At 42.2% G+C, this 144,179-nt stretch overlaps 2 protein-coding genes across 8 annotated transcripts in view; both read right to left on the bottom strand.

Moving 5' to 3' along the window:
- The window catches only part of PAPSS2 (3'-phosphoadenosine 5'-phosphosulfate synthase 2), a 60,172-nt gene extending 10,848 nt beyond the window's left edge, over window positions 1-49,324 (bottom strand). Inside the window, exons 1-9 of one of the 5 annotated variants that reach the window (XM_032770321.2) lie at window positions 48,916-49,324; window positions 16,451-16,565; window positions 14,577-14,812; window positions 13,039-13,177; window positions 9,192-9,310; window positions 8,954-9,067; window positions 7,648-7,759; window positions 7,128-7,157; window positions 5,877-6,082 (exon numbers count right to left, since the gene is read on the bottom strand). In XM_032770321.2, coding sequence (XP_032626212.1) covers window positions 5,877-6,082; window positions 7,128-7,157; window positions 7,648-7,759; window positions 8,954-9,067; window positions 9,192-9,310; window positions 13,039-13,177; window positions 14,577-14,812; window positions 16,451-16,565; window positions 48,916-48,942 — 1,098 coding nt within the window. In that variant the 5' untranslated portion in view covers window positions 48,943-49,324. Of the gene's footprint in view, window positions 1-5,876; window positions 6,083-7,127; window positions 7,158-7,647; window positions 7,760-8,953; window positions 9,068-9,191; window positions 9,311-13,038; window positions 13,178-14,576; window positions 14,813-16,450; window positions 16,566-32,804; window positions 32,881-39,167; window positions 39,272-48,915 lie in introns of those variants that run through there. The other 4 variants (XM_032770322.2, XM_032770318.2, XM_075072682.1 and 1 more) reach the window with 4 other exon arrangements.
- A 29,019-nt stretch (window positions 49,325-78,343) lies between these two features.
- On the bottom strand, window positions 78,344-119,069 carry MINPP1 (multiple inositol-polyphosphate phosphatase 1). 3 transcript variants are annotated; one of them, XM_032770294.2, is made up of 6 exons: window positions 118,351-119,050; window positions 117,144-117,341; window positions 114,536-114,633; window positions 108,427-108,560; window positions 99,595-99,659; window positions 80,626-84,154 (listed from the first exon to the last, which is right to left on the bottom strand). In XM_032770294.2, the coding sequence occupies exons 1-5, from the start codon at window positions 118,934-118,936 to the stop codon at window positions 99,620-99,622; spliced, it is 1,056 nt and encodes a 351-aa protein (XP_032626185.1). In that variant the 5' UTR covers window positions 118,937-119,050; the 3' UTR covers window positions 80,626-84,154; window positions 99,595-99,619. The 3 variants fall into 3 exon arrangements, with proteins under 3 accessions (XP_032626182.1, XP_032626185.1, XP_074928781.1); XM_075072680.1 differs by lacking the exon at window positions 99,595-99,659 and having other exon boundaries at window positions 80,626-83,215; window positions 83,715-84,154; XM_032770291.2 differs by lacking the exon at window positions 99,595-99,659 and having other exon boundaries at window positions 78,344-84,154; window positions 118,351-119,069.
- Between the last annotated feature and the right edge of the window lie 25,110 nt (window positions 119,070-144,179).

Here is a 144,179-nt window from a genome sequence, read left to right as displayed (position 1 = left end):
TTGGCTACACTCACACTTTACAGCACTGCAACTTTCGTGCTCAGGGGTGTGAAAAAACACCCCCCTGCGCGCTGCAAGATGCAGCGCTGTAAAGCATCAGTGTAATCAGGGCGGCAGCACTGGGAGCGCGGCTCCCAGGGCTGCACACTACACCCGTAGAGGATGTGGTTTACATGCAGCGCTGGGAGAGCTCTCTCCCAGCGCTGCCGCTCTGACCACATTCACACTTCAAAGCGCTGCCGCGGCAGCGCTCCCACAGGACTGCTGCGGCAGCGCTTTGAAATTCTAAGTGTAGCCATACTGTCTGTGTTTCTCTCCTTGAAATGCAGGGCTAGTGGGGACTTTGCCAGGTCATTTAGGCTGAGGTAAGACTAAGTATATTGACAAGTGATTGTCTAACCAGTTCTTAAAAACCTCCATCACCTCCCCTGAAGTTTAGTTCAGTGCTTAACTATCCATATAGTTAGAAAGTTTTTCCTAATATCTAACCTAAATTTCCCTTGCTGCAGAGTAAGTCCATTATATCTTGTCCTACCTTCAGTGGAGATGGAAAACAATTGACTATGTCCCCTTTATAACAAATCTAAACATATTTAAAGGTGTTATCAGGTCCCCCCTCTTCTCTGCCCCTAAACCAAGTATTCTTTTCTCAAGACTAAACATGCCCAGTTTTTTAAACCTTTCCTCAGAGGTCAGGTTTTCTAAACCTTTTATCATTTTTGTTGCTCTCTTCTGGACTCTCTCCAATTTGTCCACATCTTTCTTAAAGTGTGGTGCCCAGGCTGGACACAGTATGCAGCTGAGGCCTCATCAGGGCTGAGTAAAGCAGGACAATTACTTCCTTTGCCTTACATACAATACGCTTGTTAACAGATGTTAGAATATTAGCCTTTTTTACAATTGCATCACATTGTTGGCTCATATTCAATTTGTAATTCTCTTCAACCCCCAGATCTTTTTCAGTAGTACTACTGCCTAGCTGTTGCTTACTATTTTGTAGTTGTGCATTTGATTTTTCTTTCCTAAATGAAGTACTTTGCACTTGTCTTTCCGAAGGCCCAGCCTACACCAGGAAATTAGGTTGGTATAACAACGTTGCTCAGGGGTGTGAAAAATCCAGTTAAAGCAGCCTAACCCCCAGTTTAGACAGTGCTAGGTTGACGGGAGAATTCTCCCATCATACTAGCTACTACCTCTTGGGGAAGTAGATTCCCTGTACCGACAGGAGAACCCCTCTGGTCAGAGTAGGCAGCATCTTCACTGAAGCTCTACAGTGGTGCAGGTGTGTTGCTGCAGTGTTTTAAGTATAGATAAGCACTAAATTTCATCTTGTTGATTTAGAACAATTTTCCAATTTGTCAAAGTTGTTTTGAATTCTAATCCTTTCCTCCAAAGTGCTTGCAACCCCTCCCAGTTTGGTGTAATCTGTGGATTTCATAACATACTCTTCACTTCATTATCTAAGCCATTAATGAAAATATAGAATAGTACCAGACCCAAGACAGGCCCCTTAGGAACCCCACTGGATAGGTCCCCCCAGTTTACAGCAAATCATTGATAACTACTTTTTACTTATGGTCTTTCAACCAGTTATGTGCTCACCTTATAATAATTTCAACTAGATCACATTTCCCTAGTTTGCTTATGAAAATGTTATGTGGAAGTGTGTCAAAAGCCTTACTAAAATCAAAATATATCATGTCTACAGCTTCCCCCATCCATGGACCAGTAACCCTTGTCAAAGATGGAAATTAGGTTGGTTTGGCATGATTTGTTCTTGACAAATCCATGCTGGCTCTTCCTTACAACCGTATTATCCTCCAGGTGCTTACAAATTGACTAATAATTTGTTTCAGTGTCTTTCCGGATACTGAAGTTAGGCTGCCTGGTTTATAATTCTCGGGATCTCTTTGTTCCCCTTTTTAACTATAGGTACAATGTTTGTTCTTCTCCAGTTGTCTGGGTCCTGCACCATCCTCCGTGAGCGTGCAAAGATAATATTTAACAGTTCCAGTATTGATTCAGCTAGTTCTTTAAGTACCCTAGGAGAATTTCATAATGCCCTGCTGATTTGAATACATTTAACTTATCTAAATGTCCTTGAACCTGTTATTTCCGTATTCTGGATAATGTTCTTTCCCCCTTGTTAATATTAACTGTGTTGAGTATCTGGTCACAATTAATTTTTGTAATGACAAAACAGGCATTAAACAATTCAGCCTTCTTGATGTCATTTGTTATCAGCTCTCCTTCCCTGCTAAGTAGTGGACCTACACTTCCCCTCACTTTTGTCTTGCTCATATTGTGCAAGGGGACTCTTGCCCCTTACTAACATTCAGTGGGAGTGTTTTGGTTGGCTAGCTCCCAGCACTAAAAGATTGGGGAGAGGCCAATGCTCCAGGTCAGCCTCTGAGCCTGATTGACAAGGCAGGCAGGCTAATCAGGGAGTCAGGAGCCCCTGTCCTCCGTGTGAGCTGGAATTGCCTGAATCAGACAGAGTGGGGCCAAGCTAAGGAGAGAGCAAGGCTCCAAGCTGAGCTGGGGAACAGAGCCGTGCCAGATCCAGAGGGGCCAGAAAAGCAGCTTGGAAGCAGGTCAGAGTTGGGAGCAGAGCCAGAGACAGCCCAGGGAGAGAGCAGATCCTGTGCTGGGGGCAGAGCTGCAGCCACAGAGACAGAGAGAGCCCAAGGAGAGCAGATCCTGTGCTGGGAGCAGAGCTGCAGCCACAGAGCCAGGTGTGGTGAGCAACTGGGGCCAGCCAAGGGGGGACCCTGGGCAAAGGGCCCGGTGCAGAAAGACACCCCCAGCCAAGGGTCCTTGAAGGCTGGACTGCACCGACGGGGGGCTGACGCTGAAGAAGGGTCCCACCACCCAAAACCCAGAGGTGTGCGGCCACCTCCATTGCAAGTGTCCAACCCCCAGCATCCATGCAGCACAGCCAGGGCTTGAAAAGGAGACCTGGTACCTACAAGAAACAGATTGTGAAGTGCCCTGATGTCCAGAAACACTGTTTGTAATGTTCCCTGCCACTGAGCAGGGTGATGTGTTTTCTTTTAACCATTCCCATTTTTCCTTATTCTTCTTTTAAATTAATTGTTAATTAAACAACTTGTATTTGCTTTAAATTATATGAAATGATCAGCGGGTCAGGGAAGTGTCCAGTGCGGAGAGAGCACCTTGGAGTAGGGACACCCTAGCCTCTGTCCTAGGGGACCACAGCAGGGCTGGGGGTCGAGCCCCCTAGGAATCCTGGGCCCAGCCTTGTTGGGGTTACGAGGACTCTGCCAAACAGGAGAGTGGAAGAGGAGTCCTCAAGGGCAGGGAGGCCTCTGGGTAAAGGAAGTGGGAGCAAGGACTCAGATCCTTTCCCTAGCCCATTTCACTGGGGTAGTGCAGAAGCCAGGAAAGTTCCCCACAGTACCGGGACCATTCTCTGCTTACACTGTATTTATAAAAAGCAACAAAGAGTCCTGTGGCACATTATAGACTAACAGAAGTATCAGAGCATGAGCTTTCATGGGTGAATACCCACTTAGTCTTGTGAATACTCACTTTCATATTCACCCAGGAAAGCTCATGCTCCAATACTTCTGTTAGTCTATAAGGTGCCACAGGACTCTTTGTCACCTATTACAGATCCACACTAACACAGCTACCCCTCTGATAATTGCATTTATAGATCCTCTTCTTATCGCCTTTTATGTCCTTTGCTTGGTGTAACTCATTTTGTGTCTTAGACTTTCTGATTTTGTCCCGACATGCTTATAGACTTGTGCTTGTGCTATTCTTTTGTACTCCTCCTTAGCAATCTGTCCATCTCCACTTTCTGTAGGATTGCTTTTTGATTTTCTGATCATTAAACAGCTCCTGATGGAGCCGTATTGGCCACTTACTATTCTTCCTGTCTCTCCTTTGCATTGGGATAGTTAGCTGCTGTGCCTTTAATATTGCCTCTTTGAGACACTGTCAACAATTCTGAATTCCTTTTTCCCTTAGATTTACTTCACATGGAAACATACCAACCAGTTCAGTTCAAGTCTGCATTTTGAATTCCATTGACTTTATTCTGCTGTTCTTACTCCTTCCTTTCCTTAAAATCATCAGATCTATCATTTCCTCATCACTTTCACCCAAATTCTGGATGAAAACTTTCAAAAACATTTTATTTAGGCATGATTCTGCTTATATATTTAATCTGCTTATATATTAATCTTTAATCGTCATGCATCCGACGAAGTGGGTATTCACCCATGGAAAGCTCATGCTCCAATACGTCTGTTAGTCTATAAGGTGCCACAGGATTCTTTGCTGCTTTTACAGATCCAGACTAACATGGCTACCCCTCTGATACTTAATCTTCCTTCTTTTTGTTTTTTAATTACAGGATACATTTTCTTTTGGAAGAGTCAGGGTGGCAAACACTACATAAATGCAACAGATAAGGTTAAATGCACCTCACGCTTCATGCAACCTGATGGTAGAAAGTCTGCCAGGAGAGGAAAGAAACAGCAATAAAAAGCAGAAAGAGTCTTCCTTCTTCTGGGTGGGGAATTATAGTGCTCCAGCAAAGTTCAAGTTGCACACAGCACTAGCTGAGGAGGGGCTGTTGCAAGGATGACCCAAAATGCTTCCATTCAATGGGTCCTTTCACATAACTCCTGCCCATGGGACTATTATGGAGTTCCTGCTAGACTTTAGAGCTCAAAATGCGACCTATAGTATTCTGGAACTCCGAAGTTAACCCAAAAGGTAAATAACAGTATCAGTCAACTCCTGTACGTGCCACTGAACCAGCCCTAAAACGCCTAGGAATCGTGCTGTATTGCAGTCTTTCATCTAGCATGTATTTATCTGGTATCTTGTTGTTTTAACAAATGCCACTCAACTGGTATAAGCAGACATAGCTCCACCAGAGTCAATACACCTATATTGATTTACATCAGCTGAGGTTCTGGATGTTGGCCTTCACACTGCATGTTTTGTTTCTCTTTTCTGCATTAAATGTCCAGTATTCCAGGGGTTCTTTTCTTCTCGGCAATTTCACAGTGGTCCCCACAGTCACTGGCATTATTACACAAATGCCCACAAATACAAAACATAGCAGTTGCAGATCAGCAAACACCTTATTGTTTTCATTATGCATAAGCAGAATTAACATGGCTGCTGTTTTTGAAAGTAGACAAAGTTGACTACTCATTTTAAGCAAAGACACACTGAAAACTAATATGGTACCACATACTAATGAAAATTATTTGCACTTTTGTTTAGAGTAAGTGGGTAAAGATAAGATGCAGAAAATTTAAAAAATCCCAATATTCTTCTATGATTAATAGAAAGAAGTAAAAAGCACCATTCAAAATTCATTTTAATTATGTGTTGTTTTATGCCTCAATTCCAGTTCTCAGCCAATGATTTGCAGTGTTAGAATGTTGAATAGCATCACAGAGAAAACCAAACCACTGATTCATGGAAATTTAAGGAGTAAAAGTATTAAATAAATGTGAACATGTTTATGTATGTAATGAGCTTTTGTAGAAAACTCTCCAGCTCTTTTGTGGTGTTCTATATCCACTCCCACCCCATGCATTTGATTTTGAGTTTCATGAGTTTGATGGAATAAACTGCTCTCTCGTTAACCAATAAACATGATGTTCAGGGATTTTTTACATGTCAAAAAATCAATTCTTCTTTGTAATCCTTATGCGATTTTTTCCAATGAATGGTTCTTTGTATTTTACTTTGAGAGAGCACAGAAAACACCATGTATATTCCCAATAGGAAATTTACTACTGCATGCTCTCTACTTTACAGGTTGCCTTAGTTTTTAATTCCTGAAGACTTATTATTGCAAACAGGGAAATTACTAACACACTTACTTTGACATATGGGTGCTTCACACAGGTTGTCCCCCACACACGCGCACAGCGCTCCTCCTTCCTATGTTCATAGAACTCTGGGTTTCTGAGGATTGCTACCCTTTGGCCATTATACTCAAGTGCAAATGCAGTGCAGTCGTCCAGACGTTTCTTATCTTCCGTAGCAACAGGGAGCACAATGGGAATGCTCAGGTTAATAACGCCATCTGTGATGAGAACACCACCATATTTTAATATACTTTAAAAGGCTAAAGCATCTCTCTCCCACACACAAATGGCTCTGATGAAAATGTTCCAAAAGAGGAAGTCCTAACCCAGGACTGACTGAATGATCATAGACGCTGGATCAATTAGTCTAATGACCTCATTCAATTAACCACATGACCATACTGATTTTACTCTGGGGTTAGGTTTTTCTCCATGTTTTTGATTGGAAATATACCTATTGTTTCCTTATAAGAATTAAAATTCATAAGAAAGAATCATTAAACAATTTAGCAATTGTAACTGTGACAGTGATTACTTGGCCATCTAAGACAAATTATTTTGTTCTGATTTGACATGTAGGTAATACTCATGCCACATAGAATATTGAAAAGATCTCAGAGATTCTGCCGATTTAGCATCCTGGAGTATGATTTTAATACTATGTAGATTTTGTCATTCTTTATTTCATTTTTTATAAAATGTTTATCATTCACCTATGTGTAGCAGTTTTAAATTAGCTTCATGCACAATCAGGTACTTAAAATGTAGTCATGTGTGATCCAACCAGGTAAATTTCCCTTTGTTTCAATCTTCCTGACTGAAACATGCTTTCACAAATTATTCAGAAGTATGTTTAAAAAGTCAAAAGTGCAACCTCATATCAGGTCTATTTATTTAAATAATACCAACCAATACTCAAAGTTATCAATTAGTAAAGCCGAAGTGGCAACAAAACACGGAATAATTTCTTAAATAAATCATTTTGGGTTATGTATTCCAGCTTTCATTACAATACACAGAACAACAGTCATTTATGATATATGCAAATACAACTTGCAAAGTTATATGATTAGCATTTTCATGAACAAAGTTAATGCCTATGGGAGTTCTGGTTGTATGCATAACTGGTTGGATCATAAACAACTTGGTGCCCGTTCCAGATCTAATTTAAATTTTATTTTTCTATGCCATTTTATAGAATTTATGTTAAAATCTCTAATTGTAACTATTTCCATAGTATCTGGAAAACAATTAAATACATACCAACTAGAGCTATACCAACTCTACCCTTTCCTAGGAGAATAAAAACATAATTAACACCTAAGTTTTTAACTTCCTCAAAAATAACTTTTACAATAACAGATTTAGAAACCAAATCAATCAGAAACTTCAAACAGCTATTGTGTAATTTTTAGTTTGGATATTTCCTTGCGCTATCAAGACTATATTTTTTCCTCTTTTGCTGTCAACATAAATGTTACTCTGTATGGTTCAGTGCTATTCATTTAATTTGCTACCTGTTTTCATAACACGTATTTCACCCCCAAAATGTTGAATTCTTCCACTTAGTTAAATGAATCCACTTGCCATTCTCAAGGTTTTTTATAAAGCTATTTGCTCAGGTGCCACATTCATCAAGAGAGAGGAATTAAACAAACATTAAGTGTAGATTAATCTTTGGTATATAATTGACAACTATCATATTTCATTTAAACTTTTCAAACAATTTTTAAGGCTATTTGGAAGTTTTAAAACAAAAAATGTTGAAAGCAGGAAATCATACCATTCCTGAGAGTGCCAAAATGGATAACTTGCAAATATTCTGTCTCACGCATAAATCCTTTCAGTGGCGTGGCCCAGCCTTCACTCAGGACTTGGACCCACTGTAGATCCAACTGAAAAAAACAATCAGATATTACTTGTATTACCAGATAATGCTTCAAAGATAGAACTGAAAGCTAAAGAAATCTAAGAACAATCTTGTGCATAAGTGCTACCAGTTTCTTTAATATAGTACATTTATAAACACATCTTTCTTTCAGAAGGATTCCCAAAGTGTTTTTTTTCTTTTTAAGATTGTTAAGCAGAAATCTTCACCTCCCTTACATCCTTGCACCTTAATTTGCTTCAATGATGTTGCTAACATTTGCACCCATACTCCACTTGAAGTCACAAAAGGAATGGGTGCCATTTTGCAGAGACAAAATGCAGCCAATATAAGACACTAGGCTGAGCCCAGATGAAAATTTTGGCCACAGTGTTTACTCAAGTTTTATGTTGCACATAGGCCATAGCACAAACACAGCAAATTGTACGGTCTGATAAAGACTATTCACAAATATTTGTCCACTGGTAAATTCTTTAAGATAATCTCTCAGTTATATTTCAATATAAAAATAAGTCTTAGTAGAGACGATTATTACAGACAACCAATTTTTCAATTTTATTTGAAAGACTAGAAGAGTATTAGCTATAAATAATACTAATTGTGATTTTTAAACTTTTAGAGGATGAAATATATGCTGGTCTTTGAAAGTCTTATTTTGTAAGTCTAATTAACTGTGTTTTACTGCAATTATGTGACAATATAAAATTATATTTCTACATATAATACATGCCTCCCAGGACATTTTACAATCTTTAGAAGATAAAATTAAGACTGGAGTACAGTTACCATAAGAATCATTTCTATAACGCTAATCAGAATAAACAGCCTAAATTTGGATTTCAAAGTCCTCAATTTCATCTGACAAGGAGTCCTACAGTCAGGAGCAAGGCATCTCAACACTCATAATGCAACTTTAGTGGTACACGATTTATTAATGTCAAAAAGAAAACATAACAAATGGAAAAATGCTGTGTAGATAGCACTGTATAATTTACATGTTGCTGTTGTGTTGCTTTTTCATTTGTTTTTAACTCGTAGTAACTCTTGAACCATTCACATTTGTGTAGTATTAGGGCTTGCAGTAATCAGAAAGCAGCAAGGTTCCACACACTTTGGAGATGTCTGTATTGTAACTTGTGTAGTATTTTGATAAAAGGGCTTATCAAGGTACTACACAATGCTATTTTCTTTATTCTCCCACCTTGGTAATCTCTAGAGTAGGCAGCATGTTAGCATCAGCTCGGGTCTGGTCAATCTTATTTTCAGGTACAAACAGTTCTAGAACATCCTTAATCACAGTTTTGGGAACAATATTCTAAAAAGAAAAGAAATAAAGATCCTAATTACCACACTAGTTTTTAAACAAAATATACCAAAAGGCCAACATTAGAGAATATACTTTACAAACTGCAGGCGTTTTTTGGTACAAAACTACCTACTTGTGCTTGTAGCAGCTCCACAACCTGCTGGATACATTCATTCACTGTAGCAATGTTCGTCTTCAACACTAGTTCAGGAGATTCTGGTTTCTCATACTCTGAATCAATCCCAGTGAATCCTACACACAATGAAACCCAAGCCAAAGTTAGTGAATGTAATAGTGAGCAGCCTAGGGATCAATAAAATAGCTACCGCACAAATGGCAAGAAAACATTCTTTCATTTAGAGAACCCATGCTCAGAAATGGCATTGAGAGTTCCTGTTTGGTCTATCAATAATGGGCTTGACAATCAGGTAACAGCAATATGATGCTCTATGCTACAGGAACAATCTTTATTTGCCCACCTAGGGAGATGTGTTGCTGGCAATACTGCAAATACCAGTTATACAGCCCTTAATGCCAGAAAGAGAAAAAAGGGACGTGTTTGTTATCAGAAAGCGAGGGGTAAAGAAGCCTAACAAGGAAGAAAGTAGTCTCCAAATAACAAGGATCCATGAACAATTGGTTAGTGGAGGAAAGGAACCTATTTGCCATTTCAAAAAAGGGAAGATTATTATGCCAACTTTTATACAGAAGCTTGTCAACATTAACTTTACTTTTCAGGCCTTAAAGCAGTGTTGTTGCAGAGAAGATTCAGCTGTTTTGTGATACATAGTTGTAACTGGGTGGAAGACTAGCAAGCTGCATAGAGATGAACAACTCCTGTGTTGAATAATCTTCATGTCATATACCTGAATGATAGGGCAGTGTAAGTGTAACTGAGTCATACTAGCAGGTGGATCTTATTAGTTCAAATCAAGAAAGAAGAGATATTGGAGTATCTTTCTTTGGAAAGAAATTTCCTGGAGGGAAAACTGTAGTAACAGAAAAACTTAGGGACAAAGCTAAGGCTGAGGCTTACATTCAGTTGTTATTTGAGATACCATTAAAATCAAACGCCAGAAGGAGGTTAAGTTTGGACTATATACATATTCTCTTCAGCACAAGGTAGAAAATCCACCTGTTTTCAGTACTGGTCTCTTTCCGAATGCAAATGTTCTATGTTTCACCCTCTGTTCATAAGAGTGGCCACACTGGGTCAGACCAAAGGTCCATCAAGTCCAGTATCCTGTCTTCTGACAGTGGCCAATGCCAGGTGGCCCAAAGGGAATGAACAGACAGGTTATCATCAAGTGATCCATGTCCTGTCACCCAATCCCAGCTCCTGGCAAACAGAGGCTAGGGACACCATTCCTGCCCATCCTGTTCATCTTTCTCACTCCTACGTTTCTGTTCCTCAGTGTGTCATTGGAAAATTCAACAATAGTCTCTGCCACAAAAAAACATAATCTCATTCTAAGCACAGATGTTACTTAGGGTGTGATATTATATATTATGTGATTTCTTGTCCTGCTATGGAAAACTCACACTTCAAGAGAATCTTTCCTTTTGGGGAGAGGTTTATTGTCTTTCCCCCCTTTTTACTCCATTCTGGAGCAGGATGCTGGAACATTTTGTACAGTAGGGGTGTTGAGAGCCATAGAACTAAACTGTAAACCCTGTGTATGATGGAAACCACTTCAAGCCAGGAGGTGCGGCAGCACTCCCAGCACCTCTAGTTCCAGGTCTATGCTCTGGAGCTTCTCCCTTACCCTGCACAGAGGGATTAAGTTAAAAAATAAAGTTAGAACTTTGAGACTTTAAAACTGTTCCAGATTAGTTTATCAGAATATTGCAGATTCCCAATCACACTAGCTATAATGTATCTTGTGTGACTTCACCCAGCTTTAAAATAACATAGGAATAAGTACATTGGTAAGTAAAGAATTTAAGGAACTCATGGGAACACATATTTCAGTGAAATATTTATCACTTTCTTCATTAAAAATAAAAAAGCACCTCTTCTAGCTCAATAGATTTCAATAGTTAGAGGATGTGTTCATATTTTTCTTCCAAAGTGTCATTATCAAATCTAGCAGGCAGGCTTGAATGGATTTAAATTTTCCAATTTTAAAATTTACAAAAGCACCTAAGTGACTCAGGAACCTAGGTCCCACTTTCAAAAGTGACTTGGGCACTTAGAAGACTAAGTCCCATTCAGTTTAAAAAGACATACATGTGTAAGTGCCTGGGTAACTTCTGCAAATGGGACTTAGGTTACTAAAGGCTAGATCTACAAAGAGATTTATGTGCTTAACTGCCACTTTAAGTGCCCAAGTCCAAATTTAGATCCCCCTAACCCCCTGCTCTGCTGCTGCCAACCCTGTGAGCACCTACATTTCCGCTAGTGAAGTCCCCATGGAGCCTAAGCATCTGTCACTGGGCATGCACACAGCCACCTACATCCAGACACTCAGGTGGCTAGCTCATACTAAACCTCAAAGAGATCCTCAGATTAGGTATTTCCCTATCTCTGTCATCTGATCCGTTCTCACACAATGTGGTGGTGGTACTATTGTCCTGTTATATTCAATAGTACAGTTGTTACAGCACTCATTCAGGACATGGAAGACCCAGATCCATTTCCTCCCTGTGCTTGATGTGGAGCAGCGATATGAACTCAAATCTCCCACCTCCCAGGTGAGTACTCTAACCACTGGGCTATAAGATATTCCGATTTGGGTTTCCCTCAGTCTTTCCTATTGAAGCTGTTCCACTATGTATAAATAATTAGTCATTGGGTCAGAGAATGAATGAATAGCCCAGTCGTTAATGCACTCTGCTGGGATGTGGGAGACCCATCTCCAAGTCCCTGATCCAATAATTGTTTAAACAAAGCAGAATAGCTTCAATAGGTGAGACAGAGAGGCTTGGTTCAAATTCTTACTCCACATCAAGTAGAGGGGGGATCTGAACCCAGTTTTCCCACATCCTAGACGAGTGCCTTAACCATTGGGCTATTTGGTATAATAGAGCAGAACAGGTAGCACCAACACCATTTCCACAGCTGTGAATCCAAAACTGCTGGGAGGTGTTCCCTACAGCCTGGACTTAGGTGTCTGTGGCCATGTCTACACTGCTAGTGCTACAATGGCATAGTTATGGTGCTGTAGCACCATAGTGTAGATGCTTTCTACAGCAACAGAGGATATTTTTCCATTGCTGTAGACAACCCACCACTTAGAGTGGTGGTAGCTAGGTTAATGGAAGCATTCTTCAGTTGACCTGGCTGCATCTACATTGGGGATCAGGTCAGCATAGCTGTGGTGCTCAGGGGTGTGAATTTTTCTCACTGTGGAGTGACACAACTATGTTGATCTAAATTTTAAGTGTAGACCAGGCCTAAGTCCCTTTGAAGTGTAGAGCTTAGGCCTCACTCCTCTCCTTGGCATTTCCTCCAAGCTAACTTAGGCAGTTCATTGTGCCAGCTTTTGTGGATCCCATTCTTAGGCGGCTAACTCTTCCCATGCATTGTATAGGGAGCCTGGGTGATTAACTCAGGACTCTGGGTGCTCCTAGGCAGCAGGATGGCTAAACCTTAGGCACTGCAATGCTGAGTTTAAGTTCCTTTTGTGGATCTAGCCCCTAAGTCACTTTGACAGTTCTGAAATTGTTACTTATAAGAATAAGTTTCTGTGTAAGTGAATACTGCTAGCATTAATAATGTAAATGTACACAAGGGGGTTGCACCACTTAAGAGTGCAGAAATTAGTCTGTTTCTATGCCCCTTGTTTCCACCACCTTCCAATAGATGGCTGGGTTTTTTTCCTTTTATTTAAAGAGGTAGCAACACTGGCTCTCAGCACTGTTCACTGTTGTTAATTAATTATTATTATTATTATTATTTACAGTTGATGAGAAGAGAAAAGGGAGGCAGATAAAAAGAAGATACTGAGATATCATTAAACATAAACTGTTTACCACACCTTTGATTTCTCCAGCCCTTGCTTTTTTGTAAAGGCCTTTCACATCTCTGCTTTCACAAATATTTAGGGGAGCATCTACAAAGATTTCAAAGAAAGGAAGACCAGCCATTTCATGAATTTCCCTTGCGTTTTGACGATCCTGTAAGAAGCAAGGGGAGAAATCACAAGCAATTCCACAACTGAATTCTCAGTGGGGTGTTACTAAATATTTTATCTCGTCACCAACACCTACCTAGAGTTGGATTTTTCTAAGAGAAGATTCATCCATTGTAAAATGTTATGTATTTTAAACATATTCTTACTAAGAGTAAGAAGTTCCTTTTCACATAATGTTTAATAAAAATTATTAGTTTGATCTAGATTCAGCTTTTTTAACAGCAGTTTACAACATCTATCTTCACTTAGTAGGATGGCAGAATCTCATATTTTGAATGACTATTTCTTAACTAATTCTTGCTATGAATTTTTTTTTATTGATAACCAACTGTATGGACCTGATATTAGCAGATTACTATGATTATGAAGCAAACTAAATCACAAGTATAACAGCATATCAAAACTTCTTAGAACAACGTATATCAGCGTAATTATATCACTATAAAGCCCTGTACGCTTCCTCCAGTTTTCTGTTTTTCAGGGAACTAGTGATTATGAATCTTTTGAGTGAAATTTTTACTTTTAACTTTTTACACCTATTAACTGAAACCTAGTTTTCTACATATTTTTGAACATCAATGTGTCATGCCAGTTTGCATCCAAGCAATAGAGACCAAGGGAACTTATTTTATATACTTGTGATTAAAAGAAAAAGAATAGGGGAAAAAATAAAATGAATGTGTGATGGGGTGAAACCCATCAAAGGCTGGAAAGGGGTTAATAATTAAGTATGGGACAGATACAATATATGTACCTAGTTAGCTGCTTCTCAGCCACAGGGGGCAGGATTGGGAGGCATCAGGTGATACTTAATGGACATTCAGGCTGCATAAAAGGGAGAAAACTTTAATCTGAAGGAGGAAACTAGAGGGAGCAGATAGGAAGGCAAGTTCCTGTGAAGAGCTGAAGTGCCAGAGACTACTGTGGACTGGAGGCCTCAGTAAGACTTCGATGGGATCAAGAGTGTTTGATACAAGAGCTGAGGCGAGGCAGTGGAACCCCAGGGAAAGAGGGTGAGCACGAGACCCAGAAACAGGTTGATTCTTGGGGACTTTAGATTACACTGTCACATCTGTTCCCCCAGAAAGTGTTCTACTAGCTGCTTCTCAGCCAAAGGGCTATGTGGTGTGCAAAGACAGATGGCCTGCAGGGAACACCAGAGTGAAACATCCTGGTGGCATCAGACCCTGAAATACGGGTTGTGGTGAGTACACTACATAATCGTCGTGTCTGAAATACAAGATATAAATTACACTCTTTAAAAGCGCCTCTTTTTTCCTGAAAATTCTAGTAATGAATTCTAGTAGTGAGAGAGCCAATGGACTCTCTGCAGAGACCCCATTTTGTTGAGTAAATATCAGAATATACTTAAATAGGTTTACCTTTGCAAAAGGAGAAATGAAACTAGTTATGCAAACAAGACCAGCATCGGCAAACAGTTTGGCAACCTCAGCAACACGGCGGATGTTTTCTTCTCGATCATCAGTTGAGAAACCTAGGTTTTTGTTCAGACCATGCCGAATGTTATCCCCATCCAGAGAGTAGCAAGGCATGCCACGAGACAGCAGATATTCTTCCAGAGCAAAGCCAATAGTTGTTTTACCAGCACCAGAAAGACCTGTTAGCGAGGACAAGTAAGGCATACCAAGGTTCATCCGGAGTATTAAAAAAAACAGAAAACTAAACAGTAATCTAATTAATTACTGGCTACAAATAATTAAACATTAGCTCCTAGATGAAAATCTAGACTAGAAAAAACAGATTACATACCTGAGGTAGATTAGAGGCATGAGACAGACAACAATAGCCATAGCAGAGCAGTTGCATACCTACTCCCTGATAATCTTCTGTATTGAAGTCGAAGAATGGGATTTTTTGCAAGCAGACTAATTCCATGAGGAAATGCTCATGGAGATTCTCTCACATCTCTCTCAGGGGAGAACACAGGGTTTGGGCCCCTCTTTTCTCCTGTGAAACAGATGCACTCAAACCTGGCAAATCCCAGGGGATATTTAGGAGGCCAGGCCATCACATGGAGACCCCTGTACCCTCGCTGGGCTGTGACAGTTGGTGGGATACAGGGCCTGAGAGTCTGTTGTCTTCTGAAAAAGCAAAGTTCCGAGATCATACCCCCATTACTGGCCATACCTCATGTCCCAATCCTCCTGCATGGACCTTAGACTGCCCAAAGAGCAGTCTATGAGGTCTAGGTTGGAGGAAAGACAGTTCTGTGGAGGCATCCAACCCCCTTTTCTTTGCAGGAGGGTTCAGATCCATGCACTGGAGACTGCTCTGAGAACGGAGTCAGGACAGGGGGGCTAGCTAGGGATAGTAGCACTTTAATTTACGTAAGACAACAGAGTCAGTCACTAACTGATAATCTAGGAAAGCTATCTAGAAACCCTCAAATGTACTTCCATTATTGCCCAACCCTTTAAAAATTAAAATAATAGAAAGTTTTGGTAAGATCCCTGTATATTTCAAAGAAGAAAAATCACCAAATGAAATTAAAACGCTTCACATACAGTACATATAAATTATATATGAAAGGGAATAAACAGCACTGGATGACTTTCAGCTTCAGGAATAACCTTAAATTGATTTAGCCTTTCACGTAAATGATTGGTATTCAGTAACTTTTTTTGAAACTAAACTCTTTTTAATAGAATGGTCAGTACACAAGCTGATATGAACATACGATAAAGTGGTTCTCCAAACTTTATGGAATATGTGTTTTCCCACATTCCAGCTGCCAAACAAAATATACCAAGAGTTACCAAGCAAATAAACATGATAAACGATTAAAAGTAGTAAGAGAATTGTGTAAACATAAAACTGGAACAGCATACAGAGTACAGTTGTGACTTACCCTAACCTGGAGAGGAAAAAACTGGAAGAAAGGGGGAAAAGTAATCTCTTCTCCAAAGTTTCATGAAACAAATACAATGTGACTCACGTTGTAAGCATTATTTATTCTCTTTACATACAAAGCCCATTCTGTTATATCATATAGCAGGATATTTTAAATCCCAGGAAACTGTTTTTATTTCATCTGTGTATCCAGGTCAGAAGAGTTTCCTAGGTCCCATTAATATCAGTTCATGCAGGTCAAGTTAAAATAGACCTCTTTACACCTTGCACTAAACTCTACTTGGATTATTGACATACATGAATGAATTTTAAATTATACTCATTCAGCACCAGTGAGCAACACATTTCACACATCCATTTGCAGTCTCAATAAGGCTTAAAATACCTGTTAGCCACACTGTGCAGCCTCGAAATCCACCTCTTGTACCCACAACTTGGCCTCTTTTGCTCCTGCTGACATGATGAGCTTGGTATACAACATTAGTGGCTCTTTGGATATTCTACACCCAAACAAAAACAAAAACAAAAGTTTATTGTCTCATATTAAAGGATAGAAAAATCCAAAGGGAACTGGCAAGAGGAGAAAATTCAAATTCAGAATATTCAAAATGAAAAAGGAGGTTATTCACAGTAAAGCACAAAGGAAGTACGTTTGCAGCCTGTTTCTGAATCAATAGTGGACAGCTTTACATGGAACTCAGGCAACTGTTCAAAAAGGGGGACAAATAACCGAATAAGATGTGTCTTCGGTTTCAGATGGACTTAATTCAATTCAATTGTTTTTCTAAGATCCCTAATTCAATTTTTTTAAGTTGCTTTTTATCTTTGATCCCATCATTTTGAGCCTGTCATACTAGTGCATTGTTATATGCTGCCATTGACTATGAGTGCAGCAGGAATTTCCTGTTAAAGCTGATATGAAATTTAATCTGCATACGGATTGCCGTAGCTAGGGTGCTCTGAGGTGGCTGACTTGCCCGCAGGCACATGCACTGCATAAAAAAGGAAATGTGGATGCAAACTACACACTCACCATGTTTTCTGTCTCATTTCTCAAATTCTGTGCATGTGTAAAGCGCAATTGTAACTGTTTACATAGTGTAAACCAGCAATTCTCAAACTGTGGGTCGTGACCCCATTTTAATGGGGTCGCCAAGGACTGCTATTAGCCTTGCTGGGGCCCAAAGCTGAAGCCCAAGCCCCACTGCCTGGGGCCAAAGCCCAAGGGCTTCAGCGCCGAGGGTGTGTGGGCTCAGATTACAGGACCCCCACCTGGGGCTGAAGCCCTTGGGATTTGGCTTTGGCTCCCCTGCCAGGAGCAGAGGGTCTCTGGCTTTGACCCTGACCTCTCCCCTGCCCGCCCCCCGCCCTCCCTGGAGTGGCAGGGCAATTTTTTGTTGTCAGAAGGGGGTAGGTGCAATGAAGTTTGAGAACCCATCATGTGAACATTTAAAGCTGTCAATTTACTGGATATGAGTGTTAAACTTAAACTGACAGCTTAAATTTCTAACACTCATATCCAGTAAATTGACTGCTTCAATGGTTTACATTATGTAAACAATACTTTATTGTGCTAAGGTCAAAGGATAGAATCCTCCTTGTTCTGTCCCTACAGCACTAGGGGAGCACCAGGGGAGTGATTTGGCCAGTGTCTCTGCATAATTCTGAAACCACTGGCCATGCTTTAACCCCCTTTTCCCACTGTCAAGAGTCAGAGTTCTCCTGCTCAGCCTCTCCATACTGCACCCTCTTTACCATGGAATATCAGTGGCTGTGTTGCATTTAGGATCTTCTGTGCTCAGAAGGTAGGATGGGGTGGGTTTTACTTTGAACAGCAATGTTCATTTTTGCGTAAATCACATTTATACTTAAATTGTGGTTTGGAAATATTCATACATTCAAATTGCGGTTAAATTGCAGAAGCATTTCACTTCACATCACCCATTCTCTCTCTCTCTCTCACACACACAAAACTGTCTTTTGCTGGCAGTGATTATAAGCTGGTACCACTGCCTATTATTAAAGTTGCTTGACATTTCCTATTATAAGAACCTGTTTTTGGTTACTTATAACTTTGCCAAACTACCATTTAGGCTCACATTTTCCATGCATAGGAACCAGTGGAGTGGAGGGGAAGAAGGTTAGAGGGAGGGTAGCCAGCTCTGATGAGGAACAGGTATGGGGGAAGAACCTGGAGCAGCCAGACAAGGAGACTAGGATGAAGCTGGGGAGGAGGGGTGAAGATTGGACAAAGAGTTTAGGGATGGAAACTGGGATTGCAAGCAAGTGGAGATGACGTGTGTGTGTGAAAGAGAGAGAGAGTGTGAGAGTGAGAGAGACTGGAGCTCAGGAGGGGGTCAGGGTCAGAGGAGATGAGACGAGCCAGGAGGAAGGGAGAGGGATACTGGAACTAGAAGTAGAAGGTAACAAGACAGGGACAAAGTGGCAGGGGGAGGGGGAAGGAAGAGTGGTAATGAAATGGGAACTGGGACAAAGGGAGGGAGACAGAGATTTGGATGGGGAATCCAGAGTGGAGAGACTAGGACTTGTTGGGCAAGCACTGGGACTACGATAAGAGGCCTGAGGAGAAAAAATAGTATCTGATCATGTATTCAGACTGTAACACAATGCATAGGTACCAGTGGGGGAGAGGGGAAATTAAAGTCGTATCGGCATCCTTCATTCTGGCATTTTCTAACTTTTGAGTGCTTGACTTTGCAACCTTAATAATAGTCTTTTGACATAGTTTTTCTGTGTGTAATATATGTCTCTCCCACTAAATAGGGCTCTGGATTCCAGAACCTCTCTCCTAATTTAACAGTGCAGTACTTCCTGTCCATATACTATCTTTCAAGCAAAAATCAGAGGCTATGTTGCAGCCATTATAGAAACTAAGCCTTTGTTTATCCCCCAGATAAACTTGCTTTTTTGATGTTCTATTAATTGGCTCACAGTAAACCAACAGATTTGAGACAACTGTCTGAATACCACTGAGCTTTGCCTTCTGACAAAGGTTGGTTTCCCACTGATCCGGCTGAAGAAATGGCTTCAAGAGCCTGATAGGGAAAAAAGTACAAATATTTTCTGCCCAAACAAATTCTGCATGATAGCTGGGTTTATGAGATATACACATATGATACATGAACTATCATGGGTTCTTAAACTTTGCCATGACATTCCACCCCATGCTATAAAAATATTTACTCTTCTCCTGATGTTAGAGAAGGAAGTAATAATATTTCACTTGCCCAAGAAAAGTTGTAAGAGAAGACAAAAGAACAAGGAATGGGAGAGAGCATAAAATGGGAAGAGTATTTTAAACATATTGGCAAGGAAGCCTGTATATTGTTCCTGCTTGTTGGGTCATTAACGTTCTTAGCACTCAGCAAACAAATAAGCATCTATTGAAAAAAATCAATATTTACTAAACTACGGAGGTTTTGGCTTTTGTAGAATTTTAATTGAAAAATTATGCACGCTACCCTGTTCTTCCTATTGCCTTCCACTGAAGATGTCAGTCTTTCCAGGGAGATCACCCTCACAGAGAAACACTTATTTACGGTATTCCAAGTTTCATGCTAATTTTAAAAGTATTGATCTAAATTTTCAAAAACTGGGCTCCATTTCTGTGTCTAAAAACCATGGCTGCAAGTTTGCACTCTCAGTTACTTATGGAAACCTAGATCTCCAGGTACCTAAGTATGCAAGTGACAATAATGCACTTTTGAGTGTATATGCAATTGTGAATCTAAAAATGCCTCAAGTTTATTTGCAGCCTCACATAGGGTGGCCCAAGGTAAGCAGAACTGAAAATCAGGCCCAATTATATAAAAAAAAAATTGTCCAGATTTACAAGAAGTAATAAATTCCCATTCTTGCATCCATGTAATCATTTCACGTCTTGATGGGAAATCCCAAAGCTAAAAAGTTTTGACGGCTAATGTCTCAACCACAGCAGGTGATACATTCTATCCCTTCTGGGAATCCACAGTCTCTACTGCCTCAACTCCCACTTCCCATTTTAACTGCTGCTGCTGCTGGCAGAGTGGTTCTCAGGGACTGACTCAGCAATCATTTCATTGGTTAGGATAGGTTCTTTTTCAGTTTTTTCTCTTTGTTGCTACTAGCCAGGCTAAATACATTTGCCATTTTTTAAAGCAGTTCTTTGCTGCTACTATGTCCCCATGGTAGGGACAAACGAGTAAGCACCACCATCTGACAAGAACCAATTTCTGGCCAATTAAATGCGCTGGTTCCCACTACACTGACACACATTAGTTGCTCCAAAATAAGGCCCTCACCTAGCATCATCTTCTGGAACACAGGTAACAGTTCAGCATAGCTATGGTACGGAGGTGCCAGTGAAGAAAATCATTCAGTTATGGATGAGTCTATTCTGAGCTTTTTAGCTGGACAGGTGAGGCAGCATTTGAAACAGACAGTGTTGCCAACTCTTGCAATTTTATCATGACTCTCATAATATGATGTGTTTTTCTTAAAGCCCAAACTCCTATTATCATGCAATTATCTGAGAACCTCAACTTTCATTTAAAAAGAAAGTTAATTTCTAGCCCTCAGAGTTGAGGAGGAAAGCATGAGATGTGACTGATCTGAGTGTACCCAAAAAGCCCAGAAACCAGAAGTAAAAAAAAATTATAATCTTTATTTTTAAAGATCTTGTGATTTCTAAGCCAACCTTGTGACTTTTGTCATCCTGACTCATGATTTTTAAACACCTGGGATTGGCAAAGATTGGCAATTGTCTCATGATTTTAGCACAAGTCTCATAAAAGTTAGTTTTTTCTTCAGAGATCCAGCTGCTGGAGTCATGTGAATGCATAAGAATCTCAGGTTTTCATTTTTCTAAACGCATTCTTAGCCCTCATGTTTGAGGAGAAAAGCTTGAAAACGTGACCTGAGTGTAACAAAGGCTCAACAACCAGAAGGAAAATATAAGAAGTCACAATGTATTTTTTAAAATCCTGGTTTTAAATCCAATCTCAAGATTTTTTCGGGGCCTTACTTGTGAATATATATATAAACAAATATTTGGCAGTACTGAGAATGTTTCATAGCAGTACAACTTTGGTCATCCCTTAGTTTCAGGCTGCAGCATTTGAGCAAGTGCTAAAGGGACATGGCACCAAGGCATCCAAGAGAGAAGTCCGTCAGAATTAACAACTATTACCAAAGATGAAAAGCAGTATTTATGATACACTATGATTTAGCATAATTTAAAAATACAGAATCAAACTGCTAATGACTGTCCCTACAGAGCAAAGAGATCCTTAGTCAGTGTCTAAAGTCATCACCTTTCCAAAGGTAATACGAAAAACAAACAAACAATAAAACTCCAGAACATAAACCTCTGCTGATGCTTCCTCCTCAAGCCAGGCTGTTAGTATGGTTTCCTTTCAGGACCTCCTCCATTCTAGAACCCTGGTTTTCTCTTACTCAAAAAGAAATTTTCCCACAATCTACACATTCTCACTGCAGCTAAGTATACTTTGCAACAGAGCCTAGGGTGATTCAATGGAAAAACCATGCACTCCTATACAGTCTCTTATAGGCTACATCTACACTTGGAGCTGGCTGAGATTCCCAGCTTGCATAGACAGACTTATGCTAGCATCCTAAAAATAGTAGTGTAGCCATGTCAGCCCAAGCAGTGGCACAGGTTAGCCACGTCAAGCACAACCCTCCCAAAAACTCTGTGGCAGCTAGCCTCTGGTGCCACTGCTCATGCTAGCGCTACTACCCTACTTTTAACATTCTCAGATGAGAGCTATCACATGCATGTGCATGAGCAGGGAATCACACACAGACGTAGCGCTACTCTGCCAACTTGTTACACACCTAGACTTCAAACAGTCCTACACCAAAAGCAGAGTGCCAATATTGTGAGGGATTGTTTGCACACTGAAGGACACATGACAGATGGTTTTCATGGGAAAGTTAAGTGAGGGAAAAATATGTTGAATATCTTTGTAAAATAGAATATGTTCTTCAGAATTTTGTACCACTCTCTTTAGTAGCAGCTTGTCTGTTACACACAATTTTATAAAATAGTTTTTCAGCATGTTAATCTGGTGGAACTATCCTGCTCGAGACAAACCTTGTTGGTGACTATGCTTCACAGAGGCTCAAGAATTAAAGTAGGTTCCTGGACATCTTATAGAAGTAACAACAAAAAATAGGGAAAATTGCTTGTTGGTCAGCTATTAATCTCTACTGCATACTCATCAAACAGCATTTTTTCACTCCACAAGATTCTCTGAGAACTGTGTACCCAAAGCACCACAAAATGTACTTGGAAAATCCTGCAGCCCATTTACAGTTCTATAGCCTGCAGGAAATTCCAGCTTGAGGCCAAAATCCTGTTTGACTTTGTCTTGCATATTTTTTGTTCATCTTTAGCTGATTCATTCTTAAAGAGAAAAAAAAACTTTTAGAAACTGTATTATGAGTTGAGAGAATTCAAAACCTCCCCCTGATGTCCCCCATGGTAATCCCTCCCTCTGGAGTTTCAACACACACAGGTTAAAATTCTTGCTGTCAAACATAATGGAAGATAAATACAGCAGAAGTACATTAAAGCAATACAAAACTTTTTCTAGTTGGGTAGATTGAGAGGACATGACAAGACAGACTGTTCACCATGAAATACTGATTTAATCCAGAATGATTCATCATCTTAAAACTGGTTTGGGAAGTCAGATCTGAAACATTAACAACCAGAGTGAAACCAAGAAGGTCATCGCCAGAAGTCAAAAATTGACATCTTGAGAACAAATCTTTGAAAAGATTCTAAACCCAAATTTTTAGCCACAAAAAGTGAACATTATGACAAAAGAATGTTTCTTGATACTTATGTTTCAGTCAGTGGTGCAGCTTGGGGTTGAGGGATGGGATTGGGAGAGATAGTTTAATGAGAATATAAGCTATTTTAAAAACACTTTCATTTCTAGCTCTTAAAATGGCCAAGTAAACCTTTTAAATGTGACTCGGAGGTAACCTATGCAGTGCAGGCTGAGTCTGAGATAGAGAGTCCAGAACAATAACTATAGGAAAGGCATGAACTTCCAACCATCATCTCAAAGCAGTGTTAACTCTGAACTCTAACGACTGCAGGAGGACAATTTAATGTCAGTGTTGTAAAATATTTATTTCACCATCTAGATAGTGGAGGCAGGATTTAGGACCTGAGCCTCTCACTTCAAATCCCAGGAGGCCTGAGCTCAAGGAGCCAATTTTGGGACCTGAAGACACACACAGCCTATTTAAGCCTTTGCTTGAATTAAACAATTTTACCACGTTTGCATAATGTTGCGAACAATTGAGTTAGCTAACACAATACTGCCTATGACTGAGTACTCGGTGTAGATCAGGACAAACTGTGTTCAACACTGGGTCAGTTATCTCTAATTCATCCTGTTCCAGTAACATCCAAACATGTCAAAACTTTCTTGTGCAGACATGGACTAACTTGAATACATTTGAGGAAGGCAATAAAAAAGCTGGCAAGTGCCACCTCCAACTTCACATCTCTGGATAACACCCTTGCAGGCAGAACATGGAATGGAAACAACAATGCTCACTCTGACAAATTAGATCCTCCTGATCATGGATATCTATTCTCATACAACTAGATCTGTCCATGATGCTATCGATCATAATCTAACCTCAAAGATGCAACAGGGATTAACGGAAAAGAACAGATGGTTCCAATCTTTTTAAGAGAGACAAGATGAGTGAGACAATGCCTTTTACTGGATCAACTCCTGTTGGTGAAAGAGACAAGCTTTTGAGTTTGCACAGACCTCTTCCTCAGCAGTGGAGAGATGTCTGCCGCTTTGGATCTGTTATTCTGGCAGGATCTAGTGTCACTTTGAGTTGGTGTGTCCTGGTCTGTGGGGACCTTGCTTCTGATGATGAGTTTGGAAAGGCTGGGGAGTGTTGAAGGCCAGAACAGAGGGCTGAGGAAATATTTCTTCTAGGATGGTGTCATAAACAGATAATTAAGGGTTAATGTCTCTTTTACCTCTAAAGGGTTAAGAAGCTCAGTAAACCTGGCTGACACCTGACCAAAGGACCAATGGGGGGACAAGATACTTTCAAATCTTGATGGAGGGAAGTCTTTTGTTTGTGCTCTTTGTTTTGGGGGTTGTTCGCTCTTGGGATTAAGAGGGACCAGACGTCAATCCAGGCTCTCCAAATCTTTCTGAATCAGTCTCTCATGTTTCAAACTTGTAAGTAACAGCCAGGCAAGGCGTGTTAGTCTTATTTTTGTTTTCTCAACTTGTAAATGTTCCTTTTTGCTGAGAGGATTTTACCTCTGTTTGCTGTAACTTTGAACCTAAGGCTAGAGGGGGTTCCTCTGGGCTATATGAATCTGATTACCCTGTAAAGTATTTTCCATCCTGATTTTACAGAGATGATTTTTACCTTTCTTTCTTTAATTAAAAGCTTTCTTTTTAAGAACCTGATTGATTTTTCCTTGTTTTAAGATCCAAGGGGATTGGATCTGGACTCACCAGGAATTGGTGGGCGGAAAGGAGGGGGGATGGTTAATTTCTCCTTGTTTTAAGATCCAAGTGGTTTGGATCTGTATTCACCAGGGAATTGGTGAAGTCCCTCAAGGCAACCCAGGAAGAGGAAAGTTTTGGGGGGGACAGAGAGTGCTCCAGACACTGGAATTCTGGATGGTGGCAGTGTACAGATCTAAGCTAGTAATTAAGCTTAGAAGTGTCCATGCAGGTCCTCACATCTGTACCCTAAAGTTCAGAGTGGGGAAGGAACCTTGACAGATGGGGTCCCCATCAAGTATGGGCTGTAGTTGTTTGATGATACCCTGTATAGGTTCCAATGTGGGGTGGTAGGTGACAACTAAGGGTGTAAGGTCGGAAAAGATTTTATTTCTGTTTTTGAAGCGGGTTCTCTCACAGGGTAGTCCATTCCACGATGCGATCTACTTCTCTGGTGGAGTGTCCTTGTTTGACGAAGGTGGTTTTGAGTGTGTTATGGTCTATATCCTGGACTTTCTCCTCAGAGCATATTCTATGGTACCTGACTGCCTGGTTGTAAATAACAGATTTCTTGGCATATTTGGGTTGGTTACTGGATCTATGAAAGTAAGTGTGATGATCTGTGGATTTCTTGAATATAATTTTGTGCAGGGTCCCATTGCTGAACCTGATCATGGTGTCCAGGAAGTTGATGCTGGTGTGGGAATGTTCCAGACAGAGTTTAATGAATGGTTGGTGGTTGTTGAAGTTGTGGTGGAAATCTATGAGAAAGTATAAGTCGTTTGTCCAGAGGATGAAAATATCATTGGATGTATCTCAGGTATATTATTGGTTTCATGGTGTATTTGTTTGCAGAGTGCCAATAGGCAAATTCTCTTTTGCTACCAAACTGCTTACTTGGGGAGACCCATAAGACTCTGTTTTCTTCCCCCATTCTATTTAACATTTACATGAAGCCACTGGAAGAAACTGTATATCGAAGTTTCAAATGTCTGTGGGCTTAGATTTTAAAAGTAAACTTGTTAGTTTGCCGGTTGAGAATTGGCTGGTTTCAGACTGATTATTTTGAGTCTTTTTTCTTAACTCATGTCCCCAAAACAAACTGTCATCTCTTCTTAAGTAAATAGTTAAAAGAGGCAAAAAACCCACCGCCATGAATGTTCCAATATTCACATACTGCTAAGGATAACTTCTACTTGGCATATGAGATGGGCAAATGGAATAATTTTCTACTCTTAACTGGCAAATTAATACACCTACAATATCTGAGAACCTTTGAATAAGTCTTCTAATATTTATTGAGAGTTGACCTAACGCATGAACAACTAAGAAAATGCACTAGCTGCTTTGCAAGGCAGCCTGAACCTGGAACCTTATCACTGGTCTGAAGCATTAGATGCACAATTCGTCTTTCATAAACTAATCTGCACAGGGCCCACTTCTGCCTTCCTTAATCACATTGAATAGTACCTTACTTCATGAGAAGTCCCATCTCAAAGAAAGATACTGCTTGATGTGAGTCGGAGTGTCAGAAATAACTGGGCTCACAGTGAGCCCACCTCTCTCTGTCCGCCATCCTCACCGCAAAATCCTAGATCCAATACTGATTTAGTTACCTAAAAAACACAAGTGTTTCCGTGGAAAAAATCCTTTTCATTTTGTGAGGAAAATATTTGGAATTAGAATACAGTTTTTTTTTCATTAGTTTAGAGAGATAGTACATTTAAAAAAAAAAAAAACCTAACAGTTCTATAATTTCCCTCATTCCTGCCCCCCTCCCCCGCATATCTCAGCATATTATATCTGGCTCATGCGCAGCACCTGGAAAGGAGCCAGACAGTAAGTACCACAATAGTGGCAGTCTAAAAAAAAATCTATTCCAAATAGGCTCTCCCGCATGAAAATATATTACACAGCTGTCCCAGAACTAGGCCAGCAGAGAAATATTCTTTGCAGCATAATATTAACACCACATTAGTTGTGCATCTCTCTTAGGGAAGAAAAGAATCAACCTTGTAAGAATACATTTAACACATGAGTGGTAATTGGTAATGCATACAATTGTGAGCAAACTGAAAGGCAAATTTTTCAGTGCAAACACTGACTGCGTGGCTTTTTTATTAGACAAGCAAAACTACGTTTTAAGTCCCAATCCTGCAAAGACCTATATTCATGCTTAACTTTATGCACAATATGTAGCCCCACTGACTTCAGTGGGTCTACTCACAGTGCACACAGTCAAGTATGTGTGAGAGCTACTGAGAATGCATAAAGATATGCATATATATTAGTCTTTGCAGGATCTGGACCTAATTTTGCAATGTTATTCAAAAGCAAACTGATAAAGCACAATGGACGGGATATTGCAGAGAGAGCCTGATCCAGCTCCGATTGGAGATAAAGACAATATTTCCACTGACTTCAGTGGGAGCTGGATTAAGCCCATAATTACTCATTTCCTTTAATTTGTGGACATTTGAAATTGACATTGTCTTTAACAGAAATACAGAAAGCCTACAGAATCAGAGCCACAGGGATTCCCCCCCATTGGAGAAAGATGCATTTTTATTCATAAATGTTTAGGCAGAAAAGCATCTTTCCTTTAAGGGTTATTTAATAAGATGATGACTTTTTTTTTCCAGTTAAGCACTTTACATTTGCCTCCTTTCCACATTTCAGTCTTAAACTTTCAAGGAGAAAAAAAAAAGCTTTTAAAACAGTTTGAGCAAATCAGTATTAATTGACAAATAATAAAAACAGCCCATTTAATTAGATAAGGCCATGATTTCAGCAAAAGTAACGGATGGAGTTCCAGCTGGGGTGGTTTAGCCCCAAATCTTGTAAAGATTTATACACATACTTACCTTTAAGTATGAGAATTTCCCCACTAAAGCCAGCGAGACTGTTCTCATGCTTAAAGTTAAGCATGTACAGTACATTAATCTTCGCAGAACTGGAGCCTAACTTTGCAAATACAGTTACATTTTTGTTGCATTTTTTTCACAAGGTTTCTATTAGAAATATTCTTTTCAAAATACTGCAGAATTTCACATTTTATCCCACAACCATTTTTTTAACATTGGAACATTTTAAACATTTTAACATGTGAAAGATCTTTTTAAAATAGATTTTGGCCGGAATCCTGCTCCCACTGAAGTCAGACAGTGGGAGTTTTAGCACTCAGGTTTTAATGAAATGCTGAAGTACACTGAAAATTTTTCTTTTAAACTGCAAAACAAATTATTTTTGCCACCAATTCTCCATCTTATGCTCAGACAAATATTCCTTAGTCACATGATTAGTCCCAGTGACGTAAATTGGACTATGTGAGTGTTTGCAGATTTCAGCCCTTACTTCGTTGAAAACTGTTTAAAACACTATTATATTTTCCAATCTATTTTAGCATTTCAATCAGAATCTGAAATTTCGTATAATTTCTCAACAACTATGTCTAAAAAATATAACTTTCCTTTTGAGACAAAGCACTACTGAACTCAATACCCTTATAGGTATTTTTATAAGTATCACAACATCATAAGGAAAAACATAACAACAACATTAGAAACGATTTGAAACATTTATAGCTAAAAGGAAACTAAAGATAAAAATATATCAAGAAACTATATTTGAATTTATTTTTAATCAAGAACTATTTGCATCTTTGAGTGTTCATAATGTTGCACAAATATCCAAGAACCAATAAAACCACAATTAAGTTAATAAAACATTTTTATAAGAAAATAATTTTCTTTTAAGAACATTACAACAGGGCCACTCCTTCAGCCCTTGTCTTGTAAGTGGTCCCATTGACTTCAGTGAAACAAGAGTGCTCAGCACCTCCCAGGAGATGCACTTTATTTCAAGTGCTCAGACCCACAGGAACCAGGGTTTCAAGACTGAGTCCATAGTTTCTTGTGAAGCACCAAGTTAGTTTTTTATGCTTATTAAATCTGCTTCAAGATCTAAAAGCCCGTCCAATAAACGCTTTCCAAAAATGAGCAGTGACAGAAGTTTTGCTCAAAAAATGAAACTAGTTCTGGCTTTTTGAAAAATTTACACAATGTCAAAAAACAAAAAACAAAACAAAAAAACAAATGCCATCTGCCCATGCATTTGCGCACTTTTTTTGCCTGAGAGCAAAACAATCAAAATGTCTCTGTGCTGCTGAAATAAAACCTATTTCAGCAAAGGGGGTGACAAGGGCTAAAATTCAAAAGGGTAAATTCTGCTTGTTGCAACTGTAGGCTGAATCTTTCGCTAGTAATCAGTCATTATGGCCAAACATCAGACCCTGGAGACTCACTATGGTTCTGACAACCCAAAAGTTTGTTTTCCAAAACACTAGCATCAACGGGTCTACTTGAACATGTAAGGACTACACAAGTGAGTAAGAGTTTCAAGATCAAACTTATTCTCTCCCATGGAAACAACCTTGGGAAGGGATGAAATTACAACAAAAATTTTGCAAATTTCAGTTCACAGAGCTCCATTATTATCAGTGGGACAGGAGCTGCAGGTCCAGAGGGTGTGATCCTCCAAACACACAGTTGTTCTAATATTTGTGGGGAAATCCCACTTACTTCAGGACATTTACAAAGGAGGAGGAAGCCCTGAAGAGCACAGGCTTTTCCTTGCTCCTACCAGGGCCTTCTCTCTCCTCCCTAGTAGCACAGATTCTTCTAACCTCCGCTTCCCTTACACATTAATAGATAATTTTCGGCTAGTATATGTGCATCTCTCATTCCCTCCACTCCTAAATGACAGGGGGGATAATTTGGACATACTACTTGTCAATCAATCCCTTCTGTGCTAAAAGGCTGCCTCACAGCTAGCTGAGCCACACAGTGATCTGCCACAGCACACCCTGCATAAGGACTAATTGATTCTAGGGGCTCAGTTAGCATCACTCATAAACAGCAAGGTAAACTGCTGAACTGGGATCCCATTTTTTTATTCAGTGCTCTGAACTGAGTGGACCCACACTTGTTCTTTGGCACAATTTAACTTTTTATGCTTGTTAATTTTGGCTGTACTACACCAATCTTTTTCCTCTACCACGAATGTAACACTAAGGCTTTTAAAGAGACCAACAAAGACATCCTGGTTACCTGAAATAAGAAGTCTTTCAGCTTAGAGACAGACAGTTTGAAATGCAAACATTACTGTACTAACACATGGTTTTTCATATTAGTGTTCTCCAATATTTTAGTCTTCAAGAATTTCCGACTCGGTAGTGTGGCACAAATTTTGAATGCAACAAGAATTCTAATATCTTGTTCATGCATCCATAAATAATTTCGATAAAAAGAAAAAAGTACCTCATGTTCCAGTCAACTTGCAAATCAAAAGCATATTGTGGTGTTTTCTTGAAATTGGTCTAATTAAGGAGATTAAAATCAGCCTTGCTAAATCTCACCCTCTCAAGTCACATAACTTTTACTTATGAGACAGTATTAACACTACTTTTTTCATTAATGTGGTAAAATTGGGAGTAACTTTTGTACTTGGACTCTCATTTTCAGGATATTTCACAAGACTGGATTAAATGGACAGAGGTCATTTAATAAATACACTCTGTTCTCTTCCCAAAAATGTGACAGGAGGCTGTGTGAAAGAAGATTATAGAAAGATGTGTCCAGTGAATATTTTGCCAAACACAGAACCGTGTAAGTGTTTGACAAATTCCATAGTAAATTCTGATGGGGCCACTTTTTTTCTTATTCATTAAAAGCAACACTTTAAAATTAGCTCTGCAAATAACCCTACTTTGACAGATACGCCATGTCCTTCACATAAATAACAGGTTTTACCTCAGGAATTGAAACCTGCTGTGGTCTAAAGTCTGGAACCTGTTATATTCTGGATCTGTTTCAATAAGTCCCTGCTGGTCCAGAGGGACAAATGACAATGTTAAAGTTGGTGACCACATAGTAAGAGGGGACATGTTAGTCAAGTTGCTTAATACGCTAGTGAAAAGTGCTCAGATTGTATGGTGATAAGCGTGGCATAAAAACCTATAGAAAATAGAATGGAGAATGTCAGTAAAGCACTTCTATTTAACATTTCACATAATACAGCAGTAAGAGGCTTTCCAATGAAAATGAATGGCAACAAATTTAAAATTTAAGAGTGATGAAACTAACTTTGTCACTGAGCTGCTATAGTTTCTCTAAAAGAAAAACATCTCGTTAAGAAAGCGGCAAACTGTGCATCAGTCTTTCACAATTTAATAGGAAAAATAAATAAGATAAAGGTATAAATTTTAACTTTAATTTGAGCTATTTGTTAATTTTTGGTTTAAAAAAAAAATTCAAGTGAAAACTTAAAAAATAAAATAAAAAAATCTGTCCTCTGCACTTGGAAGGTCTGCATTACAGCTCCAGTAGGGGTAGTCTTGGATCAGGGATCAGACAGAAAAAGAAGTGATTCTGGTACCTTAAGGATTTTAAGACAATGAAGTTGATTTATGTGAATAGACCTTTCCCTTAATATAAAGTTATAACCATTGACTTACACAATCCCACTGTAAACAAAGCACTGATATCTCTTATCATAGCTATGCACGCACTGCTTTGTTTAGAACAAACAGCACAGAATTTGGCCCTGCATCAAATGTCACTTAAGGATCATTTAATTTATAATACACTGTGAGATTGAGATAAATGCCTTGCTGCTAAACAAGGTTACACCTTGTTTAATTACAAGATGTAGTAAGTTTACTGTTTACTATTCTCCTTTCTAAGCTTTAACTTCACAGTTACCTTACACACTAAGTGGAGGAAAGGGGAAGCTGAATTTACATGCATACTTAAATTGGAATTTCAAATTTGAACCTTTATATCCATCCAAAGATTTGAATTACAGCTTCCAGTTTTTGTGGTTTCACATTATTTTCTATGCCTAACACCTATATCCCTTACTATGAAGTTACCCACCCAAATCTGACAGAAATCTGAAGTCTTCAAAAGCTTGAACTATGAACAAATACACTAAAGGATTTTGATTACTAGGACACGGTAGCAAGCTATATTGTTAGGATTGTTCACTTGTTCTTAACACAAAACCTGGTGCCCCTGTTCTGGCAGGGTGGGCTATATTATCTCCATAGGTACCTGCTGTAAAGCTCAGTGCAGTTATACTGGCACACACTCACGGTCTGTCCTGACATTAGTCGATTTAAGGGAGTGAGCAGTATGCCCTCCATATTAACATGGTCCACTATCTTCTTTTATTTATTTAGTCACAAAAAGGAGAATTACAAATTAACCCAGGAAGAACAATGAGACCAGAAACATAAAACAGAGTTCAAATATTAGGAAATTCAGAAACCAGAAGAAGAAGGCACAGCTGAATATGCTAAGTTTTAAACTGTTCACTACTGTCATTTAATTTATTTTTAAAAAAAATTGCCTTGACAATATTGCCAAGACAAAAAATACAAAGGGCCAAATTCAGTTTCAAGGTGACTCCATTAACCTTAGTGGTTTTACAGCAAAGCAAGCTGGCCCCTAGTTTAAAAACCTAACTGTGCAGGCAAGGTACCAACTCCACATTGTGCTAAATAGCAAGTCTGAATCTTTTTCAAAGGCTGAATTCAGACTCTTCTGGAAGCAGATGCACCACCTTGTTAGTTAATACATAAAAGTAGCCTAGACACTGGTTCTGGATCCACTCTGTCTGGCAGTTAGATTCTGCACTAGTAAAGGACGGATGGGGCGGGGATGGGGAGAGAACCAAAAAAAAGGTTAAAAAAGCAGAAAGGGGAGGAATGTCATTACATGGGGGAGCCAATAGCTATTCCTGTATTTAGGTTGCCTAACACTTTCCATTATAAAAATATTCCTGCAACTTGTTTTCAAGTTCTAACATTTTCATAGTTTGCAGCAGGTCTTTGAAATTTGGCAGGGAAAAAACTATGAGGCTAAAGATGTACCTATCACTTGCCCCAAGGACAAGTGTCTAGATTTGTCCAGTTTGGGGCAAGTTAAAAACTTTCAAAAATAACTATTTCTCTTCTCTCAGATGCATTCCTCAGGTAACAGCCTGACAGCCTGCCAAAATAGCTGAACATGAATATTCTAAGGAGCCAAGCTCACGCTGCCACCCGAACAGCAGCAGCAGACACTGCCTTGGGAATCCTAGAAACCCAGAGAGCAGCTGCTGCAGCAGCAGTTGGGTGGGGAGAGCAGGGCTGGGTTCTTCCTCCATATGTACCCAGCACTTTCCACCCATCCAGGATCTGACACATGGTCCCAGTGGCCCACTTCTCATCTCTGGAAGTGCAACATGGGGGCAGGTTCCATGAAAAGAACCCATTAGACTCAGCACATATAAAAAAAAAAACCTTAAGAAATTAGATACAAAAAAAGAGTTAAAAGAACATTATTTAGGTTGGCAAGTCAAGCACTCCAAAATTATGGTTGCTTGGGCGAGCTTAACTAAGCTTCTTGGAGCATATGCATCATCACACTCTGTGTTTTTCCACAGAACTCCTGCCTCATTCAGTGGTCAGAATGGATGCATAATGAGACAGAATTAAGTTGCTCATGCAGTCTTAAATGCAGCATTTCTTAAATTCCAACTGCTAGACTTTGCAAACTTAATGTTCTAGGGTGATTTTATAATTATTTTAAATATAATTTATGTTTAAAATGCTTGGGCTTTATATACTTGCTCTTTGGTATTTTAGGTTTATGGACAAGAGGGAGATTCTTTTTTGACCTTCATATCATCATATCTGGGAATAGAGTTGAGAGATAAGCAATCTGAGTAGATCAACTATTATCAGAACAGTTACGATGTTTAGTTTTCTTTCTATTATTTGCAGCAGTTGTATCAAGTTGTTATTCAAGGTTCTTTTTTTTGTAAAAAAACAGAAGCAGTTAAATGAAGCCTATGTACTTCAAAAGAAAGAGGCAAGGCCTGATCCTGCTAACTGCCCTCTACTCCTGTTGATTTCAGTGCTGAGTGAGGGAAGTTCAGCATGCCAATAGATTGATCCATCTTTGAAAATAATATATAGGACCATGATTAAACAAACTATTATTCCAAGGCTATATCCATTTGGCAGCGAGTTTGTAGTTAGCTGATTAACTTTTTTATGACAACATTCGGGTAAGCAATCAAATCAAAACTACTAGAGATATCAGAAAAAAATGTGATATAATGGTTAATCAAACTATTAATATGGGATTTTGCTAGGCAGAGTGACAGTGCAGATTTCTAGAGAGACACCATTGGTGAGGTAATATCTTTTATTGGACCAGTATCCTGGGACCAACATGGCTACAACTACACTGCACAGAGCAGATTTCTGTCAATCTACCATTTGTTTCCTCAATCATAATTCAGTTTGAAATACAGGAATATTTTACTCCTTTTATGAGGTGTGAAATTGTCCTGGTCATTTTCAGCATATGGTCTGAACATTCATCTGCATTTTACACTACAGATGCCCCATCTTTTCATTTTCAGTAGGTATAGCAAAGGTGCACTCTGTGCCTCTTGAAGCCCTGGAATGGATTTCATCCTTTCTATTAACTTGTAAAAGTTGCTATTTCAGTATGAAAGAATACATATGCTTTATCTCAATTAAAACAATTACTTTTAAAAGTACAAGCTAAGCCTGTTGCATTGCTAAGATTATAACATTTGTTTCCATGTTGTATTTTTATCTCTTTGATTTTACTACACTATAATAATATATTGTAAATAACCATTACAACATTGGTACCCTGAACAGTTTGGATTCTACTCAGAAGGGGACCAGAGTGTACAACTCTTGCTTACATTAAGAACCACAAATTTCAATGGAGGCTATTTATGAAATAAGATACCAACGTAGCATGAGTCAGGTTACAAAATCTGGTCCTATATAGGGCTATTCTCCTATATCTGGCTTTAGGATTGAACTTCGCTATCTGGAGTAGGAACAATAATTTAAAAGAGAATAATTTAATTCAATGGAATTAACCTCAATTGGACTACACTATCATAATTGGGAGAAGAATTAGCCTTTTTTGTTTAAAACTCAGAATTGTGCACCGAGCACAGCTGAAGCCCCATCTTTGTGTCATATCCAACCCTTATTTCACAGGCAGAATTTCTAATGAAGTCAATGGAAATTCTCAAAACTCAAGTGCAAATGAGGGGAAAATCTGTATTCAAAAGGAGTCAAATCCTTCTACTGAAATGGATGACAGTTTTGCCGTTGACTCCAATGAAACCAGCATCTGACCCAATATCATCATTGTATGATGTTATTTTGTTCCTCAAAACATAAAGCAAAACTGCAGAGGTCAGCTAATAGATGAGCAAGGAAAATACTTATCGCAAACCACTAAGATGCTTCAGGTCAAGAAGAGCAAACAAAAACAGACCCCTAACTTGGGATATATTTCAGATGTACAGACTGTGAATAAAAGTATTTCCCTCCAGCTACACTCATCTTGATTTACTTGGAGAACGGATGATTCTGTTAAGTCTAATTGGAGTGGATCAATGTAGGAAAACTGGGTATACCTGTGGGCTTCCTGAGCCTTACCCATAATTCAGGTAGAAGCTCTAACGGCCTCATTCTGGGAGCGCCAAGAGAGAGTTCCCTTCCCATCTCCAGGACAATAAACATACTGGTTGAGGACGCAAGTTAGATTCTGAGTCTGACCAGCTTAAACTCTTGGTAGAGAAGATTATTTAAAAAAAAAATTCATCCAATACAGGATTTGGATCTGCTGAAATAAGTAAATGAAACTTGTTATTTTCCTCAAGGTAGATGGTTAAAAAGAAACTTGATCAAAGAGGATTCTTATTATGATGGCATTTCTGTAGACAAATTTAAAAGATGTGTGCTAATTTTTTGCATCTTTTTGGACAACTCTTTTTGGACAATTCTTGCAGTAAATACTTTGCCATGAGGAATGTTATTTTGGATTTTATTTAATTTTGGCTGATTAAGATATTAATACAGGAGCAGCCCTGCAACCATGTTTGAAATTTTAAAAGCTTTCTTTCTGACTGCATCATTGTTACATATAGAATCTTTATCAGCCAATTCCAATGCTTCACTGTTTCAAAGATGAATCTGAAAAACATCCCAGAGCATATTTGCTATTCCAATTCATAGCTTAGAGCAGATGCAAACTTTTTTTGCTGAATCCCCTGTGAAAAAATTTCAGTCTGTGAGAACCCCTGCTCCCCTCCCCATAAAAAAGTGATATCAAATTACTATACATACTCATAGGAACATACTCATGGTATTGACACCCTTACTTCTGTGCTGCTGCTGGCTACCACGCTGCCTAGAGAGCTGGTCAGCTGGAGAATGGCAACTGTTGTAGCTACCCCTCTTCTCCTCGGCCAGGGCTAGCTCTAGGCACCAGCGTTCCAAGCATGTGCTTGGGGTGGCACTTTTCAAGGGGTGGCATTTTGGCCCTTTTGGGGCAGCACTTTTCAAGGGGCAGCACTCTGGTTTTGTTTTTTTTGTTTGTTTGTTTTGCTTCAGTGGAAGCACTCCAGTTTGTTTTTCTTTTTGCTTAGGGCGGCAAAAAACCTGGAGCCAGCCCTGTTCTTGGCAAATATTTTTTGTGATCTCACAACCTCCTTATAATAGCCTTGCAATCCCCTTTTGGGTCAGGACTCCCAGTCTGAGAAACACTGGCTTAGCAGATGAAGATGAGCAAGAGAATAATGAAGATGATTAAATAACTGTTTTAACAAAATAGTCCCCAAATAGCTCTGATGCTTACTGGAGGGACTCCATAGGGAAGGAGTACATTTTTAAACATCTTATGGAACTGCCCAAAAATAAGCATATCTTGGTTGCATGCTTTAGATCAATATTTTTCAAACTGTGGGTCGCGACCCAGTACTGGGTTGTGGCATGTAACGCACTGGATCGCCTTGCTCTGATCAACACCGCTGACCGGGACGTTAAAAGTCCCATGGGCAGTGCTGTCCAGCTAAGGCAGGCTAGTGCCTACCTTTTCCAACACTGCGCTGCACCCCGGAAGCGGCCAGCAGCACGTCTGGCTTCCAGGCAGGGGGCCACGGGGCTCCATGCAAGCTGCCCCTACCCTGAGCACCAGCTCTGCACTCCCGTTGGCCGGAAACCTGCCAATGGGAGCTGAGGGGGCGGTGCCTGCAGGTGATAGTCACACAAACCTGCTTGTGCACCTCTGCCTAGGAGCACGACCCACTGCTGGCTGCTTCTGGGGTGCAGTGCAGTCCGTGGTACCACTTGCCCACAGGGAAGGTAATCATATGTGCTACATTCAGTACAATTAACTGGATAGCTTCAACTCTGCTGCTGGACTTCTGCCTGCATTTTTTTTTCTTTTAACTTTTGCAGAGGGCTCTCTTTTTTGTTTGCTTCTTGTTTGTTGTTTGGGGAGAAGGCAGAAAGGGGGTTAAGGAGATCATTGTCCCAGGTTTAGAATATGTTCATAGGTTTGTCATCTACGATGTTTAAAAATTTCAAGGCTGTTTTAATACTAACAGCATGAGACTTCCAGCTTTTGTCACTCAAATTGAAGTCCCCCATGATCTCACAGGTTTTTTTCCTATACAGTATAGATAGAGTAAGGAGGTAGTCATCATTAGCGTGATTTGGTGCTCTGTAGCAGACACGAACAAATTCCTCATCTTGTGCTTTATCTGTTAGGACATTGATGCATAAGTGCTCAAGACCACTTTCTTCTGAATTGTCAGTGACTCCAAATCAGGTAATGCCAATTTGGCATAGAGTACCACTCAATCCTTTCTAAATAGGTTATAGCCACCGATTTTAACATTCCAATGGTATGAATCATCCCACCAGGTTTCAGTAGTATCAACTAGATCAAAGTTATGCTCGTAACGAGCAATTCTTATTCCTCAATTGTTACCCAAGTTCCTAGCATTCGTGTATAGGCAATTCAGGAATTTCTTCTCTTCATTTCCTTTAGTTTCTTGATTAATTTTGTTTTCAGTATCTTGATTTTGCCTTGGGTGCTCATATCTTCCCTCTTTTTACTCTCCCATTTTGCTATTTTAACCCCCTCCTGACTACTCTAACTAGCCTGTCCCTGAGGAGATTGACCCCTCTTCTTCTGAGATGGAGACCATCCAAATTATATGGTCCCCTTTCCCTGTAGAAGGTGGACCAATGTTCCACAAAACCAAAACCCAAACCCAAACCCTACTCTAAACCTTGCCAGTGATTCACTCTACATTAAATCTTGCCAGTGATTCATTTCCAGAATCTTCTGCCTTCTGTCTTCCTTTGCTCATGTGACAGGAAAGATCTGAGATCATACACTAGTCCCCCCACCCACCTCCCAGAATCCCTGCCTCACTCAGTGCACAGGATGGATGATGCTCAGTTAATACACATCTAGTCAAAGAAAAAGTCACCAGAATTACCTTTTTTAAACCTGGATAAAACCATGTATTTTCGCTAGCCTCATTCTTGGAAACAGCTTACCCATTCTGGCTGAGATCTTCCAAAATAACTCAGTTTGAAGCTCCCATCCACATGACACATTTCAGCCCACATGCTTAAAGTCTGGCAAAGTAGAAGCAAGTGAAAACACAGTCTTATGATGGGAACTGTCAGGCAACCTTAATAATAGGTGGTGCTACCAGCCCTGCTTATAATATTACAGAATCACAGAAATGTAGGACTGGAAGGGATTTTGATAGGTCATCTGGTCCCCTGCATTAAGGCAGGAATAAGTATTAGCTAGACTATCCCTTACAGGTATATGTCTAACCTGTTCTTAAACACCGCCAGTGATGGAGAATCCACAACCTCCCTAGATAATTTGTTCCAGTGCTTAACCACCCTGACAGTTAGGAACCTAAAGCTCCCTTGCTTAAATTTAAGCCCATTACTTTTTTTTCTGTCCTCAGTAGTTAAGGGCAACAATTCATCACCTGTGTCTTTATAACAAATCTTTTATGTACTTGTAGACTGTTATGACCCCACTCAGTCTTCTCTTCTCCAGACTAAACAAATCCAATTTTTTAAATCTTCCCTCCTAGGTCATGTTTTCTATGCCTTTAATCATTTTTGTACAATTTGTAAACATCTTTCCTGAAGTGATATTCCCAGAACATGACACAATACTCCAGCTGAGGCCAGGGCTAGCTCTAGCCATTTCGCAGCCCCAAGCACGGCGGCATGCCGCGGGGGGCACTCTGCCACTCACTGGTCCCGCGGCTCCGGTGGGTCTCCCGCAGGCGTTCCTGCGGAGGGTCTGCTGGTCCCACGGCTCCGGTGGACCTCCCGCAGGTGTGCCTGCGGATGCTCCACCGGAGCCGCGGGACCAGCGGACCCTCCGCAGGAACTCCTGTGGGAGGTCCACCGGAGACGCTTTCCGCCCTCTCGGCAACCGGCAGAGTGTCCCCTGTGGCATGCTGCCCCAAGCACGCGCTTGGCGCGCTGTGGCCTGGAGCCGGCCCTGGCTGAGGCCTTATCATTCCTGAGTGGAAGCATTACTTCTTGTGTCTTGCTTACAACACTCCAGTTAATACAACCCAGAATCATGTTCACTTTTTTTGCAACAACATTACATTGACTCACATTCAGTTTTATAATACCTGGATCCGTCTCTGCAGTATTCCTTGTTAGGCAGTCATTTCCCATTTTGTATTTGTGCAATTGATTATTCCTTCCTAAGTGTAGCACTTTCCATTTATCCTTATTGGATTTCATCCTATTTATTTCAGACTATTACTTCAATTTGTTAAGATCATTTTGAATTCTAATCTTGGCCTCCACAGCACTTGCAACCCCGCCCAGCTTGATATCACCCACAAACTTTTCTACTTTTCTGTTATCTTGCCTAGCAATGCACACTACCACTGAACTTTGAACATCTATAGCTCTCCTTTTGTTAATATTATACTCTGAGAAAGTTTTAAAAGACAAAATATTGAATTACGTGGGCTGTAGTGAACTAGTTTTTCACTTTCTGCAACTATGACTCGGCGTTATCCCAGGGATAAATTTGGCCCATCATGTACTTGGGAGTAATACATTAACAGATAATATCCTGAAATGAACCCACAGTCATACACACTGCCTCTGTCAATGTACTTTAAGTACTCTTGACTGTTATCGAAGTACTGGCTCAAGTTAACAACGTCATTCTACTCAATAACAATCTCATGACACAGACAGTTAAGTGACATTATATTCTGGTCAGATGTATAGATACAAACTTATCTAAAACATTGTATTTTAGATATAAACATTGTTTCCACTTAAACAGATATTTCAACAGTCAAAATCAGCCTCATGATAAAAGTAAATATGCCTTCACTCCAGTTTCTCAAAAACAATCACTGAGGGCTAGATTGTGAATTCACAACACTCATCCATTGCTGCTGTGTGCATGTCAGCATGGTCAAGCGAGGAGGGTAGTCTCCAAACCGTGATCCTTCTCTACACATTTGTCTGCCAGGGCCACTCGGGGCGGGGAGGGGCAAGTGGGGCAATTTGCCCCAGGCCCCACAGGGGCCCCCACGAGAGTTTTTCAGGGCCCCTGGAGTGAGGTCCTTCACTCGCTCCTGGGGGCGCAGAAAACTCTCTCGGGGCCCAGGCCCCCAGAGCTTCTTCCGCTCCGGGTCTTCAGCGGCAATTCGATGGCGGGGAGTCCTTCTGCTCCGGGACCCACCACTGAAGTGCCGGGTCTTTGGTGGCAATTCAGCGGCAGGGAAGACCCCAGGCCCCCTGAATCCTCTGGGCGGCTCTGTTGTCTGCTGTAGATGCAACAGTGGCTGGTCATACTTTTGAGTTAGCACAGAAGACAATTTAGGAATTGCCCCCCTACACTTCCAATGCATTGCAGAACAGTCACTCACATCAACTGCCTGGAGTGATTGTGGCATTGCTCCCTAACTCCCATTCAACAAGGACCATGCTATCAGGAGCAGGGGTATCACTATGCCATCTGACACTGGCGGACAACATTACTGCTATCAGCAGTGCTGGATGCTGTGTGGCCTGGTAAGTACCAAGCAAGACATAGCAAATCAAAGATTGGGGCCAGGCCCACATTATGATGTACCTATGAAACCAGAAATCACTGATGAGCCGCATATGCATGCCATGTTCCCTTTATGCCACAACATGCAACATTAAACCTTACAATTATAGCCTTCTAATTACCATCATGCCTTCCCTAACATCTGACTTCAGGGGCTGCCATCTCAAGAACAACTAGAGGCAGAAACCTATATCTGAAGTTAATGTGTTGATCTAGATTTCTTATTGACATTCTTAATAATCCCAGCAAACTTGAAGACTGTCTTCTGTCTGACTTTAGTGCTTGTGAAAGTTGAGGCATTGACAGTGTAGAAACCGAGGCTATTACTAAAGGTAATAGCAGGGATTTTGGGAGCGGCACATGGAAAAAAAATGAAATTGAACAGCTACCTAGTTGACCGTTACCAAGTATAATTTCAATTTGAAGTACATCTTAGAAAGAGTTATTCTTGACAAACTAACTGCTCTTCTAAAGAAATCGTTAAAAAGCAATATGATACTCCCATATAAAGATCCTTCTTGCAAAAATGTCTGCCATGTTCCAATACCCATATTTGGATATATTTACTGGAGGAAGAGCTGTAACAATATTACTGTCTGTGGAATTATGCAGATGTAAATTTCTGCATTTCTTTATTTGAAAGAGCAACTCCTAAATAGCAAAGTCCAACTCCTAGATAGCAAAAACAGTCATATTTCACCATTATGAGGCAATAAGAGGACCAATCTATTTCACAACTGTGAAGTAATCATAGCTGTAAACTATGACTATTTTAACTGTGTGACAAAACGTCAGAAAAATGTTTGAGCAATTCGGCTAACGGGACTGCAATACGTCAATATACTACAATCAGTTTATCCCAAAGTCAAAATTCCACTGCAGTGAACTATCAGTAGTTATCTTGAAATAATACACACATTAAGCTTTTTTCTTATTGTAATATAAGATTATCAAAAATGAACATGCAAAAGATTTAGTAGTATGCATTATATATAAGATTTTTATAAATTTTTAACTTTATGTTGTCCTTCAGTTAATAAAAAAACACTTTAAGGCTATTGATACACACTGCAAGGTACTGAGTGATATCACTACTGATGTGAGCTCTGGTCTTACAGTTGGATGGCTATTCCAACATCAGAATACGCTGAAGTTGTATAGGCTAATTATATATGAGTTAACCATATAATGTTCTTTCATGTATCAGTGTAGTTTAAACAAGGAAACTGAGCCTCTTTAGATGTTAGTCAACTACTTTCAATAATTTATAAACATGGAGAGGTTTTTTTTAATCCATCAGTAAATAAACGGAAAAATGCAGTATCTTCAATGTAACTGAAAGAGAATAAGATAATGTTAATGAAGTCATTTAGTTCCATTGAGATGACATTTCAATCTCTGTGGATGAGAGTATCCAATGATCATTATAAACAGTCATGTCAATGAGGAATCCATCTGAAGATCCTCCATATCTCTATATTTCTGTATTACCAAAAGCTCTCTCTCAATAAAATATTGTACTTTATGTATTCTTTTGCATGTTATGAAAAGGCCAATTGATTATGAAATATAACTTTGGTACTGAATTAAGGAAATGCCAATGAAACCTCAGGTGCACAGAGAACAAGTCTGAAGCTTGTGGGTGCTGTGAGGTATACTTAGTCATGAATGCTGCACTGTGCAAAAACTGACATAATAAACAAAGTTAGGTCTACAGTTACACATTACTCACTGCCATTATTTTCAAGTATATTTATTCTCAAAAGTATGAGTTCACTCATAAGGACACAGAAGTTTTATGTAAGTAAGATTAAGTGTTAAGTTATTACTAAACACCACTATTCTAAAAAACTAGTTTAGCACCTCAAAGTTAATATTTATTGATTTTAGAAAAGAACTCTGGAAATCAATGATGTATTGTCAGATTCAGTAAAACAGAGCATGTGCTGAATGAGACATTTCTCTGCATAATTACTATTAGAATTCCACACCTCCTCAAGTATCATATACAGAATTAGAGAAAATTTTCATGCTAACTAGCAAAAGTCAGATTGCTGTATGTAAAATATTTTGTTCTTAATCTGAATTAAAACAGATTATTTATTAAGAAGGACATAGTTCATACCCTGCTAACAGTCTAGAAGTCAAAGTGATGTTCTTCTAATTGCCTTATTGTTGCCTAAACAGCTAAATGGCTATAAAATGAAAGTACTAACGAACTAGAATTTTATGAACACAAAAGCAACATCTTGATTTTCTTAAATATTTGGATTATATAACTCTCTACCCAGTTATAATAAACAGAGTCACATAACCAAATAATTTGTTTCACTGACCAAAATGTAGTTAAAACTCACTGCATTTCAAAAGATTTAAAATTCATAATTACTAAAGATCATGTATACATTCCTTTTTCTGACATTCTCAAACTGTCAATATTCATGGTAACGTCTATTCTGCTACTGAGTATGCCTTCACAGAGCCCCACAGGATATAGTCTGTTGGAGAAAAGTTAATGCATCATTGTTGCCAATAAGGATCTTCTTTCTATGGAAGAGCAGGAAGAAATCAGGATTTCATTAATGCCCAAAAAACAGACAAATTTGAATTCACACTCCTAGAAAAGTAGAGAAAGAGATCAAGTGAGGAGTAAAAGAGGAGGGGAAAGTCTCAATTACCACACTACATGGGACCTTGTTAGGATATGTAATTTTCTGAGAGCTCCCACCTCAACCAAAGGAGCCCCGGCCCACCTGCCACAAAAGCCCCCCCGCCCTGAGCGTCAGCCGAGCTGCCAACACCCCCGAGCCCCAAAGTCACCCTCCCCAGCCAAGCTGCCGCCCCTCCCAAGCACTGGGCCAAGACAACAGCACCCCTGCCCCTGAAGGCCCACTCCAGCCAAGTCAGGCCGGCTCCAGCGCCAGGCCAAGCTGATGGCCCCCCGAACGCCGGGCCAGCCCAAGGCCAAGTTGCTTGCCCCCTTCATCCCTGAAGGCCTCCTCGTCTGAGCCACCACCACCCCCCAGCGCCAGGCCGGCCCCGCCACCTCACTCCCCCGCCAGATGCTCCCGCTTGCCTCTGCCTTGCCACATCCCTCCTCACTTGCTCTCCCCAGAGGAGGAGGAGGGACGCAATGAGTAGAGGGGACTTCCAGAGAGGGGTGGTGCTGTAGTAGAGCACTTACCGGCAAGCAATAGCAGGCAGTGGGGGCTTTGAGGAAGGGACAGGACCACCACAGCCCAGGTGTCCAGTGACGGGTCAGTGGCAGCTGCGCCTGGGAAAGCTTAGACTTCCTTGGCCTATTATACCTGCCGCCCTTGTTGTTATGTTAGGTTTCTTTAATGGCCATCTCAACACCGTGAAAAAAACAATTGTATATACCGGTGGTCAGCAACCATTCAGAAATGGTGTGCTGACTCTTCATTTATTCATTCTAATCTAGGCTTTGTGTGACAGTAATACATTTTAACATTTTTAGAAGGTCTCTTTCTATAAGTCTATAATATATAACTAAACTATTGTTGTATGTAAAGTAAATAAAGTTTTTAAAATGTTTAAGAGCTTCATTTAAAATTAAATTAAAATGCAGAGCCCCCTGGACCGGTGGCCAGGACCTGGGCAGTGTAAGTGCCACTGAAAATCAGCTGGCGTGCCGCCTTCAGCACATGTGCCATAGGTTGCCTATCCCAGTATATACATTGCATAAACTAACCAGATTCTGTGACATCTAGAATTACATGACTCCCATGTGGACCCCTCTCCAAAGATTTATTTCCACTCAAAAGAGTTCTCCTGTGACTATCTGCTTGCAAATAGCAAAGCAATGGATTACCTCATATAGAAGAGTTTTAAAACAGAGCATCACCAGTTTTATTACAATATGAACAGAAAGCTAATATTACTATATAGTTGAACTTGATGTCCATGGGTTTGATTTAATCAAGGTCTGAATGCACTTGCATCACATTTAAAATATGGTGAATCCATTTATAAAGTGACAAATAATGAGAAGATACCTGGAAATCATCCAGTCAAATTAACAGTAATTTAGTTTAAAGATTTGTACAGTTCTGATTTAAACCAGGAAAAATATGCAAATTCAGTCTGTAATCAACCCTCAAATTCCAAGAAATAATGGAAAACAGTTGGCAATTGAAAGGTTGTTTTCACTTATGCATAAGTATTGGCACTTTACAGTTTTACTATGAATTTCATCCATTATTTATTTAGTTCACAGTTTTGTTTTGTTTTTTAAAATATGGTTTTATTACCATGTTGAAAGTTGCCAGATGTCAGTGAATGCTTCACCAATTTACCTTGTCAATATGGCTCAATCCTATTCTGAAAAGGCTACCTCAAGTTTGAGACAGCAGTTCAGTCTCCTTGATAATTCAATCCTTGGCCTTTCCTCAGAGGTTGTCAACAAAGCTGTCAATTAGTGCTAGTTATGGTCATGGTCTTGTAACCTGGAGAGTTATCCACTGTAGACTGAGATTAATCAGCACATTTCACGAAATCAAAACACACCGACTTATTTATTTGTATTTTGCTGTTTATGCTCTTGGCATTCTACAGATGAATGAACGGCAAGGTCCCTGCTCCCAGAACATAAATCTGAAGGACTGATCCTGCATCTGTGATTCATAGATTGACCACTTATATAGCACAGGCCACAGAATTTTCCCAAACTAATTCATGGAGCAGATCTTTTACAAAAAACATATCAGCTTGATTTAAAAACTGTCAGTGATGGAGAATCCACCACAATCTTGGTAAACTGTCCCACTGATTAATTACCCTCAACATCAAAAATGTACATCTTATTTCCCATCTGCATTTGTCTAGTTTCAGTTCCAACCACTGAATTGTGTTATATCTTGGACTGAAATATTTGTTCCCCCTTAACCTGAGCTCCTGGAGTCTATTACTATAAGGCATATTTTCTAAACCTTTAATCATTCTCATGGCTCTTCTCCACTTCATCAACATCCTTCCTGAATTGTGGATACCAGAACTGGACACAATATTCTAGCAGCACTCACACCAATTCCATCTACAGAGGTAATATAACCTCTCTACTCCTACTTATGCATGCCAGGACTCCATTAGCTCTTTTGGCCTCTGTCACATCTGGAGTTCATGTTCAGCTGATTATCCATCATAGCTCCCCAAATCTTTTTCAGAGTCACTGCTTTCAAGGATAAGAGTTCTTCATCCCGTAAGTATGGTCTGCATTCTACATGCCTAAATTTGTACGTTTACATTTAGTGAGTTCTGTGCCTGGAGTGCTTAAACAACAGGGCCAGAAATGATGTCAATATCATTCCTTATCAATGAACTTGGAACTACAGAGAGCACCTATTTGACAGTGTACATCTAGTTTGTGTATGTGAACATCTTGGGATTATTTAATCAATCATTCTAAACTCCCTCTGCTCAACCACTGTTGCATTCTCAACATGTGTTAAAAATAACTGACTAGATTATAGATAGCTATACACTACTCTAACTTCTTTCCATATATATATTTATCTATCTCTATATAGATAGATATACACACACACACATATTATTATTTCCATATATAAAATATACAGAATTGCCTTGCTTTTAGGTTTTTTCCAATCAAGTCCCTCTTCCTTCCTTCTACGACTGTGACCTGGCAAAGAGAAATACAACTCCCAAGAGATTTTAGTAGGAGCTGTGGCTGCCAACACTTCTCAGAATCAGGTTTATAATCATTTAAAGAGCCCATAGATTAAAAGCAGGGAACATTCTTTTGTTTTTCTTTCTACTTTTAAACTGCTGTCCTTGATCCTCACTTTTCCTTGCTGTTGTGTCCAATGCTAGCACACAAATTGTTACAATGTATTGCATACACAGGGCCAGACCCTTGGCTGGTATAAATCAGTGTAGCTTTATTGACTCCAATGCCAACAACCCCAAGAGTTGTCAGACTGCCTTACTCTTTTCTAATAAGGCTGTAGTCATCATTGATGTTATAATGGAAGTCAATGAGATACAAAGGTTTTCTTCGATGATCAATTTTAAGTAACCATTTCTTTAAAATCCTTACCCTCTTAGCTGTATTGTAACCAGGGAATCAAATATCAATGCAGACCTGCAGTTGGACAATCATTTCACAGAACCGGCCTCTGCCCAAATGTACTGTACTGGTTTATAGCTTGTTTACATTTGTTTTTCCTTTCTACAATTCTGGAAGAATGTAGAAAGGGAGAAGTTTTGTGTCGGTGACCTTGTAAAAGTGCTGAAGATTTGCAGAGAGAGAGTATGATAACCGATTAATATAATCCCAGACTCCTGGGTTCTAATCCTATCTCTGCTATTGACTCACTGTGTAATATCGGGAAAGTCATTTAACTTTGTTCCATTCTCCCTAGTCTTTAAAATGTGGATAATACTTGATTACCTACCATACAAGTGTTGTGAAGCCTGGTTAATACTCATATGGAGCTCTGAAGGTTAAAAGTGCTTATATTATTATCCCTCCAGTTTTTCCATACATTCTCACAGCTTCAACGTTCTATGAGCAGCTACTATTTTTCAAGCTAAGCAGGACTGAAAGTGATAACTTAAGTTGCATCTCACATGACATTTTTAAAGCACCTCAACTCTTCAAGAGTAAAGTATGCTACACCCAAAGTACTCCCTTCTAGCCTGGAGAATAACAGTCACGATGCAGGTCATTCGGATTGCTCTACTCCTTCTGCAGAATATAAAGGTCTTCTGAGAATTAATTAGTGAATGTATTATAAAAGATAGTTGTGCTCTGAGATGGGCTGGGAAACTTCAGGGGTTTGACTAAATGAGAAATGTATATAATGAGCTAGGTGGAATTTGTCCAAAACAACATAGAGAATAATTAAGCAAAGTTAAGGTATATTTTATGGAATCACTCATAATTAAAGTGGTATAGTTTTAAAAATCAGTACAGTGGAAACTGTGCTAATCATCAACCACTAACATTGGCCACTTTTCCTAGTGGCCAATAAACTGGCACTCCCAACAGAGATTTTCTTCCTATTAATTGCAAATCAAATTGTTACAATAGCTACAAAACTAGTTGTTTTTTTATTGACTACATGCATCTGACCAAGTGGGTATTCACCCACGAAAGCTCAGGCTCCAATACTTCTGTTAGTCTATAAGGTGCCACAGGACTCTTTGCTGTTCTTTTATTGGCATTAACAGATTCCCCTGTAACTTTAATTTCTTCCTGAAGGGATCCTCGAATACTCTCATCTATCAAGAGAGGCTACCTTTTTAATTATACTGGTAAATATCCAAGGCATACAAGAGAATAAAGCTCTGTAATTGGTTTATCCTCTAGCTCTCTCCTGCATGCAAAAAAAAAGTGAGGGGAAAATGCTAAAATTAAATGTAGAAAGTTTGCAACATTGGTCTAAGAGAGACATGATTCACATTTTAAAGAAAATCGTGTGAGGATATAGTGAAAATAAAACACAAAATCATATTATGTGTTTCTATTGACTTTAACAACCACAAAATCTGTGGCCTAAATCCTAACATGTGTCTTTGGCCAGAAGAAGCAAAGCACACCTTCAGTTCTGCCATCGCACACTTGTCTTCAGCACAAGTGCTAGAACTCCGGGTGCTGGGGGTGCTGCAGCACCCTCTGGCTTGAAGTGGTTTCCATCATACACAGGGTTTACAGTTTGGTGAAATGGCTCTCAGGACTCCCACTATACAAATTGTTCCAGCATCCCTGCCCCCACCGCCAACCCCCTGGGCTCAGGTGTCCAACCGGGGCAGGTAGTTGAGCAGTAAATTGCGGGAGGGCTGCTAACCGGACTCAAGTTAGGAGCCTGCCCCACGTTAACCACAAAGACGGGGCAGAGGGGAATCCCACAGCTCTTAACCCCCCCCCCCAACTCCTTCTAGCTGCTCCCTTCAAACGCTTCAGTGTAGACACGCGTCCTGCCCCCTCCTCTCCTCTGTGAACGGCAGGAATTTCACAATCCCCACGCGCATAACAAGCCCCCTCGGCCCAACCAGACGGGCCCCCTGACGCCCGGTGACCCAGGGCCAAGCATCCCTGTGGCGGCGGGCAGGGTCCCTGCAGCCAACCCCGCTTTCTGGGGGTCGGGCTCCCAGGGCGCAGCCGGGAACGCCAAGCCCGGTGCCTGGCAGCGGCGCAGGGAGGGCGGGACCCAGGGCGAGCGACCCGGCGGCAGCAAAGGCTCCGGGTCCCCGGGGGCGCAGAGCGCACTGGCTCCGAGAGTGGGGAGGGGGCGGGCGCTAAGGGAGCGTCCTACCGTCGTCTGCTTCTTGCTCCCGGACATGGTGCTGCTGGCGCTGGCGGCGGGGGACGAGGCAGGCGGCGCTCGGAGGACTGGCGCTGGGGGCAAGGCGGTATAAAGACTTGGGAGACACGTAGCACTTCCCAGGACCGGCCTCTCAAGTCTCACCCCTCCTCAGTCTCCACCTCCCGCCCGCTGCCCTCCGCCCCCCAGCAGCAGCAGGCGAGCGGGGCTCCGAGCAAAGGGGGCTCTGTCCGGCTCCCCCGCCGGCCCTACGGAGCCGTAGGGAGGGAGCGGCCCCCGCCGCGCGGCAGCGAAAGGAACAACCCCCCCGCCCCACGGGGGCGCAGAGCTGGGAGCTGCTCCCAGCGGCGGCGACCGGCCAGGAGTCAGGACAGCCGAGAGCTGTTCCAGGGCTCATTGAAACACAGCGAAAAGTCCCTGACAGGCAAAGGCAGCAGGAGGGGCCCCCGGGTCCCACACTGCGCCCAGCTCACCGCTTGGTACCGCACTTCGCTGCAGCTCCCCCCATTACGGGCCCGATCCTGCGAGCCTCTTTACTCACCCCAGTGCAGGTTGCAGAATCACGCCCTTTGCCTCCCACCCCTACCCCCCTCCTGAAGTGGACAAATGAGTAAGACACAGGACCCCATATTCAGTGGGCAGCTGGGCACAGCCCCCAGCTTCTCTGTTCCCAGGCTCTGCCCTAGCTCCTAAACAACACTGCCTCATTCATCTCTGTGCCCCGGAAAGTTGGCAGGTTTGTAAAAGCACTGGGAAAATGAGCCTTTACCTATAATCTACAGCTTCTTCTTGTTCTGCATGTGTACAGCCAGATGCTTCTTTGGAGAAACCAGGGAAGGAAGCCTCTTTTCACACACATTCCTTGCACTCCCTTTGTGCCCTGCCATTTGCCTATATCGGAGAAGAAAAGTTACATATCCACAATAGTGTTTTCATTTAAGACTTAGGAATGAAAGACACTGGCAATGGTATTACAGGCTCAAGCCACCTCCTGCAAATAGAAATCTGTGTAAAGTAAGATAATACAGACTGTCAGAGTTGTCTTTTACAGCGAAATTACTACAGATTTGAAAGGGAATGATACTACAGAGAGCAGCAGTCCCCTTGCCTGGCTCCTTGCTCACCTGTCCGAACTGCACAGAGATCTTGTCTAGAGGTTTCCATGGTATTTGGCAGGTTTGTGGCCGAAACCATTCCCTCTAACAAAGTGTTAGACCAAAGGAGCAAGTGCTCTGCTTCTTTCATTATCCCACTCTCACCCTTCACCTGGGAGGGGAAAAAAAATGGAGATTCACTCATTGATCATACAACAAATGAACTGATAACATAGGGCTGTGACATGATGCCCTTAAAATTGAAATCAGATAGCAGTATGCAATGGCTACTAACAGAGAACATTGACCTGATTAGTACAAAGGAATATGGATGACCAGTTCATGTCTGATGAGTTCTTACTTTTCCACAATGCACAGTTAGCCTGTCCAACTCTCTTCCATTAGAAAACATTGAGGCCAAGAGCTTAGCTGGATTCAAAAATGGACTGGATGTTTGAATAGATGAGGACATTTATAGTTAGGAAATGTGGGCTATTAATCTTTACACTTTATGATAAAAGCCAACCTCTAATTGATTAGAAAGACATTTTCCCAAACAGCAGGTAATTCCATGAATGCCTGGTCAGGACATCTGCTGAAGTGTCTGGTACTGGCCGCCATCAGAGACAAGACACTGGACTAAACTGGCCACTGCCTGATCCAGTATAGCAATTTCTAAATTATGTTTGTATTGTTACTATTTCCACACATTTTCTGACCCAATCACAACCTTTCTCAAAGTCATAATTTAATTTGGCCCATTGTTGGCTGAGCAAACCAAGGACCTATACTCAACTTGATGACATTTCTCTGGCTGATTGGATGTAATGTGGTAGATTTTGAAAACCACATCTATTCAATTTCAACATTTCAGGGAATGTTCTAGGTGGCAGTGAGTAGAACCCTATTGATTCTGGTGAAAGTCAGAAAATTGGAAGGGGAAATGGGGAAAGTGCAGAGCCCCTAGCATCTAGTTAGTAGACCCAGCAACTTCAAACAGGTGTGTAACTGTCTACAGATCTAAGGACCAGTTGATGGCAACCATTAAACAACTTATCACCACCTCTTTTCAGCTCTGCCCATCCTCCCAAAAGAGTTTAAAGGGTGAATGGTTTTTCTCCCAATCAGAAAGGGAAGAAATAAGAATGATGGGGAAAGGGGAGTAGAAGGAATGGGGAGCCACACAGCCCTTGGAAATGAGGGAGAATGGAAGACCCTGACATAGTGGGGAGTGGGCACACAGTGCACAACCCCTGGCAGGGGTAGAATGTGAGGGTATGGGAGGGAAGCAGAAAGGGGTAGATAGGGGCTCTGTGTCCCACTTGGTATGATGGGGAAAGAAGGGGTGAACCTGGCACGGGGAGAGGATACGGTGACCAGCTATCCCGATTTTATAGGGACAGTCCCGATTTTTGGGTCTTTTTCTTATATAGGCTCCTATTACCCCCCAACCCCCATCCCAATTTTTCACAATTGCTGTCTGGTCACCCTAGGAGAGGATGGCACAGGGGAGAGAATGGGTGAGGGCTTACAGGGAGTCTCTGAAACAGAATAAGATGGGAGCTTTTGAGGAAAAAGGAGAAATGAAAGGAGTCCTGCTGTGTGTAATGTGCTCAATTTATAGAAGCAACAAATAGTGCAACCCTTTAGTATGTATTACTGACTATGGGCTAAATTCACCCCAGATATAATTCCAGTAAAGTCCATGCTATCAGGATGAATTTGACCATAAGTTTTTCAGGAATCAGCACCCACTAATATATCATACATTTTCCTTTGATTAATTTTTGTATTAATTGTCTGATTGTAAATTCTGTTCTTGAAGTAAAAACATAATATAAAAAAACTCTATGGGAAAAAGTGTCATGATGTAATAATGATTTTAAAGAATTTCTTCTTCGACAGTTGTTGGCTTGAGGGAGGTTTGAGTTTGGGCCTCCTCTCCCTGTGTTAGAAGTTGGCAGAAGGCCACCGTCAGCGATTTCACAATATATTTGTAAAGCTCACAAAATTCTGAGCTTTACAAAGATTTCCCTCAGAAGCATCACAGCTTGGAGAAGAGACGACTAAGAAGGGATTATGATAGAGGTCTATGAAATCATGAATGTCATGGAGAAAGTGAGTGGGGAAGTGTTGTAAAGGAGCTGGAGGGTGTCTAAGGGCTAGATAAATGGGAGAATCTGTGGGGGACAGCTTAGTGCTGAGTGAGGGAGCCTGAGGCCAGTAGAGGTCCTCCACTATCTTCTGTCCCTGCCACCATCTGTGGTGCTGCTTTTTTGCAGCTCAAATCTAACAAATGAAGTAATGAGAAAGAGGTCACTGGACTGCAGCTCAGTAGGCTGTGAGACTGCAAGCCATTCCAAATGCATGACATTCAGTATGAACAGTGGATGGATGGGCATGCATAGCTCTTGTGCCATGCATGAGACATGTGACAATTCTGATTTTATCATGTAACCATTTGGAATGATGCTGTAGTGATTCTATGTCACTGAAAAGAGTGTTAAACTGTTGCTTGAGTTATTAGCTATAGGCCCAATCTTAAAATCATGGGATTTCTTCTGATGCCTGCAGGATTCTGCTAATAGGACTAAGTGCCCTAAGAGGTGGCTTGATTCTACATATAGAAATTATAGATGTTGATAGCCTACTGCAGGGGACAGCAACCTTTCAAAAGTGGTGTGCCAAGTCTTCATTCATTCACTCTAATATAAGATTTCGTGTGCCAGTAATACATTTTAATGTTCTTAGAAGGTCTCTTTCTATAAATCTATAATATATAACTAAACTATTGTTGTATGTAAAGTAAATAAGGTTTTTAAAATGTTTAAGAATCTTCATTTAAAAATTAAATAAAATGCAGTGCCCCCCCGAGACCAGTGGCCAGGACCCAGGCAGTGTGAGTGCCACTGAAAATTGCCCTACCCCTAGCCTACTGGGTTCACACCTGTGTAATGCTTGCTTTACAGAGTCACTCATACCTTAACAGAAGAATATGGGCATTGCTGTTATAAAAATATCTTCTATTGCTCTTTCCTCAGATGGCTTACTAATGACATCTATATGAAATACTGACAGATTATTTGTTCCTCAACATATAGCTACTCTCTATTATCTCCAGGTCCCCTCAGAGATGCAGCTGGAAGGAGGGATTGCTTATGAAGTCAACACTGTTTGCATTCATTGCATCATTCTGCACTTCAGTTGACTCAAGTATACTTCACTTAGGATCATTTGAATTCCTCCTTAAAATTACCCCTTCAAATGGTAATAGGCTAGGAATTAGACTGACCACTAGCAAGCTGCCTGAGAGTTTGTGTGAGGACATAAGTGTTATCTTTCTTAAACAAGTATTGTCCTCCATTTCTGTAAACACTACACAGAAAGTGGCAAGAAGTTCTTTGCCATTAATTACAATAATTTAGACTCTTTTTGATTTTATAGCAAAAAAATGTGTGCCTGAAAAATACATTGTTAGAGATACTGCATCAAGATTTAAATGTTGTACAATTATTAAGCAAAAAAGGTGATTTTACGATTGATACACTAGAATTAATAATTCCTAAAAAAAGAAACAAGTTACATATATCAGAGACCTTATTCAGCAATACTAAATCTATGTAATACAGAATTTTGCAGAGACTCTATAGCAAGCCTTGACATAGCCACGGAGCAGCACAGGTAGTGGAACAGGTATTGGAATAGTGACACTGCATGGGTGGATCAAAAATCCCGATAAGGGGATTCATGCAACCACTGTTTGTTTAAAAAGTAGTTATATAAGATTTGGGATATGCCTTAAAGTGCATTTCAGACAAAGATATTGCAGGATTAAAAGAATGTTGAGTACATTTGTAGATTTCTCACACAATAATTGTTTAAAATTATTCTCAGCACCTCTTTTGTTGTGGTTACAAGTAGTAAGCAAAGAAAGTTACACATCTGATATGTCGTCAAATGTGAGATCTCTTTCTTGGGGAGGACGATTCTTCATTTCCCTCTTGCAGCCCTGAGGATCATCCAATTTTTTTCTGTTGCTTTAACACCCCACCCTTAAAGGCCAATGTTACAGCTATAGTTCTCTAGGCAAAGAACTCAATGAAGATCCTAATATGCAACATTTTTATTGTTAAACTCATAGGACATTTAGACAGGACAAAGTAAAATAGGTAACCCATAGAATGCTGCCCAACTGTCGGCCAAGTGAATGCTCTCACAGCATCCCAAGGCGAGTTCTTATATCTACAGTCAGGAGTGTAAGTATTGCTCGATGGAAGCTGGCCAGAAATGCTGATTATTACTCACATGCATACTTGTTTGGTCCTGGCAAGTCCATTGCAACAGTCACTATTGCTGAGGTGGGCAACAAATAGCATCCTGCAGATATGTGCTGAACACACAGAGTGCCCTGTGGAAAAACAAAAGTTTAATCTCTAGCAGAGCTCCCCACCACTAGCACTGCAACAGGTGGAACTTACCTGCTCATTTTCTTTCCACCCACAGAAACAGAGTACGTCGATCAAAAAGAGTGCTACGCACCATTTTGATGAAAGCCCTAGCGGTTTAGAGGACAGTTTCCATAGGATGGTCTTGAAAAGTACATATGACACAAATTGCCCTCTTTGGCTTGTATACTGTTCTCCCTACAGGCCAAGTTTTAAGCATTTCTATTTCCACAGTGATTCTCTATGACCAAGCTTATCTCCTCACTTCTGTGGGTTACGAAACCTCACCCTGATCACATCCACAGGGAAAGAGTTTTGCCTTAATAATTATCTCAGCTTGGAATGCACAAAGCCAAAGACCAGTTGCAGTATTATTACTGACTACTTCTCCTATGCTATTTTTGCTTGGTCTGTTTTGCACATCATTTGTGAAAGCAAAGGTTATGTTTTCTACAGGTGGGTGAAGTTGGAAAACGAACAGATGCAGCAGCCTGAAACTGCTATGCTGTAGAAGTCCACCACTGCTGCAAGTAGCAGGCAAGCTAATACCATGAGGGAATGCTCTCTATTACTTTGACACTACCACAACGACAGCTTGATTCTCCCTCTACTCTTGTTTATCTAGCATCAGGTCTTCCATAGATCAAAGGCTTCACTATTTAAGTGACTTGTATAGTCTGTCATGTTGAAGTGAGGAAGGCGTTATCTGTGAACACTTAAATTGCTATTAAATGGCTCATCTCTATTGAGTTTCTTTAATTTTGTACTTAGTAAAACACCCGCTACAGAGAGCCACATTCTGTGGTTCCCCAGGGAAAACATCACCATGCCATTCATAAAAGGTCACTCATGAATCAATCTGTCTGCAGCAGTTCTGAGATGTGCAGGCAGGGGATGGGAGTTAATTGTAGATCCAAGTAAAGTGCGAGTGGGGAGGGAGGACAGGTCTGAGAGAGGCACTCCTGGTGGTAAAAGGGCATGAAAGTCATTGCTGATTGGAGTTTTAGGAGGGGGGAAAGATCATGCAGGAGACAAACAGTATATAAAGGGCTATCAGGAGGTGGCAAAGGAAATGGAGGAGGAGTCACCAGAGAGACACACTGTTTGAGTGAAGTAGGTAAAGTTGATGTTCTCCCAGGTTTCACAAGCTCCTGCTGGCAGAAAGGACCTAGAGGGGGTCCCAAGGCACGCTGGTTATAGTAGCTCCCTGCTCCTCCAGTCACAGAGGATGGCACTGTCTATAGTTCAAATACTGTACACATGAAATGTGTTCCTATAATAATTATGCCACAATTGAATGCATGTAATAACTTTGGCAGCAGCGTTATGGCTTCTCATGCCAATAGCTCTGATAATGAACTGCTCCAGCTTGTATTTCCTGCTTACCAAACCACAGCCCTCAGGTTGGACGGGCACTGCTCGTACAGGTGCTCTAGTATGAATAGGTCAAGCAGATCCTCTTTAGTTTGGGCCCCAGCTGTCCACTTGCGGGCATATCCCTGTGCCCAGTTGATGAGTTGTAGGTATGTGACTTCATGGGTTTTACGCTGACTCCGGAACCTTTTCCGGTACATCTCAGGAGTCAGCCCAAACTCACGGAGCAGGGCTTGTTTGAACAGTTCGTAGTCCCCTGCCTCTACCCCTTTCAGTAGGCTGTACACCTCCACGGTTGTGGAGTCCAGTAAGGGGGTGAGAAATGAGATCCTGTCTGCAGGGCCAACCTTCTGCAGCTCGCAGGCATTCTCAAAGGCCTTCAGGAAGGTATCTATGTCCTTCCCCTCCTTACGCCGGGCCAGCAAGCCCTTATCAAGGCTCTTTGTAGGCTCGGGTCCCCCCTCACTCACCGCAGCCGGGGCCCCACTGCTCGCCAGCCGGGCCAGTTCCAGCTCATGTTTACGCAGTTTCTCCTTCTCCTCCAGCTCAGGCTGGCACTGGTTCTCATGTTTACACTGGTTCTCCTTCTCCTCCAGCTCACACTGGTTTGCCTCATGTTTATGCTGGTTCTCCCATTCCTTCAGTTCTTGCCTCCTTAACTCGAGCTCTTCCCATCTCAGCTTCCTGTCATATTCCAGCCGCATCCGCTCCACGGATCCCGAGCGCCGCCAGGACGATACCCTGCTGGGCGGTGAGCTTCGCCGGGAGGATCCCCTGCTGGGGGAGAGCTTCGCCAGGAGCATCCCCAGCTGGCCGGGGGGGTCATGGTGCCCTCGGTATTTGCTGGGCTCCTCCCTGCCCTTCCCCTAGGCATAGGAAGGGGGAGTCTCGAAGGAGCAGGGAGATGACCTCTTAGTGGATCTATTCCTTGGGACAAAAGCTGGTTCCCCCTGGAGGCGATTCCCCTCTCTGATCAGCTGACCCTGACCCAGCACGCTGAGATCAGAGGGGCGCTGCATCTATACCGACAGCTGTTTTCCAACCAGCCCGGACGCACCAATTTGGCTGTCCACTGGGTGGAGACCGGGTCATATCCTCCTATAAGATGCTCCCCTTTTCGGGTCACTGGGAAAAAACTGTCCAGGACCTAGAAAGAGAGGTCAGGGACATGCTAGCTTTGGGGGTGATCCAGCAGTCTTCCAGCCCTTGGGCCTCGCCAGTGGTGCTGGTCCCCATTAAGGAGGGGTCAATCCGGTTCTGTGTGGACTATCGAAAGCTCAATGCCATCACTGTATCCGATGCCTACTCCATGCCCAGGCCCGACGAGCTCCTAGACAAACTGGGAGGCGCTCGGTACCTCACCACCATTGATCTTACCAAGGGCTACTGGCAAGTGCTGCTGGACACAGATGCCAGGCTGAAATCGGCCTTTATCACCCCTCTGGGGCTCTATGAGTTTCTGACCCTGCCCTTTGGCCTCAAGGGAGCACCAGCCACCTTCCAGGGCCTGATGGATCAGCTACTGCGGGGGATGGAGAGTTTTGTCGTGGCGTATATTGACAACATCTGTATCTTCAGCCAGACCTGGGAGGACCACGTGTCCCAGGTCAAACAAGTGCTGGACCGACTCTGGGAGGCTGGGTTAACCGTAAAGGCTGAGAAGTGCAAGGTGGGGATGGCTGAAGTATCTTACCTGGGCCATCGGCTGGGGAGCGGCTGCCTGAAGCCAGAACCAGCCAAGGTGGAGGTGATCAGAGACTGGCCCGCCCCCCAAACCAAAAAGCAGGTCCAGACCTTTATTGGGATGGCGGGGTACTATCGAAGGTTTGTGCCCCACTTTAGCGCCATAGCCGCCCCCCCTCACTGAGCTGTGCAAGAAGAGGAAGCCAGACAAGGTGGTCTGGACCGAGCAGTGCCAGCAGGCTCTCCGAGCGCTGAAGAAGGCTCTGGTTAGTGGCCCAGTTCTGGCAAACCCAGATTCTGACAAGCCCTTTATGGTGTTCACTCACGCCTCAGACACGGGACTGGGGGCTGTGTTAATGCAGGAGGATGAAAACGGGGAGAAACTCCCCATCGTGTACCTGAGCAAGAAGTTACTACCCCGGGAGCAGAACTACGCGGCCATCGAGAAGGAATGCCTGGTCATGGTGTGGGCCCTTAAGAAACTGGAGCCATATTTCTTTGGGCGACACTTCACCATATACACCGACCACGCTCCCCTGACCTGGCTGCACCAGATGAAAGGAGCCAACGCCAAGCTCCTGAGGAGCCTGCTCCTGCAGGATATATCATGGACTGTCCATGTGAAGGAGATGCGCACTGATAGCGAATGCGTGTTCCTGGGAGGGGGCCGGAATTTACCAGTCAGCTGGCAGAGTGGACCCCGCCAGGGTTCCGAGTCTCGAAGTGGGAGAGATTGATGGAGTAAGGGGTCTGCCATGGGAGATGTAAAGGGATTTAAGGAGGCCGGGATATAGCCTGGCCTGTAACCTGAGCTAGGCAAGTGGGGGTGAGAGGTCAACACTTTTGCCCAGGAAGCTAGACAAAGGAAGGGGTGGCAGGAGGGGGTTAGTTTCAGTTTTGTTTTGGGGCTGTGTAGGGGGAATTCAGGGTATCCAAAGCTGGGATCCAAGCACCTTGAAACTCCAGAAGGACTCGATTGAGGGGTCCTGACTGTGCCTGCAAGCTCTGCTGTAACCTGCGTTCCTGTTGTCCAATAAACCTTCTGTTTTACTGGCTGGTTGAGAGTCTCTGTGGAGTCCCAGGAAGAGGGGTGCAGGACCGGACTCCCCCACACTCTGTTTCCATCCACTGTTTTTAAAAAATATACTTTAAAAGTCATATCTGAAATTGTGTGTGAAAATTTCATTCACACTTCTGCAGAAATACAAGATTTCCAGAATTACATGCTCAGAAGAGATTTTTAAATGAAGTATAATTTAAAAAAATTAACAGAAACTAAGCAAAGCAAGCATATCTTATCAGAGACGCTGACCATGTCAAAACTTCAAATTTCTGCTGGTCTGGTTCTAATCCCTTTCAAGAACAGTGCAATTAGAGTTTTTGAATGACAATAAGGGAACAAAATTCTCCCTGATATCCTATAACTCAACAGTACCTTAAAAGGATTGTGGACAAATTTCAAAAACAAGCAAAAAAGCCCAAAATTTTTGAGGTACAAACCACCCATGGAAACTTTGATCCCAAAAGGTCAGTTCTTTGGAAAGTTAAAAGCTCATGAAAAAGTAATAATGAAAGAAATTTTGCAACCTTAACAGTACCTGTTGCTACCAGTGATTGCTATGAAAAGAACAAACAAACACTTTAGATACTCAAAATAGTTTGCCAAAGCTCCACAGTACAGATTAACAGATAAAACAGAGCCATGAAATAATAATTAATACTAATAAGCAGCACTTATATAGTTCTTTGCATTTTCAAAGCATTGTATAATCATCTAATCTATGTGCTTACTGTCTGAAAGCATTATTCTCACGTTACAAATGGGGAAACAAATACATGTGAGCAATGTCTTTCCCAGGGTCACAGAGCAAGGATATGTCCAAGAAAAGATTAGAATTCATTAGCTTTTACATTTTTGCTCATTCCATTAGAGCACAGTGCCCTGTGGATGCAGTAAAACAAGTAACCCTTTAAAAGCAATTGTCTCCTGTCTGTTTGTGGAAGGAAGGTCTATGCCACTCACTTATGAATTACTCTAATCAATGTTTTCAGGCCTTTTTTTAAATTATTCTTTGCAGTTTCCATGGATGGGCACATACTGTCCCACCTTCCTGCTTTTAAGAGTGATTCAGAAGCACACAGTTTTTAAAAAAAAACAGCCCCTCCCCCTGAAATCACAGAAATCTTGACTTGCTCCTCTCTTCTGTTAAAACAACTCTCATTATCACACATTCTCACGCCTGTTACCCTCTCATGCAGTTAAGGCTTTAACTTGACAACTCACAAGGTTCTCAGTTACACTTATTTAACTATTGCTATTGCAGCCAGACTCTTAACCACATGAAGGAGCCTTCCCCCCACAAAAGAGTTAATGAAAAAGTGCACTGATAATGATTCACATAGAATCCCATCACTGCATTCCCCCCATCCTTTTTTTCTTAAACAGCAGTTAAGTTTAAGCTTCTTGCCTTGCCTTCAAGGCCCTGCAGCAAAGCACTGATCTCTGATGCTGTTCCTGGCAGAGTCTTTTCTCCCCTCCTTTGCTTTCCCTCACTAACCTCCTTATTCCTTTTTCTCAGGCCCATCTTTGTTCCCATTTCAATGATGCTTCCTATGTAGGGAACAACCTCTCAAGTTTGTGTGCAAGGCCTCCGCTGTGTCCTCAGTCACTTCCCTCCCCAAGGCCTTGGCTACACTGGAGAGTTGCGGCGCTGGTAGTGGCTTTACAGCACTGCAACTTACTCCCCGTCCACACTGGCAAGGCACATACAGCGCTGTATCTCCCTGGCTACAGCGCTGGTTGCACTCCACATGGACGAGAGGAATAAAGAGAACAGCGCTGGTGCTGCAGCGTTGGAGTGCCAGTGTAAACAGCGATTAATCTTACTACGCTGTAACTGACCTCTGGAATTTTCCCATAATGCTTTTAACCAAAGAACTCTCTTTGTTTTGTTACGATGCCTCTCTTTGTTTTGTTGTGAACTCGGGGCTTCCAGAGCTGCTTATCTAAAAAACAAACACAGCTACTGTTTGCTCAAGCAGAGGCAGGCAGGGAATGTCCACAGCTAGTGTTTGCTTGAGGAGAGAAACAGCACAGCGGGTGGGGAGGGAGTCCATTGGAGCAGGTACTTATCTGGTCTGAAGGCTATTTGCATTTAAGAGCGAATGAGAGAGGGGTGGGGGAAGTGGTCGGAATTTGCAAGGCAGGGAGCTGACACAGTGTCGGCTCCAAAAATCCACTCTCTCTCCCCCCCACACTCCCTGTCACACTCCACCCCACCCCCTCTCTTTTGAAAAGCACGTTGCAGCCACTTGAACGCTGGGATAGCTGCCTATAATGCACCACTCCCAACACCACTGCAATTGCTGCAAATGTGGCCACACTGCAGCACTGGTAGCTGTCAGTGTGGCCACAATGTGCAGTGTGGCCACACTGCAGCACTTTCCCTCACAGTTGTACGAAGACAGCTTTAACTCCCAGCGCTGTACAGTGGCAAGTGTAGCCAAACCCTAACTCTTTCCCAAAGAGTGTGTCAAAAATGAAAGGGGGAATTAGGCTATGATGTTGCAACTCATTATGTAAGCTTGGGGTGGATGTCCAAGGCAGGTACTCCATAGGGAATGGATACAATAATCTAAGGCCTTGGCTACACTGGCGCTTTACAGCGCTGCAACTTTCTTGCTCAGGGTGTGAAAACACACACCCCTGAGTGCAGCAAGTTACAGCGCTGTAAAATGCCAGTGTAAACAGTGCCCCAGCGCTGGGAGTGCGGCTCCCAATGCTGTAAGCTAATCCCCACGGGGAGGTGGAGTACCTGGAGTGCTGGGAGAGCTCTCTCCCAGCGCTGGCGCTGTGACCACACTCGCACTTCAAAGCGCTGCTGCGGGAGAGCTCCTGCAGCAGCGCTGTTCGGCTGCAAGTGTAGCCATACCCTGAGAAGATGGTTTGGTAAAGGATTTAAAAGAAGTATTCTTTAAAGGAGCGGAAACGGGGTGGTTCTACACTCTTACTACTGGTACTGCAGGGAGTCAAATCCCCCTCCCTCATACTCCTCCTTAACTTTCATTTGAGGAGGGGGGTGAGGTCCTAGCAGCAGGGAAGGGAAAAGGAGAGGGCTGCCAGCAGTCCCACGAGTATATATGTAAATGAATATGGAATTACCTGCATGGTACAATTTGATCTGCCGGGTACTCCCAGACACTTAGGAATAAAGTTACTAGAATTAAACTACATCCAATATCCCCTGTCGTCCATGTGGCATACCTGGACACACATTTTAGGGTGTTTCATTGAAAACTGGTTTTTATTTTTAAATTTGAAAAGTTAGTGTACATTGTGTTCTTTTAACCCTTCAACAATTTTATCTATCAAATTCTTAGGAAAACTATTGATTATCAGATGTACAGTAGACAGAAGAGTGGGGTTTCTGAAAATGCCTATTTCTAATCTTTCCTTACATACACCAGTAGATTCTCTTCAGTTTTATCTTTGTTCATTCTGTGGTTGTGCCTCTTTCTTCTTTAAGTATTTGGTTACTCAGAATTCAATGTAGAGGTAGAATCTATTACATTATTCATGTGTTAGTATTTGACCATTGGTCTGACCCACTATGGCTATTCTGATGAATTGAGGACATTAAATAGCCGTTATTTAGTTTGACCTTTATATATCTGCATTGCATGTGGCTTTTAGCTGTATTTGTATGACACATGATTCTCATGGCTTGCGCATTAGGGATCACTGATGTTTAAGCACCCAAGACGAAACAATCCATAGAATGGGTTAGGGATGCCCTGTAGTAACTGCACCCAAAGAGTAATTAGGGATGATGAATGGGCTAAATGATGCTTTTGAGGGCTGTTAGACATTTCTCAGGTTCCTTAGTGCTACATAGCAGCTGTGTAAAAGAAAGGACAATAGCCAGGTCACCTTTTCCAGAGCATGCAGTAACAGGGGAGCCTTAGACTGGGACTTTCCCAGACGAAAAGTGCGGGGGCAGAAAAAGGAATAAATGCACAAAGTATGCTTAAGCAGTTGGTGGTGTTTGAGATTTGTATGACTCCTGGAGAGAGACAGAGGCCCGACGCAGCTGCTTTGGACAAGGCAGCAGTGTCTGACCTGAGGTTTCTGCAAAACAGAGTAGATTGAGTGCAGCCTGTTCAAGGAACTAGGACTTGTGTTCAGCTGTAAATAAGTTACAGCAAAAAACTGACTCAGTGTCATGGCTTTCTGCTACAAATGGGAAACTGACCTTCATGGTGTCAAATTCTGCTTCCACTTGGCAAAAGGGCGATAGTATTTGGTCCATTTAATCTAAAACTAAAACATCAAATGAACAGAGAAATGAACAGGAGGGAATAAACAAGAAGAGAAAGTGCATCTCCGAAGGAAGACTGCTCCTGAAGGCAGCTGACTAGGCTTTCACATTTTTTTTAGCAGTTGCGGCCAAGAACAAAGAACTGTACCAAAATTCCTGTGAATGAGGAGACATATAATACTTCGTCGTTGCCACTCCTCTTTATCCCACATTACATGAAGAAAGGTCACAGCCTGATCAAGATGCAGTATATCCTAGCCATGTAATTATTGATTTGCTCACCCCGTGTACTGCTAGGGCTCTGATCAGAATAGCACAGGCAGCTAATTTGCTTACATTTCACTTGAGTTAAATTCACTGAGCTGAAGGTATTTTACAAAGGTATCAGAATGGCAGGATATTGCTGCGTTTAGAAGTCTTGCTTAAAAGTTCGTGAGAAACTTCAAATAAAGATTGCATTTTGTCCTACAAAGACCTGCCTTAGTTCTCTCTATTGCTACTATGTATTTTCAGTCTATTTGTAAGGTTTCCCTAGTAAAAATTAAAATGAATTGGAATTCAAACAACAAATGCGATGCCCATTCTGTCCACTGGAAAGCATCTAAAAAAAGGTTAGCCTTTTTTAAATTGCAGTTTTATTGCTTTTTAACATAATTAAATGGAAAGTCTTGGTACTGTCAGGAGGAATGTATTATTAAAGTAATTTTTTGGATTATATAGTCAGAATAAAGGGATGGGTGAGAAGGGAAAGAACTATAGTTTTTTTTTAAAAGGGGCTTTGTTAAGTTTCACTCCACCATTTTGTTGTTACATTTAATCAATCTAAAATACTGCCTACAATAGTTAATTGGATACTTTTTCTTGGTTTCTGGTAAGATACTGAAGTTATTTGTATGGATAAAATCTGAACTCCTTACTTAGGCAAAGTTCCCATCAAAGGCAATAGGAGCATCACAAGTTCTCCTTACTAGAACCAGAATGACCCCTCTTTCCTCCCTCCCTACAAAATTAAAAAATACATGGCTTTCCTTCTCTTCCTGATTCATAAAAATCCCCCAACTTTCCACAGTACATGCCAGGCTCAAATGAAATCATTCCCTTTCCCTGGCTTGAGTTCAGACAACGGAAATGCTTACCAAACTTTCTGCCCTTTTTAGATGTCAGCTGAGCCCTGCAGTCCATCTGTAACTGCTCCCAAGCCACTGCTTTTATACCTCCACACATGTCAGGGAAAACTAATTGTGAGCCTTGGTGGCTCCTGGGATCCAGACAGGTAACACAGTCTGTCATTGAGAAATTTTCTTAAGGACTGCAGGATTTAGCCATTTTCAGTAAAAATCCTTTTTAACCAGAACCCCTAAGCCTCAGTTGTATCATTGCTGTACCAAGAATTCTCTAATTCAGCTTTTACAATATTTACATTCATGCTGCAGCAAATTATTAGTCCCATTATATTACAAAACAGTTAAAGAAAACAATCTGAAACTACTTGTTCTACAGGGAAAGAAACAATTACTCATCTGCACCATTTCAGAGCCTGGAACCAGGAAAATACTCCTCCTTACAGAAAGCTTTATATTTAGGGTTCCCACTCACAAGCTGTGTTAGGCAGTTTGAGGGAAAGATCTGTGTCAACTTATGAATTTCATTTTGTTTTGTGTGTATCATTTGATTGTGAACTTCCACTGAGAATTAGAACCCCCAACCTGTGTATGATGCTGGGTCAAATTTGAACTGGCGTGGTGTAGCCTGACGTGGTAGATAAACAAGGCTAGAAGAGGAATTTCTCACTTTCTGGACAACATATAAAGGAAGAGTCAACTGGCTGGCTGTCAAGGCTTGTTGACTTGCTTTAGCACCCTCTGCTCAACAAGGGTGCATGGGCATGTGAACTCAACATGGCTGGTGTATGGGTCTTATATTGGGCATTCTGACCAAGGCTGGCTTTATAAGAGGGATTGTGTATGCAAAAGGGGCCAAAAGCAGGAAGCAGGACTTGCTGCATAGAGGCTACGGAGTCTTTACATAGCCAGAATAAGGACAGAGCTGGGACCTCAATCTGAGGGGTGAGATCAATCGGGGGGGGGGGGGGGGAAGGATGTTCAGATGTTTGTTTTTCCCTACATCTGTATCTTGTGCATTTTAAGAGTAAAGTGTGTTCAAGAAGTTCCTTTGCCAAGCCTCTGTGTTCCTAGTTATCAGGGCCTTCCAGTCCCTGAAGAGTTGAACTGTAGAGTGGAGTACCCACAAAGATGGAGCTTTGGGGAGTAAGTAAGTGGAGAGCTTGTGAGAAGGGTTCTACACCCATCTTGGGGCTGATGGCAGCTGAGCCATGGGGCCAAACATCCTAAGGAGTGGTGCCAGAAAAGGAGTCTGTGCCCCAGAGTTTGCCTGAGATGCCAGAACTAGACAATGGGAGCAGGGGTAGTGCACAGAGCCCCCGGGCCGTGCCTCCACCTAGGAGCTGGAGGGAGCTGATGCCACTTCCCGGGAGCCACCTGAGGTAAGCGCTGCTCGGAGCCTGCATCCCAGCCCAGAGCCCTCTCCCACACTTCAAACCCCTTGGCACTAGCCCAGAGCCCCCTCCTGCACCACAAACTCCACATCCCCAGCCCCACCCCAGAGCCTGCACCCCCAGCTGGAGCCCTCATGCCTTCCCACCCTCCACCCCCTGCCCGAAGCCCTCTCCCACACCCTCAACCCCTCATTTCTGGCCCCACTCTAAACCCCCAGCCCAGAGCCATACCCCCTCCCACACCCCAACCCCTCAGCCTCAGCCCCCATCACTCACTCTAAAACCCTTCAGCCCCAGCCCAGAGCCCCCTCCTACACCCCAAAACTCTTATTCTCAGGCCCATCCCAGAGCCTGCACCCCCAGCTGGAGCCCTTGCCCCTTCCCACACCCCAACCTTCTGCCGCAGGATGTACATTTCTTTAACAAGCACAGGGGAAATTCAACTGTCATAAAAATTCTCATTAAATACATAGTTTTAATGAGAATGGTTATGACAAGTCTAGAGAGATATTTTCAATTTCAGATTTGGATAAACATTTGTTAATTCAACTTCTTTTCCTAGTCCACTGTCTATATTAGAGTAGTTTGCTGCTAAAAAAACAAAAAAAAAAAAACATACCATGGGTCAGACCTGATGTTTTCAAACAAAAAAATATATAAAGTGAAATTCATGAGACAATATGAAAAGTAAAATGTTTCAAAATTATTTCCAAAACAAAGTTCTGGCCCTTTCATTTCTAATATGACATAAAGACCAAGTTTTACAAGTATACAGGGAGTATGTCTAGTTACTTCAAAATTAATCTTATTTCAGTGTAACTGGACCTCAAAAGTTATTCTTGATGGGTTTCTCAGTGGCTGGAAAAGATCTCAAACAATCCCCAGGAAATCAAATATTTGTATCTCTAAAAGTAATAGATTCCTTTAAACTACAAAATCCAAGAGCGGTATAAAGAACCTTACAACCCAGCACTACTACTCACCATCCCTTTCAAAAAAATTTTTTTTAAAAGATTTGCTTCTGTCACTACAATAAATTTTGTCAGTAGAAAAAAATTTATTATGAATAAGATAACTGAAGGCAGGGATGATCCATATGATCGAAGGTCCTGTGCAGAGTTCTCTGCTGTGCATGACATCCACAGGGCATAGCAGGTGTAGAGAAGAGGTAGTTTCTGTAGGACTGATATGATGTAGCAATTCTGAGGATGCTCTATTCTACACCATTTGGATTTGGCCCTTAAGGGGCCATTGGAAAATAGCCAGAATGCACATTATCCTCAGCCCTGCACATCAGAAGCTGTAGGGAAGTGATGTAGGAGCCACTTATGATAGTGCTACGCAAGCTAGGGATTCCTGTGTGCTAGGAGTTTTCCCAGCTGAGGCAACCTGGCAGCTCATCAGTCTCTTTCAGTGAAAAATGTGTTTGAGCAGGGCAGAGTCTTGGCCCTGTGTCTACCTTAAAGTTTTAAACAAACACATCAAGAAAACTGCTGCCAAATCAAATAAGACGGCTCTAAAAGAACTTAAACAATATTAAGCATATATGCTAATACCACATACAAAAAGGAAACACAGAACATAATCATACATGGTCCAGTCAAAATGGTACATAATAATGGCCATACTGGGTCAGATCAGTGGTTTATCTAGCCCTGTCTTCCAACAGTGGCTGGTGCCAGCTGCTTCTGAGGGAGAGAACAGAACAGTGCAATTTATCAAGTAATCCATCCCCTGTCACGCAGCACCAGCTTCTAGCAGTCAGAGCTGACTACTTTGGCTGCACATATCCTCCATAATCTTATCTAATTCTTTTGCGAACCTAGTCATACTTTGGGCCTTCGCAACATCCCATAGTGATGAGTTCCACAGGTTGTCTGTGCATTGCATGAAGAAATATGCCTATTACTTTCACTGGGTGACCCATAGTTTCTGTGTTATGTAAACAGGTAAATAATATGTCCTCCTTCACACCATTCATGATTTTATAGCTCTCTTATATTCTCTGCTACCCCCTCAGTCATCTCTTTTCCATACTGAACAGTCCCAGACTTTTTCCATCTCTCCTCATATAGAAGCTGTTCCATACCCCTAATCATTTTTGTTACCCTTCTCTGTACTTTTTGCAGTTCTAATATATTCAAGGTGTAGGCATACAATGGATTTATAGAGTGGAGATACACCTATCTCATAGAACTAGAAGGGACCCTGAAAGGTCATTGAGTCCAGCCACTTCCTTCACCAGCAGGACCAAGTACTGATTTTGCCCCAGATCCCTAAGTGGCCCCCTCAAGAATTGAGCTCACAACCCTGGGTTTAGCAGCCCAGTGCTCAAACCACTGAGATATCCATCCCCTCTAGTGGCATAGTGATATTTTCTGTCTTATCTATTGCCTTCCTAATGGTTTCTAACATGGTTAGTTTTTTTGACTGTTGTTGCACGTTGAGCAGATGCACTTCAAGAGACCCCCATTATTGTGTACATATAGTTGGGATTATGTTTTCTAAGGTGCACTACAATCTGAAAATTTTGCCACCTCATTGTTTAACCTTTTCCAGAACATTTCCGAATATGTTTGACAGCACTGGTCCCAGTAGAGACCCTGCAATTTACTTCTCTCCACTATGAAAACTAATCATTTATTCCTACCCTTTGTTTTCTATCTTTCAACCAGTTACTGATCCAGGAGAGGACCTTCTTTCTTATCCCATGACTCCTTACTTTGCTTAAGAGCCTTGGGTGAAGGACCTTTTCAAAGACTTTCTGAAAGTCCAAGTACACTATATTCACTGGATCACCCTTGTCCATGTTTGTCAACCCCCTCAAAACATTATAATAAATTGGTGAGGCATGATTTCACTCTATAAAAGCCATATTGACTCTTTCCCAACATATTGTGGGCACCTGTACTCTGGCAATTCTGTTCTTTACTATAGTTTCAACCAACTTGCATGATACTGAAATTAGGCTTACTACCCTGTAGTTGTTAGAATTGCCTCTGGAGCTTGTTTAAAAAAATTGGCATCACATTAGCTACCAGCCAGTCATCTGGTGCAGAAGTTGCTTTAAGTAATATGTTACATACCAGAGTTGTTAGTTCTGCAATTTCACATTTGATTTCCTTCAAAAGTCTTAGGTGAACTGGTCATAGTGACTTATTACTGTTTAATTTATCAATTGGTTCCAAAATCTGCTCTAATAACTCAGTCTCGGACAGATGTTCAGTTTAGTCACCTAAAAAGAATGGCTCAGAAGTAAGAATCTCACACACATCCTCTTCAGTGAAGACAACCAATGCAAGGATTCATTTAGCTTCTCCCTAATGGCCTTCTCTCTTGCTTGAGTGCTTGATTAGCACCCTGATTCTCCAGTGATTGTTTGGTAGTCTTCCTATTTCTGATGTACTTAAAAAAAAATAATTGCTATCAGTTTTTGTATCCTTAGCTAGTTGCTCTTCAGATTCTTGTTTGGCCTGCCTATTTATACTTGACTTGCCACAGTTTATGCTCCTATTTTCCTCATTTAGATTTGAGTTCCAGTATTTAAAAGATGTCTTTGTCTTCAACTACCTTTTTTATGCTGCTGTTTAGCCATCACTGCACATAAGTCCGTGCAGAGGTCTGCATCCTTGCACCCAGTAGGAAATTCACCAAGTGGGCCTCCTGGTCATCGCAAACCCAGCTATCTATATTTCTAATAATCAAATTCCCCATTCCTATTATCAGTCTCTCCCTAATAACTGAGGTCCCCTCTCCCGGAGTGGTATCCTCAGGCAAAAGGATACCATTACATCACATGGGAGGAGGATCCCAATTATAGGGCTGTTTCCCTCTGCTCCACCTTCCTTCCCAGAGACTTTCATCCTCTTCAACAACACAGAGGCTGTCAGATTTAGGGTGGGACTGCTCTGTTGTGTCCCTGAAAGTCTTGTCTATGTACCTCTCTGTCTTGCTTGGCTCCTCCAGTTCAGTCACTCTGGTCTCAAAAGCCCATACTCTGTCTCTGATGTCCCTGAACGGCTTGCACCGAATGTACACACTTGCCACCTGTCCACCAGGCAGCTAATCATACATGCTGTGTTCATTGGACAGTCCCTACTCTGCTGCTGGACTTCCGCCTGCAGGACTTTTACTCTTGCGGCGGTGGGGTAGGGTTGTTGGTTCTGTGTGTGTCACTTTTTTTCTTGGAGGAAGGCTGTTACTGGCTTAAGTTTAGAGACTGTATATTAGGTGTACCTTGCTCTCACGCTCCCTCCTAATTCCCTCACAAAAGTCTCGTGTGGTGCTCCTGTTTGCTAGCTCCTCTATTTGCTTAGGAGCTGGCTTTTTAAACTCCTATTCTCCCTGAGTTAGCCCCACCCCCTCACCAAGGGAGCCTAAAGGAAATAGAGATACAAAAAATGACAGGCTAGAGCCTCCTTAGGAAGCTCTCGGCCTTGTCTAGCAGGCCGCTAAGCTCAGCGTATAGCCTACCAACAGACCACACACTGAACTTCAAGCAAGTACATAAAAATTAACAAAAACAAACTTACCCCAAGAATCACATAGTCACCCTTCTTATACCTGGAGAATTCCCTTGTAAAATTCCTCTGCTTGCTAGCGTCTCTGGTCACTTCCGAGCTGGCTTTTTAACCCCCTGTCCTCCCTGGATTGACTAACGTGCAGCTTCTCAACTCAAGGGTCACAAGCAGGTTTCGAGGGTGAAGCGAAGTGACAAAATCACTCTCCTCTTCTTTATGGATAGATTGGAGGTAGGGATCCTGAAACATTTTTCTGTTCATAATATGAAGTCCAAGTATGAAAAAGGTTGCAAAGCACTGAACTGCCACTTTCATCAGTAAATGTTTTCTCCCATTACTACATATTCACAGCTACATAATGTAAAATTGTTTAAGAACAGGGACATTTTTTCAAAGTATTTCTCTTCCCAGGGAATTTTTCTTGTAGTACTTCTAGAAAAATTGTCAGTTCCTTACTATAATATATGAAATTTATTATTTTTATTTCATTTGATGCTTTGCTATTTTAGCATAATTTCAGTTTTATAAAAAATAATTAAATTTCTCTTATCCTTTAAATTTACATTAACAGAGTAATTGAATGGAGATAAACAAGTTTGTAGTACAAATTCATCCTGAAGAACTACGTATTATATTTACAGAGTTCATTCTAAAAGGACAGTATTGCAAGCTAATTAGCTCATTGCTCTTGATCAAATACATTTTGTACACTATAGCTTATATAGCATGCTATATAGTATGAAGTGATGAAACAAAGGAAGTTTACAAAGGGAGGTCTCGTTTTGGCACAATATGAAATAAGAACTCTGTTTCTGATTGGATCTTCTGCCATCTGGAGGTATTACTTATGGCATTACAAGACATCTGCATTGTTTGTGGAACTCCCACACGGACAGCTAATATTGACTTTTTTCAAAGTGAACTAAGTATGTCAAATACAGAAAACATGCAGAGGGAAAAATAGCAGCAAAAGGTTATTCTCAAAGCTTCAAGCAATTCTTGAAAAATCTCAAACCATAAAGCAAAAATAAAATAAACAGAGCTTAACACCAAGTGCAAGGGCCACTAGACACTTGGGAATTTTTCTGCTTTTTCACAATTAGAAAGGTAGAATAGGCTAATGGACTGAGCAACAGTTTAGGCTCCAGAATTCCTGAGTTCTAATCTCAGTTTTGTCAATGACAAAGGCAAGATTAAAGCATATTCTGCTCTGGGCAAGTCACTAAGCTTATGTCTTAATTTCCCCATCTTTAAAATGGATCTAGCAGGAATACAGCAAAATGAGTATTTGTAGGGTGTTTTAAATAGGAAGTTATGTGCTCTCTGCCAGCTCATAACAAGTAAGCTAGTCCCCTCCAAACTAATGAAACCTTCCCACACTGCAGGTAAGTAGGAGACAAGAGCAGATACCCATAACTTTCTGAAATATCAGGGACCTTTAAAATAATTTTTCATCATGAAGAAAGCTGAGATTCGTTTTGAACTATGAGGTGGTATTCTCTCTCTATGGTACTTTAAAAGTTAATTCATTCAAAACTTTTCCGTAAAAGCATCTCAAGTTGGTCACTTTTGAAAGTTTAGTTTGCAGATTCTCCTCTGTATTCATGATGGAATACAGGATATTTATTTAAATCAGTGGCTGGAGTATGAGTTTTTCGTTTACAGCTCAATTTGTTATTTTATCCAGCATTTTCAATACATATTTATGGATAAAGTTACAACTTTTAGGTCTTATTACTAACAGTAACTTACAGTACTAACAATACTGTAAAATGGAGATTAATTAGGACTTCATTTGAATGAACTGCTAGTTTCCTAAAATACACTATATAATTTCAAGACTCAGACAATGGCTAAAGCTGCATTAGGAGAGACCTTTAAGGGGGAGGAAAGGATGCCCTGATAAATACATCAATAGGAGAGAACAGTAAACGTGGAAAAACTATTGACTGTATCCACAACTACCTTTTGCCTTATGTAGTTGCTCTGGTAATGTTCAACTACACAAGACACCCACCACCAGGGAAAAGTGTCTTTTACATATTAAAATTACACCAGATGGGTTTAAAGGGTTCATTTAAATTCCCCCACCTCCAAAAGTTTCTCAAACTCTAAATTAAGCCCCTGAAGTTTATAGCTTCTTCTACATTGGATAAGTATTTTATTTAACATTATTAATAATCTGTCCTGCCTGGTGGGTTAACTAATACAGAACACTGAAGGGTCAGCGATTCGGGAACAAGTCATAAAATGCACTACATAGTTACCTTTAAAAACAAGTTACTACCTTTCTGTAGTCATAAAATGTACTACATAATTACCTTTAAAAACAAGTTACTACCTTTCTGTAGCTGTTGTTCTTCGAGATGGGTTGCTCAGGTCAATTCCACGTTAGCAGTGTGTATGCTGCAAGTACAGTCACCGGATATTTTTCACTCAGTGGTATCTCTTGGGCCAGCTCTAATGCCCTCTGGTGCTCCATGCTCATGCACCGGTATAAAGGGCTTGTCTGCCCTCCCCCCCACACCCTCTCAGTTCCCTCTTGCCAGCTAACTGACCATGGGGCAGGTCAGTGGGTTGTGGAATGGACATGAGCAATATATCCTGAGTAACCGTTACAGAAATGTTAGTAATTATTTTTTTCTTTTTTGAGTGCTTGCTCGTGTCCATTCCATGTTAGGTGACTCCCAAGTGGTATTTTAGGAGATGAGCTCGGAGGTTTACAGACATGTGGATTACAACACTGCTCTACCAAACCCAGTATTATCTCTAGCCTGCTGGGTGATGGCCTAATGAGATAAAAAAGTATGTACCGATGACCAAGTCTCTGCTCTACAAATATCCTGGATTGAGACCTGGTCCAGAAATGCTGCTGAGGAAGCATGAACTCTCGTTGAGTGGGCAGTCAAGATGGCAGGAGGTGGGGCACCCACCAGCTCATAGCACTTGTGAATGCAGAAAGGAATCCAGGAGCAAATTCTTTGGGCTGAAATTGGCAGGCCTTTCATCCTGTCCGCTATTGCCATAAAGAGCTGTGTGGAATTACGGAATGGTTTAGTCCATTCTGTATAGAAAGCTAGGGCACACCTAAAGTCCAATATGCGAAGATGCTGCTCCTCCTCATTATTGTGTGGTTTCAGGAAGAATACTGGCAGAAAGATAGCCGGATTACTAAGAAACTGCGAAACCACCTTCAGGAGGAACATGGGGTGGGATTGAAGTTGTACCTTGCCCTTAAAGGACACTGTATATAGGGGTTCTGATGTAAGGGCCCTGATCTCCGGGACCCTCCTGGCCGAGGTAATTGCTATAAGGAAGGTGACCTTCCAGGAGAAGTATGACAAAGGGTACAATGCCAGCAGCTCACAGGGAGGGCCTATCAGTCTTGAGAGAACCAGGTCCCACGGTGCAATGGGTTCATGAATCTGCGGGCATAGTCTCTCTCAAGCTGCCCTTGAGGAAGCAAATGGACATTTTGTGGAGAAAAAAAACACCACCGCCTACCATCCACCGGAAGGTGGAAGGCAGAAATGGCTGCGCCCAGCTGTTTCAGATGAAGCAGATACTCTAGCACAGATTGGTGAGGTGACTTTGCCCTGGTCTACACTACAAGTTTAGGTCAAATTTAGCAGCGTTAGATCAATTTAACCCTGCATCTGTCCACACAACAAAGCCATTTTTGTCAACTTAAAGGGCTCTTAAAATTGATTTCTGTGCTTCTCCCAGTGAGGGGATAGCGCTGAAATCGACATTGCTGGGTTGAATTTGGGGTAGTGTGGATGCAATTCGATGGTATTGGCCTCCAGGAGCTATCCCAGAGTGCTCCATTGTGACTGCTCTAGCCAGGTACACAGGAAAAGCCCTGGGAACTTTTGAATTTCATTGCCAGTTTGGCCAGCATGGCGAACTCAGCAGCACAGGTGACCATGTAATCCCCCCACAATGTTTCTACACTCCCCCTATCATCTCCGTCCCTGAGGTTATCGGATATTAGAAGATGGAAAAAACACACTCGTAATGACATGTTTTCCGAGCTCATGCAGTCCTCCCGCACTGATAGGGCACAGCATAATGCCTGGAGGCATTCAGTGGCAGAGGCCAAGAAAGAATTGCTGTGTTTGCTTAACAGCAAAAGTATCATGCCTCACTAGCGATCCTGCCCTAGCCAAGTCACTGTGTCACATGCACTACTCTGTGCTGCGTCAGCCTTGGGCAGGGGCACGACCGCTTTGTGAGCAGGAAGGCCATAGATATAGACATTGCATTAGGTAGCTTCTGTAGCTAGAGAAAACATTCCTGTGCATTCAGCAAAGTCTGTGGCAAAAAAAGAGACGCCTCGTAGCGTAGTGGTTATCACGTTCACCTAGCATGCAAAACATCCCCAGGTGGAAACAGGTCAGTGTTCCTTTTTCTGACTCCACTCTTGCATTTTTAGTCTTAAAACAGACCCTGCTGTGAAATTTTACTTTGAATTATATCAATTATGAGTTAAATAATATGGAAGCTCTCTCTAAGTTATAGTTGCAGGTTCCTTACCCTTTCAGCTGCTCTGATAAATTAACATTTTTGTCGGGGGGGGGGGAGTAGGAATTTTCATGAAACCTTTTATAGGGACTAAATGCTATCAAGAACTCTGAAATAATCTTAACGTGGCCCAGAGAGTGCGATCCTTCGTTCTGGATCTGTCATTCCACAAGTTGAACTGCTCCTTACTACTGTCCAGGCTTCATGAGCCATGGGAGCACCGAATTGGAGTGACTCCAGATCATTCTCCTCTTAAATTTCATTCATGGAGATTCAGTCCTGCCTGGAATATCATGCGAGCTGGAGGCTTCTGCCTTTGGCTGTTCTCCCAACCGGCAGCACCGTGCGGTCACACCTCACATGATATTCCAGGCAGGACTGAATCTCCATGAGATGAAACTTAAAGAGGAGAATGATCTGGAGTCACTCCAATTCGGTGCTCCAAGAGGATAGCCATGTCTGTCCTGGCCCCCATGATCGACCTCACCAAGGTCGGCCAGCTGAGCGAGACCCCAGCTGACAGGAGCCGGCAGACGGAGCCCCAGACTGGCATTGGGCTGAGCTGCTCAGCCCGCTGCTGGTCTGGGGCTCCGTCTGCCGGCCCCGCTCAGCCCGCTGCCTGCCTGGGGTTCCGATCATCCAGGCAGGCAGTGGGCTGAGTGGGTCCGGCGGATGGGACCCCGGAAAAAAGACATGAAACTATTGTCTGCCTTTGCTTTCACGGAAGGAGGGGGAGGGCTGATGACATGTACCCAAAACCACCTATGACAAAAAGTTTTTGCCCCATCAGGCTCTGGGAGCTTAACCCAGAATTCCAATGGGCAGCAGAAACTGCAGGAACTGTGGGATAGCTACCCACAGTGCACCGCTCTGTAAGTCGATGCTACCCGTGGTAGTGAGGACGCACTCCGCCGACTTAATGCACTGAGTGTGGACATACGCAATAGACTGTATAAAATTGAATTCTAAAAAATCAACTTCTATAAAATCGACCTAATTTTGTAGCATAGACATAGCCTTAGTGGGTCAGAGGCCTCGTTGGGATGACCACACAGAAAAACACTTCTACTTGACAAGGTAAGTTGCTCTAGTAGATGGTTTCCTACTACCTAGTAATACCTTGTGGACTTGCTCTGCCTGGTTTAACCACGGAGCTTCCACGTGGTCAGGTGGAGGGCCTCATGGTTCGGGTGGAGCAGTCGGTTGTGATATTGTGAGAGCAGGTCTGGGAGGGGAGGGAGCAGCATCGGGGTCGCTACTGACAGATCGAATAACGTGCCAAACTAGTGCGGGTGTGGTCAGGCTGGGGCTATAAGAATAACCTTCACTCTGTCCTGCCTGAATTTGAATAAGACTTAGTGCACGAGAGGAATGGGAGGAAATGCATAAAACAGGTGCTTTGTCCAAGGGAGCAGGGAGGCATCTGTGAATTAACCCAGGCTGCGCCCAGGTAGAGAGCAAAACTGCTGAGACTTCCTGTTTTGTTTGGCTGCAAATAGGTCTATGAGAGGAGCCCCTCTTCCCCCACTGCTGGAAGATGGTCCTGGCTGTAATTGGGGCAAAGGGACCTGCTGAGGTGATCTGCCAGATTGTTCCAGGCACCCAGGTGAGAAGCTTTGAGGTGGATCGAGTTCTTCATGCAGAATTCCCACAAGTGAATGACCTCTTGACACAGGGGAGAAAGAGCATGCCCCAACCTGTCTGTTGATATAAAACATGTCATGCTGTCTATAAGGACTCAGAGTTTTGAGGAGCTCGACCAGAGGCCCCCCGCCCCCGGGCCAATTTAGTTCTGATGCATCCGAGCTTAGGGATACTTAGGGTTGGGGACTGATAAGGGGAATGCCCAAGCCAACCAACTGGGGGTCCCTCCACCAATCTAGAGAGGTGAGGACGTGGGCAGGAATGCAAGTACGGAGTCCAAATGATGATGGTTTGGCAAGTATGCTAAGGCCATCCACACTTGAAGGGGTCTGATGCGCAGTCTTGCCCGCTTACCATGTACATGCACACAGCCATATGACCCAATAGTCTGAGGCAGAGATGGGCTGTCATGATGGGGCAGACCTTGACCTGCGATATCAGGGATGATGCAGTCTAACAGCCAGCCTCTGGGAGGAAGGCTCTGGCCGAGATGGAATTGAGCACCGCACCAATAAACTATCTTCTAAATGGGGATGAGCATTGACTTCTAATTTATCAGCAGGCCCAGTGCTTGGAAGGTAGCTTGGATCAGGTGGATGCCAGCTCTCACCTAGGCCTTGGACCTGCCCTTGATCAGCCAGTCGTCAAGATAAGGGTAGACTGGCACCCCTTGCCCTCTGAAGAATGCTGCCACTACTGTTATGCATTTTGTGAATATGTGAGGGGCTGCCGCCAGGCTGAAAAGGAGGATGGTGAACTGGTAGTGGGTCTGGTTCATAACAAAATCTGATAAATCTTTTGTGACCCCAAAATACAAAGATGTGAAAATAGACATCAGAAGTCAAGGGCAGCGTAGCAGTCCCCTGGATCCAGGGAGGGAATAATGGAGGTGGGAGTACAGGTACTCATAGCCCTGGGCAAGGACAAAGTACTTCTTTTTGGCCGTGGGAAGACAGGGTTTGCTACAAGGCCTTAACAAGTTCTATAAGGGCCTAATTGAGAAGGAGGGCCACTTTCAATGGTCCTGCAGCAGACAAGGTATCAACCAAGTAGTGGGACGATTCTTTGATTACCTCCTCCTCCAGCCCAAGGTTCGAGGCCACACTTTTCAACAGCTCCTGGTGAGCTGAGAAGTCATTGGGGGTGGGGTCGGGGAAGGGATATATGTCCCAGACACTGCCTCATCTGAGGAGGAAGGAGAGACCAGCATCGCCAGGGGGTCCTCTTCCTCTCCTTCTACACCAACCGGGTCCTGTAGATCTAGGTCCTGAGGCTCGGTACCAGGCTTGGTACTGGAGTCCATGTCAGGTGCTGGTTGTAGGGATGAGAGCATTCTTCTTTCCGAGACTGTGGAGTATGAGTATCGGGAAGAGCGCCCTTGAATATGGGGAAACCCCCATGAGTTCCAAAATGGCCATTGCATCTGCATAGGCCAGTGCCCACTGTGCCAAGTACTCAGCCGTACCTGTATCTGGGTCCATCAACTGGCAGGGCTGCCCAGGGCAAAACTGGCTGACAACAAGCCTTCCTCTGGAGACCATGGAGGGGCAGTGCCTGTCGGTCTGGGGAACAGTGCCGTGGGAAGACCTGCGTCAAGGCAGGCAGGAACAGGTCCCTCTAGACAGTACCAAGGGCAGGAGGGGCAGAAGCTCCCTAAAACTGTGGCTGTGCCCCTTGGTGCCCTTTCTTCCCAAACTCTCGCACCACACCTTCTCTATGCCTCCACCATCGTGCTGTCCATTCCCGCCAGGTCCTGCCCTCGCACTGTCCTTTCCCCCAATGTTCTGCCCCCTTTCCCCCCATCACTTGCCCTTACAGCTGGGAAAGTGTATAATAATAGTCTTAGTCACCCATTTCCGCCCCCCGATGGTCATTCAGTAATTTAAGTAAAAATATTTCTCAGCTCATTAAGTACTGGATTGGACCAAAAAAAGCTTTAAATGTAGTTTAAGATGCACAGAATCAGCATTTTCCATCTGAGGATTTACAAGTTACAGTACTTTATGCAGATGGATGTTTGTGAAATCCCCCCAGCTCCGGGAGCCAGATTTTTCCTTCCGTAGCTGCAAAATCAATAATGCTCCTTGAAGAGTTGATCGTCATACAGGAAATGTAAAGCAAACTGAAGTAAAATTCTCAGCAATTGTGGTTTAATACAGACTAAAAATCATCATATGAAGGCAAAAATAGCACTCTTTAAACAGAAAATAAAAATGAACTTATTGAATGTTGCTATGTAATCATCGTTGAGTTGATGAACAAGAGCTGCTACACTAGTGAAAACAAAAGGAAATTAAACGAATGGAATAGAAATAGCATGTTTATTTACAGTGAGACGATATACATACAGGGTTTAAGTCTACTGAAGAAAAATAGTTATCACAATATTTATATTTCCATAGTGCCTAGGAGCCTTAGTCAAGGAGCAGGACTCCACTGTGTTAGGTGCTACACAAACACAGATGTTTCAGTGTCAAATTTCTGGGAATACAAATGACAAGAGCAAGAAAACTACTCATTTTTCCTTAAGACATTATTGTAATTATTTTAAGAGACTGGCTTTTGTCATGATTAGGGCCATACCAAATTCACAGCTGTGAAAAACATGTCACGGATCACGCAATCAGACCTCCCCTGTGAAATCTAGTTATTTGAGGTGAGAGGGAATGGCTGGGAGTTCCCAAGCCCGGGGCTCCTGCCAGGCCTCCAACTCCAACATAAAACAGGAACAGGACTTGCTCTTCCCCTGCACAGCCACTTGGGGAAGGTGGCGGGGGAAGAGGGAAATCAGACCCACCTCTGGGTACCTACCCCAGCTGCAGGAAGCTCCAGGACTGGGCAGCTGTAGGAAGTTGATGGAGGTGGGGCTGATCTCCCCTGTGCTGCTGAGAGCACTCCAGCCAGGGGCTCCTAGTTGCTAGTTCTGGCCAGGCTGGGGAGGGCAGGACTTGCTCTTCCCCTGCAGGGCCACACTCAGGGGCAGGGGAAATCAGACCCACCTCCAGGTACTTACCCTGTGCTGCTGGGAGCACTGATCTTTCTGGTGCTGCTAGGAGCACCCTGCAGCCAGAGGTGGTACTCACCTCAATTTCCAGCAACCTCCTGTGGCTACAAAAAGCTCCGGGGCTGCTGCCCAGTCCTGGAGCTTCCTGCAGCCACAGGAGATACCTAGAAGCAGACCTGATCTGCCCTGAGTGTGGCTGTGCTGGGGAAGAGCAAGTCCTGTCCCTCCCCAACCTGGCCACAACTAGGAGCCCCTGGCTAGGGCACTCCCAGCAGCACCAGGAAGATCAGACCCATCTCCACCTCTAGGAACCTCCTGCACCTGCAGGAAGCTCTGGGGGTGCTGCCTTCAGAGCCCAGAAGTGAGAGTGGCAATCCCATGTCCCCCCCCTACAACAGCTTTGCAACCTCTCCACAATCTCTCCTTTGGATCACGGTCCCCCCTCCTCCCCCAGTTACAACACCATGAAATTTCAGATGTAAACCTCTGAAAACATGGAATTGACTAATTTTCAAATCCTATGGCTGTGAAATTGACCAGAATGGACTGTGAATTTGGAAAGGCCCTAGTCATGATAGTTATTTATTCTAATTCTTTAATTTGCATTTCACTCCTTTAAGTTGTGTATCAGAAATATTAATACAGTCTGTTAGACATTTAATTTGGAATACTATTATCCTTTCAAATAAGACCCCATAAAGATCAGGAAATACAATGCACTCCAAAATACAAATTGAAAAATAAAGTTATTGGTTAATATTTAGGTAATGTACATCAACCCCCACTTCAAGGCTTACATTAACCAGAGAAAGAAATCAATGTTATCATGCAAATATCAAATTTCAAATAAAGAAGTTACTAACTGTATTAGCAGGAGATTGCAGTACTTGCCAGAGAGCCTTGTGCGGTTATTGTTGCTGACAGAGCTGAGATAGATCTCTATTTACCAAATAGAGGGAGACTTTTCATACTTCATAGTACCAAAAGGTTTGGCCAAAGCCAATTATTTTCATCCGAGCATCTACAGTATCGCGGCAAATATATACCACATAGAGCAAAAATTAATTGGACAACTTTATGCTAGCCAGAATTACAGCATTGAGATTCACTGTTTATCATGAAAAATGAAGAGGTGGTCAGCTAAAAGATGCCTGAAAGATTGCTCTAGCTTCAAACTATTCTTAGTAAAGACCGTTTCAAATATTTAAATAGTAGCATTAAATATAACAGGTCCAATGTACTCAGTGTTTTTGATTGCAGAATGATTGCAAATTGAGGCTTCATCTGATAAGTAAAACATACCTACAGTGTTACTTTTTTTACAGTAAAATCTTGGCAAAGTAACAAATTAGTTTTGCTCATACCTCTCCAGAAACAAGGAGTACCTTGCATCAGCACAAGCGAGGTCTCAAATGCAGAACTTAGAAAGCTTGCCAAAGGGAAAAGATTGCTCAAGTTATAGTGAATACTGCGGGATTAAGGTTCCAATCATGCAGCTGACCACAAGGCAAAGCAGTCTACCTGTGCGTTGCTGATAGCAGGACTAGCGCCCAACTCTGTAATGGAGCACGCTTACCATCTTTTTTAGTTTCCTTTTTCATTTATTATACAGCAAGTTTATTTTAATTTACTGTGTTACATTAAAATAACCCAATCCAAGTTAAAATCTTAAGGAGCAGTTACAATGTTCATGTACGACATTTTCAAAATATGCATTTGCATCTGTAACCTTTTACTAGAATTTGCAAAATTAAAATTGAAATAATCAGCTCCAAAAACATACATTTGATTATGCCAAACGAGTAACTCAAGCTACAGTTTCCCAAAACACCTTACACAGCAAAACCAAATTTGCACAATTTCAATTATTCAAACTGATTTTCCACCCAGCACATTGACTCACTGGCGGACACGACTGAATTGTCCTTTGCTGAAAAAGAGAACCCATCTCTGCTTCCCCTTACGCATGCCAAAAAAACCCCCCAAAATCTCCATGCACTACAGTGGATGGGACTACTCAATAGTACCTTCATCTTGGAGCAAACTTAAGTGAATGAGAAAGGTAGCTGCTTTAGTTATAGGAGGCTTATGTCCAACGGGTTTGTGTACAGACTCCAGTTTTGTCATCTTAGCCCATTTAATAAACTTCATGGGTGAAATCCTGGCTCCTAGAAGTGGAAAAAACTTCCACCAACTTCAGTGGGGCCAACATTTCACCCCATAAGGCTCAAAACCAGAACATATTCTCATTAAAACAAGGTGACTCATTCCTGGAAATAGAAGATTATTTGTTTCAGGGTTGCTTTTAACGATTTCTTATGTTTACTTTGTATTTAAACTAGGTGTCTTTAGAAAAAGTTTAATTCCTCATAGCTTTTCTCCCCATTTGCTCCTACAGTAAAGCCAATAATAATGACTATTGTGAAAATGATTATGACAATAAACTGAAGTCATATACTACTATAGCTTCAATATAGGACCAAGCAAGAGAAAAAGCTGAGATGAAGATGGACATAAAACAGAAAAGTTCATGTAAATATTGACAGAAGTCATTTCTTTGCCACATTTGCCTCAATATCAATGCCGTTCTTTATCACTACTTGATTCACTTAAAAAAGATAACTGAAGTGATTTAGCATTACTAAGGTACTAATATTTCACTAAGAATGTATTGAATACTTTTCCAAATGTTTAGAAATACCCACCATTTTAGTAATTCCATTTAGTGACAAACCATTATCCCTTCATTGATATTGTCATATTTATAATACACCATTGTACTGCCCAGCATAATACTAAGCCTTGTAAAACAGACAAACTATAAAAATATAGGTATTGTTTCATTAAAAAGTATTAAAATCAAATGATTTCAACGTTATTTTGAGTTCAAATTTTACATTCCAAAAAGTTATTTTATCATCTGATTTGACCCTATTCATTCAATTAACCAATATGACTTGCGAACAACAGACTACACGAGCAAAATTTTCAAGAGCACTTAAGTGAAACACAGTGGTATTTAGGGACTTTGAATTTTACTCCTTAAAACTTTGCAACTATTTGAGTTTCACTGGTTTCTAATGGAGCTTGACATTTCTCATTCTGATCTGCCTAATGAGCCAACCATGATAATGGTTTCTATTTGACTGTTTTCATTATCTGTATTCTATTTCAGACACTTATTCTTCATAATTATCTGCATTTTTTATATTACATTAAAATATTCTTTACAGTATCTTACATTTTTCAGAGGCAAATAATCCTACTTTAATACAGGTACAATCTCCTCTAAAAATTAGCAGTACTGCACTCAGGGAACAAGTAGTCCATTCTTAGAATAAAAGTCCTGTTTCAAGGATTGGCTGGCACATAGGTGGGGGTACATCTCCACTGCACTTGGGAGTGTGCTTCCCAGCTCAGGTAGACAGACCTCGAGCTGCACGGAAAAAAACATCAGTGTAGCTGGTGGCAGCACAGGTGGTAGCTTGGGCTAGCCAAATGTGTATGAACCCAGGATGTCCAGTGGGTTAGTACTCAGGTGGTTAGCCTGAGCTGCCACCCAAGGTATTCTTGGCTACACTGCTGTGTAGCATGCTAGCTCAAGTGGAACTAGCGTACGTCTGTCGACTTGAGCAGGGAAGGACACTCTCAGTTGCAAAGTAGACATACCCAAAAAAGCCCAAGCTTTTGGCTAGCACTGATAGCATTTGGTTCCAGAATAACAGCAAAAATCTCTGCCAGATAGTTATGAGACTATAATATCACCACCACTTGTCAGAGGATGAGGAAATCCAGTCTGAATGGGGCCAAACATGCAATAGTTGCATGCCTTAACCTGAACTGTTAAACAAAAACAGTATGAAATTGAAGGAGATCTATAAGGGTGGCAGAGGACTGGTACATCTTCCAGAGCAATGGCCACTGCATGGCTTCAGAAAATTCAGGACACGTTTCCCTCAGTGACCAATTAGCTCTGGCAGGTAGGCTGAAGAAGGCTTTATGCCATGGAAATTCAACCCCTGCATTTTTTTGGGTGGATAATACCCATGGGGGCACTATCCAAGGAAGCTGCTATGCTCAGAAGAGTGCAGGAATTAGAATCATGGCTCACTCCTGCCTAAACAGTGCGCCCTTTCCTTCTTGAACCCTGGAATGGCAGCCAACATCTAGCTGTAAAAATAAGCAAATAAGAGAGAGTCAATTTATGCCTGTGACATCAGAGAAACACTAAGAAACAGAAGGAAGAATAGAGCGAGGGAGACAGATGAGAGGGAAATGCCATCAGTTCCACTAAGTGCCATTTTGGTAAGCTAAAGTGCCCTGGCCCTCTAAACCTATCTACTATGCAAGCTCAAACACCAGGAATATTATAAATAATTATATATTAATGCATATAAATGTATAAATATACTTTACCTTGCATCTTCATATTTGTAACAAATGCTTATCCCAACAGCCAGGTTAATTAAAGAAATTATTTTTGAAATTGTGCTCATGCAATAGAGACAACATATACTTAGACTTTTAAGAAATCCCTGAATTAAGACATAGGAATAAGCACTTATTATTAGTTTGGAGATGTAAGATAAGAATGTGACTATATGAGCAGGAAATAAAAAACCAACACTGATGAGAAACACTTGCTCATCACACATACCAAACTGCATACCAGAAATCAATTTCCATGATATTTGCTCTATTCTTCTCCCTCAAAGTTCATCAGTGGAAGTATTATTTGTTTTTGATAATTCACATTCTTCACTGAAGTGGCAGTTTTGAAGGATGTCCTTATAATAGTTCTTCAGATCTGTGTACAGAGAGACAGTTTCCTCCGAGTGAGGAAATGGCAGCAGCTTTTCATTCAACAGTATCTGTACTTGGTACTCCTCCTCAGGGGTCTTAGCTTGGTCACAGTGATAAAGCACAAATATCAGGTTTGAGGCATAAGGCACAATGTGACCGCTACGAAACTTCCGATGCATTTGTTTTTTGTAATTGTTAGCAGTAAGAGGCTCCTCATCCTTGAAGAAACCCATTAGAGCAAGCAGTGGCTGAAGGGTCTCTGCATGTCCAAATTGCAGGATTACAGGTGAAGAAATGGGCACGGAACTAGAAAACATAAAAATTGAAGAATAAGCAAGATATCAGTAGTCATCTGTGTTTAAAAGCAAACACCAGTGCACCGTACAGTTGTTAGCAAAGAGTAGATTACTTTAGACATTTGTTTTACACTGGCATTTACTAAAAACGTGTTTGGAAACAAAAGGTGTCCCACTATCTGAGACACTTTCGTTTAAAAAAATTTTTTAAATGTATTTTGTAACAAACCTGTAATTGTGCTTTTAAAAAAATTATTAGCTGTTTGTTACCTGTTATAGTACTATTAGCATCAATTAATTGCTAAGTAGTACCTGAAGTCTTAGTACACAAACAAAATGACAATGTATTTGGCATTACGGAAATATTCAGATGACTGAAATATTAGTATAGATGGGCATAGCCTGTTCAGAAAGGACAGGCACGGAAAAATGAGAGGAGGGTTGCATTACATACTAAGACACTTGCTTTGATGTCTGGTGAAAAGCAAACCTGTTGAAAAGCTCTTGGTGAAGATAAAGGAGGGAGGGGGAAAAACAGGGACAATGTCATGGTAGGGATCTACTATAAGGCCACCAAATCAGGAGGAAGAAGTGGATCAAACATTTTTAGAATAAACAATAGAAGTATCCAAAGCACAGGACCTAGTGATACTGGAGGACATTAGCTGCCCAAATATTTGTTGAAAAAAATATATGGCAGGACACAGATTTCCCAGCAAGTTTTTAGAATGTACTGCAGACAGCATGTGTTTTTCAGAGGTAGAGGAAGAGTGAGAGGAGCAGAATAAAAATATCTGAATGAAAATCAGGGAATTGGTAGGCATGGTTGCATGGGCCAGAAATCTATAGAAAAAGGAGTCCAGGAAAGGTGTCAGTTTCTAAGAGAGACACAACAATAAATGTGCAACAGCAAATTGTCCCAAGGTGGAGGAAAGATAAAAAGAACAGTAAGAACAATGAGTACATCAGGTGCTTTTTAATAACTTGAAAGTCAAAGCAATTGTACAAACTGGAAACAAGGACAAGAACATACACGGTGTGATGGAGTAGGGGCTGTCGGTGTGGGGAATGGGAGAGCAGGGGATGTCTTTAGGTGAGGGACAGGATCTTTAAGCCTGTAAACTGAGCCAGGCAGGGGGGAGGGGGTTCAGCACTTTGGCCCAGGAAGCTGGACAAAGGAATCGGCCGGCGGGAGGAGGGGCAGGTCAGTTTGGGTTTGGGGCTGTGTGGGCGGAATTCAGGGTATCCTAGCTAGGATCCAAGCACCCTGAAAGCCCAGAAGGACTCGATGGAGGGGTCCTGACTTTGCCTGCAAGCTCTGCTGTAACCTGCGTTCCTGTTGTCCAACAAACCTTCTGTTTTACTGGCTGGCTAAAAGTCACTGTGGGGTCCAGGAAGACGGGTGCAGGGCCGGCCTTCCCCAGACTCCGTGACACACGGGAAAGTACAAAATAATAGCACAAACATGTAGGGGCAAAACTGTAACTGAGTTACAACTAGCCAGGAACATAAAAGATAAAATGAACGTCCATTACTTAACGGGAAAGGAAAGCAAACAACAGATGACAGAGAAACTGAAGTGTTTAATGCCTATTTCACTTTGTTCTTCACTAAAAAGGTTAATTATGACCACATGTGAAACACAATTAATATTGACAAAGGGGAACAATCTTTGGGTCAAAACAGGTTAAAGAGTACTTGGATAAATTAGATGTATTCAAGCTGGCAGGGACAGATGAAGCACACCCTACAGTACTTAAAGGAACTAGCTAAAGTAATCGCTGAATCTTTAGCGATTATGTTTGAAAACTCATGGAGTATGACTGAGGTCTTAGAGTACTAGTTAGGGGAAAACAGTATCCATCTTTGCAAAGGGGAACAGAGAGGACCCAGGGGATTATAGGCCAGTTGGTCTAACTCTGATACCCAGAAAGATACTGGTACAAATTATTAAACAATCACTATGTTCAAACCTATTGGATATGGTGATAAGTAATAGCCAATATGGGTATGTCAAGAATAAACCATGTCAAAGCAACCTAGTTTCCTTCTTTGATAGGGTAACCAGCCTAGTGGCTAAGGAGGAAGCAGTAAACGTGATAAATCTTGATTTTAGTAAGGCTTTTGAACAATCCCACATGACATTCTCAGAAGCAAACTAGGGAAATATAGTCTAGATTAAATTACTATCAAGTGGGTGCATAACTGGTTGAAAGACAGTTCTTAAAGAGTAGTTATCAGTGGTTCGATGACACACTAGGACAACATTACTAGTGGGCCTCAGAGGGTGGGCCCAGTACTATTCAATATTTTCATTAATGACTCGGATGAAAGAGTAGAGAGTATGCCTATAAAATCTGCAGATAACACCTAGCTAGGAGGGGATGAAAGCACTTTGGAAGACAGGATTAGAATTAAAAATGACCTTCACAAATTGGAAAATTGGTCTAAAATCAACAAAATGAAATTCAATAAAGACAAGTGCAAAGTACTATACTTAGGAAGGAAAAACACAATGCACAAAATACAAAACAGGGAAGACCTGGCCAGGCAACTGTACTACAGAAAAGGATCTGGGGTTATAGTGGATCACAAATTGAATATGATGGGGGGATATACCTGTCTTCAAATATGTAAAAGGTTATTATAAAGAGGATGGTGATCAATTGTTCTCCGTGTCCCTGGAGGGTAGGACAACTAGTAATTGACCAGCAAGGGAGAATCAGGTTCAATATTAGAAAAAGCTTTTAATTACAAGGGTAGAGAAACACTGGGAAACTTTACTTAGGGAGGTTGTAGAATCCCCATCACTGGAGGCTTTTAAGACCAGGTTAGACAAACACCTATCAGCGATGGTTTAGGTATACTTAATCCTGCCTCAGCATGGATAGATCACCATATCACTTCTTGAGGTTCCTTGCAGCCCTACATATCTATGATTTATTGCAATGCAATATAAATATGTGGAAACAGGTCAAGAAGAATTGAACGGTATGCATCCATATGATATATGAAGATTTCCCTCAGATCTTCCACGCAAATTGTCAGGTTCAACCTCTTCCTTCTCAAAGTTAGCTAAAGTGTCTAATCACAAGCTAAGAACTTGGATATGAACTGTAAGACAAATTTTGGGATCGTATTGCTTCCTCCCCCAGCAGAAACCCTGGGAAGAAGCAGATAAGCAGGAAACTGCTGTAACGTAAGCTTTATGGAGTCTTATGTAAGTGGAGTTCCCTTACAAGGACGGAGTTTGGGAGATTATGGGGTGGGGACACAGAGAAGGCACCTATATCTATCTGTTGCAAAATATAACATCAAAATTGCTCTCCATCATGAGACTCGTGTTGAAAAACGCACTCAAATTTCTGCCAAAACTCTAACACATTGTTATTAACCCTAAACAATTGAAAACATGATGCACAGAAGAAATAAGACACAATGTTTCTGGATGGCCAATATAGTTGTCACTATATTTTGTTATGATGGATGTGGATTATTAAAATGACAATGCTTGGTTCTTCATTACGCTGTGTAATTAAAGTGATCTAGGGGAGCTGTGACTATGGTCTCTTGGCTTTGGCCATTTGCTTATTTTAGGGAAAAAAGCTAAGATTGTTTAGCAAAGTGTAATACACTTTTATTTAAGATACTGTTCTTCTTCAAATACCCTGGATAAATACTTAAGACAGCTCAGCATTTTAAATGACAGCGGCATTTTAAATCACCTCATGTTTTAGAGTGAATCCAAGGGATAGCACCCAGGACTACGTAATAAAGCCTGCAAATTGCAAGCATCTTGAAGCTGGCAAGCTTTAAGTTTTCAAAACAGCAATTCTGGTACAGTAAGCCATTCAGAACTTCTAAATGCTATGACAAATATACAGGAATAAAGGGCAAATTAGTGCTGAGGTATAAATTATGTTAATTGCACAAATATATTAGCACTTCACGTGAATAAACCACATTGAACGGCAATAAAATTCAAGTGTATCTTTTGACATTACGACTTAAGTGTGAACTTCAAATCACACCGCAGCAAACAAATTCATAGCCTTAAAAAAAGGTGTATTTCTTCCTTGGTGCAGTATAACCACTGCAGGATTATCTATTTTACACACTGGAAAAAAACTATATCCATCCATAATATCAGATTCTGTGATCATGTATCATGCTACAAAAAGGGGAAATATGTTTAGCTCACTGCGGCCATTCACAACTACTACTACCAAGGAAACATTTTGTTTTCCTGCACATGCTACTGCCTTATTCTCTCTCTACTTTAATTATGCAGAGACATCGTGCATATTTTCTAACTGAAGGCTGGATTGTGACCAGAGGTGAGAAGAAATTCAAGAAAGGGTGCATGGAACTTTTCCACCTTAGCACATCTGTAAAGATTCTTGGCACATCTGCAAAGGGGTCAGTATAGTCATAACGAGCAGCATAGGTTCTGCTCTGTGACAAAACTCCTGAAGACACTAGATAGCCAAAAAGAACACACCATCTCAAGAGTAGGAAAATAAGAACCAATCATAAAAGGAGCTAAAAAAAAATCTAGATGGAAGGAAGACTGGCAGTGTCCACTTTACAATTCCATCTGCCAGTCTCCCAAAGACTTACAGGACCAGCAGCTAGAGGATGCTAGAAAAGACTCCTGTAAAAGAAAAACAAAAAAGTGAACCCAAGAAGTGAGAGAAGGTACTACAGCTTTTTCCAAGGGCCATGAATGTAGGTGGAAGATGTCCACAGTGATATGAAACTGGAGAATGTCCAGCAACAGTGAGTTAATTCAAGTCCTCCCAAAAAAAATGGAACGAAGAATTCACAGCAACTTAAGCCAAAAGTTTGCTACCTATTTTGTTTTGTCATTAAAATTATATCCACACACACACACACACACACACACACACTTCTCCCTTTAGCTCCTTTTTGAGGTATGAGAATTTTCTTACTACAGATGGTAAAGGCAGGGCTTAGTTACAACCTCAATTGCTGTATGAGGCTAGTTTATATAACTCTTCTATAGTGATGTGCACCTACATACAGACTTGAAAGTAGATCATCAGGGAGTCTATTTCCCCACTATGAAGACTGCCATCATAATGACAAGACACTGCTGATTTCCTTAAGTTATTTATACAAGGCTGTATAAATATACGTACTATAAATGTAAACTAACCCTGTTTAAGCAAATCTAACCATGGTTCAGAACTATACAAAATGGTATATAGATACCTTATGATCAATAATTTAATAAAACTAGTACCAAAAATGTTAACAACAATTCTTTCTATGCACTGTCTAGCAGCATGAGCACAGAATTCAGTTCATGAGCCAACTGGAATCTTGGCTGACTTTTGGGGTCATGGGTTTAATCTCTGCAGAAGTTTCTCCACCTGTAAAACGGTAATAATTCCTACTCTATACACTACCTTTAATAAGCATTAAGGTACACACATGCTGAATAGGAAAATTATGTCCTAAGTGCCAAAAATCACTTCCAGCTACGCAGATAGTCAGCAGCTCGGGAGAAATGCTGTCTTCTGTCACACAGATTGAAACTTTGTTCCCTAGAAATCATGGGTAAGCTCTTCCCCTTTGTCAGGTGCAGCAGTCCTCCTCCACAGATCATCTCATTTTCGAGAAATGAAAAGTCCTCCTATTGACACCATCTGCAGAGTTTTCCATTGACCTCCAGGATGTGTCCATCCTTACCTGGGCCTTTAGCCTCAGTTGGAAGGACTGATAAGACCACCACTTGCGTACCCGATTCCTTGCAGTCACTACTGCTCTGATCAGTCAGACCTGACACTATCATTGGTGTCCACATGGGATGAATAACATGGAGTAGTGGTCAGAAGGCCAGGCAAGCCTCAGTAACCTTTCCATGATGCCTAGGATTTGGGCTCGAGGCAGAAACCACATATTGTGGGATATCAGGTTGGCAGATGGATGCCTTCATCTCCCTTAGAAGGGAATCTCTGACCATCACAACCCTTCTTCTGAGTGCGATTTATATAATTGTTAGATAATGGTGTGCACCTACACAGATAATTCACCCCCATGCAAACTGCCAATAAAATGCCTATGTACTCCTGAACTGAAAATAAAGCACCAGGAGGGTATTCTTCATCTTCACAAATGCAATGATTTGCATCTGATCACGTGTAGATGAAATTTAGTAAATTATAAATACATGCATTTTTTTGCTGTAGCAGCTAAGGTCATGATGCTGCAAACTGCTTCGTGTAGGTGAACCCCTGTACCTCTACACAGCCCCAGTGACTTTAATGGGGCACTGTACTGGTATAAGTCCACAAGCACAAATTCCCATTGCAAGGTTTGAGCTATACAGACTTACTGCAGAACTAAAATTCAAGTGCCCAGAAACAAGGCTAAAAATAGTAGAGCACAATCATGAAGTTTTTTCAACCCCAAAAAGATTTAGAAGGGACTTAATTGAAGTATTGAAGATGATCAAATATGGATAAGAAAATCTTAGACAAGAGAGATTGAAAAGGCCTATTAGATCATCTAAACCATCCCCATCCGACACAGGATCATTCCCTAATATATACATTTCCTAGTGCTATATGTAGTTAAGTTTTGGATGTGCCAAAAAAATGGGCTTCAGTTTGTTTGTTTGTTTGTTTGTTCAGAAGTTTGTTCAGATATTTAGTTTAGCTGTCCCGTTTTAATTATTTTAATATTCCCTGTATTACCCCGAACAATTCTTTCTTCTTTGTGTTTAACCTTTTAAATACTGAGTTTTTAGCATCTCACTTCTACCTTCCCGTTCAACTACAAGGATTCTGCTTCTTTTTTTCATCCCACAGCAATATTGCCTTCTATTTATTTCCGTTCATCTTTCTGATTCAGTTTGTCAATATCTTTCTGGTACTGAGGTGCCCACAAAATAAAACAACTTATCAGGTTCTCTCTCCTAGTACAGAATGCAGGACACATACAATACCTAAATAAAACCTGAAAGGAATACTCCATTCTCCAAAATAAGCTATATTAACCATCCTATAATTCACCAGACAGTACTGACAGACAAATGTATTTAAAGTTTATCTTGGAGCATAGAGTACTTGTAAGTCTAAATTCAACTGAATTCCAGGCAGGCAACATTTCCTGTGTCTCTTTTAACCATGGAAACATTTTGTAATTCCATTGCCCAGTAATACAGTATGCCCCCAAATCAAGCTTCTCTAGCCAAATTTGTTCTTTATAAAACCACATTGCTTATTGCTCAGGATTTTATCCTGAAGATGATTAGGTCTGTCTCTGAATATTCATTCCATTATTATAAAGAGGCTGAAGTTCCATATATATATACACATCCATCCCCACACACAACAACAGAGATCAGGATGACAACTTTCCTTTTTCAAGATCACAAAATTTGTTTCCCTCCATTTTCTGGTACTTTACCAGCTCTTTCTGACTCCCCATGATCTGGGATTGGATTGTGACCTGCCCCTTACCTCCATGGAAGGGGCAGTACATAATTGTATCATCCTAGGAAGAACCCTGGTTCTTACTTTTTGCTGGAAGATAAGTTACTGAAGTCCCACATGGGCTGCTCCCTCCTCACATCAACTTGGCTTAGCTGGCCAGTGTGTAGTGGGAGAAAGGGGGATGGGTCACTATACATCTGTCACTCCCCTTCCCCCAAGCTCATGCAGCATCATCCCAGAACCTATGCCTCCCCACTTGTCCTCACACCTGTGACAGACCCAGGCCAGTAGGGTACCAAGAGTCTGGTAGAGAGCAAATATACTGGTCACTGGGTGAGTAGTTTTCTGTTCCTGAGTGACCAGAGTAGGGGCTGCACTAGAGTATTCAGGAATCTGCTAGAACCAATTAATGCAGACAGGCTGATTAGAACACCTGCAGCCAATCAAGGCAGGCTAATCAGGGCACCTGGGTTTAAAAAGGAGCTCACTTCAGTTTGTGGGTGGTGTGTGAGGAGCTAGGAGCTAAGAATGAGAGCTGCTGGAGGACTAAGGAGTACAACCATTATCAGATACCAGGAGGAAGGTCTTGAGGTGAGAATAAAGCAGGTGTTTGGAGGAGGCCATGGGGAAGTAGCCCAAGGAGTTGTAGCTGTGACACAGCTGTTACAGGAGGCACTATAGACAGCTGCAATCCACAGGGTCCTGGGCTGGAACCCGGAGTAGAGGCGGGCCTGGGTTCCCCCCAAACCTTCCAACTCCTGGTCAGATACTGTGGGTTCCACTAGAGGGGAAGATCACTAAGGTGTGCAAATCTGCCAAGAAGCGCAGGATCCACCGAGGTAGCAGAGGAACTTTGTCACCCACCCAAAATCAAAAACCAAGCGGCCCGTCAGGGAGTGGGCTCAATCTTTTACTCTATATGGTCACATAATGGCAAGCAATAATCTTATCCTCGGAAGCTTCACTGGCCAATTTACTTAGTATTCAAGAACACTCATCACCAGGCCTGGCTCATATGTTTAAGTTTTCCCAAGCATTCCCTCATCTATTTTTAAAATCATTATTCTTATAAGGTTGTACATTTACAAAATGTGTTTCCTGTTAAAATGCTACTAAACAGTCCCATGCTCAGGCTACTAGATCCTACCACCTTTACCACCTCTGCTCCCTGCACCATCCTCCTTCTTGAGTACAACTTGTCAGTCACCCACAGTAGAATACACATAGGGACCAGCATTCAAAGAAGAGGTTACTTACATTACAGTGACTGGGGGTTCTTCAAGATGTGTGATCTCTCCCTGTAATCTACTATCCACCTTCTTCCTCATCTGCTTTAGGCCATAGTTGGATTCACAGAACAGACAGAACTGGAGAGGCAATTGGCCCACCCTACTCTTTATCTGTTTAGTTGGAGGCACAAGGAAGGCAAAGACACAGGCGTGGGTCAATACATACTGCTTGAAAAATTCTCCAACTCTGGGTGCGTGGATGTGTATTCCCACAGTGAAATACACAAAGATCAGCACTCCAAGTTATGACACAAGAAGAGTTAAGAAAAAACTTTCAGTAGTAAAAATCTTTTCGTTGTCTAATTTGCCTTGAAAGTTCCAGAAAAATTCTTCCGATATAAAAGTCACAAGCAAAATTTCAGGTAAACCAGTATATTTTTGGCAAAGTTGTATGGGTAACATAGGGAAGGAAACAAATGTGACTTATCCTCAACTTCAACTAGCATTTCTCCCCAATTGCATATGAAACCTCTAAATGACATTTTAGAAAGCAGAAAGCCTAAGAGGCCTATAGTGTCGGTTACAGTACACCAATTGTTCATTGCAGAGAACTAAAGGATTTTAAGATTTAAAATCTAAGCAATTTTCTATATAAACAAACTATTGTTCTCTTACGGACCAGGAGTCACATTGTCACGAGGCCCCCTTAACAGTGACTTTCACTTGATAAACTGCTATTGAGAAATATGCTTCTTTAGAATTACAAGTTAACACAAAAGTGTGAGCAATCAGAATTAAAAACTACTCAGCACAGAACTAACCCAATACCTGCTCATTGTCTTCTCTTACTAAAGCTGATATTTTATGCTCTGTGAATGTTTAATCATCATCTTACTGGATAGATCAATTTACCTTTGAGACACTCATAGCTGTTTTCTTCCCTGAAAACATCAATAACTTAACTCAACTCAAAAACAGATCTTTCCTTATAAACCATATATTCATTGTTTATATATAATGGATCAAATGAAAATCCTCTACTTATGAAAACATAAGCCTTTGCATGAGAATGATCATGTGACTATTTCCTTAAATAAAGCTCTTAATGTTATATAACACACTGATCAGTTGTCCCCTAATTTTTGCAAGCTTGTTAAATCCAATTATCAACTGCTTCCGTGACAAAAAAATGGTGCCTTTTCTTTAAAGTGTACTGGCAACCAATAAGAGAGAGTTACAGATGCCACCCGGGTTATGCAAACCCAACTTAGGCAAACCCGCACTTATGGAAAAAGTTCTGTAAGCTTTTTTCTGCATGTAATTGTCAGGTATACGTTCCCGACTTATGCAAAATTTCACTTATGCAAGGCGTTCCGGAACAGAACGGCTTGTGTAAGTCAGGGAGCATCTGTATCTCCATAATTCTTAAGAAATAGGTGACATGGGATAGGAAGCCACAGATCAACTGAAGCCGTAACATATTGCACACCTACTTATATTCAATTTTGGCCCTGCTCACAAAACAGAGTACCAGACTGCTACCTCTTGTGTTCATTTATCATGGCATCCAAAAGATGCATGCCATTTAATTCATACAGAAAGGGGAAAAAAGCAAAACAACAGATTAACATTATGGCCATTTCTGCAAGGCACAGAAGCACACGAAAATTATCTATCCTGCTCTTGGAGTAAGTTTTAAACTCAACCAAGCTATCTTACAATTAAAGCATAAAATCTGCAGGGTTTTACTGTCTAAATACAGTGATGCAAACAAGTATTTCAACTTAGTTATGAATCCATATTTAATTACTGGCACACAAAAGTTTAGTAAAAAATATTGAAGCAATTAAGAGATTATTGTGCAAAGGAGATCGCTCATTTTTCATAGTCAACCTTCTAACTATGCACTTGCACAACACAGTAGGGGGTCTAAACATTGTTCTGTGTTTCCTCCGAAGAACCAACATAATGTTAAATCTAGATATTCCACACTTGCATCTTCAGTTATCCTCACTTCATAACAGATGGAAAAATAACCCTATTAATTGAAAACATACTCCAACCAGTTCTCAAAACTGTCTTTGGGATCCATGTCTGTAGAATATTATGGGAAGGCTAGTTTTAAAAGGTGAATAGAATGGCCTTATGGTAACTACCAAAGTACAGTAGCTGCATATCAAGGAGTTCGATGTTACAGTTAGTTCCTGAAGACCCAAAAGTAGACCAAGACAAGAAATTCTGGAGTGTCCTACCTAAAGGAAAAATTCTGCAGTTCCAGGTTAAACACGACTTACTGCTCAAGACTAAGTTGTCCTGAGCCCAGGAGAACAACAACAGATTAAGGAGAGACTGAAATAATTACTTTCCTTGAATTAAACAGCAGACAAAAGGTGAAGGAAAATTACAAAACAATTTTATTTCCAAATCTAACCCACTTTAAAATATCCTTAGGCCATAAAATGAATGATAGAAAAAGAGTTAATTCATACATATTTCAAGTAAAGGAAATACGTGTTGTATGCAGGAAAAAAAATACTATTTCAAAGCTAACTTATTTACCAAATACAAATCACTAGTTTTTATCTAAACATGCCTAGAATTTTAACCAGCAGCCTCTCAGAGACCTGGATACATGTCTTTTTTTTTTTTTTTTTTTTTTTTAAGTATCAGAGGGGTATCTGTATTTGTTGCTTTTTATAGATCCAGACTAAGAGTCCTGTGGTACCTTATAGACAGACTAACAGATGTATTGGAACACAAGCTTTCGTGGGTCTGATGAAGTGGGTATTCACCCACAAAAGCTTATGCTCTAATACATCTTTTAGTCTAAGGTGCCACAGGACTCTTTGTTGCTTCCCCCCCACCCGGCCCGCCCCGCCCCCCGCACCCAGTGTTTTTGAGGATTTTCCAGTACTACATTTTTAATCTTTTATGTAGTGCTAAAAGGCTTTCTGACACAAGACTTCAATTTATTTTGTGTTAGGTAAGTTATCCCAACCGTTCGCTACTCACTCATCACTCAGTAACATTCACTAGGGTGCCTTAAAGCTCCCAAGGGAAATAGGAGCAGCTAGCTTTTTCAATAAAAAGGCCTTGTAAAGTGGTGTACTCACCACCTATAGTACCCTGCATGTGTCAGGATGTGATACTGTAAGGGGTCCACATCTCCGGTGCCTCCTTTTAGCTGTCTGCCTCTCACAAGGTCTTCCAGGGCTCAGCTCCCTGGCAAAGTCACAAAATCCAACCCCCGTTCTGGAGGAACAAAAAGGTTCAAATGAAAGCCCTAACAAATCCAAAGTAATAATTCTTCTTTAGCCCCTATCAAGCCAAACTCGTTACTGCTACTCCAGCAGGATTCCCTACACCTGCCTCACTCAGGGACTCCGGCAGTTTGCTGTGGAGATCCCTTCTTCCCAGTTAAAAGTCCTATCCCAGGACTTCTCCCATGGGAGTGTAACCTGTTGCTTGTGGCTTTCCACTGTTGACTTTAACTCAGGGTTTCCCATATGGGAATCTACTCTGCTCTCTGTGGGTTTCTTCTACCAGATCTCTCTCTTTCTTACCCCCTTCCCAGGAGCCAGAGTCCACCTATAGGACTCTGGTCTGGAGGCCTACACCAGCTTTCTTCTCAGAGCCTCATGAGAGGAACTCTGTCAATGTCTCCCTTGCCAAGGGACTTTGACCATTCTCTTGGGTTTTTCATTCACTCCGACAGAAACCTACTCTACCGCCTGTGGACTCCTTCCAACATGTTCAGAGCTTCTCTGGAGAGATTCCTTTTCCCCTCCCCCTTCCTTTTAAGGACCTTTTCCTTTACAGTGCTCTAGCAGCCTTGTTCTAGCTCAGCTGCTCCATAAACTGAAGGGCCACCACCTGGAGCACCTGATTAATCCCAAGCGTAGCCCACAGAGTCATCATGGGCTAGTTAGCCCCAATGCTCCTGACATGCCATTCACCCCATGTCAGCCTTCCTGATTTACTTTCAACTTTGGCACAATGGATATGGGAGTTACACAAGCAAAGATATTTGAAACTGGTGTATCTCTGAGCAGGGGTTAATTGTGTACAGTGGCCCAGGATCAAATACCAATAAAGTACTGAAGAAGAGAACACTTCAGACATTTAGTCTCTCTCAATATTTTATTAAATCTAGACCTGACATGTGGATGAACATCTGAAAACGGATTCCACCTCAGACTAAAATATGCAAGATAATTAAAAATACTATAAGGAATGTTTTTTCTAAAACAGACACAAGAGCTGTGGCTTCCGTCATTAAAGCAGTGGAATTCCACAAGAGATGTCAAATTTGTGTGAAATTAACATTTAACAAAGCAGGAGGACAAGTCATTTTTAATTTGGGTATCACAAAAAGCAAATGCAAAAGTAGAAAAATGACTGAGGTGTGATTTTCTAAAAATGATTAGTAAAGTAATGCAATAACCAGAACTGCTTGATAGCCTTGACAAAGTCTGAAAGCCTCTAATGAGCAGCAGTCACTCAATAATGGAGGGCTGGGGCTCTAAACAGGGTACAGCTTATACAGTATCTGCTTTAAAAATGCAATTTACCTAAGAATAAGGGCCTCTTTCCTATTGACTTTAATAGGGTTTGCATCAGGCCATAAGTCTCCCCATATCATTGGCGAAGAGAAAAAGCCACATTATCCCAACTAGCAAATGACACAATCATGGGACTTTCAGACATACTACAAACCAGTTCATCAAGATTATTAGAGCACGTGTCACCAAAACTAAATAGAAACGCTGACCTAGAAACACACATCTCTTATTTTAGATCTTTTCTGAACTCACGGAACAAAGTTTTCTGCAGCTTTTGGAACAGGAATACATGCTAACTTCTGTCACTCCAGCTTGTGCAAGTCTTTTGAAGCCACTAGATTAAAATCAAGCTGTTCAGAGAAAATTAAATATACTAACTGGAATTCTGATTTATGTACATAGCAGTTAAAAATAAAGAAGACCAACAATGAAAATTATGTAGAATTTTGATGCCATGTTTAAAAATGTTATGTATGTATTGACTAGAGAACACCAGTTTTATCAGGAAGAATTTTCAAGGGATCTATTACATCTCATATTAAAAAGAAGCCCATGAAAATACTTCACTTTTAAGCTGCGTTGAGATTTAAGAAAGGGAAAGAATTTTTAAACTAGACTTTTTTGCTCACGCTATTTCAAAATGGGAACAGCAGCACCCATTATGGGTAAGGTTGTGTCCATTCTAATCCTATTCGGTCATTTACAGTTTAAGAAAACTGGTTCTAGTAAGTCAGTGTTTCTCAAAAATGTTGGGAGCAAACCCATTTTGATGGGGTCGTCAGGACAGAAAGTCCCAGCCAGCAGCTCCAGGGGTGGTGGTGGAAAAGGTGGATGTCGTAGATATGATACTCTGGGGAGAATTCTGCATCACTGCACATAATATGTGTCCCCTATAGATTTCTTTGTTTCCCTAGAGGAAAAATTACTTTCTGTTAGGGAAACAAAGGGTAAACTGCAATAGAAGTCACACACAACTCCCTAGCTGTGCACGTACATCATTTCAGGCACCCAAAGCAGCCTGCGGAGAGGTAAATCACCAGCGGAGATTTAGCTCTTTACTATCAAGTTCTTAAAGTGTGCAACCAAGAAAGGCTGGTATTACATGCCAAACTTACTTAAGTACTGAAGAATTTAGGAAGGTGTACAGGGAATGAGACAGCTTATCAAAAGCACTGCATTAATCAGTATAAATTTTGTTATGTGAGCAAGGAATGAGGCAAGGCTCCTGTCGCATCTTGTGAGGTGTGAGTATTTAAGGCAGTTTTGCTAGTTTTTGTTTGAGATAGAGAGATTAAAAAACCTATAAAACAGTCTTCATACTTAAAACCAATATCTCATCAATTGTAGCTGTTAGGCCCTATCCAGGCTGGATGTCATGTCACCAGGAAAATGAGAGTTCAATATAGTGAAATCAGAAAGACATTTGGTAAGTCTTGTTTTTTCAAAAGCATTGGGTTTTACCTGAGAAGGGTGGTTGCAATGAATGTGCAAGGTTTGGAGATAAGCCAGTGTCTGTGTAAATGGAGCTTTACTTATCTACGCCTTTCCCCAGCTGAGTGCCTGGGACCTAGTAAGATAGGAATCACTGCATGTTGATTTCATCCCTCGACATGTTTTCATAATCTGTTCTACTTTTTATATAGTAGGGCAAGTGTGCTTTCAGTTTAAGAAGTCTGCCATGCAATATGACAGTCTAACAGAAATACTCCTGAAGTGACCATTCTAATTTTTTGGGGGAATACCATGTAGAAATATTGGGATATTCTCAGACTTCTGAAGCCTAATTATTTTGGCCAAAGTACTGTATACTCATACTGGGTAAACCACAAACCTGAAATGAAGAATTTGTTCCTTCATCTACAGTTTATAGAAGCCAGAACAGAAAGTCACTACTGTCCTTCCAGTAATGAGGGGCAACTGCCACCATTAAACAGTAGTGCACCAAGGCCTTTTGGATTGACAGCACTTGAAATAACTCTACCCAGTGACCAACCGTGTCCACTCAGATGCAAAGATCCTGTCACTCACGTCTCACTCTATGTAAAACAAACAAAAAGAGCTGATTCTACTAAACTAAAGTACACAGCATGGTGTTTTCTGCCCCAGTTTCACATTTCACTGTATTTCATGTTGTGCAACTTATTTTTCTTTTATAATCCCAAAGATCAAACTGTGATGCAGCAAGCCTTTACAAACCTTCCAGATTTTTCCTCTTGTGTAATCACCCAGGGCAGCTCAGTACGACACTGAGGGGAATGTTCCTAGAATACAAATGCATATTCCAAAAATCCAGTCTACTTAAAAAAACATCCTCAAATGCATCTGTTCCTGATAATGTAATATTCTGGTTAAAGTCAGAGTTTTCACCCTGTTCTTAATAAGGAATATGAGGACAGAATACGGTCCAAATTTGCTCTCTTTCCCATGCCATTACTTAAAACATTACACCCACACGTTCAACTAAGATTTCTCCTTAAGCTTCTCCAGGACCTCCTTTGTCCCATTCCCTAGTTTTCTTTGCCTTAATGGGACATTTCAACTTGTGATATTCTGGTTGGAACAAAAGATGCATTCAGGAAAAATTCTTCTGCATACCTATGCAAGAGAAGTGAGATTTGTATACCTGTATGAAGTAAATCATTTCATAGAATATCAGGGTTGGAAGGGACTTCAGGAGGTCATCTAGTCCATTCCTCTGCACAAAGCAGGACCAATCCCCAGACAGATTTTTACCCCAGTTCCCTAAATGGCCCCCTCAAGGACTGAACTCACAATCCTGGGTTTAGCAAGCCAGTGCTCAAATCACTGAGTTATCCCTCTCCCCAAATTTTGTAATTTCCCAAATTACAAAAAACTAGGTTTCCTTACACTTTACTGTAAAGTAAATTGTGGTTTTGAAGAATGACACTAGCTTAAAATAGAGACCCCATCATGACTTAGTGCTAGCAGATTCAAAAACTGTGTTTAAAACCTTTGATCGCATGATAAACGTGAGGAAGGCCAAGGGTCTTAACTTTCCAGTGCGATATTGTAGACTGTTGAAGTATTTTAGTCCTCTCAAAGAAACTTGACTAAGTGCAAAAATATTTCCTCAAGTCAAACATTATCAGAAAATGTAAGAACTAAACAGTCTTGATGAAGCAACTACATATTTTAGTCAAACATCTGAAAGTCCGTTATGCAACAATATTTGCAAACAATAAAAATGTAGTGGCACAAACCATTATTATGGTTACAACACAAAAGAAAAGGTCCTTCTCCCACATTCAGCTGTAACTGGTCCACAGAAAAAAGTAAAAACTACAAAATCTAAGACAATACAGGCAAATGTAACAATATAAGTGTGAAGCATTCTGTCAAATTAAATATAATTCAACAACAGATTTTCTTTATAGTTAGAGCACAAGTGTGCCCCTGCCAACCTGTTCATTAGAGCCTTCTACTTTTAGACAGGCCTAATTTCCCACTCTCAAAATAAAGGAGCACTTAATGAAATAAAAGTTATGTCACCTTATAAATGAATTATTCATCCTCTGCTTTGAGAATTTTCAGAAAAATCAATTACAAGACAGCTTTCAATTTGGTGAAGTGAGGTATCATCCCACAAAAGGGGAATCTTTACAAATTTGTTTATGAATGAATAACTATTGCCCAATATGAAAGATGACATTTGCTTGCTGTTTTGAAGCTGCTCTACCAAGAGTAGAGAGCAATGAATGTGTGTGTGTGTGTATATATATATAATTATAGTGGAAAATTGGTCTGGTGGTTACAGTTCTGGACTGGGGCTCAGAAGATATGTTTCTAACCTCAGCTTTACCCTCCACTTCTTGTGGAACCTTGGGGAAGACACTTCTTTTACAGATGAAGAGCTGATGTACAAATGGGCATCATGAATACTTCCCTGACACACAGGAGTGAGGATGATCAGTTAATATTTATGAAATGCTCAGATGCAATAGTGGTTGGAGATAGACATCTATGTACTTTTAAGCATTACTTAGTTAACAGATTAGCTAATTCACAGTTTTATATTCAAGTCTTCGCTGTTTTAATTCTACCATCTTCTGCTCTGTGATGGAATTACATGCTATTTTTATTCAAAACTTAAAGCCCATTGTAATGTTTTATGATTACCTACACAGAAAATGGGCATATGCATTCTGACCTATTTGCTGTACAGATGGCACACTGTTCATCTCCTATCCACAGACAAAAGTACTGATAAAAACAGTGTCAAATAGTTCACAAAATTCAGTGTTTAAGAGTTCCCTGCTGTGTCTGAAACCCAAACACAATTCTTTTTGCTAGTGCATGAGACTCAGAGTGAAACCAGAAAGTCTGTCCAAAGTGTAAAAAGGATATACATTAGATGAACATTATTCAAATTACAAACATGAATAACCTAAAGCATATTAACAAGTGAAGAATTTTTGTAAATTTCAGAATGAATGAGCATGTTTTAGGCCATTTTTAAATACACTGCTTGACTATTTCTCCCCTATTTTTCCTCCCTCTTCTGTCACCTCCATTTACCATTTTATTGTTTTCTCTGAATTATTTTTATATGACTAGTAGTAAATACTTACTGGGTACAGTCAGTGATAGCAATCTGATCAAATAAAAACTAGATTAAAATCCCAAATTTATCAGTACCTGCAAAGCTATTAAAACAAAAACAAAAACTAAACTAAACAAAACACACACACACACAAAAAACCCAGAAGTCTTTACTAACTAAAAAGCTGATTTTATTTAACCTTCTTAGAAGGAAAATGGACCCAGTAAAAGGCATATGATCTGAGGGGTATTTAAAAATCAAACCAGAATTCCATTAAAAATTTAAAGCTTTCACTCCACTTGTGTCAGAAGGAGGGGACTTGCAGGCTATGAGACAAAACCAAAGTACGTAGTGTTTGGGAACTTATTTAACCTGACAAATAAAATGGCAAGAATGAAAACACTTTTCTGGTCAGAGATGTTTTTAGAAACAAAAGGAAGTATAAATTGCATTACAAAAATCAGTAAAAGTGGGTACAGTGGACTGCAAAAATCTTTCAGACATTAGGAAAATGGCTTCCTAACAAAAGCAAGGTGACTTTAATCCCACAAAAAAATAAGTATGCTTCCTTTAAACGTGGCTTAGTGGTTTCAGCATGTCTAGTGCCAGTGATACCAGGTGAGAAGTATCCTGGCCTGTGTTCCCTCTAAGGTGCGCACCTGTGCAGCCGCACAAGAGGCCATCAAAGGCTATGCACCAGCTGCGCTCACAGGTGAATGCGGAGAATGTGGAGGGTGGGGGCAGTGGGATGAGGTGATGGAGGTTTGGGGGAGATTGGGGCATGCAGGGCACCTCTCTCCCCTGTCCCAGGCCCGGGCAGGCAGAGGTAATTTCTCAGAACACTCAACTCTTCATTTTCAAATATAAAGCTAAAACTCCACCTAAGAGCTCTGGTGACAAACAGACTGGAGCTCACATTGTTTGCATAGCCACTGGGACCCAGAATTAAAAACACAACATACTTCAGGGTCCACCCACCTCTTTATATAATACATGGATTCATATGTTGTTGTGGCTTTTTTATTTATTATTAATTATTATTATTATTATTATTATAAAAAACTTCATACTCACACCAACACCTTCCCAAAACAAGGCTTCCCCTTGCAGCTGCTAGATTTTAACACATGCATGGTGGTACAGGCATGAGAGGAAGTCAGCTCCTTAGCACAGGCTCATGTATAATATTGCAGTCAATTTGGTATATTAAATACACACACAAAATTGAACATTTAGATTATATTGATGCTTTGCTTCATGTTTCTCTTACCCAGTGCATTTAACTAAATACTAATCTATATTAGAACTCTATAAATGCTGACAAATCAATTCAGAATGCTTATCTGTTCCAAAGTGTAAGAAGAGTAAATTACACAGCTGTTATTTTGAGAGGCAAATTTTTAATGTTAAGTGTATCTAACTTCTTGCTTCCCAAATAGCTGACAACAAAATCAGTTTCTTTTTAATTCTCTTTAGATGAATTCCTGACTTTTAGGATTCAAAGACGATCTAGTATTAAACACAAGGTGTTAGCGCTGGCACCTCAGCTATAGATTAAAAAGGAGATCACATCATAGCTAGCACAGTCGATGAAAACTCATCTCCTAATACTAGTTGTCAAGCAAAGGGCTTCAAGAGTGATAAACAGCAAGCATCCTTGCTTGCTTTCAAAAGCCAAATGGAAAGTATTAAGTGATTTTGTTCAACTGAATTGGCACACTGAAGCTGCAACTGCTCCTGCTAGTAAAGTTAAGAATGTACATATTTGTTTGCAAGATCAGGGTCTCAGAACCAAAATACTAAGGATTCTTAATATTTTGCGGTGGTTAGTGGTTCACACACAAGTCCATGAGCATGTGTTACTCTGTTTGCTGGACATGAATGACAGGAGATGAATTCAGATGAGAGTTTAATAAATATTTACCTCCCACCTCACTGGAAAAAGTGGAAGTGCATGAGAAGGCAGAGAAGCACATTTGAGTCTCAAATTTCAGTAAGTTATGCCCTTTTTGTCTATAAACTCAAGCAGTTTTAATGTCACCCACATGTATTAGACCTAAACTCCACTTTATTTTTAGTTTCTATAACACATGAAGCCCTAAAGCTGTTAGGAATGAATGAATATCCATTTTGTTCAATTGCTGTGTAAGTCAAGCTAGTGGATTCAATTTTAAAGTCAGTAAGACAAACCTACATGAACATTTTAGTGATCTCGAATTAAAAGCCAATGGGATCACTTTTAATTAAAAACATGCATTTGGTACTTTTTTAATATAGGTATTTTTCCACATCTCCTCAGATATGACTTGTAAATTCACTTGATTGATTATTCATCTTAACCCTATTATTCCTCTGCTCATATAAGGGGAGTATTTGTATAAGAATTAGATTATACTCCATAACAATACTCAGGATTTAGGTCTAAAAAAGAGCCCTCAACAGACTAGATTATTGGCACACTACAGTGAAAGTGCAGCACCCTGGGCCTCTTACAAAATATCTGTAAACACTCCCACTGGTTTTGTTATTTTTCCTCACACCTTTGTTGCTTCTGCCCCCTTCTCTTCACTTCTAGGGCCCTATGGAATTGGTTTTATTATTGTGACTTTTCAGATTTATTATTTTCAGATTGTGTTTTTTTCCATTAAAAAAAAATTTCCATCTTTATGGGGGCTTTTTTAATCAAAATTGTTTGATATGTTGACAATAAGTAGCCTTACCTTAAATGCATACAAATAATCAGAATTGCATTGCAATGGGGAAAAACTGATTTTACAAAAAAATCCAACAATTTAAACAAATCATTCTGCAGATATACAGTAAAAACAACATAGAAGTGTGTGTGGGAGAGAGATAGAATGTGTGTTGAGCAGGAAACAGAGAGTCTCTAAGCACAAATCTCACCAGCCTGAACACTTGTTCAGACAGCAGCTGGCAGCAACTACTACTGAGGCAGAATCTGGTGCACAGAGAGGTACCTCTCTATCCCCACTCCCTCCAATCCCAGCTCAGTGGAGACCAGGTACACTGGTGGGGGGGTGGGGTACTCCAACATCAGTCCCCAGCCCTCCTCCTCAGCTCTGCATAGCACAGCAGATCAGGAGGCTCTCAATATGGGGCAGCTTGACTTCAGCTCAGCTGTGCAGCCCACCCTGCTTGATACTGCAGTCCTAGTGCCAGGGAGAAAAGAGTTCCACATTCAATGTTTTGATTCAGTGATTTTGTCCATATTCTTGTTAACACAGATTTCATACGACCCTACACTACATATATGACATATTTAGAAATCTCCTGCAATATCCTGGATAAACCTTACTGAATTCAGTTATACCTTACTGAAGTTTAAGTATTTTAGAAGTTCACTGTATTAAAAATGGAAATGTTTATGAATTATTGTATGTAGCATCTCTACAGACAAGACCTGACTAACGTAAATCCAGAAAAGGAGTTATGAGCTTCAAACGACTATTTGAAACTATGAACTTTAAAGCTAAGTGAGTTTCCCAGCACATCTCTAGAGCAGGGGTCCCCAACGTGGTGGCTGCGGAAGAAATGGGCCTGCATCCTGGCCGGCGGTCAAGCATCCACTGAAATGAAATTTGGCGGCGACACCTGTGGATGATGCTGGGTTTACCGGCTTACAGGCTCCTGAAGCAGCCTTCTGCTCAACTATAGCATCCCATCCACTGCATTCTGCAATAATGTGCATTCAACCCAAAGCAGCTGCCTTGCAGATCTTTAACAAAGGTGCTCTCTACTTATGACAAAACTAAGCACTGTCCTAACAGCCTCTGAAGGAATTTGAAAATTTATTTTTCCACCACTAAATAAAATAGTTATCCACAGAGGTCTATTCAGACAGAGATAACAAGATGTACCTCGTCCTTGGAGGCTGCCTTCCTCCCCACTGAGCACGAGTGCTTTTTTGAATTTCTGATGCAACACATTGCAGCTAGCCACTGAAATAGACATCTCAGTTTATAACCTCTGGCTGGAGGATGTATATAACTGTGGTCTTGTTCTACTGAACTACATGCTTCATTCTAAAACCAACTACAAGAGCTAACATTACCACTCCCTCTTCCAGATGGTTGATGGACAACTTCCCCCATGAATGACCACTGCCCACTGCCTTCCCCACAAAAGCTCCCTATTTGTATAGGCTAACATCCATGATTACAGGCAGTCAAGGGGATGAAAGGACATCCCTTTGAGCAACTTCTGGGGATGAGCAACTTCTTGAAAGAGATTCCCATTTGTGGTGGTATCCTTACGAACTCAGTTCTTTGACTGCATTTTCCAATAGACCAGGTGTTGAAGAGGCCCAATGTGACTAGGAAAATCAATATCCAGGCTTGTGATTGGAGACCCAAGGGTCTGCAGTAACACCACATGGGATCACAGAAGATGCACAAACTGCAGAACCTGATGTAGAATGTGTACATGGTATGCTCACAATAATATGTACCTGGCCAGTCAAGATAAGGCTTGAAAAGTTTATGAAACGGCCTTTCCTGAGTATCATAACCTGAACAAAGGTTTGGAATTTGAGGGTAAACCAAGCTGTAAGGCCTGGTATTCACATTTTTGTACCAGGCTGGTGAAGCAATAGAAGTGGTAGAAGAGTAAGGATCTGCACATAGGCATCCTGAAGGTCTATAGGACAGAGACAGAGACATTTTCCTATATTGCTATATGAACGACTGACTTGGGATTCATGCAAAAGTTTGATGCTCACACAGCAATTTACACATCAAATCCTGGATAAAAGCCAGCCTTTTGAATATGCTGAGTAAATGGCTTGCCCTCTCCAGATCCTTTGGGACTGGGGCTATGTCTTCACTACCCGCCGTATCAGCGGGTAGCAATCGATTTCTGGGGGATCGATATATCGCGTCTCATCTAGACGCAATATATCGATCCCCGAATGTGCTCCTGTCGACTCTGGAACTCCGCCGGAGCGAGCGGCGGTAGCAGAGTTGACAAGGGGAGCCGCGGACGTCAATCCCGCGACGTGAGGACGGTAGGTAATTCGATCTAAGATACTTCGACTTCAGCTACGTTATTCATGTAGCTGAAGTTGCGTATCTTAGATTGATCCCCTCCCCTAGCGTAGACCAGCCCTGGGATGATAGCTGTGGTTTGTAAGAGACGATTCAAAACATCTGGTTGGCTTGGCTCTAAAATTGCTTTTGTAGCCAGGTATCTTTGTCTGTATTGTAAATACTGGCGACAAGTCTAAGATTATACACTCTTTATATAAACAGCTAAATTAAATCTCAAAAGCGCCAGTGCTCTTACTCCAGAGGAACTATACTCAAGCATCTGAATTGGTCTAGAACAGTGGTTTTCAATTTTTTTATTTGGCAATCCCTAAAATATTTTAAATAGAAGTGTGGACACCTTTGGAAATCTTAGATATACTCTGTGGATCCTCAGGGGTCTATGGACCACAGGTTGAAAACCACTGATTTAGAATAATTAAAAGAGTCATCTTCCTCCAGTAGCAGGAGAATCAGAATAAACACAACTAGGAAAATACACGTATATCTGAACAAACCTACCTTTAATATCCAATCTGATATATTACTGGTAAGTAGTAAGTTAAATTCTACATTTTCAGTTGAACTTTAAAAAAAAAAAAAAAACATGTCCTTGTTAATGATTTTAACCTGACATCTCTTAAAATGATGCTGTTCTTAATGAGCTGGAACAGATCATCAACATTATCTAAACCAAAATGATTAATTTCTTTCAGATTTGGCTGCTGGCTAATCACTTAAGTCTTAAATGATTCAATAATATTTAAAAAAAAAAATAGAGCACAGGCTTTTATTAATCCAACAAACAGGGATCATCTTTAGACTAAGCTCCTTGGCGCAAGGACAGACTTTTTGCTCTGCATTTGTACAGCATCTATTAAAATGGGTCTTGGTCCATGATTAATGCTCCTAGGGGTTATGGTAATAAAAATAAAATAATGTGAAGAAGTACTTTTATCCTTTTCAATGAAATTATTACAACACAAAAACTATACTGTGCTAAACACCATAACTTCTTCAAAAGTTTTCCCTGAGGCCATAACTTGGAAAGCTCTCTCTCAGATAAGAAAATAAATAATTTTAAAAGTTTGAGTTAAAGCCATTGACCTATGTGTGTGTAGGAGGAGAGATCAGGTCATAAAACAAGGTGAAGACTCCTCCATATCTTATGAATATTTTTGGATGACACTCCATGCATAGATATTGATATGGCTAAACAGGATGCACATGATGAATTAATATTGCCTTATTACTTATGAGAGAATCAGTCCCTTAAAGGATGCTAACCAAGCCCAAACGTTATTTAATTCTTGATCCATTATCCAAGTTCTTAGCATTAATCTCCTTCAGGACTATCCCTTTAGGGCCACATACAAGTTATGACCAAACCGCAGAAAACTGAAAAATAAAAAAAAGCTTTTTCACCGTTTACTCTCTGCAATGGCTTCGTCCAAGTGTTTGAAGATATCTTGAAATAAAATACAGCTGGAACGACTGTTGATATCATACCCATATCCTCTCTTCCAGTACTGCTTTAAGTCATTCAGGTATTCCAGTACCTAGAATAAGATTTTAAAATGTGTAACAAAAATGCAACATTTATTTCGTCTAGATGAAGACATTACTACAAATAGCATGACACTGACAACTTTCTTAGGAAAATGGGCAAGTTTGATCAGTTAGCTTTAAAAAAAATGTACAGGCCTACTGTTGCGTCTTGAGTTAAAAACACAAACAAAACAAACAAACAAACATGGCCACTGATTTCTGATCTTCCAGCATGAGTCTACAACTCCTTCTAATGAGTTTAACTGATCACCATATTTGGGGTCGGGAAGGAATTTTCCTCCAGGGCAGACTGACAGAGGCCCTGGAGGTTTCTCACCTTCCTCTGCAGCATGGGGCACTGGACACTTGCTGGAGGATTCTCTGCACCTTCAGGTCTTCAAACCACAATCTGAGGACTTCAGTAACTCAGACATAGGTTAGGGGTTTGTTATTGAAGTGGATGGGTGAGATTCTGTGGCCTGCATTGTGCAGGAGGTCAGACTAGATGATCATAATGGTCCCTTCTAACCTTAAAGTCCATGAGTCTATGTCTATTTGTATTAGCTTTTAATTATGGGAAAGCTTCAAGCAGAAGAGCAATGCAATTTCCTGAACTTCTATGGCTGTCATCACCTTGTTTTTATGTACAATGCATCATTAAATGATCAACTTAAAGAGCCTAGTGCCAAGACCTGTCTTGCTGAAGTGAATCCCATCAGACAACATGTGGGGTGCAGAGCCTGCCCAGCTTCCCCTGCTATGGGCAGCTGCACAGGACACCAAAACCCAGTGCACCATCAGAAGACCCCAACTTGTCTCCCCCACACCAGCTTCCTGAGGCAGACTTTTGAAGATCCTAGCATTCCTCAAAGCCGGAGCAACATGTCATTACAAATGAATACTTGAGCTCTTCTGAGGTAGAGACTGCAATACTCCACCAAACCAACTTGAACTACCAATTGATTTGATTACTACGTGGTTTACTGTACCTGCTCTCATGTTGCTAACCTGGCTGGCTGGCCTGCCCTACCCCTATCATGTCAGGGCTCTTTCTCTGGCCCCTTTCCCCATTTACATGCCAGGTCCCACCATTCCTAGCTCTCTACTGCACACTCATACATCAGCTCCATTCTCAGAAACAGCCCTTTAAAGATACTAGTTTGGAGGCAAAGATACTTTTTAAAAAGATAATTTGACCAAAATCACCACCAACCTGGTGAGGAGAACTTTAAACTAGGTTTAAAGGGAGCTAATGACAAAAGCCCAGAAATAAGTATTAAGGTTACTTTTCTTTAAAGAGGATTAGATTTTTGGGGGTTATGGAAAATTACTATACGGTCATAGGAGCAACAAGAGGGACATCAGAGCGGGACTCTGATCAACATCTTAGAAGTCTACACACAATGCAAGGAGTATGGGCAACAAACAGGAAGAACTGGAAGTATTAGTACAAAAGCTAAATTATGGTAATTGGCATCACAGGGACTTGGTGAGATAAGCCTCATGACTGATATACAAGCTGTACCCCTGTTCATTAAGGACAGGCAGGGTAAAAAGAAACATGGTGTTGCATTATACATCAAGAATACATATACTTATTCAGAAAGAGGTGAGAGACAGACCAGTTGTGAGTTTCTGGGTAAAGAAAAAAAGAGGCAAAAATAGGGCACATCATGATACAGGTCTACTACAGACCACCAAATCAGGAACAGGGGATGGATGAGACATTCTAAAATAAATAAATTACTCTTGGGGGAATTCTGCAGCACTGGGCATAGAATTTTGTATTTTCCCTGCACAAAAAACATTTTGCCTAAGAAGTGCTGCAGTTCTGCCTTTTGTACATCAGAGTCCACTGTGGTGCCAGAACAGCTGGCTGCATTCCTGCCAGCTGTTCTAGTGCCACAGCGGCCCGTGGTGGGCAAAAGGCAGAACTGCAGCACTTCTTAGCCAAAATGTATTTTATGTGGGAAATCACAAAATTCTATGCCCAGTGCTGCAGAACTCCCCCAGGTGTAGAAGTTCATCACAACACCCTGCCCGCGGAGCCAGGTGAAGACAGAGTGGAGCACACAGAGCTGCTGGTGGGGAGGGGGAGGTGTCACAGACTGCGGTTCAGAATGGCTAGTGGGGGTACAGACTGGAGCATGGACTCGGGAGCTAGCGGGGTAACAGCGTTGAGCTGGGGATGGGGAGGCTGCAGAGACCCATGGGGATGAGGGCTACGGGGACAGGGACTAACTGAACGGGAGAGGCTTGGGGGTCAGCCAGGCTTCCCAACACTCTAATAATGCCACCCACCCACCCACCCCAAAAAACACCTCCCATCCACACCCAACATGCTTCAGGTTCATTCCTAGGTTCCTTCCCTCTTCCGTTACCCCGAATAATGTTCTTTACCACTTTCCATCAAAAGATCTACGTATGCATTACAAATACTAGTTATTCTCAACAATCTTGTGAGCTAGGCAAGAATGTTAATCCTAATTTACCAATAAGGAAACTCAGGAGGAGAAAGACAAGCTAAAAAATCACAAAAGGTATGCAGCTGGATCAAGAGTGGCACTCCAATCTCCTGACTTCAAATCCTGTGCCTTACCCACAAGCTTACAAGTACTTACTCAGTTGGTTTTTATTGCTTATTTGTTTGCTTTTTACTTTTTGTTCCTTCCTTTAGGGCTTGCAGATCTGAACACTAATTCTATCGTGCTCTAAAAAATAGAGGTAGAGAGACTGGGACAAGCTGGAGGGGACTGCACACAAGGGTCGAACCACTAGAGAATCCTCCCCTCAGAACCTGGAATAGAATTCATGATTCTGGAGTCTCACCGTTCTTTCAGCAAGCAGCTGGGAAACCCACTGGTAAAACGCATCTCATCTCCCTCTAGCAGGTGGCCCATGTAGACAACAACCTACTACTGCTATCAATTAGCTCAAGTAACAGATATCTGTACTGTGGATCTAGAGGTTCTGACACCGATCAGTCACGTGGGAGCCAATACGGTTCAACGTGATGGAATTTGTTGGATTTTTTCCTAATTTGCTTTTTTAACATGAATGAAGTTAAACAAATTTTAATGTTAAAGTCAACTGTGCAAAAGTAGGCAAATGCCAAAATTACAGTTGCCCATGCAGACTTACCGGTAATTTTGCCCTCTTGTGTTTAGTCTCGGTAAGAGTCTTCATCTGCATCATGACATATGTTTTTCCGAAGGACCCCTGCATCATCTAGTGAACAGGCCTTTTTTTTTTTTTTTTTATTAAGAGCAGTGGTGAGCTGGAGACGGTTGGCACCGATTGCTAAATTTAGAAGCTGGTTTAGAACCGGTTTTTAGGGTTACAAAAAAACCCGCGGCTGCTGCTGGGGGACAAAACACCTCGCTCTATGCAGCTAGAGCGTTCTTTGCCCGAGCGCTACCTTCCCCCAGTTTGCCCCGCAGCCCCCTGAGCCTTGTCACCCCCAATTCCTCTCCCCCACGAGCCTCGCCACCCCCAGATTCCTCCCTTCCGACTGAATCAAACTGCAGCTCTCCTGACAGAGCTGATTCAATCACTCTGCGGGAGCCCAAGATAAGACGAGACTCGGAGGGGAGGAATCGGGGGAAGGGAGGAATCCAGGGGTGACGAGGTCGGGGGGGGGGGGAATTGGGGGTAACGAGGCTCAGGGGGCTGCGGGGCAAACCAGGGGAAGGTAGCACTCCGGCAAAGGACACTCTAGCTGCACAGAGCCGAGGTGTCTTGTCTCCCAGCAGCAGTCGCTGCTGCAAGGGGAATCAGACTGCAGCTGGCAGCCTGCAGAGCCCAAGGTAAGTTAGGGAGGGGAAGAAACAGAGAGTGCCTGGGCTGGGGGGCGGGGAGGAATTGCGGGGTGACGAGGCTCATGGGGGGAGAGGGAGGGGATCCCAGGGGGAGCGGGGGGAATGAGTTGCCTGTCTGTATGTTCTAAATAATAGCAGCTGTTTCCCTAGCAAAATCCTCTCCTCTACATTTCCTTTCTATTTTTGCCTCTTTCTCCAGTCTATAGTTCTGTTTTTAAAGCCTATATTATCTATTCATGTTAATCTGTCTCTCTGTTTCAGATAGGGTTAAATATGTAACTTGTTTTACAAAGAAAAATAGCTGGAGAGATAATGGTAAGACTATATCACCCAGCATTCTAAAGAGGATCTGTCCTTTACACTTTGTGACTAGGAAAAACAAAACTTGTCTTTGAATTTTATTAACCAATGTAATTGCTTTTAACACATCAGGAAGAAAGGCAATGACTTTAAGACCTGTTTGTATAATAATGGAAATACTATAGTTTCTCACTGGCTAATGGTTAAAACATCATTTATTTTGTTTACAGCCGCTGGCAGTAGCTATATAACCCCTACCCCATGATGGTGTTCTGTAACATTTGCCATGGCTACTGTCTAAATTCTCGCCAAGCTTTTCATCATATCCACGGAACAGAGATTAAATTAATGTAACTGCTAGCTTCAATTCATACTAGTGCTTGTAAAAACTACTTCATCAAAGCATTAGTTCAATTTTGCAATAAATATCAGAATCCAATAAAGACTATTAAATCTGACTTATTGGCTACAAACATATTATATTTGGAGATGCAGTCAGCTATTATTCAACAGTGAGTTTCAGGGGGCGGTTGTCAGGGGGCAGGGGTGTGGAGGGAGTTGGGGCAGTCAAGGGACAGGGAGTGGGGCAAGTTGGGTAAGGGGGGGGTCTGGGGTAGTTAGGGTGGGGGGTCTTGGGAGTCGGTGGCAGGGGACAAGGAGCAGGGGTGGGATTGATGGATTGCAGGTTCTGAGGGGGGCAGTTGGGGGCAGGACAATGGGGGGGTGTTGGATGGGGAGGACAGCTGTTTTGGGAGACACAGCCTTCCCTACCTGGCCCCCAGGGGCGGCTCCAGGCCCCAGCATGCCAAGCGCGTGCTTGGGGCAGCATGCCGCGGGAGGCGCTCTGCCGTTGCTGGGAGGGCGGCAGGCAGGCAGGCAGGCAGCCAGCCTTCGGCAGCATGCCTTCGGGAGGTCTGCCGATGCCGCAGGACCAACAGACCCTCCGTAGGCACGCCTGCAGGAGGTCCACCAATGCCGCAGGACCAGCAACCGGCAGAGCGCCCCTTGCGGCATGCCGCCGTGCTTGGGGCGGCAAAATGTCTCGAGCCGCCCCTGCTGACCCGACACAATTTTGCAACCCCGATGTGCGGGGCCAGCTTTAGGAAGTGTGGGTCCCGATTTGAACAGTTTTGACAGGGACCCGGCAGGGATGACTTAAAAAAAAACAAAACAAACAAACACCGTAAAAAAACCATGTGGGGCTTACTCACTGGGCAGCACTCCAAGTCTTCGGCGGCACTTTGGCAGCAGGTCCTTCACTCGCTCCGAGTCGTCGGTGGCACTGAAGGACGCACCGCTGAAGTGCTGCTGAAGACCCAGAGCGAATGAAGGACCTGCCACCGAAGACCCGGTAGGGAACCGGTTATTAAGATTTTGGCAGCTCATCACTGATTAAGAGGGCTGCTCTAAGTTGCTGTCACTGATTTTCTGGGGTACTGTTTCACAATTTCAAGAACAAATGATACATATTCAAGTTCAGTTTTCACCTTGTCTTTTTTTAATGGGGGGAGAGGGATGAAAAGACAAACATTTGAGTGTTTTTATCAGGCACAGTGAAGCCTGATAGGCAAAGGAGAGAGGAGAAACATTTCTCTTTTAGAAGTTTAAATGATTTGTCACTTAACACAGAAAAATGGGTATTTCTGTTACATTATGTTCTAATTGATGCTCAGATTTGCTTTTCATAAAATGTAGTAAAACATGTAATGTCTTTAATATTGCAGATTACATCTGAATGAAACATTAAACTAAAACTTCTTTTTTCTAAGAATATCTGTATAACAAACTGTTTACATAAATATGCAAAACTGAACAGAACAACTTTACACAAAGGTAATGCCACAATACTACATACAAGCAACACCTACCTTAGCATCCTCTTCATTGAAGAGTAAGCACCAGGAAGAATTCACATTTTTAACAGCTAACTCGAACGAACAGGTAAAAAAAGCAACTTGGACCAAATCTGTAATAAATCCAAATAAATAAGTGATAGATGACAATTAAGTTTATTTGCTCTCTAGCACAATTCCCAGCATTACCCTCCTATTATGAGGAAGAATATTAACAAGAATATAAAACAACATCCAATCTAGAGCCCAAAACACATGATGTATGCTAAGGCTCCAATTTTCAATTACAGGCCTATTCAATTGTTTATATCGGGGTCGGCAACCTTTCAGAAGTGGTGTGCCGAGTCTTCATTTATACACCCTAATTTAAGGCTTTGCATGCCAGTAATACATTTTAACATTTTTTAGAAGGTCTCTCTATAATCAGGGGTAGGCAACCTATGGCACGGGTGCCGAAGGCGGCACACAAGCTGATTTTCAGTGGCACTCACGCTGCCCAGGTCCTGGGCACCAGTCTGGGAGGCTCTGCATTTTAATTTATTTTTAAATGAAGCTTCTTAAACATTTTAAAAGCCTTATTTACTTTACATACAACAATAGTTTAGTTATATATTATAGACTTATAGAAAGAGGCCTTCTAAAAACCTTAAAATGTATTACTGGCACGCTAAATCTTAAATTACAGTGAATAAATGAAGATTCGGCACAGCACTTCTGCAAGGTTGCCGACCCCTGGTCTATATATTATATAATCAAACTACTGTTATATGTAAAAGTAAACAAGGTTTTCAAAATGTTTTCAGAAGCTTTATTTAAAATTAAATTAAAATGCAGATCTTATCAGTTTAATGTGATCCTTGCCCTTGCTTTTTCTTGCTGAGTATTTGGATACTTTAAGCTGCACACAGGCTTCTGAGTGATCAGCTGTTAACCAGCTGGCAGGAGGTCAGTGGCTGGAACCCCAGATCAGCAGCTGAGGTGAGTGGAGCTGGCGGCTGGTAGGGCTGAGCAGGGCCAGAGGCCTGGACCCTGTCTGGCAGGGGGCCTGTACTAGAACTCCAACTGGAAGCATGGTGAGTGGGGCTGCGGTGGGGACCCTGGCTGGCAAGGGGCCAGCAGCTGGAACCTCAGAGCAGCAACTGAGCGTTTCAGCCCGCCCCTGCTCTGGGGTTTTGGCCGCTGGTTCCTGCCAGCCGGGGTCTCAGCCCACTGCCAGCCTGGGGTTCCTTCATCCAGGCCAGCAGCAGGCGCTGAGTGGGGCCAGTGGAGGGACCCCAGCTGGCAAGGGGCCAGCAGCAGGAACCCCTGAGCAGGGGCGGGCTGAGCCGCTCACTCTGCCGCCACATGCCTTCAAAAAAAAAAAAAAAAAAAAAAAAAAAAAAAAAAAATCGGCTTGCATGTCACCTTTGGCACACGTGCCATAGGTTGCCAACCCCTGGTTTATATGATCAGGGCCTTAGATTGCAAGCCTTTCACAGAGCAGGGCCGTGCAAGTCTAACCATCACCTGTTTAGTACTGATGTAACTATTGTCTACTGCATAATAATAAATAATAATAATAATAATAATAATACACAAGATATAGAAATAAGGCTACGTTTACTCCCTTGTTATTTGGACTACTAGATGGCAAGAACAAATGCACTACTTTTCTAAGATAGTAAATCCAACTCAATTCCTTGCAAGTTTCATGTAGAACAAAAATCTACAACTTACAAAAGTATAGTCATCTCTTACATTCTCTAGCAATGACCCCATAGGCTTACACAAAATTCCCTATTAGGCACAACACGTTGTCAGCACTCTAATCATTCTTATTTTACTTGTCCACTTACAATTTAGTGGAAGGTATGAGGATTATCAAGGCATCAGTTATTTCAATAGCAGCAAAGGCAATTTGTGCATTTTGCTATTACATTCTAATATAAGAGTTTCTATAAAAATTTGTGTAGGACGTGGAATTTAATACCGGAGAGTTTCAATGTGGAAAAGAAAAACATTTACCACATTATACCAATTTCAGTTTAGACTATGAGCTGTCTTTTTTCTTCAAGAGAACATTTTGAGAAGTATAGACATTCAACCTGTATCACGTTAATATGATCTGTGGGCTAAATGGGAAAGGTTTTTCTAGAGAACCTACTGTGACTGTTCACTAACAATGAATATTCGTTGTCACAATACTGTATTTAAGAAATTTAAGTTAACACAAGTAAAGTGGAATAAAACTAGAATTTTTATGTGATCTGGTAAAACTAGAATCTCACCAAGTTTTTTTTAAACTATACCTTTTTCCTTAAAAGTAATCCAGAATTTGGGGTTCCTTTGTATCGTTGGTCCTTCTCCCAGAAGGGTTCCTCAATTAAACCCTTAAAACTGATTCTTTATAAACTTTGTATTACAATATTTATGTCAGGATATACTACCCACTTCGTCTTCGGCAGATGAAGTAATTTTTAAAAGCTGTTCTTTTCAAATAGTGATATGACATGATGTCATCACTAATCTTTCCAAAGGCCTATAAAAGAGCATTTTAAACTATTTGTTTTTCATAACTATCTGAAGACCCTAGAAAACAAATTTATGCAAGTTAAATAATTAAAAAACAGAATAAGTACGCTACCTGCATTTAAATCACGCACAGGTACACACAAAGTAGCCGCAATTTTTTCCAAAACCCTTTTCATCTCAGGACCCTGTTTGAAGGCATCCACTTCGTACATAGCTGTAGCGTTCTCTTCTACACAGGTTACAAACTTCTCACAATGATCAAAGAACCTCATTAATTTGTCATTAATCTCAGTCTCCTCATTCTCGATAACTGAAAGGAAAACCAATTCTTAATGGAAAACCCCTACAATACACACAAAAACAGACAATTTAAAGAATTCCCTGCCAGAATTTACAAAAGTTGATCTGAGGACTGAATGGGGAGGCAAACTGTCAGATAACATTTTGTTTTTTTGTTATAAGTTAGGGTATGTCAGAATCAAGAGGTTAATTATAATTGTTCTATTAGACTTAAACCCTGTCCACAATAAGAGAAATGGAAACCTACATTAGCTTCAATTGTATGCATTTCAAGCAGAGCTCTAATGCTGCTTTCCCTAATATGCATAGAGATTCTATTGAGAACCATGCTAACCAAACTATTCTTAAGATTATGTCTACCCTATAATGCAAACATTTTCCTTTATACTTACTACTACAACAACATTTTAAAACCAATTTAATCACAGGTCTTTAGGGCTGGAGAAGGCACTGGAGAGACAATGTCAGATGGCAGCGATCCTAGATTGTTTCAAGGACAGGTGGCTTCCTTTATGCAGTGGTGGGTTTTACACCTCCTCCCCTTGTGTGTGGGGAGGGGGAAGTTCTGTTTCTGCATCCCACACTCTACTTGTGTCTTGGGGCACCTAGGTGAGTCCCTGTCAGGGTGTCACCTTACCCCCAGCCCCAGGTAGGGCTCTACCTTACCTGCGCCAGTGTTGTATGCTGGGGGCCTCCAGGCCAGTCCCATGCAGGGTCCCAGCCCCCAACTCAGCCCTGCCCATGGGTGCTGGGGGCCCCAGGCCAGTCCCAGGCGGGGCTCCCACCCCAGCCCCCGTGTGCTGGGGGGGGGGGGACAGGCAGGACCACACCTTAGCCCTCCCTCTCATGTGTGCTGGAGGCCCGTAAACCATTCCCGGGAAAGGCTCCACCTCACCTGGGCCAGTGGTGTGTGCTCGTGCCCAAAGGCCCCCAGGCCAGTCCCGGGCAGGGCCCCATTTTATTCCCCCCACCACCTTTGTGTGCCGGGGCACCCAGGCCAGCCCTTCCCGCTCCGTTACCTCTGGCCGGGGGTTGCCGGTGCAGGGCCAGCTGCAGCCCCTTGCGGAAGGCAGCGCTGCTCTCCATGCACCGGTGCTTGGAGCTGCTGGTGAAGGCAAAGCGGCGCTGCGGGGAGAAGAGGCCCGGGAAGCGGGCGGCCAGACGCTGAGCCAGCTGCTCCATGTCGAGGCGGCCCTTGGGCGCCAGCTTCCCGTCCATGTCTGGCTGGTACCACATGTCCCAGTGGGCTAACTGCTGCGCGGCGGCGCAGGGCCGCTCCTGGCTGCGGAGCAGGCGGTGCAGCTGGCCCAACTTGCGGATCTGCTTCTCGGTGGGGAAGCGTGTGCCGTGGCGGATGAGGGCGCGGAGCTGCAGCGGGGCGCAGGCGGCGGAGGGCAGCAGGTACCCCGGCTCCGGGGGCCCCAGGGAGAGCGGGTCCTGAAGCAGGTGCTGATTCACCTCCTCATACCGGGACTTGGTCCCGAAATAGCCGCTCAGCAGGGACGTGGCCACCGCCCTCTCCTGCGCCAGGGAGACGCGGAGCAGCAGCAGGAACAGCGGCAGCGAGTGGCGCCCCGGGAGGGGGCCGCGGAAGCAGCTCGCCATGGGGAGACCGGCGTCAGGAGCTCTGCACAGACACCCGGCCAGGGGAAACGGAGCCTTCTCTTAGGACGGGGCCCCGGACCCGGCTCTGCAGCAGATCGAGGCTTGCACAGTGACAGAGAGCTGGCCGGGAAGCAGCCGGTATTATGCTCCGCCCTGGCCCGGCCCCCTGGCCGCTGCCTTCCGGGGTTCAGCCAGGCCGAGCTGGGAGCTGTGTGTAGGATGCTGCTCCGTGTTGGAATGTGCTATCGGTAGCACTTATCGATACGTACAGATTGTAAGAAACTGCTATGGTAGTAAACTGCTACCTGCTGTAGCAAATGCCTGCAGATAGCAGTTTCTTGCACGATAGTCTATATGAAATTGCTACGTGTAGAAACGTGCTAACTGTAGCCGTTAGTGATACCTATAAACTGTAAGAAAAAGCTTTTGTAAAAAGATGCTACTTTATTTGTACATACTTGAAAACTGTTATCATATGTCAGTCTTCCCTCATATGTTATCATATGTCAATCTTCCTTCATGGGTCATGTCTTCTAGACCTTAAATGTTCACAAACTTTATAAGTGTATTCAGTGATGAGTTGTCAAAATCTTAAGAACCAGTTCCCTGTGGTGGCACTTCAGCGGGGGTCCTTCACTCGCTTCGGGGCTTCGGCAGCACGTCAGTGGTGGGTCTTTCAGTGCTGCGGAAGACCTGGAGCAAGTGAAGGACCCGCCGCTGAAGTGCTGCCGAAGACCCATTAGGGAACCACCTGGTGAGTACAAGCCCCATGTGCCTCCTAAAACAGCTGCCCCTCCATCTGACCCCCACCAATGTCCTGCCCCCGACTGTCCCCCTCAGAACCCGCAACCCATCAACCCCACCCCCTCCTGATACCCCTCCACCCTAACTGCCCCAGGACCCCACTGCCTACCCAACTTGCCCTGCTCCCTGTCCCCTGACTGCCCTGACCCCATCCACCATCACCCTGACAGACTCTTGGAACTCCCATGCCTATCCAACCCCACCCCATTCCCTGTCCCCTGACTTCCCCCCCAGAACCTCCGCCCCCTCCAACTGCTCCCTGTCCCTTATCCAACCCCTCCTCCCAGCCCTGACCCAGACCCCTTACCGTGCTGCTCAGGGCAGTGTGTATGGATGCTGCGTGGTCGCTGGAGCTTGCAGCCCCACCCCTTTACTAGAGCTGCCCAGGAACAGTCCAGAGTGCTGGTGCCGATGTCATGGCATGCTGAGGCTCTGTGAGGGGAGGGAAGAAGGGAGGGGCCGGGGAGCCTTCCCAACTGGGAGCTCAGGCAGGCTGCACAGAACAGTCCTGCAGGCTGGATGTGGCCTGCAGGCTGAAGTTTGCCCACCCCTTTAACAACCTGTTCTAAATTGGTTTCTAAATTTAACAACCGGTTTGTGTGAACTGGTGCCAACTGGCTCCAGCTCACTGCTGAGTGTACTTTCTATGCCATTATCTCAATCATTAGGATTTTGAATAGAAACATCCACAACAGATCCCTGGAGAACCCCACTTGTTATGCCCATCTAGGTTTCAATTCCATAATTTGTTTATGAGAAAGTCATGGGAGACAGTATCAAAAGCCTTATTAAAAGCAAGCTTATATAATATCAGGGTGGGAAGGGACCTCAGGAGGTTATCTAGTCCAACTCTCTGCTTAAAGCAGGACCAATCCCCAGACAGATTTTTGCTCTAAGTCCCTAAATGGATCCCTCAAGGATGGAATTCATAACCCTAGGTTTAGCAGGCCCGTGCTCAAACCACTGAGCTATCCATCACCCCCACTTGTAAGCTTGTTACACTGAAAGCTGTCAGGTTGGTTTTATATGTGAGACTGCTTGAAATACCCTTTTTTAGCAAAGTTGGAACTGTCACTGCTGCACCATTGGTATATGAGACTGCTATCTGTAGGAATCAGCTACATTAGATGGCCTTTGTTGTTTTTTTTTTAGCAAAGTTGGACCTCTCACTGCTGCAGGTAGCACTTCCTACAGATAGCATTTTCACACATATACACGTGTATGAAACTGCAAACTATAAGGATGTGCTGCCTGTAACACACTGCAATGTGATGAAGCTAATTCCTACAGACAGCACTTTCTCACACCATCGGTATTTGAGACTGCTATCTGTAGGAATCAGCTACATCAGATGGCCTTTTTTTAGGAAAGTTGGACCTCTAGTTGCTGCAGGTAGTGAATTCTTACCATTAGCAGTTGCTGAGAGCTGCGAAGGGCTGTACCATTTAGCCTTGTGGTGTTCTGAACAACAATTATTAGCTATTATGCTAACAGAAAGTGAGATGGATTGGGTATGAGCTAAAGATATGACAGTCTCAACTCCTCTGCTGATAAAACATGAAAATAACCTTTTCCTTACCTATGTTTCTGGATGGTGCACATCTGTGGCCAGCTCGATTAGGGCCCAGCTGCCCCTGATAAGAGGGCTGTGAGCCAGAAGCTGGAGAAGTCTTACTCTTGCCCTGGAGTGAGTGGGATGGAGAGTAAGGTACTTGAAGTGGAGCAGTGTTGGGGAAGGGCAAGAGGAGCTGTGGCGCTCCAGCCTTTTAAACCCCCAGCCTGCAGGCCTTGGTGAAGGCCTATGAAAAGGTACCGGGGCTGCAGAGGGGCAGCCCGGGGATAGGCAAAGGGCAGCAGGTCCTAACCCCTTGCCAGTGATGAGTGGCCACTACATTGCAGTCTACCCCAGTAAGCGGGAGCTAGATGATGACTGGCAGTAGCCACTGAGGCAAGGTGGGCTTAGAGGGTTGGGGCCTTCCCTGGGAGGGGAAACCCAGAAGAAGGGGTTACTGCAGGGGCAGCACCCCAAGGTAAAGGGCACCGGGGTCCGGCAGGGACCAGCGGCAGGCAAGACACTGTCCAGTAGCAGGTGCTCTGTACACTGGAAAGCTAATTCCCGAGATGACCAGCAGGAGGTGCTGTGCTGGCAAGTCTCGACTTCACTACAGTGCCATTGGATTAGAGGAAATTTAGTGGCAAGAATCACGGCAGAGCAATGTATGTGTAATATAACTAGGTTAAAAACTCCCACCTCAACCTATTACTTCCCAACTTATGAGGATAAAAGAACTAACACATTGGATATCAATAATATTCTAAACCTTAACTTTTCTTTGTGGGTCAATTGGACAAGTCTGTCCAAACTAATGAAGAAAAATAACAAAATTATCTAATTTACTGAAATCACGCAGGCCCAGGTTCAGACATGCAGTTTGACTATTTTACATCAGGGATCTGAAATATAAAGAGTATCTGCACAAGCAGAACAAATTATAACGCACCATTGGATCTAACTCTGAGTTGTGAAGAATATGTATTAAGGCTATAACAACCAACAGGAATGCACTTTTATCTAGAAAACCATGATTACATTGAGTCTTCATGACTAGTGATTTTAAATTATGATTTAAATCAACTTGATTTAAATAAAATCCACCATGGTTTATGTCCAGTATCATAGCCTTATTTACATGTTTATTATTCAAGAAATCTTAATTGACACTTTGGCTGTATGACAAGATGCTTAGTCACCATTCTCAAAATACCCATTAGACAAACACTTGATACCAAACACATTTTTGGAGTAGAGAGAACCAAGCCAACATTCCTATATTTTCAGGACTGTTAAAAAAATCTTTTGCAAGTGGAATTTCATGCCTATTTCATTAAAAACCCTTAATGAAAACCCTTTTAATATTTAAAAAGAAATATTTATTAGTCCCTTTCCACTGCGCAGTAAATCATACAGTCTATTAATAAAAAAAGCATTGAATGACACAAAACATTGAGAGTAGTGAAAAACATTATACACAGTATGTGAAATACTTAATTCCTTTGGCAAGCAAAATCATAGGCAGAAAATCTGCCATTGTGCTTTATACAGACTTCCACTTCTGTCACTGTTACACACATATAAGGAACAAAGAGATATCACCACCAAAATTACATTCAGAACTGTGGTACTGACATGTCACCTCATTGCTTTCTCATTTCTTTTTTGAGACATTTTCTTTAGCCTTTGTCTTCACTGTTAAAATGTAACTTGTCTCGTGTTGTTTTCATTAGTTTTATTGGCAGTGAGGAAAAGGTCTATGTCTCCATAATGGGGACACCAGATATATTAGAGATGCTTGGATTATTCTTCAGTGGTTGATAATATCATATCCTTCTCGTTCTCAGTATACTGAGGTGAGCTGAAGTGTCTGTCTTCCCATCATCCAGATTGCTGGGTCAATCATTTCTCACTGTTCAGTCTTTGTACCTCAGATGTTTCTGGTTGTTCTTGTAGGCTGTCGTTGTCCACCTTTTCTTTCTTCCCCCCAGATTCTGGAAGGCTTTTTTGCTGTGACCTGGGTCAAACAGCACCAACTGTGTAGAGCAGGGGTCAGCAACCTTTCAGAAGTGGTGTGCCGAGTCTTCATTTATTCACTCTAATTTAAGGCTTCGCGTGCCAGTAATACACTTTAACGTTTTTAGAAGGTCTCTGTCTATAAGTCTATAATATATAACTAAACTATTGTTGTATGTAAAGTAAATAAGGTTTTTAAAATGTTTAAGAGCTTCATTTAAGATTAAATTAAAATGCAGAGCCCCCTGGACCGGTGACCAGGACCCGGGCAGTGTGAGTGCCATTGAAAATCAACTCATGTGCTGCCTTCAGCACGCGTGCCAAAGGTTGCCTACCCCGATGTATTTTATCTTGGTCAAGTAGTCCCCATTGTATAGCACTATCGTTCAGAGGCACAGTTCCTGGGATAATCTTTGTGTTTGTGCATTCCTTGAATAAGCCACTTACATTGCCTGGCCTCATCCAACAGAGCACATTTTAAATACAGAGACATGGTCAATATTTCTAGCCTCAGATACAAATGTTACATGCATACAGGTTGGATAAACACAATCTATAGGTCTTAAGTTTTGCAATGATACCCCACATCAGCCATCTTGCATAAAGTATATATTAGCTATGTCATATCCATATCATAAGCATATTTTCATAAAGAATGTAAGTTTAATGTCACACCCTACTTGTATGTTTGCTGATCTGCAAATACTAAGGGAGCATGCACCTTTGGGTACAAACGCTCATGACAATAGTGCAGAGCCATGCAAGCTCCATGATTCTGTGTGAAATGGCAGACAGGAGGACCAGGCAGGTTAGTGGGTTTAGAAAAAAAGGTGTATACATTATGTATACGTTTATATATGGGATACATATAAAATTAGTGGATGGTTAACAATGCATTATAAGAAGTTTGATCTCGTGGCCACCATCACCCCATCTGACCTGTTTGGTACCCAGCATACACTGCCAAACCAAAGCTTCCCAAAATACAGTGGGTGGACAGTGGGATATCTATTTATGGTGCACCTCACTCTGAATCTATACAATTGCTTCTGGTGAGTACCCTGACTCCTGAAGCAAGGAGTCCAGGAAGCATACACACAGGTGACATAGTAATCATAGTGACTCTATGGTGACATAACTTGAGTTAACCCACACTTAAACTGTAGATATGGCCTTAGGTATATTAAATGTGTGGGAGTATGAGGGTAGACTAAGATTCATTCAGATGTTTAGACTCAAGGCATTGGAACTGGCCTTACTGCACCCTACAGGCTCAGGAACAAAGAGGCACATAAAAAAAAGATATCATTTATTTATTAAAATTTCTTCACTCGACGGTGTATAACTCATGATTTTAGAATTCTTGTGGTTGTAAAGGTATCTTGGGGTTGGAGATGTGTGTTCATTATATTTTGAAAGGAAAAACTATGAATGAGTTGAACAAAGAATTAGATCAGCCCCTCAGAATAAGTAGATTATCTCAGCTAATAGCCAATCAGGGATGCAGGCCTGTGCTCTGCATGTCCCTAAAATGTTCTTTGACTGCCGGATGCTGGGAGTGGACAATGGGATGGTTCAATGAGTCACTGACTGGTCTGATCATTCCCTTAGAAGCACCTGGCATTGGCCACTGTCACAAGACAGGATACTAGATTAGGTGGACTATTGGTCTGACCACCAGTATTTACACCATTGGTGGATTGACTCAAAACAAAGTTTTGACAATAGGCCAGAAATTCAGTCAGAGTGGAAGTCAGATGATCCAACAGAATAAACATCTGCTTTAAAAATGAGAAGAAAGAGGAAAAAAATCAGGGAATCCCAGCAGCAGATAAGACAGCTTGGGAAACTGCTCGGAGACTCTATGCATTCAGATACAGCGATAAGGGATTCTTTGTTTCTGAGGGGATATATGTAAAATGTTTCACTGAATTAAGTCTCAGGGATTATCTACACTGGCAAGTTAAAGAACTCTAACTTGCTGGCTCAGGGGTGTGAAAAATCACCCCTCCCTCCCCCTTAAGTGCAGCAAGTTTGAGTGCTTTGAAGCACAAGTGTAGACATGCTCGGATCCCAGTGCTCGGAGCTAATCCCCTCATCGAGATGGATTACCAGGAGCACTGGCACCCACGACAGAGCTCTGAAATTTGTAGTGTAGACAGAGTCTCAGTAGGTTAGATCAGAAAAAGAGGAGATGCATTGACTAGGCACTGGGATGCCTGTGCCTTTAAGAACCCAGCCCTGGAAAGCCGATGCTGAGAGGTGCTGTCTGTGAGAGGCAGGGCCGGGTACAGGCACCAGCCGAGCAAGCTTGTGCCGGCCGCCCTTTTTTAACTTTTTCTTTTGGGTTCGCTGCTCTGGCCGCCCAGAGGGCAGCGGCGTGGAGGAGGGGAGAGCCCTGCAGCAGACTTGGCAGGGCAGCCATGTCCTTCCCTCCCACCCAACCAGAGCGGCGCAGAGCCCTCCCAACAGGCGGCATGGTGGAAGGGGCCGTGTGGAAAGCGCTCCGTTGAAGCCCTGACTGCCCCCCTTCTCTCTCTTTCCCCCCCCTCCCTCCTCCCCCTCCCCCTCCCACCGCTAGACTGGGCGCGCAGTCCGCTGCACGTCTGCAGCACAGGGAGTCCCCCTGCAGCATGGCGCCGGCCACTCTGCAGGGGTGTTTTTAATTTAATTTAATTTAATTTTTTTCTGCTTTGCCACTCCGGCCACCCCACAAGGTTGGTTGGTTTGGTTTGGTTTGGTTTTTTGCTTGGGGAGGCAAAAAAGCCAGAGCTGGCCCTGGTGAGAGGGGAAATGAAAAAAGCCCCTCTGCCCCCCACCATTTTTGCAAACAATGGTGTCTCAGTCACACTGGGGTAACTGTTACCCCCTGTGCCCCTTACTGTGCTGGGTTTTGCTCTTTGCCAGTGCCTCACCACAAGCTTAACTCCTGCTCTTCCCCCCCAGCCCTGATTTTGCCCTTTAGCCCCTCTCCTAATCATGCCTTCAGCTTCTTGACCCCCCTGACCAGTTGATTTCTGCCCACTGCTCTGACCCTGGGCACTCCCCTGCTCTGATTCACCCCCCTTGCCACTTTTAAACCCCTGTAAATAGCAGTCAGCAGATTTGTACAGCTAATAAGGGCAGAGTGAAGGGCAGTGGCTTCAGCAGATATTACTTAGCATGCTCAGTTCGTGTACCCATACAAAAAAGCCACTTTGCTCAAATAAAAAGCCTCTTGCCCACCCAACAAAACTATTTTGCAAAACAATGGTGTCAGTGCCACTGTGGTAACTCTTACTGCCTGTGCCCCTGCCTGTGCTGGGTTTAGCCCTCTGACACCCTGTGCCAGCGCCTCACTCCTGGGCTTAACTCCGCCTCCTCCCTCCCATTCCTGATTTTCCCTTTAGCCCCTCTCCTACTGCTGCCTCCAGCTGCTTGACCCCTCAGCAGGGCCAGCTCCAGGCAGCAGTGAAGGAAGCAGGTGCTTGGAACGGCAGTCCGTCCATTATTGGGACGGCATGTCCAGGTCTGTGGCAGCATTTCGGCAGCAGATCCTTCAGTGCCTCGCTTCCTCTTCGGTGGCACTTTGGTGGCAGCTCAATCGCTCCACTCAATCGGGCTTTTCTTTCTTTTTTTTCTTCACCGCTTGGGGAGGCAAAAAAGCTGGAGCCGGCCCTGCCCCCCAGACCAGTAAATTTCCACCCCCTGCTCAGACCCTGGCCAACCCCATCCTCCGATTCGCCCCCTTTGCCACTTTTTAACCCCTGTCAAAAGCAGCTAGCAGAATCCTATGGTATAAGGGCAGTGGCTTCAGCAGCTGAACTGAGCACGCTCAGTATACCGTAAGTAGCACATTTCTAGCAGATCAGAATCCTTCAATAACCTTTGCTGCTGGGAGCGATGGTCTGCTTGTAAAAATGGCTCCCGCCCCCTGTTGCTGCCAAGAGCAGTGGTTTTCAAACTTTTATTTCTGGAGACCCAGTTGAAGAAAATTGTTGATGCCCGTGACCTAACGGAGCTGGGGATGAGGTGTTTGGGGTGTAGAAGGTGTTCAGAGCTGGGCAGCAGATTGGGGTGTAGAGATGAGGGCTATGGGGTGAGGCCAGGAATGAGGGGTTTAGGGTGTGGGAGAGGGCTCTGGGCTGGAGCAGAGGTTTGGGGTGCAGGAGGGGCTCTAGGTTTGGGAGTGCTCATTGCTGGGGTAGGGAATTGGGGCATGGGGTTACCTCCATCGGCTCCCGGTCAGGATTGCTGCTGGAGTGCAGAGGCAGGCTTCCTGCCTGTCCTGGCATTGCGGACCGCGCTGCGCCTGAAGCAGCCAGCAGCAAGTCCAACTCTTAGGCAGAGGCACACAAGTTGGGCAATGGGAATGCAGAGCCAGTGCTTAGGATGGGGGCAGCGCACAGAGCCCTGTGGCCCCTCTGCCTAGAAGCCAGACCCGCTGCTGGCTGCTTCCAGAGCACAGCGCAGTGTCGGAACAGGTAGCTGGGCAGCACCGCCGATGGGACTTTTAACATCCTGGCTGGCTGTGCTGTGCCTTACACTGGGTCGCGACCCACACAGGTCTAGAGCACTGAAGCCAGGCTACCTCCAGGGCCATACCTACATCCTCGGTTTGCTGGGTAGTGGGGACCGTGTAGTGGGGAAAGGAGGAAACTGCTCTTGATAACCCATCAGTCAAACCCCACTCCCAGGCCCAGTGATGAGACTAACTGAAAAATCAAGACATTATAAACAAACCAGCCAGGAGGGTAACTTATTCCACCTGCTGGTTTTGGAGAATTTAGGAGGAAAGCCACTCATCCCCCCACTTGTGCTTAATCCTGTCAGGTTCAAAATTCAACCAGCCAAAAAGCTGGAGTCCTCACTGACTGCTTGGAAAACGGTGCCACTGACCTTTCCCCCCCAGCTTGTGCTACTCTCCATTCTCCTTCCATGTGCCTTACCTTCATTCTGTATGATCTCAGCTCTTTTATCTACACATGAAAGGTCTCCCCAAGACTTCTCTGAGCTGCCTGGCTTCTGTCTGGACCGGAAGCTACTTTGATCTGCCAGATCCATAGCGGCCACTGATGGGGAGGCTCTCCTTGTAGAACTCCTGCTATACAGCCCACACCTTCATGTGCAGGTGGTGGAGTCCCCGCTTGGTGCACCAGAGGTTGGTCCTGGCTTGTGTTACCAGACTCAGAGACTTCCTGGACTATGGTCTGACAGACTGAGTGGACTCCATGGTACTTGCGCTTTCCCTTTAGCATGTTCCAGGAAATGAGGGCAGCCGTACCCCTCCCTCTCTCCCTTTTCTCAAGCAGGCCCTGCGGGAAAGTGCTCCCCCCTGCCTCCACCTCTCACTCTGGAGCTCATTGTTGGCCCCCCGACCCATGAGCCTTTCTGGCTAGGCCCAACACACCACCTGAATCAGCCCAACACCATCCAGCCAGTCTATCTACAAACTGCACATAGACAATATCTGTACACACTCATGCTGCATGCCATCTACTTCCTTGCCTTCATGTCCCGTGATGATGTCAAGTGATGGGACTTGCTGCATCTGTAGAGTGCAGGGAGCTCCAGTGGGATAGTTTTTACTTCACTCTGGTTCTATGGTCACTGGAGATATTAACTGGCAGTGCCTTCATGGAGTCATGTGTACCTGGTGCTGTTCAAGGAATCCTGACACCAATCCCTTCTGTGGCAAGAGGGAGACCCTGGTGTAGAGTGCATCAGGCTACAGCCCCTCTTCCAGCTTCTCCATTCACTCACCCATGCCCGTCACCCCAATCGGACAGAGAGCTGTCTTTGGCAATAAAAATTCGACTGTTCAACTCCAATGTGAAATCAGTCCTACTGTATGGAGCTGAAACCTGGAGGACAACCAAAACAACCATCAGGAAGATCCAGACCTTCATTAATAGTTGCCTCAGAAGGATTCTCCAGATCCGTTGGCCAGACACCATCAGTAACATCCACCTCTTGGAGAGGACCCGTCCAGCTTCTCCAGAACGTCTAAATGATGGCCATCCACTAAACCAGGAAGAGGAAGCTGAATGCTGTGGGGGAAAAGGCACTGTGACTGTGGGTCTCAGTTCTGGTCCCTTGTCCAATCATGTCTCCGGGCAGAGTTTCTCTGGGCAGTGTTCACTGACTCTTTAGACACCTTTAAGGAGCAGTCAGAGTTTTCTGCTCAATATCTCCTTCTAGATCCCTATTTTTAATCTTTGACCCACACTCCTATCCCTATTTTCTCATTTGTTGTCCCAAGACATCATTTAGGCTCGGTGGTTCATCCCCCAGGGCTGAGGGAGTGGGCATTTAGCCTTCGGTGGGTCTGGCCCACCATTTCCCAGATACCATAATAGGTACCTTCTTTCTGCCTCCATTTCCCTCTCCTTTTCTACTCAGTCTTCTACCCCACCCATTCTGTTTTTTTAACCACTCCCTATTCTGGTGCATCACCTGCCCTTCTTTAGTCACTTCCTGTTCTTCTCATTTCCCTGCCCCTTGGCATCTCTACTACGCTCATATTCTCCTGTCTAGGGGCCATAGTCCAAAATGCTTCTTGCCCAGAATGCATGTGTGACAGACTATACCCTTGTATTGGCACCCTACACCCTATTGTACTAATCTTTGTTCAAAATATGCCTTGTAAGGTATCATTTGAAAACTCATAATTTGCCAGTCATTTTTATCCTGATTCAATGCTGACATATTTTATGTGAAGTTATAAGAGTCCTGTGTATGGTGTTATTAACACATTCCAAACCCCACAGCCCTGCCCAAAGGGAAGCTGGCAAACAGGTCTGTCCTAGACAAAGGGATGTGTGCTCTGCTTAATTTGCATTTAATCAGTAAACAGAGGCAACAAAGAAAGCTCAAACAGGTGAGAAAAAGCCAGCAGGGAATACCACCAGGTGGAAGTGTTTTCCAGGAGGGGGACTGAAACTATAAAAAGGAGGGCAAACATCCTTCCCAGGCATCCCTTTCTCCCTCCCTTCCCCATTGCATTCACTACACCTGAAAAGAAAAGGGAAACAGTTGTTGGACTGTGGGGGAAGGGTCTTGACCTGCAGAGTTTAGTCAGTGAGACTGCTGAAAGCATGTGGTGAGAAACTTTTCTTGACTCTAACATAGTTTATAAGTTAGGCTTGATTTACTGAGAAGGAAATGTAGCCTTTTGAACCAGTTTTGTACCAGACATGGAATTCGTGCTTCAGTAGAAATTCGATGGCATTTTAGAGACAGTCCATTATGTCAATGTGGACAGCCACAAACCTTGACCCACATTGTTGAGAACTGCAAAATTACGTAACTTCCTGGAGGTCTTTGTGCCTTGAACATGATTGATAATAACTCTGTGGCTTGGCTTGATCTGATTGCATATGCCAAATAAATAGGCATGGGAACATTCCAGAAAAGAAGGTGTGAAGGGTGGAGTCCAAGAATGTCCCAGCACATTTTGGGGCATGAGAATAATCCAGAAGGGATGTTATGGAATGCATGGAGTGTGGGAATGTTCCAGAATATCTGAAGCATTATGGCAGGGCTGGCTTTAGGAACTGCAAGGCCTGGTTCGAATACCCGGCGGCGGTCCAGGTCTTCGGTGGCACTTTGGTGGCGGGGGATCTTTCCCTCGCTCAGGGTCTTCTGCAGACCCCCTCGCCACCGAAATGCCACTGAAGACCCGGACCGCCACCAGGTGAGTAAAAAAAATAATAAAAAAGGCACCTAAAGGCACAGGGCCCGATTCCAGGGAATCGGGGGAATCAGCCTAATGCTGGCCCTGCATGATGGAATATGGGAATGTTCTGCCATGTCCTCTCTTTCACAACCAATGATTTCACCTACAGTATTTTTGTGTGAACAAGCACAGAGATTTGGTTGTTATGCGGACTCAGCTGTCACAAGTATAATTGGCATTCTTAGTACAGCACCAGGAGCAGAGTTTGTTTAGCTTGAGCTTCTGATTGCAGTTGTTTGGCTTTCTTTGCAACAGCTGTTTGAAGAGCTCTTTGGAATGAAGAGCTGTTGGAATTAAGAATATTTTTGGAATGATCAGTAATACAGGGATATTACCACAAAACTACCATAACCATAAATTCCTTTATTAAATTAAAAAATCAAATAGTATGTCATACAATTGCTCTAACCATGCCTAAAAGCCTAAAGAATAAGCAGTCATTACACCCAATTCAGTAAGAAAGTATTCATAAGCATGTGATCAGTGTACACACAAACAGGGGAAGCCTAGGGTCTGACAAAGAATCGTTAAATTCAGAACTCTTTTTATACCCTTCGACAAACAAATTGCATAGCCAATTGCTACTTCACAACCAACCTGAAACTGTTCACCCTTCTTTGCAGTCTTAATTCAGATAAGATTTACAATGCCCTTTTTCTCCAAAGCCTCTCCTTTTTCCAGCTGATCAATAGCTTTTTTGTTGCAGCTGGGTTTATATAGGACCTTACTCTTTAAATTGAGACTGTTATGTGGGTGGGAAGGTTGATGTTGGCTCTTTCTAAGACAGATTCTCTTTGTTCTATTTATAACTTCCTGCAGTCACTTCTGCCAGTGAGAGGGCTTTTTAAAAGCTTTCCCTTATGTCATTAAGCAACAGGGAGTCCTGTGGCACCTTATAGACTAACAGAGGTATTGGAGCATGAGCTTTCGTGGGTGAATACCTAGTTTATGCTCCAATACATCTATTAGTCTATAAGGTGCCACAGGACTCCTTGTTGCTTTCCACAGATCCAGACTATCACGGCTACTCTTCTGATACTTATCTCATTAGTTAGTCTTTGATCCAGACATGGTCCCTATTTTATTCTTTTTTGACTTATAACTTATTACTGTCAAGGCCTTCCTTCTACTTGCTAAATAGCGACTTTGTTTAGAACACATATATTTCCTTAATCAACCTTAAACTAACCCTAATGCTTTAATTTCATATTTATTCTACAGCTATATTAATTGTACATTGCAAATAATTTTTTGTTTGTTTATACTTCATTGGTTTAGAAATTCTAGGTGTCAGTTCCCTCTCTTTGGTAATGGACCCTGAATATCTTTGAATAACTTGAATAGTGATGCTCAACAAGACTTCAACCTAAGCAGCAACTCTTTCCCTTCTAGGTACCAGTGCTAACTCTAATCTGGAAGGGCATACCCATCACTGCATAGAGCTCCACTGACTTCAGTTGCACAAGCAGGGTAATATTCCTAAAAGTTTTTTAAAACAATTTAAAAAACCATATTTATATCATGTATTTTAAAGGGAAAATGTTTTGTTTGGCAATTCCTTTAAATGGGCGTCCGCAAAAAAATTGGGGTATAATTCCGCATTCATATGCATGCATAAATTCCATTGACTTCTTATAAAAAAATTTACCCCTCCTGTCCTATCAGCCACCCAACATCTTGTCTTTGAACAGATTTGGGAGTAGTGAATAAAAGCAACTTCTTATGTTTTAGGTGGGTGACACACACACCAGTGAGGATAGAAAAACAAGGAGACCTAAAGGGATAAGTAACATGGACAAGAAAATAAAAAAAAAAAGTGATTCAGCCTGGATCAGGTGTTCTCAGACTTTTTGAACTGGTGACCTCTTTCACACAGCAAGTTTCTGACTGTGACCCCACCCCCCTTTATACATTAAAAACACTTTTTATGTATTTAACACCATTATAAGTGCTGGAGGCAAAGCGGGGTTTGGGGGTGGATGCTGACAGCTCATGATCCCCCAGGTAATAACCTCACAACCCCCTGAGGGGTCCCGACCCCAGTTTGAGAACCCAGCTAGGTAATAGCAATTGGAATAATGAATATTGCATGGAAAAGCACCACTGAAAGTAGAAATCCTGAAAAATTTAAATGGAGTTACTTTGCAATGTGTGTAGCTCGATTTATTAATTATATCTTGATTATTTAAGAATTCCCAGTTATCATTCTGAGGTTTGACAGGTTCTTGTCTTAAGATAAGGCCCAGTATTATTAAAATTACTGTTTAGTTGTGAACCCCGATGTAAAGTAACACACACACACTTTAGGAGGACTTCTGTATTTGTAATAATTTATTAATCCGTTTAGCAAAGTTACAAACACTCAAACCCAGCAAGGTCAAGAGAGATGATACAAAATTCACATCTGAACATCCATATACTCACACCAGCCCTTGCAGAACAACATGAAATGTGAGCCATTATCTTCCTCATCACCAGAGGCCTGTTTATCATCCTGGCACCTCCCAAGGACTACATCTCTCTCTCCTCCTGTCCACAGACTGGGATACAACTTTTATAATATGTTATGCTGATGACACTCTGTCTAATGCCTATTCAGTAGGAGTGTGTCCCCTCTTCCTTATTTGTAGTTCCTCACCCTACTAATGTTGGGGTACACTTCTCCTATAGTTGAGTATATTAATGATCTCAACTTATTATCATATGTCAGTTTGTAACCATGGTACTCTTGTGCTCAGAAATCTGCAGCTGTTCCCATCCTAAAATATCCAAAAGCTAGTGTTAGCTCATGTTCCTGTGGTTGGCTGGTGTCATTAAGGACAAACTTCTCCCTTAGACACTCTCTTCCAAGTTGCCCAAAATTTAGGGAATGTTAGGCCATTTATCTGTGCCAAAGTTCATAGGCCTCAAGTCTTACGCTAACTGTTGAAGCCAATGTCTTCCAGGGTACAGGCCTCCAGGATCCTTGTGTTACTGCTAAAGAAAAGAATTGCGAAACCTAGCTCTATAGGCTACATGTTTGATGGTCACCATCATCTTCTTATAGAGTAATGAAAGTCTCTGGTTAGGAGAGGCGTACAGGTCCCTCATGACAAATCTAAGCTAACAGAAAGCAGTAGTACTGCTGGATAGGCAACTCTAGAAATGGAAGAATAAAGGGAGCTAGCCCTGTTTCCAGAACTAATGCTGCTCACTGATTACAAGGCAGAAATAAAGCTGGCTGCAAAAAAAGACAAAAACTACAACAAAAATCTGAACGCTGATGAGCTAAGATGAATTGGGCAATCCTCTCATTGCTGAACAGAGCTCCAGCACACAGCTGATCTGTTACCCATTATGTAAGTGCAGAAAAACAAATCAGATGTATGGTCAATTTAATCAAATCATTTCTACATTTAAGGCCCCAATCCATCCAGCCACTTAAGCACTTGATTAATTTTAATCACACAAGTACTCCCCATGAAGACCTGGATATGCATGTGCATAATGATCTTGCACTTTATCTCTTATTCTCACTATGAACACCACTAGAAAACACACTTGATTATCTCCACTTTTCCACTACAAGCCAAAGGACCCAGGGGATGTCACTACTCTCCTATATATAGAATTGGTTGAAATCTCCACTCTAACACTAACTTCTCATGTATCCCAGAGTTACAGTTGCTTGCACAAGATTACTTTCTCTTTTTGTTTTATTTTATAAACTGCAGCTAATAATTTTTTTTAATAATATTTATGTAACCCTTCTGTCCCTCTGAGTTGGCAGCAACAAGGGTCAGGTTCAGTATCCAGGGGTTCCGTTTTAATAACACAATGCATAACCGGCTCGAGCCCCCACCCAGTGACCTGAGAATACTTACATACCACCCCCCCGGGCACCTCCAGGAGGCAATACTTCCCCACTCGCAAGCACTGAGTCTGAGTGTAGCAAAATCCTTTTAATAAAGGAGGGAAACAATGTGGCATCACATTGGAGAAATACCACAAACAGGATTATAACACAAACCATAAGCAAAAAACCCCCACCTCCAAGTATGTCTGGCAATGTCCTTTCCCCCTTAGGGTCTTAAGTCCAACAACCCAAAAGTCGCTGGTCAGTGCCACCCCAGAGTTCAAAAGTTTATCTGCAGAGTTTTACCCCCCATCCCCAGCCTGGGTGGGGGAGAGGAAGCCCACACAGGGTGTTAAGAGGCACCTTACGTGGGCCAGGGCCAACTGCTCTGCCTCTCCGTGGAGTTCTGCTGCAGCCTTCACCACAACCAGCTCCAGCCGACCCGTGAGTCACTCCAGCCGTCCCTGCAAACCGCTCCACTCCGCTCACTGTTCCATGGGCTGCTCCAACATGCTGCAAACTGCTCCACTCTGCCAAGCCACTCAGCGATATGTCTTCAGGCTCCCCACTAGTTAACACAGCACTCAGTGATCTCAGCTCAGCTCAGCTTTTAGTGATTTCAGATCTTAGTAGGGGAACCCTGGTGCTGGTGCACCATTAGCCCAACATGAATTCAGCTCAGCGAGTCTCTAAATGGATCTCATAGAATCAAAATTAGCTCTCTCTTTAACAGTGAGAGAGAGGAGGATGTGCAATTGGTGTTCCAGGCCCTCAAGAGGCCCATACCATCAAGTAACAATACCAATCCCCTCTCTCAGTTCACTGGGTTTTTTGAACCATTATCCTCTGTATAGCAGTCGTCACTTATTTATTTATATTGAGACATCTCTGTCATAAGCAGATAAAGTAGTCTCCTCATTCACTAATCAGGTGGCAAACTTATTTATCCTGCCCCAATAACAAAGAAATTGGGATCCCAGAGCTGTCAAATAACCATCCCAGGCTGCTTGGCTATGTGGATGTGCCATGCAAATACCTGAGATTCCACACTTCCTGAAATTCTTTCCACACTTCCATAATTCACCACCAGATGTCAGGGTAGAGCTCATCTGACTCTGCTTACATTTACAACCTTATATATCTTAGGTTTCTTTGTCTAGGAAGTTTTACTTTTATTTTGATTCCCAACTCCTGTGTTTGGAAAAAGGGTTTGAAAATCACTCCTTCTATTTTTCTTGACTCCCCCAATCTTTAAATTGTTGCTTCTTTCTATTTCTGTCTTCTGCCTCAATCTCTCCGACTTTCTCTGGAGCTGAATGAGAATATGTCTTTTAATGGTCTGTGAGGTGGGGCTGCTCTATAGCACCCCTGCTGGGGCTAAATCTGGCATTGGCGTGACTCTCTCCTCGGTTTGCTTTGGAGCATCTGTTTCAGAACGAATGGCTGGTGCCTACATTTAGCCTCAGTCTTTAAACAGTTAAATAATTAACTCAGAGAAACATTATTGTAGCACCTGAAGGTAAGCCCTGACCGGCTTTGTTAATTCTTTTTCCCAGTCTCAATTTGCCTGCCCCGTGAAAGGCTGCAGGGAAGTTTTCTTAACTGGCTTACAGGCTTATAATTGGCCAGGGTGTTCTCCTGACCCTTCTACGTCTCTGGGGACTAAGTCTTATGGGCAGTCAGCCTGAGTGGGTTTTCCTTGAGCAGGGTGTGTGTGCACAAGTTGTACATATGAGCATGAAAGTCCTGTTATAAAACATCACGACTAAAATGAACTACTTGTTACCATACAAAAGGATAACCAAAAATTTTTGGAGGGAGCATGCCCCCCGTCCCTCTGCAAGATGTAGTAACCCTGCTGGAATGGGGGAAGGAATTGTCGGTGGGGCCATCGTGGACAGGAGGTGCTGGAGGAGAGAGGGAGCTGGCTGATGAGCATCCACCTAATTTTTTCCATGGGTGCTCCAGCTCTGGAGCACAGATGAAGTCAGCACCTATGCTGCCTAGAGGACTCTGCCCAGAGTCACAATTTGGCAAGGACTGGAAATAGGCCCAATGGTCACAGAGTGCCCCTGTCTAGTTTTTCTTCTGGTGTGGTGAACAGCCACTCTTGGCCAGCACAGAAGGAGGTTAACAAGGGATCTTGCAACTTTTTGTGTTTATGGACAGATAAATAAATGAGGGGAGAGTGCAGCCAGAACCTTAGTAAGGGCTCTGGAGGAGCAGAAGAGGGGCTACAATCTGATGCACTCTATGTACCATTTGCCGGGTCTCCTCTTGCTGCAGAAGGACTAAGTGCCAGTTATGCCTACATTGCCCATGCTCAAGGCTCCGTGGAGGAGTCACCGGTAATATCCTGGACAGGCATGGAACAGGTGGATGCAGCTGGCCCACCAGGGCCTCCTGTCTTCTACAGGTGCAGCAGGCGCACCACTTGGTGTCGGCGGTGGGACATAAGGGCAAGGAATGCTCCAGTAGTTGTTGTTGGTCTTAATTATGTTTGTACAATTGTCAAAGCCCCAAAGAGGAAATATAGTACTGCAGTAGATTAGAAGTATATAGAAGAATTTGGCTAGACCAGAACTTTTTTCCCCTGTAGGCTGGCGAGGATGTGACATTTAGCAAAGTATGTCTCCCCACAACCAGGATGGGGATATTTAACATACATAAAGAATTATTGTCTATAATGATATTGCCTTAAGGGTTTGCTCAGGGCTTTTATTAGAGACTACTCCCTAGGAGTCAGTCTCTGAGGCAGCTAATGTGATTTTAAAATCAAAGGGACTGACAAGTAATAATAAAGAGCTGCTCATTCAGACATCTAAAACTGTAGGCTTTAGGATACCTTCTAATCTGTCACAGCCGATGTTGACACCAAGCTAGAGGGGAAGAACTAATACATCTTGTGACATTTCTGGCAAATCAGATGTGACCGCATAAGTCAAAGTGATAGATAAAAATCCTTGGACAAAAAAAAGTTTTTGAAAATGGATATGACTATTAGAGTCAGAGGATAGCCGTATTAGTCTGGATCTGTAAAAGCAGCAAAGATCCTGTGGCACCTTATGATAACAGACGTTTTGGAGATGAGTTCAGTGTGAATCCCACTTTGTCGGATGCATCCAACGAAGTGGGTATTCACCCACGAAAGCTCATGCTCCAAAACGTCTGTTAGTCTATAAGGTGCCACAGGATTCTTTGCTGCTTTTATGAATATTGGAGTTCATGGATGTATGAAATGGAGAGGACTAGCTAGAGTGCAGCAGGAAAAGTGCAAGCAGCATTCTCTGCAATCCCTCTCCATACAGCTCGATTAATGAACCTCGCTTGATAAATAAAACCCACCCTGCTCTTCTCCCCGTACACCTCCATCATTTGCACTTGAGTCCTAACTTGCACTCCTGTTCCATTACTGCCCGCACCCTAGCTCCACCTACGCACCTCAGTCCTGATTTGCACTCTGCTATTCCCAGTCTAGGGTCCGTCTTGAATGGTTAATTGTGGAAAACTGGCACTTAAGGACTAAGCTGACAGATAGGCAAACTCATTATATTTGTGATCTCTGTTACATTTCAGTCTCCTTTTTAGAAGCTAGAAATAATCCAAATAATGATTGTAATAGTTGTCAGCTAAATCAGAGTCTCTTCTGGATTATAGATGATAAAGAGTTTGACACCAAAGTTGTACATTCTGGTAATCTTTGTCAAAATCTGGGAAAGGTGTTCAATTAATTGCTTTTTTATGTCTATTTCACGCTCAAACTATATTTTAGGAACATTTCCATGCCCCAAATGATTTTCCTTGGGTTCACCTGGGTTCTGTTACCTTGATGAATACCTAACAGAGAGCATCTGAAAGCATTCCAGCAGCAAAGTAAAATAACTGAAGGAAAAGTGATCAGACAGTTGCTGATGCAGAAAAGCTGCTCCTAATAATGTACAACATTGTTTGTGAAAATTAGCAAGCTGCTTCATTTGAATGGCTTTTTAAGGGTATGCTAACCAGACATGAACAAAACCTTTAATTGTTGCACAAGTGTTTCATGACTGATGTGTGCTGCAAAGTTTCAGATCAAATATGGAAATACAAATGCTGGCTGGGAAGCAGAAGAGAAGTAAAAATACTTGTACCTTAACAAACACACTTTCTCCACACAACACAAAGGGATATAAAAATCAACAGAACAAACTAACAGACATGACCAACAGATTGTGATGGAGTATATACTGACACTGAAAGGGTTCACTGGAGCTGGCATGCTCAATTAGGGAACCTGGTTGCACCTGTAAGGTGCTCCAATGCCCAATTAAAGATGAGTTCCAGGAAAAGAAGCAATTAAGTGGTTACTCTAGAGAAAGGAAGGTTAGAGTACTCTCACTGTGTGGCGGTAGCGGAAGAAAAATACTATAGTCTAGCTGTTGATTGTAGTGATGCTGGTAGGATTGTAGAGGAATCACAGGGAAATAGTAGCTTTAGAATTCTCTCTGGGGTAAAGAACCCTGGCAAAAGGTTAGGAAAGATCTGGAGAAGTCACTGGCATGATGCAAGCTCTAATGATGAGCCATGATGAAAGGTTAGAATCCTGATTTCCAGGTAGGTGCTCACTGAAGACTAGAGCAGAGAGGGATGAAAAATTGTGCCTGAAAAGGATAGAAGTGGCTTGAATTTATCTTTGTTGAAGACTTATTAGGGTACTTTGATTGAGAGCCCTGGGACCCCTCCGCCCTGAGAAAAGGGTAACACTTAACAGGATAAGAAGATAAAAAGGGTTGGGTGCTTGAGATAAACACAGTTACATACTTGCATCAGGAAGGGAGAGAAGGAGAGGCCTGCAGGTAGACTGAAGAAGATGGAAGTCCACAAAAGATATATAGAACTTATCTGCTTACTGCAGGACACCTGTACCTGGGTTAAAACCTAGAGGAAAGATAGGGATATCCAGAGCCTACAAGAAGCCTTGATAACAGTCGTGCAAAGACCCTGGAGAACAGAAGTAGAATGACTAGTGAGTGTGGACTTGGCTTAAGGGTTGGCTGTGAGGCTGCTGGACTTTTGTTTGTGGGACTCTCTTTTCACCTTGAAGGGGTGAGACTCTGAAGCCTCCTGGCTGGAGGGCTGAGACATGAGAAGATGCTGACCACAACAGGGCTGGAGTGACTTGGCAGGGGTCATATGAAGAGTGCTTGCTGTGCTATCATCAGGTGTGTGTGTGTGCTGATTGGTGAGTACCTCTGACAGAGACATTTCAGTCACTGGTGTTGCCTAGCAAGCATTTTTCTGGCTCTGATTCATTGCCCTTTCCCTAGTGATGTGCAGTGTAATCCTTATCTTGACAAAATTATAGACCCTCCAAAATGGTTTCCTGTATTTTCCCTATTTAAAGGGACTGGGGTAGGTGTACAAATATTGCAATGAGGTAATATGGGTATTGGGGTGTGTCTGTGAAGTGGGGGGATGTCTAGAGGTGTGTACAGAACAAAAAGCTATGTGGTCTATTCAGATTCCTCATATAATGTGAGTAACTTGTTAATTTGTGCAGTTTGCATGACACAAGTTCGTTCAATTTTTATCCTCTGTAAGAAAGCAGATTTGAGATGAATGGAGTTGAAGAAACAGTTGTCTCAATCTAAACTGAACAAAGAAAACAAAACTAGCTGTGGATGTCTTATAAAATGACAGACTAAATGTAAATCTGATATCTCTTAAACCACTTATAGCTTAGTGTTTAACAGCTATAAACCTGTAAATTAGTTCTAACTGCTCATTAAGAATGTGTATACATATATGTATGAGACCCAGTAAAAGCTGATTTTTATAGCTTTCCTGTAGTGAAGCAAGTCTTCATTTTGAAAATACCAGCACCAGGCCCTCCTCTCACCCCACTCCAGTGCCTCTCTAATAATATTGAATTGCTTGTTTTTATTATTTTCACTTCAAAAAACCATTCATTTTAGTGACAGATTGTAGATGCTACTGGTCAATTCTTCAGGCACGCTTTTCTGTTGTAGCAAAGCCAAATTAGTTTCAAGGAACTGATCAGCATGATTGATTCATTTTTACTTGGTGTTTTCTTCTTAAATGCATATCAATTTTCACTACAGAAGTTATGTTTAGAATGCAACTTAGTAAATTAATGCATTATGTTCTTTTCAAAACATCCAACTACTGTTTCTTGAAATGCCTCTTGTTTCCACTGCAACTTTGCTTGCTTTGTTGGTGCATTCACTGAGGTGCAACGTATTTCTTTAACAGCTAATGTGTCGATGAAAGACATTTTCAAATGGCCCAATTTGGGCATAAACTACTGGTTGCTCTTAAAATTTCTTGCTCATCCTGCTAATCTGGTAACTTAATTCAGTGTACAGTATTGACTAGATGTGGTGATGTCAATGCCTGGAGAATGTTTAAAAGTTGAAGTGCCTTTGGTCTATTTCATTTTCCTTCCTTTTTTTTCCCCTCTTCCTTTTTAAACCAGAGATGTTACTTGCATAGTCTTTGTGGGGAAAAATAGGGGCCTCACTTCCATTTTGCTTCCCTTTATCTGATGCCTGTTCCTTCTTCCTCCCTCACTTGGAGGCTTTGTGATGCACTACACTGCAGTGATGCCATGAGGAAATACTAGTCCTTTTTTTTTTTTTTTTTAAATGGTGTTTGTGGTCCCCAGTTAGACTCACCTGCCTTCTCATGGTCAATGGTTATTACTTGTATATATGATACCCTATGGGGAAGAGTGGGCCAATGATTGAGTAACTATGCCAATTTCTTGGTGGAAACCTTCCTTGCGGATGGGCCTCTGAGATTTGGTAGTAAGTGTGGAGCAGTTCTACTGCCTGGCGGAGAAGATAATTTTCCCCCTTGCTGCCCTGTATATATTGTCTTCACACAGCCCAATTACTTCAAGTCAGGCATGTCCCTTAATACCTCCATGCCTCAGTTGCTTTATTTGTAAAATGGAGATAATATAGCTGCCTCTCTGCAGCATTTTGGGGTTAGTTTCATGAATGTCTAGAATGCTGAGCAGTGGACACTATATAAATGCAACACTATTTTCCTTTTAAAACAGCAAAAACACTTAGTTTGCAACTTAGAGGGTTCTTCCAGAAAACAATCTCAAAAGTTGCTGGAGCACAAGTTTTAATCTTTCTCTTCCTGTACGTCTCCGATGGTCAAACCCAGTTGTCGAATGTTTTCCTCGAACTTGCTGCTGGAGGTCTTCCAGTCTACAGTACAATTTTCTAGGCTAGTTATAGGCCCATGACAATTGGGGTTACGCAATGAAAATGTTGTCAGGCAGACCTTTTTTTCAAAAAGGCTAAGAGAAGCAGTTTTGAGTGACATGGAAATAGGAGCATCAAGAAGCACTATTAAAAAGCTAAAGTGACTCTAACTGTCCTGCACTGCATTAAAAGTCAGATCTCATTAAAATTATACAGGAGGAAGTATTGGAGATGGGTGTAACTTGTCAATTTACTTGGCAGACATTCAGTCTGGGTTGGCGCTCAACTTTCTAAAATTGGATCTGTAGAATAAGACCTACTTTCTTCATGCTCAAACCACCTATTTGGCAGTAGTCCAGCAAATTAAATAGTTATATTGGACAACATACTTCTGCTCTAGTCCTAAAATTCTGATGTGCCTACAATGTTTTTTTAGGCTGTTTGAAGACTGATGTGATTACTGCATTTTTTTGGCCATCTATTAGTTGGCCTCCTCTGAAAGAAGCATTGGTGATCTTGAGTCTCCTCAAGGCTAGGTGTTCCCCATGAAATTTCCCTACCAAGAGGGAGAAGGCAGGGTGTGTTACACAGAGCACATCAAAGTGTCTGTTTGGGCAATGGTCCAAATTCCATCTACAAAGATGGGATCCTGTTTCTGGTCTAGTTAACCTTATCTCATGTCAGCCCTCCCTGTTTTTCATGGCGTGGGCTTTTCAAGACGTGAGGGTCCTTGAGATCATCAGGACTCAGATAAAACTCTTCTGCCCCTCCAGTCAGAGGGGGAATTGCTTGTGACTAACTTAGTGTCAGCTCTTTGCCTCCACCAGTGTATTAACCACACAAGCACTTTCCTCTGGGTTATGCCAGCCCTTCCTTTGCCTTGCAGTTTAACAATATCCATACTCCATTCCGGACCCCTTTGAATGTGTTCCTATGGTGTCCAGCCCCTTAACCACTGAACACTCACATTAACCCTAGATGTGCTGTCCCCAGGGAAACAGTGTATGCACCAGCTTGAATGATTCAGCTCAGGGTCTGCATCTTGAATAATACCCCTGCACTGAGATATTTTTAGTGGAAACATTAGGTTTATTATCAAAGGGTCAAGAGTCAAAAGACAGTGAGAGAGGGTAATGGAAACCCAAGGGTTACATGAAACAAAATCATAACATAATTTCTAGAGCCTAAACTTAGCAGGTTAACCTTCTGTTAAAAGGTTTCTCACCCCAAATGTGCTTTGCAGTGTTTTGAGCATGGTTGAGATCCATTTTCACTAATGTCATCAGGTAGTGTGATTTACTACTTAGGGGTCTCATCTTTGCCTTCTGCCCCAAATCCATTCTCTGTATCTGAGTCCACATGGCTCTCTTCATCTGCCCCACCCTTCCATAGTTATCCTCTGGTGAGCATCCTCCTGTTGACTTTGTATGTGAATGAGCCCCCAGCCCTCCACTGGTTTTAACTTACAATGCTTAACTTGCATGCAGATAGACATGTGACTATACATTCTTTTTCTGGCAGAAAATAGTCAATTCTGCCTTGATACAGACTTCAGGAAGATATCTTTAGAATACATAACTCCTTACATAGCATTTGTACATACATTTCACAATGATATTAGTGACCAGACTTTAAAAAAAGACTTCATAGTCTTTTTTTTTTTTTTTTTAAATATCTATTATACATATCACTATCAGGATATTCTTGTAATGTCCTTACCAGTTGGCATTGAGCTTTGTCTGATTGTCTTACCAGAAAGCCCAGAGCTTTCCTAATCAGCAGCATCTTGCTCAGAGTGGGCTAAATTCTAGACAGCTTAGTTTTTATCCAGATCCCAGACAAGATTGGACATTAGGAAAGCTGAGACTGTACTACATAAATCAGATGATGCAGAAAGAGGTTAACACAACACTACACTTCTCTAACAGCAGCCTCCCATATTCAATGTACAGGAGATGGGATAGAATAGAACCCTGCAGCACTTCAGACTAGTGGAGAAAGCAATTGTCCAGCACAACCCTCTTCTCCTTCTCAGGGACCATGGAACCAGGTGGGTGCATTTCTTTCTATCCCAGTTAGTATGCGGCAATGCCAACCATCGC

Source organism: Chelonoidis abingdonii, chromosome 15 (genome assembly GCF_003597395.2).
Source record: "Chelonoidis abingdonii isolate Lonesome George chromosome 15, CheloAbing_2.0, whole genome shotgun sequence".
NCBI lineage: Eukaryota > Metazoa > Chordata > Testudines > Testudinidae > Chelonoidis > Chelonoidis abingdonii.
Note: the sequence above shows the minus strand (reverse complement) of the source record. Positions and strands in the feature narration are given on the sequence as shown.

Bases quoted from the DNA above. Each gene is read 5' to 3' on its own strand.
- MINPP1 (XM_032770291.2), bottom strand. From the start codon at position 118,936: ATGGCGAGCTGCTTCCGCGGCCCCCTCCCGGGGCGCCACTCGCTGCCG. The intron at 117,342-118,350 runs GTAACGGAGCGG...TTTTCCTTTCAG, and splicing joins CCGGCAACCCCCGGCCAGAG to TTATCGAGAATGAGGAGACT. The intron at 108,561-114,535 runs GTAGGTGTTGCT...ATCTTATTCTAG, and splicing joins TCAATGAAGAGGATGCTAAG to GTACTGGAATACCTGAATGA.